General features: G+C 24.2%; 2 protein-coding genes across 2 annotated transcripts; both read right to left on the reverse strand.

The window, feature by feature from the left end:
- Nucleotides 1-9600: 9600 nt before the first annotated feature.
- LOC129613469 (probable basic-leucine zipper transcription factor P) lies at nucleotides 9601-20479 on the reverse strand. The gene is made up of 4 exons (XM_055527550.1): nucleotides 20382-20479; nucleotides 19035-19129; nucleotides 16678-17014; nucleotides 9601-9946 (listed from the first exon to the last, which is right to left on the reverse strand). Exons 1-4 carry the CDS (start codon nucleotides 20430-20432, stop codon nucleotides 9851-9853), a joined length of 579 nt encoding a protein of 192 aa, XP_055383525.1. The 5' UTR covers nucleotides 20433-20479; the 3' UTR covers nucleotides 9601-9850.
- Nucleotides 20480-24223: 3744 nt separating this feature from the next.
- Nucleotides 24224-110898, reverse strand: LOC129613467 (protein lap4). Its single transcript, XM_055527549.1, has 9 exons — nucleotides 110532-110898; nucleotides 45357-46260; nucleotides 39309-39447; nucleotides 38815-38945; nucleotides 26939-27282; nucleotides 26528-26848; nucleotides 26271-26442; nucleotides 26052-26162; nucleotides 24224-24527 (listed from the first exon to the last, which is right to left on the reverse strand). The coding sequence occupies exons 2-9, from the start codon at nucleotides 46248-46250 to the stop codon at nucleotides 24357-24359; spliced, it is 2283 nt and encodes a 760-aa protein (XP_055383524.1). The 5' UTR covers nucleotides 46251-46260; nucleotides 110532-110898; the 3' UTR covers nucleotides 24224-24356.
- Nucleotides 110899-131728: the final 20830 nt, after the last annotated feature.

The raw sequence follows: 131728 nt of genomic DNA on the forward strand, positions 1-131728 counted from the left end.
TACAAGATATCCAGACATAGTTTGGTTAATAAATTTTGAGATTATTTTTATAATACGACATGGCATTTCTTTAAGGAATTTTTACTTGGACGACAGTAGAAAGAGAGAAGAGAATATACGACAAATTAAAAGAGCTTAATTAAAAGAGAAAGAATTGTTCCTATTTTAGCACCGTTTCGATTAAAGAATTGTTCCTATTTTAGCACCGTTTCGATTCCCATAATATAAAATTCTCTTATAGGATTGAAGTTTTCAAGTGAGCTAATGAGTGTGATAAATGTGAAAAACAATATTCTCAAAGTATTCAACTTTGGTAAGAAAAAGCGGCCTTGTACTCAAGTTTATTCAAATTATTCCTAATAAACTCTACTTAAAACTTCACTCAAATGATATTTCAAAACGTTTAGGTCAAACTCTGTATTATTATGAACTAGTACCATAACATATCAGTGTATATACAAATGAACAGTTTCTTTTTTAAATATCTTTTATTTTCTTTTGTTGCCCAAAACGAAGAAAGAGGAAAATAAGGCCAATACATCGATGTAACTGGTGTAATGTATGAATTTCCCTTCTCAAAGGAGTTTTCATATACATACATAGAGTAGAAAGAGACCTTAAAAAGTCAAGAAAAATGCTTAGTCACGAAAAAAAATTTTTCCCTTGTGATTTTATTTTACGATTATACGAGTAACTATTGTACTAGTTACACCGCTTAGTTACTATTTTATAGTTTTTTGATCTATAAAAAATGAGACCATTATGGTATGTGCATAACGTTGGGTACGTGATTTAAAGGAAAACTAAAACTTTTTTGTTCTGTTATTTTAAATTTCTTTGTACATTTTTTTATTTTTTATTCTAAAATACATTTTACCAGGTGTAAGAAGATTTTATAAATAGGTTGACATTTTTAAGTCAGTTTTGTTTATTCAATTGTCATCTTGAAATTTCTATTTAAAGACAATATAAAATATTCTAACATAATGGTTCAATAACTCCCGCAAGATACCATATTTGCTACAGAAAATAACTAATGTTGGTTGTTTTTACCATAATTTTGAAGAGTTCAATTCCATAAATTAATGTTGTTCTCTCTCGCGGTACCTTTATCATTTTCCTTACATCTCTTTATTTAATATTAGACGTATAAATAAAAAAATTTGACATTTCAGTCAATTTAAGAGAAAATATTGCAATTTATAGCGAGAACATTGCGGATATTAAAAATGTTTGTTATAAGGAAAAAAAAATTAATAAATTGAAACAAAGTGTTTTGAAGAGTTTTAAAAACTCTCTAACATTATCAATTCTACAGTAAGAAAAAGATAAAATCGAAAAATAAAGGGGAGCTGTTGACACTCGATAAATAAGATGCAGATAAACTGATGACGATTTAGGCAAAATGCTGGTTTGTCAGTGAAAAAGGAATTTGATCAAGATTACCTGTGAATTGAAGGTTTCTGACGAAAAACATACTATTTTTTCACTATCATTGCAAATCTTCGGCCTAGCATATTTACACATACGTTCGATCGACTTAAACTAAGTTTAGTGGAGGTCGGCGACAAGGAATTTGTGGCCAAAGCTAAATTTGCGTTGCACAAGTGATCTGATTTTTCTCCGACGGGAGGACATTGACGCGGTGATAGATGTTTTAACTGGGCACTGTCTGATTGGCGATCATGTCAGGAGGATGGGCCACCCCACAATGATCTCTATAGAAGCTTTTGTGACGAGGAAGTAAGGGGACGTTGACCCGTTGACTTGGCAGAGACTTCTTGGGTCCTACTTTTTTCGACGGCCTAGCGAGCGGTCGGTTTCTGAGGAATTCGGGCTGCTTCTAATAAAGGAGAGGGAGGGCGGCATTACAACGGGCCTAGGTGGCTTAAGTTTACCCTTCGGGGTGCCGTGCAACCTAACCTACACATACGCTCACATACATGCATAATATATGTTTATTACAAACATTTGCGCTACACTATTGCAAACTGCAAAATTTTTATCGCTTTGATTGTTGCGATTCGCTTTGTACATTGTATTTTAATGTCATGTTCATGTGAAATTAGAATTAAAATTGAAAAATTCATATTGATTTTTTACGGTTTTTCTTTCGATTTTTTAATATTTATGATTGAATTTTCATCTATTTTTTGAAAATTTGATTTCCGCTGGAAAAAAGAAACAAAAATAGCAAGAAAAAAAATGGAATTAAATTAACAAATTCCGCTTTAGTGAAAATGATATTTATTGGGGTGTGGGCAAAGAAAGAGAAGAAGTTTGAATACCCTAAACACATCAATTTTTTAAATTACGAAAATTCAATTTAAATTTTAACTTTTTTTCTCTTTTTTTTTTCAAAAAATATCCTTGTAAATGTTTTATTATCTTTGATACGATGCCAATGTATAGGTCATGATAACAACAAAAAAAAAATTATAATTTGACCATTTGAAAAATATTTTTTTTCTTTTTTGTCTATGCAAAAAGTATTTTTGGCATGCAAAGAGGGTTATTTTTCAATTAAATTTAATTTAAAAAACTAAAATTAATTTATGAAATTTCTATTAAAATTTTGACTACCCTAATCTAAAACTAAAAATCAAATTTGTATTGTAAAACAGTTTTCGGACTGATTTTAAAAGGTAAATTTGTTGAAATTTATTGAAAAATAAAAATATGGAGAAAAATATTTGAGGTGATCAGCACATAACCGGCCACTTCTGATTCAGTGAAAGTGTTGCATAAGATTCTAAAAATGTTCTTTTAACTTTTCTTTAAATTTCTTCCACTTGCTAGCATCCGAATTTCAACGACAATTTTTCCGATTTTTCAGTCAAAAATTTAAAGTTTAAGTAAATATAGATTGGTCCGTAATATAATCAAAGTAAACTCAGATTAAATTGTTCAATTGAAATTATGACATAAACGAACACGTACGTAAGACGGCAGACTGATAGAATTTCAGTATGTTTTAATTTCTGAAGTAGTTGAACAGATGGCGCTCTATATATTTAATCGCAATTTTAGTGTACAAAATCAGTATTTCAAAATTTATTAGAAAACTTTTTCGAATAGTTTTTAAAATTAAGAATTTCGTTCAATAAAAAAAAACGTCACCATTCTCAATATCTGATTTGTAAATTCGCACTCACGAGTAAGTGAAAAAAAAAACTTCTTTAAAACAAAAATTGACAGATTAAATGTAAAATATCAAACAGAAGGACTGAAAAAAGGACACTATTTGAGAAAATACAGAACCTAGTTATGCATATTATGTGCATATTCTGAATCATTAAATCTGTTGTTTTTTTACAATTGCATCAAAAATTACAAATCCAAAATTTATTTCAAGCAATTAGAAATGCTATTATCATTCGGTAATGATAAACTGCAATGCTACAACATACATAACGCGATAATACAAATATTATGGGAGCAACAATAAATTACATAAAAATTTTCCCCATTTACACAAATTTCAGCAACGTGTTGTAACGAAAACAGTGCTGCTTATGTAATATTCGTAGTATAATGCAAAGTCATGGTGTACATGTCGTGAGCAAAATTTATTTATTTTGAACTCATTTGAAATTTAATAAAATTATTTATTTAATTTTCCGGAAGAAAAATTTTGTATGTATGTGGTCTACAGTATTCAGAATTTATATTTTATGTACGAAATTTTTTTAATTACTTTATAGTGCAAAATATTGTTAACCAAGAGTCCTATTTCTGTAGTAATAAAATTATTTATTATATAAAGTAATTATTAGTATTTTTCTATAATTATTTAATTACACGTAATTATTAATTAAAAATTATTCTTTTCCATTCTATTGCACTTAATTAGAATATACAAAATTAATTATATATGAAAGTTTTTGTACTACATAAACGAACCAATTGTACTACAAAGAAGGAATCAATAGTTGAAGAACACACTAAAATTACGTTCATTTGAAATGCTTCATAAGTCAAATATGTCATAAGTCAATAAGTCAAATATCTGCGAATAAAATAAAATTGGGAAAAATCTTGACAATTTCAGACAGTAGAACAACATTAATTCAAAAACTATAAGGATACCATTAAAATAATGGTACAATAGCTTGTGACTTAAAAAAAAAACCTCAAAAATTATTCAACCATAATGTGAAAGATCAAGTTTTTTATCTCTATTCTTAGAAACTTTGTGAACTTTTTCCCAATTTCCGCTCTGATATTACAAAGTTAAGTAGTTCAATCTCATAAAATTCATTTTGAAAACCTTATACAACCATTTTTTCCCTCCCAAGTATACACGGTATCATATACAGTTACGAATTAATATTATAATATAACAACTAATTAATTATTACACCTGATTTGTAATTGAAATTAGAAAATATGAAAAAGAAAATTTTACTTCAATTCCCAAAGGATATGAAGATTTTATTAATATAATTTTAATATTCAAGAAAAAAATAAAAATTCAAGAAAAAATAAATAGAATTATTATTCAAAGTAGAGAAGGTTTAAATTGCATACGATGCTCTTTCTATCTCAAATAAAATTTTATTTTGCAATTGAAATTTGGAAATAAAATAAATTTCAAATGTTTAGAAAAATTTAAAAATTTCCTGCTTTTTTTTATTTTTATGGCTTATTCTTATTTAGTCTTTAGTTCTTCTTCTATATTATTTTGCTTTCAAAGTGCAACATTAAAATATCTGTTTTTGTAGGTATATGTATGTATATGCATTTATTATAAATGCATGTATAACAGATACATAGGTAAACGAAGAGAAACTTAAATGTGACCTATTTATGCATTTACGCTAATAAAAGGTAATGAAATCAAAAAATTTATTTTCTCTTCCTTCAAATAATTTGAAAAGTTTTAAATATTATTTTAAATTTATTTTGAGTGAGTTAAATTTATTTTGAGTGTATCAGTTGGTTTTCTCATTGAATTTTTTCCCCTATTTTTGACTACAAATAGGCTGCAAATATTAAAATACTAGGTGAAATTTTGATAATCAACAAATTTTAGTAACATTTTGTAGAATTTAATTTCCAAATGACTAGAAAATTGATAAACGAGGACATTTTGAACGCAAATACTAAAAGATATTCGAAAATTTAAACTTTTCGGATACTCTTATGACGTAAAATTCGATTGAAATTAAAATAGAGTGAGTAGCTCTCTCAACACAATTACTCTTTCTCATTTTTTCGCCAATATAGCAAGGAATATTAGTAGCAAGGAAACATTTTTTGTTTTGTTTTGAAAAATAGGCTCCAGGTCTCTTGTTTTGTGGACTTTACTATTGTATTGCATCTCTAATTCAAATTATTTAAATATAAAATTTGTTATATTCGCGACCTCCTGTGAGTTTAATTGTCTAATTCTCGTTCTCTTCTCTCTCCTCCTCTCTGCTCTTCTTCTCTAAAAAATTCATCCCTTCCTCCCTTTTTTTTTAATTATTTTTTTGTTTTATTTCCTTTCATTAATTTTTTTTATTTAAAAAAATTATTTTTCGTGTTTTGTGAAAATTCAATTTATTTTCTTATTCATTATTTTTTTCTAAAGACTTTTTTATTTTCTCTATTTTTTTTTTGCTAATCTTAAGCTGACCAGATTATATTTTATATTTTATTTCATTTAATATTTTATCTTTTTTCCATATGTGACCTATATAATTTTTGTTTTTGTTTACCTTTTACATTATACTTAGTTTTCAGACAAATTCGAGGCGGAGAAGGTCAACGAAATTATTTGTATGTAATAAAAAGAGAAGAAAATAATATCTATATGAGTATATATGTATGAGTAATACAAAAAAACGTTATGAGAACATGCAATAAATTTTCTAATTACATAAGAACTACGGGGTATTTGAAAAATTCTTTGGTAATTTATTAAATAAGTGTTCAAATTACTTTAACAGTGTTATATAAAGTTAGCGGCATCGATTGCCACTTTTAGAAAGCAAAGAAATTATAAATAGAGTATAATCTTTCTCTGTTTATTATTATATCTCGTGTATATAAATAAAGGTGGAATTTTTGTTTTATCCTAAAAGTAGGCAAAAATATTTCATTCAAATTGATAGATAAACTATACGAAGCGGTGTAAAAGCTATTGCTAGTTTTACATGTTGAAAAAAGGAATTTTTGACAGTTCTAATATTGTTTTAAATATATGCTTGGAAATTTCCTTGGTGCTTGAAAAGAAACATCTATGCTAATTTAATTTCGAAAACCTCATTAATGGAAAAGAAAGAGCCAAACTTACTTAAAAGTTTTCCGTAAATTTTTAAATTTTACACAAAAATGAAATATTAAAAAATTGTGATTTTACAGTACATAAGTTTGAAGACATTGGCATCCCACAAAATGACCATTAATTTCAACTCTTTTCTGCCTACTCTGTTTAAAACTGGTCTACATATATACATTTTACCTCAATTATTATTTTGAACATGCAATGCTTTTTCGAATTCTAAAAAAAAATTGGTAAATTAAAGATAATTAGTATTTATACATAAAGCACAAAAGTCCCTACAAAATTGTATCATGAAAAAAAAAGGCATGCATGCGTGCTTGTATATAAGATTTTGCTCTTAAATATTTTATTCTATTTTTAATTAATAAAATTCTATTTTCTTTATAATTTTAGATTGAGAAACCCAGTGAGAACTCATAGTACACTCGAAAAATCGAATACATAAATTGAAATTCACGATATTTAGGTTGTCGTTGCCGCTGTGTTCCTTTCCACATAACGAACAAAAAAAAAAAAAAATTCTTCAGAAAAATGGACGTTTGGTTAAATGATGTTAAACAATTACGTATACCAAGACCAAAATTTGGTTTAAGTGGTAGTCCACCAACATCAAGATTTGTATGTCAACCGAGTGAACCACCAAAAGATTATAATATGACATCAGTAGTAGATGAAAACTCAACACATTCAATTAAAACGAATAATGAATTAAGACAAAGATTACAAGATAAACTTTAAGAATAATTTGCATATCTACATATATATTACTCATACACACATACATATAAATCTTAATATGTATGTATTATCTTTACAAAAAAAAAACAATACAAACAAATCAAATATAAGCAAAATTCAGAAATGAAACGTTATAAAAATTGACAAATAATTAATTTTTTTTTTTTTATAATTAGAATATAAATTTATTTTTTATATACATATATAAAATTTGAATGTATATGAGTTTTATATAACAATTTATATGTTAGTATATTAAGTTTTGTAATAAAAAAAAAACAAATAAAATAAAATTTAATTATAGTTTTTAAGTAGAATTTTTCAGCAATAATTTTTTGTTTTTTTATTTCACTCGTTTTGTCACTCCTATAAATATGCAATTTTATTTTGATTTTGATATCTAATCGTAAATTATTATAGTACAACTTAAATACAGCACAATGCAATTTAATTCGAGAGTCGAAAAGTCGAGTAGTGTTATCTGAATTAAAAAGAGAGCAGAAATAGGAAGAAGAAACAGTAATTGTAAGAATTGTGTCGCGGATTAAAAAATAAAATTTTAATAAGGGAAAAGTATGAGGTGCATTTAGAAGAGTGAAGTATGTACATTCTTATATATAAAATAATTACAAATTTGCTCAATTAATTGCTAAAACTCAAAATTTATTAATTTTTATAGTGACGTTTACAAACAAAGAAAGTATGAATCCACGTTGATAATGAAAAAAATAAGGAAAGACAGAGAGGGTTTTTGTCTAAAATAAGATAAATAAATTTTACAAATATTGTTATACTCAACTGTAAAATAATGTGTTGAGTTATTATCAATCAAGCTAACATATTCTCAATATTAAACTTAAACCATACAAAATCGTAGCGTTTTTGTTACAGGATTCATTCACAAGAACACAATTTAGGAACCAAATTGACAGTAATTGTTTTTCACTTCAAAAACTATGTATAATTATAATTGTTCCTTTACAGGATTCATAGAAGTATAAAACCACGAAGTGTTTTTAAAGAAATTAAAACACAATTTTTAAACACAAAAAAAATTTTAAATTCATTTATATATCAAAAATTTTCGTTCCTATGACAAAAAATGTCAAAAATGTTCAAAAATTTTGTATAATATTATAAATGGCATTCGATTATTATAATTGATATAATACTAATTTAAACAACGCTTCTAGTCAATATAGTTCATTAATGATTGCCTTATGTTAGCCAGGGCGGTGTAAAATCAATATTATAACAATTAATTCAAATTATACCACTACGAAATTTTATACATAATTGGTATACTTAAATTTTTAATATACTATATCGTGCATCTATGTATATTTCAAAAATCAAAAATTAAAAATTTGAAATCTTAAATTCTTAAATTAAAAGTAGAAAATTTTGTAATTAAAATTTATGGAAAAATAAAAATATATCAGATTTCAATTTCCCAGTTTAAAAATCAAAATAATAATGTAGCATCACCCTTAATATTATATAACAGAAATTAAATTGAAATTTCATTCTAAAGTAATGCAGATATAATATTATACTTATAAACTGTAAACTCAATTTTCTCAAAAGAAATGTAAAGAGAAATTTCTCTTATAATCAATTTCATATTTGGAAAAGAGTTTTTTTTTTGTTATAACAATTACAATATAACATAACTTAAAACACTACTAGAGTCGGAAAATAACCATAAATTTTGGATTTTAAACTATTCCTCATGAGAAATTTCCTATACTTTTCATACCATTTCTTCTTATACAATAAATGCAAAGAGAGAATTAAAAACTTTTTTTTTTTCTTATAGAAATGAGAATACAAAATGAACAGTAAATTATTCTTAATAAAGAACAGTTTAAACCCACAGAGTAATATGTATAACAATAATAATAAAAAGTAACAAATATGAAAGAAAACGAAAAAAAAAAAATTCAGTGGCATGGCATTGATTTTCTTTTTTTCTCATTTATTTCTACTTTAAAACTTTTTCAATAACCTTAAAATAATTTTGTAAATGGCAGTAAGCCAAAATACACAAGTTTACTTAGCAAGCAAATTTACAATATAAAAAAAAAAATATTTTTATTTTTTTTGGAAAATAATTTGTGTTCGTGTTTAAAAATTAAACATATTGTTATGAAAAAGGTAAAAGGAGAAAATCAAGAGAGAAACCAAATGAAAATTAAAAAAAAAATTGGAAGAATCTTCAATTCACATTTAAAAACAAAAAGAAAATGCATCACAACAAAAAAAAAAAACAGACACCTGCATTGTGTAGTAAAAGATTTTCACATCTATATTTTGAAATATACACACGTACATGTTATATTGTACGTGTTATTTCATATTATTTCTATTCTTGTTTTTAAAATGTAAAATTGTACATGTATTTTTGTATATAAGTATATGAAATTGCCACCTAAATATTATACTTTGGTCTATACGCTATTTTCAAATTTTTTGACTTAAAAGTTCATCTGACGTTTATAAAATGTGGCCTTTTAGAATCTGTTTGCCCGTTTTTCATAAACTTAATTGGTTCTGAGAGAATCACAGTGTCGATTTTGTTCTTTATCCACCATTTTTGTTCTATATCTACTGCATATCTCCTTTTCTCAAGGTTGAAAATCGGTTTTCTTAAAATCAAATAAATGGCGTATAGACCAAATTAATAATAAGGTGAGCAAATATAACAGTGAATGATTTCCATTTAAATTTGTTTTTTGTGCTCTTTTTTTGCTCTCATATTTATATTAAATATATTTTTTTTTTTGGTTCTTCAAAATGGTGCATTATATAACTTCATTTTTCTTTAGTTTTTGCAAACCATTAGAGTATAACACTTACCGTTTCATGTTCATATTCACTTCTAGGTAATTGAGTTTCACTTCCTCTTCTTGATCTTGTATCATCACAGTTGTATTCCTGCATATTTGGTTTTTTTTGTTGTTTGTTTGTTTGTTTGTTTGTTTGGTTTTGTTTATTTTAAGAGTATTGATAATATAAGATGAGAGGGGAAAAAAAAGAAATAAAAGAAAAAAAAATAATAACAACGATAAAAACTAGCTCTAAAACTATTATTAATAATAATAATAAAAAAGAGGGGGAGAAAAAATATTAAAAAAATTTTCTCTTTTTTTTGATCCTGTTATTTTTTTCTCTATTTATAATATAATATTATATTGAAATATATATTAAAAAAATCAATTAAATACACATATAAAAATAAAATATAATGTATAAATATGAGTATATATATATATATATACAAATACTATTATGCATAAATTTATGTTCGAGTTCGAATAAAATTGATCATACTCAACAACAGCACAACAGAATTCAATATAGGAACGCAATCCAAAACTTGGATTCAAAAATAAATTAATAAAAACAAAAAAAGAAATAAAATATTTTTATTTTTATATATAAAAAGACATACGATTTATGTAATAATTTCACATAGACACATAAATATAAAAAAAAAATATTATTTACATTTTATTTCAGTCCCTATATACAAAATATAAATGAACAAAATATTAAAAATAATTACAAACATAAAGAAAATAATAAAGACAATTTTAATTTCAAGCAATAAAAAATTTTTTTGTATTTAGTAAATTTCATAGAGCCACAGAATATCAAAATCAATATTGAGAACAAAAAATAAAATTTTTATAAAAATTTTATATATAAAACAGTGAGAGAAAAAAAAATTATATAAATGTAAAAAAAACTATTAATAAAGAGAGACACGAAAATGCTGAAAAATGTTAAAATTAATTTTTGACAAGTTCATAATAATGTCATCATTGACATTTATTTAAAAAATTTCTTTCAATTTTATTTACACAACAATATATATGAAGAAATAGATGATTTTTAAAGGAAATTGTAAATGTCTAAAGTCTTTGACTGATGAAGTTCTAATTTCTCTCATGAAGGCTCATGGCCCCGTTTGACTTCGTTCAATTTTTTTAGAAAGAGAAAAAAGCAAGAATACAATTCAAATTTTCATATAAAATATATGCTCTCGTATTACTTCGATGCACCAAAGACAAACCAATGAAATCACCTTAAGTGACACATACACAATTTCAAAAATTCTGTCCTGCTCGAAAAAGTTTACATAAAAATTAATTTGGGAATTTATCTTTAATCTAGATTAAAAATTGAAAACAGGCGCTTCATTCTGTATCTCACACTCTTGTACTTAGCGGATGATAAGAAAGTGAGAGAATTATCACGCTCTCTTCTGAAATATACGTGAGTAATAGTAATGCAAAATATAAAACCTGAATTAAACTCAGAGAACGATAGGGAGAAAAGTGGTTACTTAGTTCTTTTGACTGATATAGCACGGGGTCATAATACATTATAGCTCTTAGTTTGAATTGACACAAAAAATCACTAGTGTTTCTAATTGTTCGACTCTTACATTTTATTTAGGTTAAAATAATTGTTCAAAAAAAAACCTTTTCTTTTTTTTTCAAAAAATTCACTTCACTTTTTTTTTAAATTGACATAATCTTGTTCTGCTGAACTGGTCTTAATAATTTTTATCTTTACATCTCTTTTTTCTTTCAAAATGTTTACAAGGTCCAACACTTACAAAAAAAAAATTTTTATTTTGTCTTTATTTATGTTTTTCTAAGAAAAAATAGAAATTCAACAACAAAACCAATTTTTAAAGCAAGTATATTTTTATATTTTCCTGCACAGGACAAAAAACAACAGCAAAATTCACTATTCTAAAACATTTTAGAAAACAAAAACAAAATGCAATAATCCCATCTAATGAAAACAACAAAAAACAAAAGAACAACATGAATTTTCTGTTAAACGTCATTTATAACACAACAAATCCATTCACAATATTTGTGGACACATATATGAATATTTATTTACAAAACCAATGCACATACACACATACACAACAAGCACATGACAATAAAACTTTCTTAATATAAAATATTTGAAGAACTTGATATTTGAAAAAAAAAAAACATCTAACAAAAAAAGTAAACATGAAATAAAATAAAAGGTAGTAATAAAGATAGCAAATATAGTAAGTTTGTAGCAAGTAGCAGCAGCAGTAGCATAAAGTAAAAAAAATTAAAGAAAAAAAATTAAAATTGAAATTTATCACTGCAACAAGAACAATAAAAATAAACAAAAAAAAATATAATAAAATGCAAATAGAATAGCAAAAATTTTGCTCAGCTTAAAGCTAAAGGAACAAGAATGACTAACTAAAAAAAACTAAAAATTGTTTTCATATATATATATACACATTAGTATATATACCTGTGTATATGACATAATTTGTATGAATAAAATAGAAGAACAGAAAAATTACACAATCGCTCTAAACATGGATATCTGGTTCAAATCTATGGCAATAAGGCAAAACTGTCTAAGTAAACAGAAGTTAAAATCAACTGTCAATAAGCAAAACTGTTTGCAAAAAACGAAAGACTACGATATTTAAAATTTCCGTATTCCCAACTTTAGATATATAAAATATCGGCTAAACTCGGAAAACTCCAAGAAGATGAATTGAAGAAGTGAACCCTATTACACACATTCCCAGAAGAAAACAAACCTAAGGTCCGCCGGCAAGCATATGACACACATCCGCATTTCTTAAAATAACGAAAATGCTTTCACGAAATATAACAATTTCTTTACGACCGTATCTAATTCGAATTTTCCTAAAATTGTTTTTTTTTTTTGATAGAGGTAGATACTCGCATAGTATGTGTTCTCTACTATTATGCATCCTGTAACTCTTGACAAGCATCTTCTCTAGGAAAAAGCGCCAACCAAAGTAAGTGCCGCAATCTTGAAATTTTGAATAGAATATCAAAAAATCCACCACCACAGCATAAAATTTCCGCTTTTAATCTTTTCATTTCGCTAGCTTTCAATTACCTCTAACTCCATACTATGCTCAAAAAGTTCAGTATCAAAAACATGGTTTAGTGTCAAGTCAAAATATTCTTTAAAGTCATTTTCTCGAATCTGGATAGTTTTGTCTCATTGCCACAGAAATACAAAATGCCCCTGGAGAACTCAAACTAACCGTCAGAGAGTTGAATATACAAGTACTTATATAGTCAAAAATGAATGAACTTCTTTTTCTCTGCTAATTTAAAATTTTTTTACATATTTTTATACCCTGCACTTCGTGAAGTGTATATTAACTTTGGTATGGAGTTTGTAACTACTTGAAGGAGTCACCTGCGGTATAGGCATATATATATATTCTTGCTCAGCGTAAAATTCTGCATTGATTCAGACATGTCCGTCCGTCCGTCCGTCCGATCGCACGATAACTCAAAAACGAATAATGCAATCAACACCAAACTTTCACAAGTTGCTTCTTTTGTGCCAAGGACGAATCCTATTGTTATTGGACCAATTCGGACAACGGGTTCGGGTAGCTGCCATACAACTCAAAGAGTTTATTTTAATTATTTCAAAAACTAATAAAGGTACGAATATAAAATTTTGTATACATGTGTCCAATTATATTCTACATATGCTCTAAAAATTCTAATGAGATAGCTGCACCGGTTCGGGTGGCTGCCATACAACTCTAAAAGCAAATTTTTTATAATCGGCAAAATAATAAAGTCAAATTCATGAAACTTGGCAGTTGTGTGTCCAATTATAGATCAGATATACCTGCGAAGTTTTAGTGGAATTTCTTGGCAGGTCGGGTACCTGCCATACAACTCCAAAAGCTAATTTTAAATATTTGGAAAAAAAAAGTCAGATTCATGAAACTTGGTAGTTGTGTGTTCAGTTATAGGTCATATGTCTGACCGTGAAGTTTCTATAGAATGGTTTCACAGGTTTGATTAATTGCTATACAACAATGAAAGGTGCAGGGTATAATTCAATTCGGTATGAAAGGTCGGTTCATACCGACTGAAACGTTTTTACTTGTTTTTCTTTTTTTTATCGTTTTACTCCTTTGTAAATATGCAGAGCATTTTTATTAGATAACATCTTTTTTCACTTCGGTTCTTCGTTTTTATTTTTATTTTTTTTTGAAGTTCTATAGTTGAAGGACAATAGGATTTTTTATCTTGTACACAATATAAGTACACAAATACATTTTATTTATATAAATGGTAAGTTTACATAATATTACTTATTCAGTTTTTTAACTCAAAATTCTAAAATTACATACGTATATACATATTTAAGTATAAAGTACATAAATATTTATAAAGAAAACCTTAGAGCATTTAAAATGCAGTATGTATGCATTTAAAAGGGAAAAAAGAAAAATTGCATAATTTTAGGAGTAATCTTTTTTTTTTTTTAGAAAAAAGACTGAAAAAGTTCTAAACACGTACTTTTCTTTATTCATTTTGTTTTTCAGTTAGTGAAAAATTAACAAATTTCCACTACTTTTAAAATAACATACAAAATGTTCGGGCGCCAGTTCCTTATTATGAGGGAACTAACCGTTTCCAACTCATTAGTATTTACGCTAATTATGATTGTTTTCGGTGAGCTATTAATGTCAGGATTTGAATCGCTCAATTAGACTCGATTTGCGGCTCAAAAATTAATTTATTTTAGGCTATGTCAAAAATATTGCAAGATGTCAAAATTTTAATTAAGTTTTATCCATATACTCGTACTTATCCATTCTTTGAAAGAAATTTTAATTTTTCAAATTTTTAGTGCCACAGTATCTCAATAACATTAAAACCGACAAATTATTCCAAAGTAAAAGTTAACAATTTCAATAAAATTAGTGTTATGTACGTGTTTTTTCTATGTGCTCAATTTTAATAATATGAGTGATAAAATTTCAATTCATCCCATTTAAGTGAAAAACCATTAAACGTAAATCCAACCCCAATCAAATTTTATTATAAAGTAATTTTGAAAAATTGTCATTTAAGCTGGTATTCTTTTTTATCATAAAATATTCAATTTTGTGATTCTATCTTCATTTAAAAAAGGTAGAATTGTTACAAGTACGCAGATATTATTTTAAATCTTTGAGAACACATCAAATGCAAGAATAAACAGTAAAACAAGAGAAAATCAGTAACGATTCTTGTCAATAAAAAATAAAGAAGAGACAAAAAAAATTGTAATAAAATCATTTTTTTTGCGGAAAAATATAAGATTAGGTGTTTATATAGAACAATATTGTACTAAAGCACTAAAAATTTTCGAATTTTATTGTAAATACAAACGCAACATTAGTGAAATTTTTAAAAATCACTTTCATGCAACAAATATTTGTTTAATTTTCTAAATGATAACATAAAGTTTCTTAATTCCCCCTACATATTGCAGGGAAAATCGCACAATTTTCCATAATGGTTCGATAAAAATTAGTGCTTTTTAGTACCAAATGATTTTTTAATTAAATTAGACAAATAATGTTCTGCTTAATTAAGAAAATACAATACACATTATTTAACAAGACATTATTATAGCTATGCTCGGGCGGCAGTTTTTAAATATGATATTCACACTCTAAATGTAAAAAATTAATTCCTATATTTGAAATAAAATAAATTATATCAAATAAAAACTTATTTTGTCACAAACATTAATCAAAATTTTGGGTAATTTTTCAAATTTTTACGATATAATATCTCGTAATTACTTTTCGTAGTATTACATAGTGATTCATCTTTAAATAATAGGGGTGTGATTTTTTTTTATTATTGTTGTAATTTTATTTTTATAATATACACTCTAATTTTTTTTATTAAGACCATAATTTCTATTAAAATCATTAATTTTCAGCCAATATAAATTTTTTGATTTTAGCACATTTGCTTTTTTTTGCAGTGTTGAATAAAATCAAATTGTACTTTAGAAATTTCTTGAAAAAAAATTGAATTGTCACTGATACAAAACTATTATATTAAAGAACTTAAAATATAATATTGATTCCTTGTCCTTTTTTTTGTCGATTTCTGTATGTTTTGAAAGAAAGAAATAAATTTTCAAGGACATTATGTACATGTATTTTTGTGTGTATATTTATTTATGTATTAAGAGAAATTTCATTTAAAGTGTAGTAGCTATAAAAGGTGTTTCCACTTTTATAAAAAAAAAATAAAACATAAAAATCTATTCAAAGTAAATGATAGAATATAAAAATACAAATAAAAAATCTTTACAATAATAAAAAAAGAAATCAAAAATAAAACAATAATAAAAAATAAAAAAAAAAAAAACGGCCATACTTAAATTTTTTGACAATACAATATAAAAGTGAAAGAAATGTCGAAATGTCAAATTGTTTCTTTTGGTTTTTTTTTTTTTTCAAAATGACATTATTTTGAGAGAGGACATTTTACAACAAAGAAATTACAATAACAATTTATAACAGTAATTTTGCTTTTATGATGTTTTTTTTTTCTATTTTTATTGTTTATCTTTACTTTTAGCCTTCTTCAGTGTTGTTGTCATTTTTTTTCTTGAACCTCAAATGACTTTAAAATAATGTGAAAAATAAAATATTTTTTGTTTTTTTTTTTGCAGAAAAAAAAAAAACAAAATTGAAAAAACTAATGACATAAAATGGAAAATAAAAATAAAAAAGAAAAATAAAAAAAATCAAACAATAAAAACAAAAGCAAATAACAAAAAAATCTATTCACCTTTCTATCATTTGATGAATCATCTTGTTTTTCACCAATAATATCACTTCGCTGTAAATTATGTTGTAGCTGTAATTGTTGTTGTTGCTGTTGTTGTTGTTGATTATAACCTCCACCACCATTTCCTTCAATATTACTGTTATTATTATTATTATTGTTGTTGTTATTAGCACCTAAACTACCTTGTTTTGTTGGTGTATTTGTACCAACAGTTTTAGTTGGCGCTAAACGATTTTGTGATCCTCCTAAATGACGTAATGATGAATGATGATGATAATGATGGCGATGTAAAATTGGTCCAGCGGATAATGGTCGATATGGCAGTGGACATGCAGGTCTATAAAATAATTTTATTTTTTATATGTTTTTTTATGTTTTCTTTTTTTTGGCAATTTTTTTTTTTTTTGTTGCTCATCTCTTGTGCAATGTGAATTAGTTGTTTCTTTTTTGTTGTTAAGGAAAAAATCTTTTCGAAATTGAACTTTCGAAGTGTTTATGAAATGAAAATTTTTTTTTTTTTATTTAGGTGTTGTGAAATTTTAAATGAAGATGAAAATTTAAATTAAGGTTTTCGATTTTAAAATGTAGAATATTTAATTACACAATGATTTGAAATGATCAACACAATTCGAAAATCGAAAATTATAATGGTAATTTATAGAGGAGGAAGAGCAGGGTAATAGGACTACAAGTGAATTAAATTTTAAACGAAAATTTTATTGCAAAAAGTTATTCGGAAAGTACATTTTACTTAATATTTTTTTATGAGTTAGAGAACGAAATTTTTATTTATTCAAATAAGATTCATAATGTGTTAAACCCTAGCGTGTATATTATGGTTAAATTAGAAAAGCGAACGTAAATTGTTTTTATTCAAATTTATTTAAAATAAATAACTTAAAATTACGAAAATGCTATAAAACACATTTAGTCTACATTCAAAAAGCACAAAAAATCAATTATTCTTAGAACTTAACACTTTCCCATGACTTGGAACCATTCAACCTGTAACTTTTTGGCTATTATATTGTAATAGTTCTGCAATTGTGTATAACTATATAACTGCAAGATTGCTCATACAACTATGGTGAAAATAAGGACCTTTTAGAGAAAATGACATCATTATGAAAACAATTCCTTGAAGTTTCATAATTTTTAACAACATTATGTGACATTTGACAATAGCTAAATAACACTTATTTCAATAACATTTAACCATGTTAGTATATACATAACACACGATTTATACATATTTCTTGTATAATTTCAAATTTTTAATTGATACACAAATTTAATACCAAATTATTTTTATGAATACACCGAATCGCAATGAATTCTGTGACAATATTGTCAAATACACTTAAAAATCACTTGTAAATTTCAAAAACAGATAGCACTTTTAAGTTTAATTGTTTGACAGTGAATTAAACATCAAAAATGTTGTTACGTGAACTTGATATTTAAAAATTTATTAACAAAACTCATTATTTAAAATTAAATTTATTGAAATTATTGGAATTTTATATTTATCGTATATTTCCAGATAAAATAAAAATTAATTTGCAATAACATTCATGTCATTTTGTTGTAATATGTTCACACTTGCAAATTGTTTCATACTAAGGGGGCTTAAAGTACTCAAATGAAAATTTTTAAAACATTAACTAGCTATTATCAAGGATTTTAATTTAATTATCAACTGCTGACAGTTTCCCATACATTTGTTTAATGCCAGTTACCCTTATTTGAATAAAAATTTTATTTTAAGGGTTACTAACGAACTACATTACGTTTTTCTTAATAAAAATGAGAAAATACTGTTATAGCCTTTTATTAGAAATTCAATTCTAAGATGATAAGCAGAAATGTTGAGTTTGAAAACTACCTGTAAATAATTACTGTACCTACTACAAAATATTTACAAAATGATTATAAGTATTATGATCATGTTGGAAGCAAACAGAATGTAATATGCAATTTGATATACTAAACCCGAAAATTAAAATTTGACAGTAAGAAATTAAATTAAATTAAAATTTGAACGGTAGCAGTTAGGTAAGTGTTTGAACCCTATTAATAGCATTTTGCATATTTAAGTTCAAATTTCAAATATTTTCTAAATAAAAACAGTCGAGAATAGAAAAATTTCATGTTTGATCACTTTTTCTAAACAATTATTCCAATTAAATTTTTATAAACGATAAAATTAATTAATGTATTGCAAATTTTTGAAATCTTGACATAAAATAGTGTAAACGCCCTTTTTTTTCAACATTTAGTGTTTTTGTTTTTAATTATAAATTAAAAAAATTGTGCGTTTTAATTAATAAAAATCTGTGCTTTAGTATTTTTTGTACCGATTTCTAATATCAGACACTGCTAATCCAACGCCAGAATCAGATGATGGACTTCGTCCAGTTGCTGCCATTATTTCCAAATCAACATCAGTTACCTAAACAAGAGAAACGAAACCAAAAAAAAAACAAAAGAGAGAAAATAAGAGTAGAAAAGATTTCCAGAAAAATATTCTCGACAAAAGGTACAAAATAATTTTTGTGTTATTTTTTTTGGTATTTTAAATACAAATTTCGAAAATTCGAAAATCGCAGTGTTTTCGTTTATTTTGTGTATTTTTTTACATTTTTTGCAATACATATACAATAAGAAAATATACATCAACAAAATATTATGTTTTTTATTGTTTTGTCAAATTTCAAAAAGTTGAAAAATTCATTTAGCTTTTGTTTTTATGCTGAAAGAGAGTGAAGAGTAAAAAGAATTGTTTTTTCTTTTGTAATTTTTTCTAATACTACAAAATCTACAAATGTGATTAATATTTTTGAAGAGAAAAAAGGGAAATTTCTATGCAGGGCTGTATCGTGCAATTTCAAAGCGAATTAGTGTAAAAACAAAGTAGGATCAAATTGTAAAATATGCAATTTAGCGTAGATATGAAGTTGGAAATGAAATTTTATTTTAAATGCGTAAAATTTTTGTAAAAAAAATTTTAAAATTAATTAAGGTAGGGTTATGTTTCATATTCTACATGATATGTACATTTTAAATATAGGTAAAATAATTATTTTAGGGAAATTATACAGGACTAAAAGTTATTTTAATAAAAATGTCATTAGATATTCAAAGTATGGAAAATGCGTGCAATAAGGATAGCATATTATGAAAATTAAAATTTATGTTTCTGAAAATGACTAAAAATGCTATTTTTACTTAAAAAATGTACGAGTATGTGTGCAACAAAATAATATTTTTGGATTTTGATTATTTTTGTCACTATTTTGCATTTGCATTAATTTTTCTTTTTATTTTTGACAAATAATTTTTTGTGCAAATACAATATTGTTGCTTTACTGCATGTATATGGGTATATTGTTTGGAAAAAACCGCCATCAAAATTTGTAATGAAAATGCGCGGATTATGAATAAAAAAAGCAATTCGAAATGTCAAATGTATGCAAAATGATCAAAATATATAAAAAATATGCAAAGATTTAAAAAAAAATTCTAATGTATACGAGAGTTATGCAATGATTGAAAAAAAAACTAAGCGTAATTGAAATTTTTTTTCAATGACTAATAATAAGTTAATTTTAATTAAAAATAATTAAAATCTTAAAACAAAAAATAAATAAATTTTACAATGAAATGTCTGAATTTTTAATGAATTTCTATATGAAAATACTTACATGTAAATTTGCTATTTTAAAATTTTTGTACATATTTGCTTTTTGCTGCATTGTAATTTTTGCTTGTATTTATTTTCTTGATAATTTTTTTATTTTTCTTGTTTCTTCATTATGTGCTCTTTTGAGGTTAATTGTTAAATATTTAAATTTTCTTAATAATTTAAAAATAAAAATTTACACAATATTAAATGAAAATAAATTTCATAAACTTAAAATTTCCAAAAATCAAAAGAAAATGAATCAAAAATAAATATGTATGTAATAAAAACAAAAAATGACAACTTAAAAAAAAAGTTTTAACCTACTAGTTCCAAAATATGTTAACAAAATTATGTAATTTTTGTATAAGTTTTACATTATTAAAATTCACGTTTCTTACATGTACTCTTATTGTACCCTTTGTAAACAATATGCAGATAATTTCGTTGATTAATTATTTTAAATCATTGTCAGTTTGACAAGAGCTTTTTGACAAGAACTATTGTTATATTAAGGTTCTGTTATTTTATCCAAATGATGTTTATTAAATCTAATAATTTCATTTAATTTCTGTAATAACCAAATTTCCCACAATGATCTTAAAATAAAAGTTCTCAGTTTCTGACAATTAAAAGTGATTAAAACTATTGTTATGTTTCAATCATTTTGATATTATTGTTAACGTTTCTCTCTTAATTTCCTTTAGTAATGTCAAACATTTTTTTATTTAGGATCATGAAATATTTTAATATTGACAATTGCAATAACAATAGTTTTCGGCAAATGTTGTTAAATATAAAAGAAATTTTAAGCTTTAAAAACAAAAGTTGTTGAAATATTTTTTAGTCTCACGTTACTCTTATTAATTAAACATGTGGAATTTTATTGTATTTGAGCGTTATTATAACAAGTTGTTCTAAATCGTACAATTATACAAATTTAAAACTATTAAAAAGGCTGTTTTTTCAAAAGAAAATCGCGACACAACCATCATTCACCAGTGACATTAAAAAAAAATTTATTCTTCAATAGTACGGAAATATTTTTTCTCACCCATCATACAACGTTTACGCAAACCACAACGTTTAAAGAACACTTATATTTTTAGATTTCACCTGTCAATTTTTTTTCTTCATTTCTTATAAGATTAATTTAGAATTAAAATTTGAAAAAATACTCACCATTTTGTTTTATTCTTTTTTTTTTCATTTATTTTAAGTTTACAACTTCCTAGAAACTTTAAAAACTATTCTCTTCAAATAAAAATTTTTAAATAAAAAAAAAAGATTTTGAAAGTATAACATTTAGAAAAATCTTAGAAGCATTTTTGTTAGTGTTGCCGTTGCATTATATTATAGTAAATATAATAATATAATATATAAAAAGTAAAAGGACATAGGAAGTGTGTATAAGTATATGTTTTTAAATGTAAAAGTGTATTAAAGCTGAAAATTTTGTCTCGATAAAAATTTAAAAATAAATTTTAAGATTTCTTGTTTAATGCCTTATATTGTATAGAATATAGATAAATAATTGTTATCTTTAAGCGACATCTATGAAATTATATGACTACTATCATATAATTTTAATGACAAAATATATTATTTACTATAGACGTTTTATTAATATAAACTCTGACTAAGAATTGTTCTCAAGTAACAATTAAGTCGTCACACCATAAATAAATTAATTATGATATATTATGTAATAAGATAATTTAATCCCATATTTGAAATATATATAGTTAATGTAAATATAAGATGAATTTTTTTTGTTGAAATTTATAAAAAATGGATAATTGTTGTTGGAATATCTTTATATATTATATATTAAATTGAAATTCAAATTATATCAAAAATATATAACATCACAACAACAAAATTCAAAAAATAAAAAACAAAAATTATATATATATTTCTTTCGAATTCTTCAAAATCTGTTTAGTAGCTTTAATCAAATAAAATTTTCGTCATAATAACATAAAAATATATGTAAAACTAAATTTTATATTAAACACTAACACTATTATTAACGTGTTTCAGGCATAAACAAATAATATGTATTTAAAAGAAAAGAAAGAAAAGAAAACAAATTCGAAAATATAATAGAAGACTATTATATAAGAAAAACATCAAAAATTATTTAAGTTCTAAGCATATCATAAAGTATATTTTTTTTCAATAAAACATTAAAAATTTGAAATTAAATCTACAGAAAAATTATTTTAAAAAAAAAATTGTTTACAATCTTTTTTTTTCGCTCCCCTTAAATTATCTCTTTTTTAACAATTATATAGATACTTATAGGAACAATTTTAATGTATATATATAAATATGTATGTATATGTGTATATTTAATATAATTATTAATAAATATTTTAGTTAAAAACTAAAAAACAAAAAAATTAAAACTTTTTTTTTTATAATAATGTGCAAAATTTTAGCATTATTTTATCGTATACATTTATATCGTATTGTAATATTAAACTTTAATTAAATTTTTTATATTTATTTTAATTTTATTTATAATTTATAAAAAAATTTTTAATAACTTTTAGCAAAAGTAGAAATTTAAACAATTAATTATTTTATTTATTTTTCTGAATTAATTATCAATGTAGTAAATTTTCAACAAGAATACTGCTTGTTATTTTAATTCCCACGGCAACACAATTTTTTTTTTGTTTTGATTTTGTTTATTAATATATTTGTCAAAAATTAATTTGTCAAAAAGCTAATTAATATTTGTGTCAAAAATTTTATTATTTATTAGTTTTCATAATATTGCGTTTTATTTTATTTTATGTTTTAATAAAAAAAGTTGAGATAAAATGCATCAAAGATGCAATATATTATTTATGAATAATGTTATAACTATATGTATATATGTAAATATATACTATATATTTTAAATTACGTTTTCATTAATTATATTTTATAAATTTGAAAAATTATAATACTAAAGCTTAATGGAAAATTATGAAATGCTCTTAAAACTGTAATTAATAAATATTATATTAGAATTGTTAAGATCATATTAGAGTATTTGTATGTATAAAAACTGTTATAACATAAATTTTGAGATTATATTTATAATGCACGTCATCATAAGAAAAGCGTTATTCTAAATTACATGTCCTAACTCGTATGTATACATAATATATAAGTAAATATTAATTTATTTATTTTGAAGAGAAAATCAATTTTATAGCGAAGAGAGAATTGACAATTATTAGATTTGGTATAAATACGAGTACAGTTGTATTGTTTATTGTATTATACAGTGTATTAGGAAGTTGAAACGCAGTTCGGTTTGAGTTTGATTAACTATATGTACTATACTATAATTATTTTAAGTATTAACCATTAATATCTCGGATATTATTTGATAACAACGTATATGTACGCAATATGTAATATATTATTTAAGAAATTTTTTTTATTTTATTGGAGAATAATAATAATTTTTTGCCTAAGTATTTCTAACAATATTTGCACAATTTATGCTTATAATTATTATATGTATATTAATATATACATATTTTTATACATATATGTAAATTAATTAATTACATATACATATATATATATATGTATATACAGTGAATAAATTACAAAATTCAAAAAAGAAAAAATAATTAAAAAAAAAATAAAGTGTAAATTATAACAAAATAAAACAAGTTAACAAGTTAAATCTATGTATATATATATATATATATATATTATATAATATTAAAAAACAAGTGACATTTATTTAATTAAACAATTGAATAAGAAAAGGAAGAATATATTTTAAAAAAAAAAAAAAGTGACATATAAAATATCTTTTGTTCCATTTATAAATAACAACACATACATATTCAATGTACATACATATGAATATATACATTATTTATATATACATATATAATTATAATATAAAAACTAAATACACAGAGGCATAAATTTTTTTAATATTATTAATTAATATCAAAAAAAAAAAAAAAAAAATTTAATTCTAATAGTAATCATAATCATAATCATAACCAAAAATGTGTTCATCATTGTAACTACTACTATTGTTATTATTATTAATATTGTAATAATTATTGGAACCATCGTTATAATAATCAAAATCATCAAAAAAACTTACCGGTATCTCCTGTGTATGAATTGGATCTCCTTTCCGCTATCATTTTTAAAACAAAAAAATAAAATATTTGTTTTGTTTGTGTTCGAAAACGAGCAAATTTTTTTTTTATACATAAAGAGTGTTGCCAAGTTTACGAAATTTTTGATTTTTTTTTTCGAATTTTCAATTGAAATTTATTTTAGTTTGTTTTTATTGATTTTCATCGAATAAATTTATTTCGATTTTGTTGTAAAAGCATTATAATATTGTAGTAAAGATGTTTAAGTAGTAAATAGTAATAATAGTAGCAGTAGTAGTATATTAGTAGAAGGGTGGTGAAATAATATAGTAGTAGAAGTAGTAGTAGTAGTAGTATTTACGTTAATATGAAAAGAGAAAAGGAAAAATGCAAGAAAAATATTGCATGTACATATTTTTCAAATATATCAAAAACAAACAAAGTTAGATATTGAAAAAACATAAATTTTAAGTGTTTTAAAAAGAATTTATTTAAAAATAAAAGAAAAAAAAATAATTGCGAAAATTTAAATGGAAATGTGTGTAAATTCAAAACTTAAAAAAAATATTTTGGTTTTTTAATTTTTAATATTTTAAATACTAATTTCATAATTTTTATATGCAAAATATGATTTGAATGAAACTTTTTTTAAAGTATTTTTATACTAAAATTTGATCGATCAAAATTAGAACAAATTGAATTTTCAGTGTGGTTCTTAGATCGTATATATATATCGTAAAATATATCAGAGTATAACAGAATAATAACATTGATAGTAGTATAGGCGGGCAAATTTTTTTATTAAAATATTTTCATCATATTGACAGTCGGAATATCGTACTTCAACTATTGTGAATTATTAGATTATAATAGATGAAAGTGTCAAAAACAATTATTATTCGCATACAATAAAGAGAAGTCAAAAAATTATTAAACTGACAGATAGATGAAAAGTTTTTTATGTTCCAGTGGCACCGCTTTTGTATATATTGACATAAGACTATGTCAATATTTATTCGAAACGATAGAAATTTTTTTAAATAAACTTCTTTTCAAATAGTTACAATAACCTTCACATTTTTCTATTAAATTATTTTATATAACAATTTTTAATACATAGACATTTAGCTTATTGTATTTACAAAAGTTTTAGAACAACATAATTATTATATGTACAATATATTTATATAAAAATAATTCAATAAAATTCTTTAGCACAAAATTATCTTTGGATAAAGAAACTTTTTTAAAAACTTAATTTACATATAAATTGAAACCACACTGAATTAGAAATTTACTTCTAAAAATAATAAAATATATAAAATGCATGCATAAAATTTGAACAAATCAAAAAACAAAACCAATTTGAAATACAAAAACCAATTATCGAAAAAGCCAATTCGTATAACATTAAGCAAGCAAATTCTAAAATCAAATTTTCATAAGCAAACATTATTACTTTGTTAACAGAAAATGACAAAAAAAAAATATTCAAGAATTTGGATCATTTATTATAATTATCGTGTTATTTTTTCTTTTGAATATTAAAATGTTAAACTTACCCTATGTCTATCATATATAAGGGCATCCCGATCTCTTCTATACACTAATTCGTCGTATCTAGTTCGATCTTCGGGAAAAACCAATTCACGAATTTCAGTAACTAAAGTATGCTATAAAAATTTTGAAAATTGTCAAAATTATTGTTTTATTTATTTAATAATTAAAATTATTATAAAAAATGTCAAAAATAAATACATAAGAAAAAAATATCAACTTACTTTTTCAGGTGTATCTAACATTTCTAATAAGACGGCAACAAAGGCATCTATGGTCATTGCTCTCGCACCATATTCTCCAATATAATACGAAAGACTTGCAAATTGATGTCTAGGCAGTAAGGAACGTGCTTTCTCCTCAACCATACCCGATATTTGACATTTTCTTCTCGCTCTAAATTGATTTTGAAAAGAGAAAAACAATAAGAAACAAAAATTTATACAAAATATTATGAGAAATAAATTTTTAAATATTATACCGGGTTCCTGTTGGACTATACGCATCCCATGGTTCTAATTCAATTGAGGTACAAGAATGTGGTACTTTACCAACATCACGTACAACTAATGACATACGTTTATGATATTTAAGTTGACTAACAGCTTCATCATGTGTTACATCTAAAAATGATTGACCATTCACTTCTAATATTTCATCACCAACCATTAAACCAGCACGATCTGCAACACTATCTTTATCTACACCAGTTATAAATATACCAAGGCCATATTCAACACCACCACGTATCATAAGACCAAGTGATTGACCTGGTTCAATTAATAATTCTACACGTCTAATTCTGTAATTTTATTAAAATATTGTTATTTAAAAATGTTAAAATTATAAAATTATATTAATATTAAATTAAATTTAATATAGCAAGCAGTACCTATCTCTTCTATCACTCCTTCTTCCACCATATTCCATTGGAGGTGATGCAGGTCTACCTTGTCTATCCATCCAGGAACATGTTTGTCGAAATGGCGGTGAATTCGGTCCTAATGCAGTCGCTGATGGATGATGTACTATTGATGATGTTGTTCCAGCCCCATGGTGTAATACATGACCTCCTTGGGAACCAGATGGTGGTATTGGTATACCGGTTGTTGATGCATATGTTGGATCTCTTGAGGGCGGTCCAAAACCATGTAATGGGGCAGTCGAATTCAATGTTGGTGGAGCTCTAACCGTCATACTGATTTCACGTGATGATTTCAATATCTGCACACATCTCTGCGTTAAGAAAAAAATATGGCAATAGAAGAAAAAAAATGGAGAAAGAAGAGGAAATAAAATAAAAATAAAAAAATAATAAGAACGAAATAAAAAAAATAATAGAAAAAAAAATTAAATAAATTATTTGGAGAACTGAACAAAAACAATACAAAAACAAAAAGGAAACTGTTATCATAATAATTAGTAGTTTAACGGTAACTGACTTTGATTTTTCTGCTTGTGTAGTTTTAATATAGACAGTGTAGAAGTTTAATTAAATTTTTTTTTACTGTTTTGTATTTGAAATCGTCATTTTTTTTTTGTTTTTAAAAATGTTTAATAAAAACGTAACAAAAAGTTCATTTCTCATAAGGTGCAAATAAACATCGAAAAGCTTTAATAAAACAAATTTAATTTTTTTTTACTTGTTTGTGATTTTAATTCAAAAAATTACTGTTAAGAAAAGAAAACAATATAGTATAATTCATAAACGGTTGCCGAATCCGAAACACTTAAACAAACGCAACAAGTGCAGTGCAAAAATAAAGTTTCTGTTACAAAACCAATTTACAATGAATTTTGAGTTTTCCCTTTAAATACAAGAAAATCACTTCGAGTTTCTTAATTCAAATTGTTAGGTAAGTATTCGTACAAAAAAATATTTTGTTTGGTTTCAAAATTAAAAAACAAAAATAAAAATTAAAAAAAATTTCAAATAGTGTAGAAGAAGTTTAAAGTTGGCCTAAAGGTATAGTTCGTTTTTGATAATTTGTTCTCACAATTAACGGGCTGTGAAACCGATACACTTCATAACGCCAGTTGGCTACCAAGCGCCGAATAAACTATTGAATGGAATAGAAAACCACATGACATTTCAGATTACATTAAAAAGAGAAAAAATAAGATGGCAGCCAAGGCAAATTCAAGAAATTCTATATAATTCTCCATTATGTTCAGAGTAAACAATTCATACATCAGCACTTCTGAACAGTAAATATAATTTTCGAAAATTGCAAAATATTTTACATTTCCTTGTAGACCGTCTGTGGATATAATAATTTCCAAAAATATTTTTATTTTGTATAAATGAAATACAAACTGGTGCACATATAATATCCAAGTATTTAAAAAATATTTAAAATTTTTTTGGAGGAAAGTGGCGTTTGTAAATAATCACAATTTACTCCACCCTTTATCAACATACTTAAAGGAAATAAATATTTCTTATTTTGTTTTTGTATAGAAACAAATTGTAATTTACAAGAGATTAGCAGATGTTCAAATAATTTTCGCATTAAGGTCGACAAGGAAAGAAAAAGAATTTAAAGTTTCAGTTATGCTTAATAACCGAACGAATCGAATAAAAAAAGGAAGGTATGGTGATCGTACCAAAGTTTCAGTAAAAATACACTTCTCTTGCTTCTGCAGTCCATGCATCTCTATGAAAAAATTTAATATACTCTTCAAGAGAGTAGAATTCAAGAAAATGAGTCCCTGTCGCAAAATTTAACAAGGATGTGCCCATCAGGACTTTGGAATAATATTTAGAAAATACATAATGCAACCAATTAACGTGCTTACCACATCACATTCTAGGAAAAAATATTAAAATATTTACAAATAATTTTTTCAGTGCACAAATTTTCTATTATAAATTAAATTTAATCTAACATAGCTGGCTAAAAATAAACATAAATTTTAATTTTTCAAATTTATTCGATTGAACAGAGGACAACCCATTCGATTATGCTATGCAGTGTAATGGAAAAAAAGTTAATTTTTTTAAGGAGATAATTAGTGCAAATAATTAATTTAAGAGAAATTTTAAGTTTTGTTTTTTATAGTCAAATTTCGGGTTAACTACTTTTATAACAAAGTACATAATTCAATTAAAACCAAACCTTTTAAAATGACAAACCAATGAACTTGAAACTCTTTTGTTTTCTTAAAAAACCCATTTATTTTTTGAAAAAGAAATTTCAAAATAAAAATAACAAAAAGTCAAGAAAAAATTATAAACTGACTTTTAGCTGACTTTGATTAAATTTAGTTTCATTTAAGGTTTACTATAAATATATAAAGAGTTTTAAATTGAAAACTTCAAAATACAATATAGTAAGACAAAAGTTTGAAATATTAGTAGAGATATATTAGCATCATTCAAATATGCAAGTAACATTGATGCAATAGTGGCAGAGGCAGAAGGACGACAAGATTGATACCGGAATTCAACATTTCGCACGAGAACCTGACATAAAGTAGAACACACTGTTTTTCTCCAATTTTTTCCAGCGAAACGCGGAAAAATCGAACCAGAAGGATTCGGAGATAGTAGTAGATAGCAAAGCAAAAGACAACAATGCCTGGGAATAATGTTAGAGAACGATGAGTGTAAAATAGATTGAAGCAATGTCATATGCAGCGCCACACCACTGGAAAGACTAAAATTTTTAAACGATCCATATAAGAGGCATGAAAAGTATGGGCGAAAAAAATACAAAGTGAATTGGAAGAGAAGAGAAAATGCGATAATGAAATAAAGGTGAACTGAATTTAAATAACGTGTTGAGATAACCGCTCAGAATGGTGCAAAATATTAAAAACAATGCACCGCACCATTAATATTTCTACTCTCGTAGTTCTCTTAAAAAACTGTATTATTATTTTAAATACAAAATGTCATTTTTATGTGAGCAAAATGTTAAACCATAACTTTTCCCGAAATTAATTCGTAAAATTTCTGTTTAGTTTCTGGAGTCTAGTGTAAATTCTGTGAATTTTGACGAAAAAAAATTGTTTTTTTGCATATTAATGCAACAGGATGTGAACATTCCTTAGATTCTAAGTTAATATTTATTTTATTTATTTTGACATCACGTTGTTTCTAAGAAAACCAAGATGTTTCATATTTCATTTCTTAAAATGAATGCAACATGTGCTATGTAAACATCTCAAACTTTTTGACTAAGTTGAATTCATCCCATTGTCAACACATTTTATATAATATGTAAATAATTTTTTAATAATCACGTTTATTCCAAGAAATCTTTTTTTTAAGAATCATAAATCATTCCAGCTAAAAACACTAATGTATTAGAGAATTTAAAAAAAAATTTATGGCATGTATTGACCCTTATTGGACCTTCAAAATTTTACAATTTAAGACATAAAGGGTTTGAAAAATATAAGCAAAGTGGTTACTGCCAAAAATTACGGTTGTTATTGCTAAAAAAGCTATTCTAAAAATCTAAAGTTTGGTGCAGCGTCATAGATTATTCCATCGACACGAAGTATATAAAAATCAATTTTACTCGACGGACAAGCTTTTATAAACGAAAGCCGACCCATATATTGACTATGTCGGCATTACGTAATTTAACTTAAGTACTCCTTAACTAAAAGCTTCTTTTATAGATTTTCACTATAAAAATAAATTACATTAATTATCGAGAATTTTATGTCACTTTGCCAATTAATATTTTCTTTATGTAATAGATGCGCTTCTTTTCATCTCAAAATTCTTTAATTTGATTTTTGAAACTTCCGTTTATAAGAAGAGAAAATTCTATTCTTTTATCTCTTTGATTTGTGCCTTTTAACAAACTATTATATTTGCATTATAAATTTCGCTTATAAAGTACACACGAACCTACATGAATTTAAAATGGGCTACAACTAATTTTTAAAAGAAAATTATTTTAATTTGAAAAGCAAGTCAAACCCTTTCATTTTTTTTTTTTTTTTGATATTTTCTTTTAAGGGTTTTTTTGTTTTTTAAATGAGGATATTTATTAGCTATATAATTAGTATTATAATAAGCTTAATTGTTTTATTGAAAATGAATTCGAAATTAATTATAAGGCTATTTATAGATGGAGGAGGGGGTTGGAAGGAGTTTGGAAGGAAAACACTTCTTTTGTTATTTTTTTTTTATATTTAAATTATTTTATAAAATAAAGTGTTTCTTCTTAAAATTATTCTTGAAATAAATCAAAGGCGCTTATCCGGTTTAATATTTTATGTGATTATTTATATATACATATATGTATGTATTTTGTGGTTTGTTGTGTAGTTGTTTATATGCACAAAATTAAAACCTATATATTGTATTGCGTAAAGGAAAGTGGATCGAACTGATAAGAAAAATATTGATTTCAAGCAAAGACTCTTGAAAAGTGTGTTAGAAACTATTATAAAAATGAAACTTATTCACATGAATAAGTTTAATTTTCTAACAGTTACCGGATAAAATATAGTTACCGAAAGGAGGTGAAATTGCAAAATTGCAAACATTTCGTACACCAAATAGAAACTAAGAACTAGGGGACAAAATCAATATGCCTAAGCAAAATCATTTCATTTCTTTTTCAATTCTTTATTATTTTGTAAAAATAAAACAAAATGGCAAATTATAGATTTATAAGAGTCAAATAGTTCACAGCTGCAAAATAAAATTACAGTTAATAAATTATATTATACCAAAAGTTCATAATAATTTTCAAGGTCAATATCCTAATACAAAAATTCATAATGATATTTACAACGATTTAAAATAAAGAAGGCAAAAAGAAGAGAAAATCAAAAATTCGAGAAAAAAAAATTTACAAGATTGTTTTTTACGATGTCATTATACTTTGTATTTATAATTATTGCCGTTATTTGTACTCAAATAATGTGTGTAATATAATATAAAGTAAGTACACTTATGTATATAAAATTGTTTATGTGTTGTTATTGTATTTATTAAAGTAATTTCTTCTCTTCTCAATATTCTTATAATCCAATCAAAAATATTATAATTTTGAGAACAGATGATGTTATCATTTTAGATTGACAAAAAAATAAAAAAAAAAAATTTTGTTACTTTTCTTTTGTCTTCAAGGTTCTTCTTTTATAAAATGTCATGCAATTCGATACAACATTTTGATATACCGAAAATTTGTATTAAATAAGAGTATAACCAGACAAAAATATTAATTTTTCTTAAAAAAAATCGAAAAAGTTAGCACATTTCCCACAAACTTATACTTAAATTATTATCATTCATGTTATTAAATTAGATATTCAAAATTATTGCATAAGTTTAGGATTTTAACAATATTGAATGAAACCAATTAACAATTAAGTGGAATTATACGAAATGATTTCATTATTTAAATAAAGTATGTAGAAAATTGTTTCCCTAGACTGCTTCACTAACATACTTTTACACATATTTGATTGAAAGGGAATACACTAAAATCAATTAAATACCGAAAAATTAATTAGGAATCTTCTAATATTTAATTTTTTCAAATATATGTAACTTTAAAATTCGACTACATTTTTAATAAACCGGTGAATTTTTTTACTAAATCAGGCTATATCAATATAAACAATAGTCATAGTTAACACATAGTATTTAATTTCGTATTAAACAGACAAATACAATAGTGAGTTCATATAAAATTAAAAGGATCCCCTTAAAACTGGCTCTGCTTAAATATTAAAAATTTTCATATGAAATAAAGAACATGGGGGAGATCAGACACAAAGGAATTAGCACAAACTGGAAAAACATTGGCAAAAATAAAAATATTGGCACAAAATAGAGTTCGTTGGGGAAGGGAAGTTTTATGGAAGTCCCATGCTCTCAAAAAGAGTGAAGCAAACAAAAGAATCATTTCAATTAATTTATATATACAAATTTTACGAATGTAGAAAATAGAATTTGTTAGAGCTTAAATTGTTATACTTCAATATTAATTGTTATACTTCAATATTAATTGTTATATCCAATATATTATTAAAAATTTCAAAATTTAAATTTATATTGTAAATATTAATAAATTTTTTTTTCACATATTATTTTAAAATGGCATTATTGTTAAGAATAGGAAAATATTTGCAGTGTATACTAAAAAAAAAAAAAGAAATAAAAAGAAGCTTAAAATTTTCAAAATACAATCTGCTAAAAAAAAAATTTTTTTGTTAGCCTAGCATTGTTATTATTTGTGATAGCGCTAAAGCCGCTTATGCTAAAATCTGTTATAAATTTTAATTACTGTCACTGCCATTTTGGAAAAAAATAATCAATACATTTTGACAGATTTAACCCTTTCTTATACTTTTTTCTTTAAATATTTTAGAGAAAATTAAAAAAAAAATTAAATTTAAGAAAAAAATCATAAAATAAAATTTGTAATTCAAATTAAATAGGGGGATAAACTTAAAGAGAACATTTTGGTGGCTTAAAAAAAATTAAAAAACTTAAAATTTAATAATAAAAAAGTGAAAATGTGATAAAAAAAAATGTACTTTCTATTGCCAATTTTTCCTTTTTTGCATTTTCTAAATTTATCATGTATATTTTGTTTTTTTTTTTTTTTTATTGTTCTCAAATTTTATTTATTTTTCAAAAACAAATAAATAATTTTTATGCAAATAATTTTTAACAAAATTAATAATGTGCGCAGTTTAAATTAAAAAATTAGTTTCATATTTTTTTTTTGATTATTTAAAATTATTTAAATTAATTTAAATAGCTTTCATATATATATATATATATATATATTAAAAACAAAATTATACATCAATATTAATTTTATATATTTAATAATAATAATAATAATTATATAATATGTATAAATGTATATATGTATAGGGAAATTAGAACAAGCTTTATTATATAATAAAGTAATATACACAATATTGCATAAATATTTATATTAATTATTAAATTGTATACTGAATTGTATGTGTATTAAATGTGTATAGAATAATATTATGTATGAAAAAATGTCATTTATATTGATATATACGACTAAAATGTTGTTTTATAATTAAATAATATAATTATGTAAATATGTTTATGTATATTAAATAAAAATAATTATTTAGAGTTTCTAATATTGCGCGTAATTATAAATTTGCCACTCAAATTGTATTTGTGCGGTAAATGTCATATTCATGTCAAAATAAAATTTACTTGAATGACATTAAAAATTTCGAAATTCTAATTTTGATTGTCATTAGAAAAAATTAACTGGTAAAGCTGGTCACTAGAAAATTAACAGCGAACTACACATCGTTTATGAAATCAAGCAAACCATTTACACTCTATGATTTTAGAATAATAAATATGCAACATGACATACGAGTATCAACATAATCTGATGTTGAAATTCTATGAAATTCTTTTTGGAATTGTATGTAAAAGTTTAACCAATTGTAATATAAAAATTTATATCAAGAATCGTAAAAAAATAACCATAATATGGAAAATGTGGTATTGAAACTAGAAAATTAATAACTAATTTTGACCTAAAATTTATGGTTTATGAAAATCAATTAAAATTTAATTTTAAATCGGGTACGTAATAAAATGTGTGTATATATATATATATATATGTACACAAATTTTTTTATATGTACGTATGCATTTTTATAGTCACAATTGGGAACGTAATGAAATGGAAACAAAAATAATAATATTCCCATTTATTAATTTGGTTTTTATGAACAAGGTTAAAATGGCAATTCATACACATATAATATGCAAATATTACCATTTCTCTAAAGAGAATTAAATGTTTTGTGAATTAAATGTAAGAGAATTTTATATACAACGAGCTTAAAACAAAACGCAGCAAATAGCAATGAGCTGTCATGCTTTGTTTACGTAAATGAAAATATGAAAAAGAGAAAAATATTCGGCCTAGTATATGAGTAGCGTCGCAGTAAGAATTTAAAAAAAAAAATACTTGACAATTTTAGTATTATATTGGAAACAGGACGTGTTGTTTCTAAATATTTATTATATTTGACATAGTGTCACATTTCTGTGCTTTTTGTAATAATTTGTCACTCTTCTCTAAAAAGATTTATTCAATACACTCAAACATCGTAATTTAATTCGCAATACCGGCATCCGGCATCACCTAATTTTTGAAACAAAATTTCAAAAGATGACAAGCAGCATTTTTATCGCTCTTGGCAAATAAACTCATAGGTAAATTTATGGCAAATTATGGAGAGAATGGCAAATTATGGAGAGAATGGCAAATTTATTTTTTTAAAAATTTTAATTCGTGAACATTTTATTTAGCGCAGTGAATTTTTGTTGTGAATAATGTTGGAAAATGTTATTATTTTCTATTATATAATTATATGCATGTATGTAAAAATATTAAAAGAGTAATGACACTTTAATAATTAAAAAAATTTTTCTTTCTCTTAATTTTTTTTTTATTGTTATTAATTATTATTTTTATATTAAAATTAGCAAAGGAAGTAGCGGTTGTAATAAACAACTAAAATATTTTAAATAATAATTTTTATAGACGTTCAATGCATAAAATAAAATATGAAATTAAAAAAATTTTTATATTTAATTCTAATTATGAATAATTTCAGATTTTTTTTTTGTTTTTTTTTTCGTGATTCATTTGAAATCAAATATGGCGAAACACAAAGCGAAAAAGAATACGAAAACAAAAATTAATAATGGCTACAAAAAAAAAATAATTAAACTCAGAGAAAAAAATTAAAAAAAAATTTTTTTTTTATTAAAATTTTAAACTAAAGGACAATGGTCGGGTATACGCACATCGATATATATATATATACATTTAAATTTTACAATATAACAGAAAAAAAAACATTTAATTAAATTTCTATTTATTTGTACATATATACAAATATATATGTACATATATATTTATTACGACAACATATATTTGTAAACAAAGTGTGTACTGTATATTTATAAACAAATTTATATACGAAAGATTTATTTACAGGATTATATGAAGTAAAAAGGGCTATTCAATATTATAGATGTGTTACCTATGTAACTATAAGGACAGAATATAAGTATACTAATATATATATTAAAAACATATCCAATAGGATTGGGTACATAATACAAACTTTCGTCTTTGAAATCCCGGCCTAATTAAAGGAATTATTATAGAGCCCAAATCTTAGATTCAATAGATTGAGCACGCTTGAGTTAATGATCTAAATTAATAAAGTGGTAGGCAATCTTTAATTTAAAAATTTTTTTACAAGTCTCATTAGCTGCATTTAAATAAATCCTGAATTCTTTTGCTTTTCCTCCTATAATTGGAATAATTTTCCTACTTGTTCACAATGGAGATTTTTGCGTACAATTTTCCAAGTTTTTCACATTTCTTTTGGAAATTCAATAAATTTTATTCCTTTCGATATTAAGTTCGTCTCATAATAACTCTACGTCTTCTCGCAAAACAAGTTATTGAACTTGAAGAAAAGAATTTACATTCTTCTTTCACAAATTTACAAAAACAAACAATACGAGTACATATACGAGTATCATGGCTTTCACGATTCTTTTCAGCAAAAAAAAAAAACAAAAGTTGCTTTCGCATTAAAATTCTACAACTAGCCAAAATAGACAATTAATGATATGAATATATTTAAAACCTAATCCATATTATAAAAAATACGATATTTTTAATATCGTAAAATATATTTTAGTTTATGTTACTCAACTGGTATCCAAATAAAATGCTTAATATTAATTTTCAACAGATGATAGTAATTGAAAACTTTTAACAGACCTTAAGCCTTAATGGTACAAACCTTAAAAATCTGGAATATAAAGAAAGAATTTCATATTAATTAATTTTTCGGATCTACATATGTATATCACTCTAATAAGAATCATGTTACAAGTTGCCTAAGTTAGCTCAAAGAATTAAGCTGAAATTAGCTTACAGACTTCAACCGAAACTATTTAAATGGAATGTAGGAATGAAGTTTTATTAATTAGATAGCGATACTGACTCATAATTCAGTAGTTCAATTCATGATACTAAGTAACATGATATTCGATTTGGGTTTTCATAGTATCGAATTTTCAACTTTATAATAACTCAATACAAATCACATCAAATTAATTGTAGTCTATGCTTAGCTGTAAATGTAAAATTTTTGTGTATATATTTTTTGTAACGTGTAACTTGTTTATTAAGAACTCAAAACTCAAATTAATTTCTTCAAATAAATTTTTGAAAAATTAATATATAATCTATTCTAAGGGTATTTAACATTTTATCTACGAAATTCCTTCAAAAATTTCTTAACCCCTTTTAACTATGGCATAAAGAAAGCCTAATACGAGGTTGTGTTAACCATTATGCCATTAATTCATTTAATAAATTAACAATTTCTTAGAATATATACTTAAAAACAAACCAAAAACAAAAACAACATGAAAAACTCAAAAACATATAACACAAAACACAATAAAATATGTATATAAGTGTATGCACACAAAAATGAAACACATTTAAAAATAGTCGCATTAGTATAGTGTTGTAATAATTGTAATTAAGAATGTGAATAATATTTATGCGAGAATTTATTCTAAAAAATGAATCACTAAATAATAGTGTGATTTACCATAAAAAATTAGATATTATAATATCATAAACACAAACCAATTGATTACGATATTTATTTCTATGATAAAATGTTTACGATATCACTTATAGCGATACACTTTTCAGAACAAACCCCACTAAGTAGTGAATGTGATTTTACAAAAATTTTCCAATTTCAAATGCAAAATGAATTATTTTTATTTTTGTATATAGACGGTTCATAACTAATTATGTTCAGTTTTAATAATGTTATACGGATATAGAGAGTGAATTACTAATATATTTGTTCAATATTTATATGAAATTGGTATTCTGAACTAAAATGTTGAATTTATGGTTCAAAGTGAAACTTTATAATTCATTTAAATTTTTCTTGATTTTGTTTGTTTTAACATTAATGTATTTAAAATGATAAAATTGAAACAAAAATTCAAATAACACATGTATTTATACAATTAAATATATCATGTATGAAATTAAATTCATTAAAATCATAATTATTTAATACTCATATATTTAATATACTTAAAAGATTAAAATAATATTGAAAGGGAACATAAAATAAATTAATTATATAATATGTATACAATATAATTACATAATATATAACGTAATTCGTACACAATCAAATGCACATGTACTTATATATCAAAATGTATATATACATATGTATATAAAATTATATATTGAACATGTAGAAATTACTATATACATGTAAAATATTCAAAGTGAAAACTCTGTAATTAACAAGATTTTAATATACTAATGTAATATAATAATTTAATATACTGTATTTTAAAAAAAAATATAACAAATAAAAATTTACTTGTAAATAAAATTCATATTTCTTTACATTTTTAATTTCAGAGAATGAGTTTTCACTTTAAATAATGATATATACATATATATATATATATATATATATATATATATATATAACAAGATATACTATATACATATTTATAATATACATATATGACAATTAATAAATGCAGTTAAGAGTTATGATATTTCTTTTGCATTTTTAGACAACTTAAAATATGAACCAAAAATATATAGGTATATATATAATGTATAAGTATAGACAAATAAAACAAAAATAAAAAAATGAACGAAAGAGCATTATTAAAATCTTTTTATTCACCTTAAGCGCTTCATCATGACTAATTGAAGTGAATGGTGTACCATTCACTTCTAGGATTGTATCACCAGGACGTAATCCAGCTCGTTCAGCTACCGAGCCTTCTTCTACTCTTGATATATATACACCTAAACCTAAATATAACAATATTATAAAAATAATAATATATTATAATAAAATATATACAATTTATATATTTTGTTAAGCAAAACGAGAATATAATAGTTATAACGAAAAATATAATAATTATAACGAAAAGTATAACAGTTATAAAAAATGTATATATAATAGTTAAAACAAAAAAATATAACAGCTTTAACATAAAATATAACAGTTTCAATAAAAAAAATATAACAGTTTTAATATATATAACAGTTATACTATATATATATATATAACAGTTTTAATATATATAACAATATATAACAGTTATATGAAATGGAAAAGCTACAATTTATATTGTATATATTTTTAAAAATTTATAAAATAATTTTTACCTGAATCTTTTCCACCTTTAACACATATACCGAAACCGTGACCAACATCTGGCTGTTGATCCCTTGACATTGACACAGTTCTTGTTGATAACTCATGTATATTTGGTATACTACGATCTCTTTCTCGATCTCGGTATATCTAAAGTATAAATTAAAGTTATTATTTTATAAGACTACAATTTTCATAAATTTTAGAAACAAAAAATTGTTGCATAAATTTAGGAGTAACTTGTCAGATGTGTTTTTAAATCTAAACAATGCTTGTTTTTTATCATTTTATCGTTTTAAATGAAACTGAAATAAATATGTTAATAGGAGAAGTTACGGTCAAAAATATACTGAAAAGAATGACCACAGAAATGTGATAGAAATATAATAGGGTAACAAGAGAAAAAAGTCTTTAAATAACTTGTCAAGTTCAGAGTTGTGCCGAAAATGTATATATACCTTATAACCTTTTATAAAAGCGTCATATTAATTGTAAAATATATTCTTTACTAAATAGTTTTAATTACACTTGTATCTGATTCAAATGCAGAAGTTTTACAAAACCGTATAACTATTAGTCTCGATTTAAAATGATAAAACTATTGTTCGGCAATCATATTTGGCATAAAGTTTTTAAAGCATATAGGGAAACATTTAAAAATCCTTAAATAAAAAAAATAAATTAATATTTAGCTATACGCGAGTGTTGTCCAAATTCCTCATAAATATTATGTGTGTACAATTTACACAATTTGTTCATAGATATTAACCACTTAGAGTGTAATGAACATTTATCATAAATAAAATTTATAATTACCCTAAATGTGTTAGTAAAACAGCAAAAAAATTAACCATTTTCCTACATAAATGTACTCATACTACATACATAACATACATGCATGGTATCCTTTGTTCGTAAATTTTTACATTTAAAATTTCATTTTTAAAAGCCTTTTCTCTTTTATCATTACTAACCGAAAATCTATAAAATAATGACAATGATCATGATGATGATTATGATAGCATTTTCATCATCATCATCATCATCAGCGTGTATCAATACGAGTAATGTTTACATAAATGTAATATGCTCTATTTAGAGTGCAATTAAAGTGCAATTTTTATATTCGAATCGTTACAAAAAAAAATTCTTTCTTTAAAAAGTTCATTCCAGTATAAATTTAACAACAAGAAATATAAAAAATATTTTAACTTCTTCTTAGAAATAATGATATATATATATATATATATACATACACAAATTCAATGTAAATGTTTGTGTGAATTAACCGAGAATAATTTGTAAAATAATAAAATAAACAAAATATACCAAGAAGAAAATTATTTCCAAGGATCATAATTACATCCTTGGTCTGATATTCTGCTTTGCTTCAAATACAAATACAAGAGAATATTAAATAATATATATACTATACATGTATACATAATATACAAAGTTATGTATACATAAATTTGCAAAGTTATAGGGTTCTTTATTAGCGCTTTAAAATCTTTGTAAATAAAATGCTTTCTAATTTACTCTTATTTTTTTCTAAGAATTTTCATATTTCTAATGAAAAAAAAAAATAACAAATAATTAATATTATAATAATTATATTAAAAAGGCTAAAATGATTCATTTTAACCCTTTGAATTTCTTTTGTATTCAACTTTGAGTTTAAGTTTTAAAATTTATAATTAATTAACGGTGTTACCTTCAATCAAATCATGTAGTTAAGGCCAATTTTATTAATATAAGATTTTCTTCTTGTAACAAAAATTTTGGTTTTTGTTGGGGCAGTTCAAATAAAACGTTTATTTAGAAATATTTTGATTGACAAATTTCATAGAAAAGTGAAAAAGTCCAATAAAGAAATCAACTACCAAGAAAATATTGTGTTTAATTTGTTAAATTTTGAATTTGTATTCATCTCATTTGAAAATTTGACAATTTTTATTTTGATCCTTATATAAGACAAACGAGAGAATCATGTATTCTTAGGCTATTGTATAGTTTGAACTGTCAAGTTATTGGCGAAGTTTTAATGAAAAGACTGTTCATCAGGCTGCCGTTTGGCGTACGAATACAGATGGCTTATCTAAACCAACCGGTTCTCTTGAGGAACCCAACTAAATCTCTGATATTAGTCTTCGATATCATATCCTCCAGGTTAATGAAGACATGGTAGATATGTTCATCAAGACCTTGAAAAATCGAAAATCTCCCGGTCTAGATGACATCACCAATGAATATTTAAAATACGGAGGAAATATATTAGTTCAACAGCTCACGAGGCTCTTCAATAATATTTTGAATCAACAGTTAATACCAAGGGATTGGAAAACATGTATCACTGTACCTATATATAAAAAGGGTGATAAAAACGATCCTGTAAATTATAGAGGTATTACATTACTAAGTTCAGTTCAGAAATTACTCACCAAAATAATTAATGACGAATTACTGTCAAAAATAGAAATAAGTGAAGAGCAAAATGGATTTCGTAAGAACAGGTCAACCATAGACGCAATCTTTGTTGTACGTCAGCTTGTTGAAAAATCAATCGAGTTTGGTAAACCCTTGTTTATGTGTTTCGTGGATTTGAAACAAGCCTTTGATAGAGTCAGACTCAAGGATGCAGTACGAATATTACAAGAACATTCTATACAAAATAACATCATCGGACTAATCCAAGACATTAACACCAATAACAAAACCAAAATCAAGGTGAATAAAAAACTGTCTGAAGAAGTCTCAATATCAACTGGCATAAGACAAGGAGATAGCCTGAGCCCGAGCCTGTTCAATATAATCATGGACAAATTAGTAAATAGTGTGGTCAACAGTGGAAGAGGATATAAGATGGGCAGCAAAGATATCAGTATTGTATGCTACGCAGACGACGCCGTCTTACTAGCTGAAAATGAAGATGATTTACAGAGGCTGTTATACACATTCAAGACTACTGCAGAGCACTACAATATGAAAATATCAGTGTCAAAGACAAAATCTATGACCATTTCGAAAGATCCACTCCGTTGTAAATTGGCGATAGACGGCACTATAATTGAACAGGTGATGAGTTTCAATTATTTGGGAGTTGAAGTGACCAGTGACCGGGATTCAAATAGAGAAGTAAGGGCACAAGCCAGTAAAGGCGCTGCAATATCGGGATACTTGCGTGATGTAATATGGAGTAACAGATACATGCTGTTAGATAATAAAATACGTATCTACAAAACATGCGTGCGTCCTATATTGACATATGCCGCCGAAACAAGATCTGACACGTCCAAAACAAAACAACTATTGCGAACAACAGAAATGAAGACACTAAGGCAGATATGTGGGTACACACTAAGAGACAAAAAACGCAGTACCGACATAAGAGAGGAGTGTAACATTCAAGATATCGTTCGCTGGACCCGTGACAGACGGCGATACTGGAGAGATCACGTCAATAGAATGGGTGACAACCGACTTGCGAAAATTACCATGACCAGCAAACCGAGTGGGAAGAGACCAGTAGGCAGACCGCCCAAAAGGTGGCGCGAATGTTGGACCTCAACCTCACAAGAACAATAAACGATAAAGCTGTAAATAATGTTGAAAACAGGCACTCTGCCTAACACAAGAAGAAGAAGAAGAAGAAGAAGATATCATATCCATCCCCGTGACATTTAGTCCGCTATCCGGGCCCAGCTCAGAACCGGACACTCACAGAGATATAACCTTGAAATGGGAATAAAATTAGAAGGTATTGAAGGTAAAAATCTGGCATTTTTCATCCGCGAAACTACGTTCTTCATCTTTCAAATCGGCTGTTTTTTTTAATATCCGTCACGCCACTAAGTTTATCATTAGAAAAGGTACTACTCGTAAAAAAAGTCAATTATGTTTCGACGATGAGTATAATGGCATACTATTACCCGCCATCAAGAAGAAGGTTATGAAGCAGTGATTTAAGGAATTTACAATAAGCTGGTTATCAAATCAACAACCAGAAAAATTTACAATTTTAAAACACAATTAAACAAAAAACGCGTAACGCAACTGTCAAATCGTCATACAAATTGCCGTTATTGTGAAATCATTTTCACAAAACTTTTATGATTCGATCTGGACACCCTATATTTTTTTGTACATCTTTTAAATATATGTACATAAAATAGATAAAATTTTTATTTTTATTTCTTTAAAATTATACAAGCGAAATTTAATATCAGCAAAAAAAAAAAATTTTATATTCAGCCAGCGCCACTATTATGAATAGAAGAAACTAGAAGTTTTACTCTTTTATTTTTATATTTTTTTTTTTGCTTATTTTCATTTATCTTTGGTTTTTTTTCTATCGCTATTTATTTATGAATTTATGTGTCATCCCATGCGTTTACTAAGTTAGTTTATGTGACAAGGATGCTGTTTCATGTATTTCGTTTTTTTTTTGTACTCTTTTTACTCTACTTGTTGTTGTTATTTTTGCTATTATTATTATGACATATACTTTAATAAATTTTATAAATACACACAACAACTTTATAAACACAAGTATATTTGGGGTTTGTAAAAAAAATAAATTCAAGGGTATATGTGTATGCAAGTCTAAATACGAGTAGTATGACCTATGAATACAAAGTTATATAAATATTATATGTATTTTCAGCTCACATTGGATTTAAAATTATTAATTGTTGTCACATAAATAATATAAAAAGCTTTGATTTGAAGGGCACAAGTGGCCATCATTTAATTACACAGCAGGTATAATTAAAATCGATTTAATATTTACTAATTAATGAACAAGTACTTTTCTACTTGTACTACACAAACATATTGTGTACACCACGTGAATATGATAAGATAATTTTTTCCCGGTCACGGTTATTGATATTTAGAGTTGATCTATACCTTATTGGACGCACTTATAGTAGTTAGTTTTAATTACATCATTTCGGTCCAAATATATTAATAAAAATTCAGTTGCAAATGTACTGTAATAAATACAAAATGCAGGGCAAGAATAATAAGACATACATTTTTGGACGACGGATTAGTTAATGTTATATTAATGTAACATAAAGAATAAACTTGCCTCTATGGAAGTTCGATAAAGCTTATAGTGTCAAAATTAAAACTGACAACTTATATTAATAAAGACATCGTTTCTAATATATTTGGGAATATTGTTATGGCGTAAATCGTAAATATCCGAGAGTTAAGAAAGTGAATAAAATTCTTCTAGATCTTCCGAAATTTTACCACTAAGTTTGAATTTAAATTCGAAATATAACAGAAGTTGTTCGAGAAGATTTTTATTAACACGGGTCAGTATATGACAATAATGCTGCTTTTTATCTTAATAACATTCGAATTTAATAGATTATAAAATTTCAAATGCGCCCCTGGCATCCTAATAAATATATATTATATTAAAATATAAGCACCAACACATACTCAATTCAGTATTACTTGAACGTAAATACATATTTGTAAAGAATCTTGTTACACAATTTACTTTAATGCAAAAGGGAGCATTAAAACTGAAGACGAGAAACTACTTCCGCGAACAAAAGGAAGTGTTAATGTTATTTTAAGAAGTTCCCTTGACTCTTTATAAAATATTCACGTAACTAAGTTTGTCATTTCTTGTATATACTATACATTATTATAGCAAATATACTAGAGTATGGTAAATTTAATTCCGTTATATAGATTTAAATTACAGAATAGTTTTTTAAATTTCATTTAATTTTAGTTTAAAAGGAAAGAAGAAAGTTTTTTTCGTTCTACAAAATAACAACTTTTTAGTTCTGGAGTTTATGTAAGTTTTAGTACATCTAAAGTAAAAGTTTACTAAAGACTTTATAAAAGTTATTTTCAAGTTGAACTGAAAATCCTTAACGCGAAAGTAATGAAAATTTTCTAACAATAATGACTTTAAAAAAATTTATAAATTTCCAGAATAACTTCAGTTAAACCAAGTAATTTTTAAGTTGTTAAATTAAAAATGGTTCGTTTGAGTTAAAAAATAAAAAAAAAAAAACAAAAAAATTATTTACCTGATGTGTTGTTGATGGTGGACTACTTGCTGGACTCCGTCTACCACGATCCCTTGTGCCGTTGCTATAATGATAACTTGTAGGAACTGATGATGAGGTTGTTGCACCAAACATTCTTATTACTTGTTCGGGTGATATTGGCCTCTTTTTGTTGCTGCCATTTATATGTCGCGTCGAATTCGATACGGTACCAGAACTTCCAGCTACCGTGGCACTTGAAGATGACGCTAACGCACCTGGTATATGACTTGATGATGATGATGTTAAATATGAACCGCGACCAGGCAACGAACCACCTTTTATTTGAGCACTTGTTGCACCAGTCGCCGATGTATTGTAATAATAATGAGGTGAATGTGGTCTTTCTACAATTGTATATGATGTACCGGGTGGTGAATAATATAAACCAGATGCACCACCAGTAACAACACCACTTCCAGAACCACTTCCAGTACCTAAACCAGTTGTACGACCACGTAATGAACTTGTACTGTTTCCTATACGTGCACTTATACCATAAGGGCCACTCCCACTTACAGTACCTGATGGAACGACACCAATGCCATGTCCACCAGTTATATCTTCGTTTACTTCGAAACTGTCTGATCTGTGATGTGATAGATGCATATGTGAACTGCCGCTTATACCACCAACACCTAATGTACCACCCGGTGGTGGTAATATTACACCAGTTGAACCAGCTGAACCAGATGTATGATGATGGGTACCTACAGCTACTGGTACAGAAGACCCTGATAATGTTGAACTGTGCGGTGGATGATAACCACGTGAACTCCATCTTGATGGACCTAAATCGCATAGTTCTGCATAATCGTTGCCCGCTGCGCTCATTGTTAGGGGGTCTCCGCCACCGTGGGCGCCCCCTAAGCGCATTACCGCACACCTATAAAGAATTACAAAAAAAAAAAAAGAAAATTAATTAAATATGTCATGAACAAAATTGAAAAAAAAAAAATAAAGAGAATAAATAAATCAATTACAATAATTTATAATATGTTTAACATACAAAAAATTTTAATTATTAATATAATGTTCATGTGAATGTATATGTAATAATAAATGTTATAAATAATTTCCTACTGTGATAATATTTAATTAAGGTACCAATCATTTTAATAACAACAGTAATAAACTATGATTTGGCATTGTCTCTAAAACTCAATACAATAATAAATTTCCTCCCCTTCAATTTATTTTCTCTTAATGTCAGAAATAAATTTTACTACTTATATATCTTATATAACATATCTCTCATACCTTATATACACACTATGTACATGATACTTATATACCTATTGTAATTTAATACATAAATGTGTAGGTGTCACTTTGATTTACAATACCTTACAAAATCTAATGAGCTTACCGAGGGTAATAAATAAACGTGGAAAATTATATACTATTATTGCGTTGCGTATGTAATATGTGAGTGTGTGTACAAGAAAATTTAATATTCCTTTCTGAATATACTAGCATCTTTTATTATTTATATAAAATGTATACGAGTATATAATAATATTATTAAACTTAATTTATTATATAAGCATAATAGATGGCGTATTTATCGTATTGTATAATATTTTATTAGAAAATATTTTACACATAATATGTATATATGGGAATAGTTCCAAAATTATTATCGTGTTTTACACAAAAATAAAATTTAAGTTGAAAATACAATTGAATAATTTAGCAACTCACCACCTGCAATATTGGTAATAAAAACTAATAAATAAAAAATTGTTTTTTTAACTAAAAATTATCTTATATACACACAATATGGTTGTGTATACATATAACAGATGTTGCCATATATAAGCAATATTAAGTGGTGTATTTTAAGAAGATAAATTGGTCTAATATAAACCAATTTTCACATTTGGTTTTACATTTTCATTGCTTCTTGTTTTCTATTTTCAATTATAATTAAAAAGTTCTATAGGGCATCTTGCCAAAAATATTTGCTAAATTTAAACAAAAATGCAGAAATTTGTGGGATGCATTTTCGTAATATTTTTTTATATTTATTTTGAATTGCAATACTATTTGATGCAGTACAATTTTTTATTAGAATAGAATCAGATCCAATTTTATATAATTCTATTAATTCCCAATAAATCTGAGGCGAATAAGCGGGCGAATTCAAATAAAATTAAGTCATAGTACATAAAAAAAATTCTCTACCACATAAAATATAAAATTCATTTTTGATAATATTTTACTACAAAAAATTAAAAAAAATTTCCACCACACTTACGGAATACCCTCTAGGTCTTACGTATATATATGTATATATTTTGTATATAGTGTCGAATGTCAAATGTCTTGAAAAATCAAAAATGAAAATGAGGATCAAAATTTAATTAATGATAATATTAAACAAAGTCTTTATGTCCCCAATTGTGACAAAAAGATGATGGAACAATGATAGCATAGTTAAAATCCAAAAAAAAAACAAAAAAAAACAAATTGCTTGAAAAAAATTGTGAAGAAATTTTTATTTTTCTTTTTTGTTTTTTTTTTACCTTAACGCCTAAAAAGTAAATTTTAATAAATTAGAAGACTTTATCTTCAGAAATCCTTTGCTCAGGCAAGTATTCCCATTTCCCAAGCAATGAATTTATTCTTTCAATTTTCTTTATTTCTTTTGATTTTTTTTTTCTTTTTGTTTTTTTGTGTATACTCTAATTATAATAAAATCGCCTTTCTCTTCTCACCAAAATACACAAAATTCATATTGAAATAGTACAATGATTTAGTAATTTAGTTTATAATATTAACATTAATTTACAAAAAAATTAATCATTCAAAAATTTATCCCTGTTTGGTACAATGTCCTTCACTAGGTTTATTAACTATATTACTGAATAGAAGTAGTAAATTTTTTTTTGTAAATCCTCTTCAGATGCTACGATTCATGGAATTAATTTTCTACAAAATCTTCGATGATATCCAATTTTTCCATAATACTCGTTGCTGACTTTTTCCTTATTATAGTTTCTGGAACATTATGCCCAATAGGGTTAATTTCTAAACAAAAATTTGAGGAAATATTAATTAATTCAATACAATTTATCCGTCAAACCAAAGAATGTACTGTTTGATTCTCAAAGATCGAAATGTCTAAACTGATTTACAATAGTCAGACTAAATATTAGAGGAGGTAGCTGACTGTTTGAACGGTAAATAGCAGTCGACGAACTATTTGACGCTGAAACTCATTATTCTTTATTCAGCTTGATTTTCTTACTGATTTTCAATTAATAGCAATTTGATGATTTCTCTTATAAATTTTAACATTTCGTATCCTACAGTTTGTCACACCAACTACATTATGTATACATTGCATGTTCACATACACAATTATTTCGTAAATATTTTTTGTCTTATATTTCGTTCTAGAAATCTTAAGGCAAATTTTGTTTGTTTTAAGTCCTTAAGAAAAGAAAAAACACAAAATTGAAATATAAAAAAAAAAAGAAACATTTTTTATAAGAAAACAAACGATTCGAAGAAAAAAAAAAGAAGAATAGCAAACGTAACCCTTCACAAAAAACAGAAAAAAAAAATCCTTTCTAAGGATACTTACATTATATTTGCATTTGTATATATAGAAAATATTTCATACTCATACACAAATTCACACATTTATGCTCATTATACACACACACACACACGCATATTATCAAAGATAAATTGTCAAATTTTAATCGAAACATCTAGAGTATTACACTTAGTATTGTTGAACGACGTTAGGCCTTTTTTCCGTTCTATGTTATTTTTGTTTTTTTCTTTGTCAGTTTTTTTTCTTTTTTGGTTCAACATTAATTAACGTCAAAAAGGAGTGGAAGCACAAAAAAAAAACAAAAGAAAGTTCATTCGCGCGAATTAATTGGTTATTTTTCGGTTTTGTTGTTTCTTCTTAACTTTTTCGAGATACAAAAAGCAAATATAAAAGGTACACGCATTTGTAAGAAATTCTATATTTTTACGAGAAAAATTTTTTTTTTTGGTTTTTCTTAATTTATAACATAAGAGAGAATAATATTGTATACAATATGTATGTATGTTTGTTGATGCGTTTAAAATGGTAAAAGAACGTAATAATAAGAGCAATCTAAAATTTAATGGTAACCCATTTGTTATGTTTTTGGGGTTCTATTTTAAAAAATTTTTTAAAGAAAAAATATAAGAACCAGTGAAAAGAAAAATCATTTCAATTTTTTGAAAAAAATTAATGTAATAATGTCGATAAAATCACTTTTTAACAAGATTCTATTAAAAAGATTTTAAAATATAATAGAAAATTTACGATCAACAGGATTCTTTTACATACACAATATATTGAAAGGAGTCAAATATATTTTTGCAAAATGTTTTAAGAATATTATGTTTAATATTGAATTTGTGAATTTTACTTTAAGGAATTAGGGGCATGAACAGATAGAATTTGAATTTTTAATTTAACGCGATTAACTGCAGTTACTGGTACAACAGTAAAGTACTTCCATAATAATAATTATTGGTGAGCGGAAAAAAATGTAATTATACGATTTGTTCTACCTTATCCGTCCGCTCTTTCCAAACGAATACAGAATTTTAAATTCGGCAGCCTATTTCGAAGTATAACAACATAATATTTCAAATAACATAATTAACGATATAAAAAGGATATAACCAATATCATGTTGAGAAAGAGGTTTTCTAATTTCCTCCTAAAAGTATGCAAAACGTGAAAATGTTGATGTCCTCCTAAAGATATGCAATGAGAATAATTCACATAGAACACTATTTTCCAAAATTTAATATTGTTGACTACATACTTTAAAAGCAAAATAAATAAAAATTTTTCAAAAATTTCACTAAAGAATTTTAATCGTAGTTTCCGGAATCATTTACTACAAAATAAAAAAAAAAAAAAAAAAACTACTGAAATTCAAGAATTTAAACTTTTAAATTCTTTATAAATTCAATTTTGTCCATTTATTTAGTGAATATTGAACACCCATTGAAAAAGTATTCAAATTATTTACGTGAAAAATTTTATCACCATTTATTTTTTATGATACTATTACTTTCCTTCATTATATTTATAATTTTGTATATTAAAGAAATAAAACATTAAAAAAAAAGGTCATCTAAATTTATTACACTCTATGTTAAAGGAATTTTAATATGGTAATGTGTAGAACGTTTGTATGTAAAAATGTATTCCTAATATAACAGTTTCAACATGGTTATGTTTTTCTGTATTGTTTCGTTTATCATTTTGAGAATGAAAAGCAGTAGGTTTTGTTTGTTTGTGGTAAGTTAAGGAAGTAGGGGAAGTTATTCACACCTTTTTGACAATTCCGATCAAAAGTTTAAGAAATATCGTAATCTCGTCTTGTAGTAAATATACGATAAAAATATTTGAATTTCATTTGAAAAATGCATTAATGTTGCATTATTACTCGCATATCAGGTGCACTTTTTCCGGTAATTCTAATTATGGTAATTCATTATCAAAGCAGTGTGCAATAACAGTGTGTACAAATAAAATCAAAGAATGAAATTAATCACTGAAAACAGATTTTTTTTGTAATTTCACTTACAAATCTTCAAATAACGTCATAAAATATTGTGCAAAATTACACGTTTCACATTTTTAACTGTGCAAAATTACACGTTTTATTTTTCTACTAAATTACGTAGTTTTTATCTTTCTTTTAATACAACTTTTTTGTCCCAAGCAACGCAACACTTAGATTTCAGATTTTATTTTAGGAATGCCGTAACAGACAGGCCAAAGTGCGTAAAATATTAAAATATGTGATATTTTTTGAAAACGCGAAAAGGTCTCGAAATCGCGGGAGTTAAAAAATAACTCGAGAAAGTTACACATTTTTCTTACACTACTTTATACCTTTCTGTACTCTTTCACCTTGGTTTTTTAAAAAAAATAGTTAAAATACTCCTACATTTTTTCCCCAAATATTATTCTTTTGTAGGTATACAGTTGAATTTTATTGATACCTAGTTATTATTATTCTTGTTGTGTTGTTGATTTTATTATAAATTTACTTTTATTTTTTGTTATCCGTTTTACTCTCTATTTTACCCTCTCTTCTACTCTCTTTACTATACCCTCCAATATTTATTTTGCCTTATGTGTATCCAGTCCCTTAGTACGACATCAATCTACCTACATAATTTTTCGTCGTTGAATATTCAAATAAGAAGTGTAAGTTTTTCAAAATATTTGTATATGTAAGGTACCTATAAAATATTTATCGATTTTTCCGCTTCGGAAATGTCTATTTACGGAATAACAAACAACCTATTGAAAAAAAAAATTTCTGTTGTTTTTTTTATATATTTTACATATTATTTTGTAATGTAAATTTATATTTATGTTTGTACATATATGAATTGTGCGTGGTATACTCCAGTAAAAATAACATAGTATAGACTTTGTTGTGTAGGTGGCCAGACTAAAAAGAAAAATGTGTAATTTTAAGAATTAGTTTCTTTTTTTTCATATTCTGTTTTCTTTCTTATATTTTTAGTGTCCCGGATTTAGTAATATGAAGTTTATTACATTTTGTTTTTGTTGGGATCTTTTATATTCAATTTTAAATCACCTTGTATACAAATATATACACATAGTAGAAGAAGAAGAAGAATCAAGGGAATCAAACGTCTGTAATATTATTTTGGTTTTGTTTTTAATTTTTCCCTTTGTTTTTTGGGGAATAAAATTTTAATTGCAATTTTTATATAAATTATATTAGTATATACTTATATTGAGATCAAAAAAGAAAAAAATAAATCATAAAAATAGAAATGGAATCCAAGTGAATTTTACCTCATTAATTTTTTAAGGTGTATCGACATCGACAACACTAAACACAGAGCTAAAGAATGCGAGCATAAAAATGTATATAAAATAAAATAGACCTATGTAAATGTAGAAAAGAGGAGTGTGTTATCTTTTAAACATAAAAATTTTCAAAAAATAAAACATAAAGGAAAATATCAAATATTTAGCATACTTTTAGGGGTACATTTTATATACTTACAGATTATGTAAAAAATATCTATATACTTGTATATACACATGGAATCATTTTTATTTTATTGTGATTTTAGATTTCTTTCTCTGATAATACCTTCATATTTTCCTTCCATTCCTTTTATTTCTTTTTTTTGTTTTGGTTTTTACAATGTCCTTTTTTTTTCAAATTTGTTTTTTTTTTTCGGTTTTGTTTTTATAATTTGTTTCTCAGATTATAACTATAAATTCGTATTTGGTTTTCCTTTTTTTATTCTAATTTATTTATTTTTGTTATTTGTAAGGGTCAAAATTACATTAAATCAAAAGTTATAAATTAATTTATATTGTACACTGAGAAAAAAATTCTTTTATAGAAAAAATTTAATTCAAATTATATAGAAAAAATTATAATGATTGGGATTCGATCTTTTATTAACATTTGGGGGAAAAATTAATACAAGCACAATTTATTATGACTCGATTTGAAGTCAGACTGCTTAGACTAGTATTAAATTAGAGATGATAGCCGATTACCTACAGCAAACCTTTAACCTATATTATTTAAATGCGTAGAATTTCAAATTTTTAGAAAACTTTCTTTGTGTTTTTGACATACCATATTTTTTGACATTTTAATAATGTATAATTAGCTATTAGTTTATTTTTCAGCACATAAATGTTAAAGTATTAATTTATTCCCACAAATATTCTTTAACATTTTTGTGCTTTTTTTTTCAATTTACACAAACACAAATTCATAGAACCACACAATCTGTTAGATTTTCAAGAGTTTGTCAAATGTTTTCTGTATTTGAATTTTAATAACTTTATTTTTTGCAGTGTATACTTAGTAAAATATTGGTATTATAAGGTAAAATTGTAAATGTAAACTTTTCTAATCTAATATAGTTGAGGAATATTAATTTTTTAAGTAATAAGATAATTTATTTGAAAATTTTTCCATAACTTTAATAGACCACTACAATATTCTTTAAAAAAAATACCATGAATTTTAATAGTGTAATCTAAGATTAATTTAATATTTTAATGCTTTATTCAACTTAACCTAATTATTATGCTATTTAATCACTTTTAAAATTCGATATTTTATATATTCAAAATCATAATTATATGACAATCAATCAGAAAGATTTGTTCAATTCCATGTATAATAAAAAATTCATTGCCATATTTAGTTTTTCTTTTTTTTATAAAATAAAATTCATAAATCAATCACCCACATCGATTAAAAAAAAAACTAACAAAAATCAATATAAAAAATTTTATTTATAGTCACTTTTTAATGAGAAATTCGAGTATAATAGTAAGAGAAAAAAAAAATTTGCCATCATTGATCAAAAATAACATTTATGATTAATAATTTTTTGATCCCACTATAAGTATAAGAAAAACACAAGCAAAATAACAAAAATTTTCTTTTCTATTTATAAAACTGCTTTGAGTATAAGAAAAGCGAATAGGGGTTGTGGGTTGTAGTCAGCGCTATTTCCAAAAGAAAAAATAAATAATTTTATAAAGACTGACGCAAAATTGAATTTATTTAAAAAATTTTTAAATTTAATATAGTTTACTTTTAGATTTGTAATCGCGACTATAACCTCCTATTATTCTTGCAAATATTTTAAAAACTGAAATATTGTGCCAAATTATAAATAAAAGCTAATTTTGTGAAAACCTGCAAACTGTAATTTACAGGACCAAAATTGAAACATAGCTCGATCGTTTTCCATTAAGCTGTTTTGATTTTGACAAACCTTATGCTATCACAGTAACCCCAACCATAAACGAGCCAGGTCTCGTAAATAGGTGCAATGTTAGAAAAGACCGAAAAATTAATTTCAACTCATTCTCAAAAAATTAATTCCGAAAATTTAATTTCAAAAATAAAAGCCTGTTCTTTTCAATTAATATGGTTCAAACAGAACTTCCAATTCGATAGTGTTTCATATCAAGTCTGAACTCCACTAACGTAATACAAAATCTTAAGAATAAAAACTATTATTAAAACAATACAAAAATGTAGACTCACAACGAGACAAGAGGTTAAACGTCATCGAAAATATTTTAAATTCGGAATGAATTTTAAGCCTTCCCCCGAAAAATTTTAGTTTCATTCGTGTATGTACAGAAAGTTCTTATAAGCATTGATCATCACCTTTTGATTTGATCTATAATTAAACAAGGTAAATACTGGATAAGAAATCCTAATTTAAACAGGTTCAAATAATATAAAATTTAATTTGAACTGTTTTAGAAAAACGGAAAATCAGCCACACAGACAATAGTCAAATATAAAGAGTAACGCTTATAATACAAAAGTAATGAGTGGAAAATGAGAATGCCATTGTTTAAGGGGAAAAATGAAAATACGATAAAAATATTTTATTTTAATGTTATTTTTCTTTACCTACGACAATAATGAAGTAAAAATATTTCGATTTAAAATAAAATAATCAAAAAAAAAGGGAGGAGAACATTTTTTTTTCCTCTTACGAAGAAATTTTCTTTATTGATTTTTTTCTACCTTAATTATTATAATAAAAATGAATTTTTTAAGTGGTAGATATGTTCAAGTTGAAAATAATATTTGTCATTAAACCCAACATACTCATACTAATATTTTTACATTTTTTTGTTGTGTACAGTTCGATGAACTTAACTCTATGTAATTTATACTGTAATGGCAATTTATAACAGTTTATTATTGTTATATTGGTATTCCGATACATATATAAATTCAAATACATTTGAAAATTTAATAAAATTTTAATTATAATTTATGAATAGACAATAGTATGAGAGTGAAACAGTTGTTAGTATTCAGTTAAAGTGAATTGAACTAATGCAAATAATATGCTAAACAATGTTTCTCTTTTAAAAATATCCTTTAATTATGAAATGTACTTCACAAAAATCACGAAAACTTCAAATATTCATACTAATTGTATATTTAGTATTAGAAATAATTCATACTTGTTGCATACTAGTCGAAAATTGAATATGTAATCGAACATGTTCGATTGATATAATCAAACTCGTTTAAACATATTGCTGTTGTACGGCAAATGGCCAGGTAGAGTATGTATCTCATGTAGATTAGTAATGATATACACCATCGTATTGGCCTTCGTAGGTAAGAACAAAATAGTTCGACAATAAGTCTGTATCGTTATTGGTACTTTGCAACCCTTCAAGGTGCCGGCGGTGAATGTATTTTTCCCAGCATTCTTGTAGTGGCGGCTGACGCCAATTATATCTTTCTTAATAAGAATGTGTAGGAGTAGCTTTGCTTTCGAATGTACCCCAGGGTCGTGCCGGGTGATTAGGATTTTCCTTATCCCCAACTTAGGTAGAAGATACATAGTGTCTAAGTCATACAAAGCGATTAGGCCTAGTGCGATGCTGTAGGATCGCACAGTCTTAAGCCTAGCAAGACGATTCTGGTATCTTTCACTATGAGAAAGAAACTGAGGTATCCGCACACAATTCATGTAGGCAGAGCGGTTGCAGAGAAAATATCGGACCTCGAACCTCGTTATTGAGATGTCATTTTGAGGTTCGGAAGAAATGTAATCGAAATAATAAATCAGGGTAAGGAATCGGCATCGTGTTGTCATGGAGATTCCGCGCTTGGCAATGTTTAGCGACGACATGATAAGGAGCTACAGCTTTGAGAAAAACTTTACCTCGTTGCTGAGCAGCAGAAGGGACTGAGAACCTGACTTTTCCGGTTATCTAATTAGTCAGAGTCGAAGACCAGTGCCAGGACGAGTTCAGGAGCTCTCTGACTAAGAACCGAATTCTCTCGAATGTAATGTATATAATCAAATGTAAATTCAATATATCGAATGTAACAGCAAATATTTTTATTGCAGTTTTCGATTAGAATCGTGAAAGAAAATGTGTCCCTAACAAACACATACGACTGACTATGATGAAATATTTGACATCAGGAAATCTTCTGACTTCTACCCACAAAATTTTAAAATTTTCCAAGAAAAAAATTTAAACTTCTCTTGGTAAGTACTTAAAGCCTGCTTTTGAAACTTTAAAAACTCTAAATTTGTATAAAATAATTTTTTTTTATATTTCTTTTAACATCAATTAAGAAAATAATTTTATAAATTTTTATTTAAGTAAAAAAAAAACCCTGGATACAAAAAACAAAAAAAAATTTTCCAAAAATATAAATAATCAATTATCCATGAACAAAAATTTAATTGGGATTAATTTTGAAATTTTACTTTGTGTACATCTAAAGTACATCAACCACACTAATTAAAACATGAAATCAACACACACACACACATACATACTATAAATTCTATTATTAATTCCAATTTCATATTATTAACAGGATCCTTAGTACTTAACCATAAAACATACCCTATAATTGTGTTCATTATTCTGAGTATAATGACCTATTTTTAACTAGTATATAATCAACAAAAAAAACAACAACAACAACAACAACAAGAAAATTAAATTTAAATTATGAATTGATGCATCAATCTGGAAAATAAAATCCTTAACAAAAATACAATCTATTCAAAACTACTTGAGTTGCCTTTTTTCTCTTTTTTGTTGTTTATTTTTATTTTTGGTTTATTTTTTGGGTTAAAATAGTTTGAATGGAAAATATTTGAAAAAAAAAAAGTTTTCATAACAATTACAAACAATCCACACAAGAATGAAAACTTGTTCACAAACAAAATTATAAATGAAAACAAAAAAAAAAAAACAGGACTTACAAGGGTACTATAACTTTAAAGTCTGGTCAAAATTTTAAAGGATAAAAAAAGTTTAAAAACAAATTATCCTAGTTATTGCTGATGAAAATTTTTAAAATAAATTTTAAGGTTCTTCAATAACCTTTTCAATAAATTCAACTTTTTTCAATTCAAACTACAAAAAACTTTTAATTTATGCGACTGCCAATATTTTTTTTTAAGAACATGAATAAATTATGAAATATTTAACTCATCAGAGCCATAGTTTTTGTAAAATTACACATTTTCCTTCAACAATTTAAAATTTGAATTCAGAAAGCCATAACTTTAAAATTAATTTTCATGTAATTTTGCATAAATTTAGGGGCTCTCTAATATAAATAATAATTCTAATATCGTAAAATTCACCTTAAATTTATAATAAATAAAAATCTTGTATTGCATTGCTAATTATGCATTGTCTAATTAATATAGTTAAGATATAAGCATATTTTCTTTTGGGTTGGAATGGGCTATAACTGTTATATTTCTGCTTTGGTAGAAATTCGATAGAGTGTAATAATGTCGAAGTTTGAGGGAACAATCAGAAAATATGAATATTAAATATGAAAATTATCCGAGTTGCCGTGTAACGTTGGAATATTTATGCTTAAAAACAGAATTTGAATTCATGTAATATGGCTTCAGAATCGAATATATCCCAAATTCTACACATTTATCCTCTTGAAATGCATATGGAGTCGATCACCGTTTAAAACAATTATTACAAAAATTTGGAAATTTAGCAAAAATTCTTTTGAAAATTTTTCCTTATTCCTATAGAATTTAAATAATTTTATTATGTTCAAAAATAACAAATTCAATTCAATTTTAAAAAAAAATTATTATTTATTAAAATAATATTTAAAAAAATCTTATCAAAATATTTCATAATCGATTTCTAAAATTAAATAAATTGAAAATTATAGAAAAAAATTTTTTAAACAAAATTTAATATTTTGTTTTTTTTTTTTGGAATCTCATAATTGATATTAGAAAGCTATTTGTATAAGGAAGATAAATAATTGAATTCGAAAATATTTTAATTATTTTTTTTTTTAAATTCTAATATACATATATATATATTTAGTTCTCGTTTAAGAGAATTTTATATTTTTTGTAAATATTTTGAAATAAATTTTATTAAAAAATTCTGAAATTTCTAGAGATAAAATTCAGTAATATGAGAACAAGTGATGTAATATGAGTCCATCATCCTAAATGTAATTATGTAAAATTTGTTATACATATATGTAATATGTATATAAAATGTAATATTGTAACTTTGATATTAAGATCTTGCTTATTTATTAAAAGAATGCATTTTTAAAAGAAAAATTTTTTTTAAGAAAATTCTTTATATTTATTTTTAATAAAGAAATTTTAATAAAATATCTTTTATACATCCTTTATTTCCTTTATCGACGTAATATTTACGTAATCATATTGTATACATGTACAAGTGCAGGATGAAAAATCTTATATGATGTTCAGTTATTTTTAATATTAAAAAATTTTATTCAATATATCTATATGCATCGTTATTATTTAATTTTATTTTATTATTATTATTAAAATATAATTTTCTAAGGATGCAAGCATAAACTGTTTAAGTCCAAATTTTAGTAAAATTTAATGTATATTCGGTTTAAATTTAATTAATATATTTCTTCATACTTCAATTAGTTCCGAAATTATGGACAAATATTATGTGAAAAACTCCGATTTTTTCAGAAAAATTAAATTTTAATATTTTAAACTGAATTTTGTTATAAATGAGACAATTTTTAAATTTAATTTAAAAATATAATTTAATTAATTCGAAACGAATTTGTTCAGCTTCCCGAGTTTGTTCCCGCGATAATCGCCAAAAAATTACAGAATATAAATATCAGAAAATAAATATATTAGAGTTATTAAAGTGACAATTTTTCCATAGCTAAATCATAAGACTGTACAAAAACCATATTTTACATAAGAGTTTGAAATTAGAGAACTACATTACCGCTTTTAATAAATTCCTCAAAACTCTAATTAAAATTATAAAGCTTACAAGAATATAACCAGGAAAAACCTTACATACTTTTTTTAATTTCCTCTTACTGTTTTGACCTTTTAACATTTAACATCTACATTGTTCGAATAAATACCTTGTGGGTTTAAAAAACCAAATTACATATTATTCAATGTTATTAAAACTTTCGAATTCAAATCGAACAAATTGGATATTTGAAAAAAAAAAAAGAATTTAATTAAAAACTTTTCCTTAATTTTTACTCTCTTACAGTGTCTATGCCACAATATGTCACTTCAATTCAATACCCAAAAATTTTTATTGCTATCATAGTTATCCTTTTATATATGACCATATAAAAAGTAGTAATCCTTTTAATTTTTTTGTTTTTTTTTTTTAGTTATTCATATTATGTGTGATTCTATTTAATTTTAATTTTTTTTTTTTCATGTTTTTCAATCTCTCCTGAGCACATGCATTTCAAGTAGAAGATATCAATCGATAATTTATTTTTGTGTTTTTATATATGGCACCCCTAAAAGTATGCAACAATATTTGGAAATTTTAAATTTGATGAGTGAATTATTTTGCTTTTACGTTTTGTATAAATTGTGTATATGAAGAATTTTGATTTTATTTCCAGATTGAACTTCACATGGGGTTGGAAATTGTATTAAAAAATTGAAGAACAGAATAGCATGTTCACGCATAGACATACGAGTACTATGTATGTAAAACAGCTTATTTTATTTTTTTGATAAAATTCCAATTTTTTCATGTTTAGCGACTTAAATATATTGTTCAAAAATTACGATTACACAATCTTACTTTACTAAAATATTTTCATCTTTTTTTGGAATTCCTCTCCAATAGTAGTTTTTCTAGTTAGTAAATTTTATTTTCTAACTTTCTCCTATAGGAATATGGGCTTAGCCATTCTAAATTGCAATAAATTTAAAATGCGACACATTAATCTTTACCAATTACCATAAAAATAATTTTATTGGAATATTCCAATTGTGGCAACATTATACTTATATAAGAATGACTTCAATTCAGTCTATTTTCAACAATTTTTTTATGTTTATTTTTTTGAAACCTTTTAATCAAAAATAAAAGAACAAATATTTTTTATTTATTCTTGAATATTTTTAAGTCAACATAAGCTTTCATTACAATTTTAATTTATTTATTTTTATTTATAGTTTTTTTTTTTATTTCTGTACGAAAACAATAACAATAACACTGTAAAACACCAAAAATAACAAAAATAAACAAGAAAAATTGTAAAAGAGTTTTCATATTTCCAAGGATAATTGTATTATTGTTTATTGGTCAGTAAAATATCGTACTATGTATATAAAAAGCTAATGAATATAAGAATATAAAAAAAAAATTTTCAATGCAACTTTGATATTAAAAATTGAAGTAGCCTGTTAATTATAGGATACAAATTGAAACGCAATTTTAATAGATGAACTAAAATTATTAGACATTAAAAATAAAACTGAAACGGTACGATAAACCTCTTAAGAAATCAATGAATTATAAGCTCTGCTTAGCTGACATAGATTATTTGAATAGAAAATTAAGAAATCTGAGTTATAAAGCAGAGCTGACATAGATTATCTGAACAACAAACAATAGAACCGATTCAGATAACTCAATTAAGAATATTTTAATTCAAAATATAGTAGTATATAAGAATATGTGTACATGTACAGGACACGAATAATTAAAATTGTCTCTTTAAGACAAAAGAAAAAGGTTGGTAATAATTTAAATTAAAAAAAAAAATCATAAAACGTGAGGGATTAAATACAATGCAGACTTTTAAAATAAATTTAATTGTATGGGACATTAATTTTTTATACACGAAAAAATCTTTAACAAAATGAATTTCTTATTTCAAAAAAAAAAAAAAGGAGTTTCTGTTAGGAGAAATAATTTCCTATACACCGTTACATATAAAATTTTTAGAAATTTAAGGTAATCCTTAAATAAATTCCTTCTTATTTTTCTATTCAAAAATTTTAATTTTTCGTCACGTAATCGCCCATTTTTAAATTAATTTTAAAAAATATCCTGAAATAAAATTTTATGAGATTTTTTTTGTTTTTTTGGTATTTTCAAAAAATTTTTTGAATACTTTAATTAGAGGACCTTTAAATACAAATATATATAATGCAGATTTTTTTCTAATCTAACATGAATTGCTTTAGATTAGCATAAATTTGCGAGTGTATCTGATACAAATTGGTTAAACTTATACCCTGCGACTATTTATGGATAATAAATTTAAAATATAATTTCTTAATTCTAATTTTGATGGTTTAATTTCGCCATACATGATTGATATTAGGTTCCCAATATAATTTCACTCAAAATTCGAACTCCTTACTAAAGGAATTAAAATTTGTTTTCTACTACAACATCCTTATATTGAATACCAATTTTATAATACAATATCAATATTTAAATTTAATTTGTTATATAAAATTATTAAAATTGTTTAGTAAATAACTGTGTATTTTATTGTTCGAATATAATACAGAAGAACGGATAAAAAAAAAAGATCTTTTAATTTTTTTTTTTTCTTTTAAATAAATTTTTATAATATTCTCTATAGAATGTGCGGTTGAATATATTTGATGTTATTTATTTTAAGTAAGATTATGGTCAAACAAAAATTTCAAATAAAAATTTTTGTTGGAATTTAGCCAAAAATAATATTAGTTATTCAAATAAAAAAACATAGAATGGGAAATTTTCTCTCTTTACCATATAGTTAAAAAAAAAATTTATTCCTCCCCATGAAAAATAAAAAATTAAGAACATAAGGCGTTCATATAGACAAATTGCATTTTCATATTATATTTTATATATAGAAATTTTCTATATCAACATGATAAATTTAATATTTACACACAGAAACACACACACAAACACTTAAATAATAATAATATTGCATGGTTCTCTAAATATGCCCAAACATATTCAATTATACTTATATTTAATTTATATATGCACAAGCATTTTTATTCTTGATGGTTTTAATGGAAATTTTCTTTACAATTTTATAAAAATTGAAACTATATTCTAGACACACTCAAATGTATATGAGTTTTTACCAAAAAAATATTAGAGATAATAAAATGAATAGATTTTTAATAGCTAAGTACATAATATAGAATTGCAATGAAATTTAAAAGAAAATTTCAAATACACAATAACAAACTAACAAATTAAATAGAGTAAATTTTTTTATAGGTTTTAAATTGTTTATTGATTTTCTCTATATGTTATATAAACTGTTCTATCTATATATTTATATGTGTAATTTATATGAAATAATTGAAATTGACTCTATTGAAATTGTCCTGATAAAGTGATAATTTGAAACAAATTTGATTTTTAAGGACATTTTATTTCATTTTATCAATTAATACTCAAAAAAAAATATTATGCAATTAAAAATTAAAATGTTTTTTTGATATAGAAATTGTACTTGTAATTATTATGTGAATTAATAATCCTTATGATTATGTAAAGAAGAAATTGCTATAATAAAATTCTAATCTAGTGACCTAGGAATTTAATTATTTTGTTAAAGACAATTCTCTAATTTTATAATTATGGCGAGATGAAAAAATTTATTTTAAACTGTTACGATACTATTCTCTATGACTGTCACACGAAGGTTGTCTAAAGGAGTCTTTTATGTTTTAAGATTTACTGTTTTATTGCAAATAGGACTGGAGAATTTAATACGCAAGTGATGTTGTTATACTCCTTGTAATATTATTGGCCTATTTGTTTCAGCATTTGTAATATTATTGGCCTGCCTATCTGTTCATACTTAAACAATAGTTCACGAGCTTCTTCAGTTTAAACATAGTCGATATTATTGGTCATGTGACACTCTCAACACATGCATCGAATATTATAATTATTGCTTTTTGTATCACTTGTGTGAAACATCATATTAGATATATCATATACATCTAATACCAAGCACACTACCATGGTATTCAAGCTATATTACTTATTGTTTTAGAATATTCAGAAACTAGGTTTTAAATTGTTTATTGATTTTCTGTATATGTCAGAGCATCGGCTTCAACCTTCTGACTCAATGTAATTCGGCATATACGATGTTTTAGTTTTTAATGTAATTTGCGGATACTTCAAAATTTCATGCCTCTTTGAGAACTCTAAAAGGGGCTTTAGGGCATACAGGTTGTCACTTAGAGCTGAAAATTTATATATTTTCAAAAATAATTTAAAAATTTATTCATAAAATCCAAAATAAACGCATACTGATATTAGCACATAGTCAACACACATTTATAATTTCGAGTTTATTTTTGAAAATTCTAACAAGGTATATAATATATATGAATGTATGTATATATATAATGCATACCTTCATGTTTATATTTAATATTTTTCAAAAACTATTTTTAAATTTAAATATTTTATATTCTCTTATACTAAAATAACTTTAATTAAATATTTATTTGCATTTAAATGGAATTTTCAAATAAAATATTGAAATTCTAAATTGAATACTTGAATATTACTAAATTTTACATAAATACATGCATATGAAATATATATGTATATATTTTTAAATATAAATTCATTATTTTCTGGTATTTTATTATGTGTAGTACAAAACCGCAATATAACAATAAAAAAAAAAAAGTGCATTATTAATTTTTTAACCAATAACCATTATTCCAATATAACAATTATTTCATATATATAAACATAACTGTTATACATAACTCGGTCTATATTAAGTACGTATGTATAAGTACATGATTGCGTTTTTATACCTGAATATTTATTTATTGCTTTAATTATAGGAGTTTTGCTTGACCATTCTATTATTATATTATATACATAAAATGTAAATTTATTAAAAAAAAAAAAAAAATGTTGCAATAAAATGAATAATCAATAGGGTTGTCGTATATGAGTAAAGTAGACATAAAAACACAACATGCAATAAAACAACGTCAAATATTATGCAAATTCTGTTTTTTTTTTTTCTCTCTTTTTTTTTAATCTATAAATAAATTAAATATTACGATAAAGGAATTTAACATTTATTTAAAAAAAAAATATATATATATTATTTTACAAATATAGAAATGGTGGTTTTATAATTAGGGCTAATGACGAATTTGTGAAAATTTTTTGATTATTGATTCCTATTCCAAGCTGAATTCGATGTTGAATTAAAAATTTTCTAGCATTTTTAATGAGACAATCTAACATTAACAACATTTTAATTTGAAACTAGAATTTACACATAAAAAATATTATATTTTTATTAAAGGTAATGCAGAGGTGCAAAACAATAGTGAAACTGTTGTGAATTCTATAAAAAATTTATAATACACTATTTACTATACTTGTATTTTTCGTTTTTGCTCGATTACTCGTCGGCTTAATGGAAAACTCGCCTGCAGTATTACCATATTGCGTAATTTATCTAATTTTTCATATTTTTTTTGGTGAAATTTTCACGATTTTCTGAGAATTCAATATGGTAACGTTGCCTACGTACATATTCGTACTTTTTGTATATAAATAAAACTTGAAATTCTTCTCACTTAAAATTCGTATATGAAAAAGTTCACCATTTCATCTGATTTTTGGTTATACAGTGAACAGGGACGATTAATTTAAATAAAACGAAGATCAAGCTAAATATTTGTTTTATTCGGTAATAGTGTGGCCACAATTGAACTTCAAAAACTGGTAAGAAACTCCGTTATTATATGTACAGTCTCATAATATTTCCTGGTGTCGTACAATCAACGAGAATATATAAGCGAAAGTTATGCCTGCAAAGTTCTAAAATGTTGTTTACACTTACATTCCGTAATTTAGAATAGAATTATAGAATTCCGCTACAATTTTAAAATTTTGCCGTCAATCTCTCAATATATCGTCAAAAACAGAAATAATGCTTGTAATAAATTATATTTAAAAACAACATAACTAAATCCATTAAAATTTATGGGTTCTAAAGCTTTATCTATTCGAAACTACTGTTTTTCTTCTTTTTTTGAAAACAAATCAGAAATTTATTACCGTTTTTTTTTTACAGTGAATTTTTGTGTGTGGAAAGGGCGAAAAATTGGAAAATTTGCTAAGGTTATTTTACACATTTCATGCATAGGTAATTTAAAAAAAAAAAAACAAACAAAAAACAAATGATAAACAAACACATAAACAATAAATTTGTTAACGATTTAAGAAAAAAAAAACTACAAAATTAAAAGAAAACACAAAAATGAGCACGGAAAACAAGAGTTTTTTTTTTGTCTGTTTTTTTTTGCTTTGTAGTCCGTCCGATCCCTTTTTACAAAACCGACACAAACAAACCGAAAAGAGAAAAAAAACATCTGCCTAACAAAAATAACATCACATGTTACATAACGGATCATATTTACGATGTTGTGGTGATTTTGTTGTGTACGAAACCGAAAACAAGAGTTTTTTTTTTTTAATTTATTATTTTTTTCTTCGTTTTATTTTACATATGAACAAACACCTCACATATTCTAGTATGACATAACGCCTTCATTTTGTTTTCTTTTTTTATCCGTTACTTTGTTATTGTATATTTTATCCTTCTTTAAAGTTTTATATTGTTATTATCCTTTTTTTTTTCTTTGTATATCCAAGTCACCTCATTGTTAATGGTATTTGTTTCCTATTTTTATTGTACTTTTCACTAATAATATTTATACTTATCACTCTTCTCTCCCCTCCCTTACACTCTTCGTATCTTTCCCTCTCTCTCTCTCTCTCTCTCTCTCTCTCTCTCTCTGTTATTCTTTCTAAATATAATCTCTTTGTTTATTCAGGTTACTACATTCTAAATGACTAACTATTTTTTCACACTATTTATATTTTACATATACCCTTATATTTGTATACATGGCTTGTATACATAATATTTTTGCATATACATACATATATTATTATGCTTTTCTCTTTCCTGAGTAAGTTTTTAGAGTTTCAAGTTTCATTAATTATACAAGGCTGTGTATATAAATAATAACTGAACGAATTACTGCATAGAATGTGAACACTTGAAAAATAAAAAAAAAATAAAAGGAAAGTAACTAAAAATAATAATAATAACAAGAAGAAAAAATAAATTTTTCAAAAAGGGATAGTCAAAGGAAAAACAAGGACAAAATTAGATTTAACAATTTAAAATCAGTGTACCGAAAAACTTTAATTGTCCAATGTTTCATTTTGTATAATAAATTTTTAATAAAATTCTTCTATTAATAAATTTCAATTAAAATGCTGCTATAAATAATTATTCATCCATCTGAGCTGGGTTTTTACAAATAAATGTAGTTGCTTGCCATTTAAAAATTTCCAAGAATTTCTTATTCAAAACTGAAAGGCTTGCATTTTACATAAATTATTCAAAGAAAATAATTATGTAAAATAATGAGCAACAAACTATTTAACAATTAGAGTAATTTTAAGATTCTATTATTTTTAATTTTCTCTTTTAAAAATTAATTGGTGCTTTCTTTTAACCTTCCAACGTAATTTACCGAACTACTCCAAAGTAACGTGTGGGACACTGATTTATGTTCATGACACTAATTGCGTGTAGGAGCGAAAACTGAGCTATAAATCTAAATATTAAAATTTTTTATAAGAATTTGTGAAGACATCTACTAAATTACGCACATTTATTACTCACTATTACTCTCAAAGGGTAATTATTATGATTAAGAGTGGCATTTAAGATACTGTATTCCATTAAATATAACGCTGTAAATATTTATGAAGCTCTGATAAATAATAAGTCACCACAAGTTGAATTTTCTGAGAAAAATTTCCTATGATCAAGTAATATTTTTAGGAGCACTGTTAATTCTAGCGAAAAATATATTACAAAACTATTTATCTTGGGTTTATATATTTATATTTATATGCTTAAAACTTTATTTTATATCCGTATTATAAAAAGGACAACAAAATAGGATGAAAAACAGAAAAAAAATTTGAAATAAAAATTAAAACTAGCACAAAATAAGCGCTTTTGTTTTAATACTATTTTTATAATAATTCATGTTTACTTAGCTGACTGTGTATATAATATACACGAATACATGCATATACATTACATATATACCAATAAGTATATTATAATGTATAGATATCTATAAATTTTCACCAAGTAAATTATTATGCCAGCGAGGAACTGTTTTTCATTACACAACTTAGAATTGATGTTAATATTTCACTCCACTAGGGTAATCAATCTAGCATGCGATTATGAATAAAAATTGTAATGTTGTAATTGTTGCTAAGATTCGTTCGATAAAAATTGATTTTCTATATTCAGCTCAATAGTATAATAATAAGTATCCTTTGATATAGTATTTTGACACTGAAAGTTTACAAATTACAAATAATTGAAAATAATGAAATCTTTTGTAGGGTAACTTTTCTCGAAACCGACCTTATCTAAGATTCTAGGCCAGGTAGTAAAAATGCCGCAAATATCTCTAATACGAGTAATACATAATTTTTGAATAATTTTTGGAAACAAATTCGTAAATGTTCGCTATCCTGATATAGACGGAACTTCATTTGAAAAGCAACCTCTCATTCAACACTAACGCGAACGTGGTGCAAAATGATATCACTATAAATAATGAATACCCAAACCGTGTATTTCTGTAATGTCATGATAAAGCATATACCTACATAAATTTTTCTAAAAACAATTCTCATCTATGTACATGAATACATAAAAATCTATCCAGGTGAACATATTAAATATGGAAAATAGTTGTTTTTCACTCTTTCATTTTCACGAAGATAAAAAAATTTTTCATAGAATGTTTGTATGTGTGTATAGCGTTTAAGAGTCTTTTTTTTTTGTTATTGTTTGTTTGTTTGTTTTATAATGGAAAGATATGCCATTAATAATTTTTAAAAGTTTTTTATATTTTTGTTTTTTTTTTTTTTAGATGGTGTCGTCAGCTCTTATTTTCATCCATTTTTAACATAGCTTTGATTGTCATCGTCCTACTGGATTCACTATATGCTTAAAGATCCTTGGAAATATTTTTGTAAGACGAATTCATTTCACATAGAAAAAAAAAAATTTTTTTTTCATGTTCCAATTCCTAAATTTATAAACAATAGAAGATGGAAACTTCACTCTCTATTCTTGTAATTTTTCCATTTTACAGCATTTCTATTTTTTTTTTAAGTCACTTTGAATGTTAATGAGTTCTTTTTTAAGTAAAAAATTGTTAAAGAATGAAGTAGGTATCTAGAAAAAAAAAACTTTTAATAATAATGCCCTTGTTTGCATAAAATAATCAAAACATAAAGAAAAAACACAGAAATTGTCAAATTTGATTTTTCCTATTATTTTCATTATTATTAAAAAATTATTTTGTATTGAAGAACTCTTACACTTATATGAATTTGAGATGGAATAATATTTTTTTGTCTAGCGAATGGAATGATTTACAGAAAATAATGATAAATAATAATTTATGGCATGTTTTTTTTATGATGATCCTTAAAAAAAATTGTTTTACTTGATAATAGCATAAATATTTAAAGTAGAGGATTGGGAATAAATTGAATGAAATTTTTTAACATAATTTATAAATTTATTTATTTCTAATTGGGCTTAATCTAAACTGTATAATTATTTGTTATTTTTTTTTTAACTGTTATTCGAATAAATATTGAGGGCAGTTTTTAATACGGCAAATATTTAGATTTTAGTAGAGAGTAAACATAATATTAATATGTTTATGCTTAGAAAACTAATATGCTTATCTAATAGCATCCAAGCGTCGTATCGCGGCTTATATCAGCGATGGCATGTCCCCAGAGAGAGCTCGCAGATATGAGAAGGAAAGGCTGGAAAAGCTGAAGGCCTGCGGATCGGGTGTTGTGGCCGACCATCCCCAAAAGAGGGAAAGGTCGGAAAGCAACACCCATGATGCAGGGCCCTCAAAAAAGAGGTCGATGAACGGCAATGTTGGTGGCCATCACTTATAGACTGCATCCAGAGGAAAGGCCATCCGAAGTTCAGATGGGGAAAATCAAAGTAGCCATCATGGATGAAATGGATAAAGTTGTGGACTCTCATCCACAATTCACTGCAGCGTTGCAAAGGGACCGATGGATATCCGCAACATGCAACAATCAAAACACCAGGTAGTGGATAACCAGTGTCTGCAGGAAGATAAAGCCTTGGGACGGTTGCGACGTCGTGGTACTGGATGGCGACGACATGCCCAAACAGCATGTCTGCGTCACCTTCGTACCAAAGGACGAGACAACCGTCAGTCTCTCCAGGGACAAATTTCTAAGTAGGATAGGGAAGCAAAATCCCGGCCTCAAGATAAGTTCCTGGAGGGTGCTGAGGATGGATAAGGAAAAGGACGGGGGCTGCTCCATCACCTTTTCCGTGGATGATTCCGGATTGGAAGATCTACGGAAAGCGGAGTTCCGACTTTTCCTGAATTTCTTCCGTGTTACCGTTCGAGTTAAAGGAAGAAAATCCTCTCAAGGTGCTGGCGGCAGGGCAGGACCAAATAAAAAACCAATGCCCACCGCGACAACGACGAGCACTTCAGGCCAACCAAAAGAGCCAAAACTCATTGAAAAGTCTGAAGTCGCTCCGAAAATGGCGGTAAGGGAAACGGAAGGACCATCGACCAGCACGCCAACTACAAGCGTCCCGGGTGAACCAAAAAGGCTCAAGCCCATTGTGAAGCCCGGAACTGCTTTGGTATTTGCTGTTGGAGGGGCTAGCGTGGCACCTGGGACGGCAAAAGAGGCTGTGGCAGCAATATAAACAAAAGAGGTGAGTGCCTACTTGAATTTATATATAGCAATATTTTAATGGTTATGAATGAGGGCAATAGGCCGACATTCATAAATGCAATTAGGGAAGAGATCCTTGACATCACCCTTTGCACTGAATTTATCGGCAGTAGGGTTGGTGGATGGCATGTCTCAAATGAGACATCCATGTCCAATCATAGGCAGATTAGGTTTGATATCATGGTCTCCGGGGGCCTGGCAGAAGAAATATATCGGGTACCCCAATCCACAGATTGGAGTCAATTCGAAACGCTCCTCATGGATGGGATTGGATCCATTCCTGCTTCTGTCAGGACGGTGATGGATATCGCCGCGCTAAGCTGGGGCGGGCGGCCGTCACTGGCGGGACACGAAAGGGTGCCGTCATGCGAAACTGTTTCTTTCGGCGTGCTCCAGCGGATGCACCGCGGAGTTGCTGGGGATGAGCAGGAGCCGGGTTCGAACTATTGCGAATTTCTTCACGGGGCACTGCCCAGTGAAGTACCACCTGCATAGGCTGGGGAAGTCGGCTGTGCAGATTTTGTGGGGGTGGCGATGAGACCGCCGTGCACATTCTCTGCGACTGTCCATCACTGGCTGTTCGGCGCCGCAATTGTCTTGGACATGGGTCCCTAAGTGTTCGGGAACTACTGTCCAACTCCTTTAGGGATATCTCCGGCTTTGTGATTGGGACGGGGATATTATAGACGGGAGAGTGGGGGGGCTACAATAAGTCAAAAATGGCTGCGGTAGCTTGGGGGGTTACTCCTGTCCCACTCGGTTCCCTTAGAATCTACGATCTACGAATCTATGCAGGGCTATTATAATGAAGCAAAGCAAAAAATGTGGTCTATCGGTGAACCGCTCTAAAACAGTTTCATTTTTATTTACAAGGAAAAGGAAGTTGCCGACCGCCATATTTGGATGATTTGGGTTTGCACTGGGCAGAGAGCGCACGTTATCTTTATGAGGGGGTAAATAGCAAGCTGTAATGAAGTGAAAATAAGAAAGAAATATTGAAGAAGGCTACGTCTGCGGCTTTTATTTATAGGAAGGTTGCGGGCAAGAATTGGAGTATTGATTCGTGGTTGTCGTGCTGGTTGTATGCATGTGTGATGAGACTTATTCTCCCATATGGTTAGTCATTTTTGCTGAAATACTGGTCGGAAAAAAATTTTAAAAAATTTAATCCACTACATAAAATGATATTATAAAATTTATTGAAAGAATTTAAACATTAACTATTCTAAACACGAATTCAACTATAAGTTTAGATATTTGACTCAGCAAAGTTCAGGTATTAAACACCAAATGTGAATATTCAAGAAATAAATAAAAAATATTTTAAACGATTAACAAAACTTATTCCAATTTATATTCTGCAATTATCATTTTCTATACACAAATTAATAAAATAAAGATAATGAATTGCAAATATCATCCAACTCCCTCAATTTACTGACCGCAAATACGAAACAAAAAATACAAAACAAAAAGAAAATAATTCTTTGTTAGCTTACTTAATCAACTAATGAGTTTCCTTGAATTTTCTTCGATTCTATATAACAATTTCCTTATTATTCTTCATTTTGATTATAATTTTTTTTTTTTTGCCTTCTATTTTATTTATTTAATCTTCCTCTTTCTTTCATTTTTACCGCTCTTTACGTTTTCATTCAAATACAATCTACATCTTTAACATTGTGTCACTACATTACATCAATAGATATTTAAGAAGCAAATAGAAAATATTATACATTGTATAAACTGCCATCTCTTATTATACATATGAACTAGTATAACACTTTCATGGCTATCAAAGAAAAAACAAAAGAAGAATAAAATACGCGGGGCGGGCTTATACCCTTCGGGTGATCTATACTTTTCTTTTAATTTGTAACAATGAATCTCATTATTTTTAAAAGCGACAAAAATATAAAAAAGAAACAAAAAGATAAAAAACAAATTACAATTCACAATGCCACTTAAAGAAATATAAAAAAAAAATTTATAAAACTAGTTAAAAAGTAGTTTAAATGTCACATAAAAGGAATAATTTACATTCATAATTAACTAAATACATATATATATATATATATATATATAGTGCTACAAATACAAAATTTTTTATAAGTGACACTTTTAAGTACAATATAAGTATAAATATATAACCTCATCAAAAGACATTGGAAACAAATGAGTTAAATTTAAAAAAAAAAATGTACTTGAATACTTGAATTTAATTATTATAGATGTGTCACAAAAGTATTTATTATTGTGAATGTAGTGCACAATAATTGTAAAAATACTAACACTTCTCTCTTCGTTTTCATTGTATTCAAAAAGAATTTTAAAAGAAATTAGTGTTTTTTTTCTTTAAATCGCGTTCTCTTCAGGGCAGAAACAGAAAAACAATAACAACAATAAGAAATATTATAAAAAAAAACTAATATTTTAATGCCTATAATAATTTTTTTTAAATAAATGGTCAAATATGAATCACAGTCATATTTTGCCAATTAAAAACGTTTTTTGTTTCTGAACTAAACAAAATTTAAATACTCAAGCACTTGAGTGAAAGGAATTCTCTACGTCACAAGAGTCTTTTAATTAAATTTTGCATTTTGATTGCAATTTGAAAAATGTTATAGGGATGGGAAATTACGAACATACGTTGTTTGAACTTGTTATTAACAGTTTCTGTAATTTATTTTGAAAAAAGCAGTAGAATGTTATAGTATAACAGCTAGTACTGTATTTGTAGCGGTCATTATTATAACTAAAATCGTATTCTCGTAACATCACTATAAATACCGCTACCTACTCTTAATTTTTATTATAAAAGCAGTATACTTCTATTTTCACTCTCTCATTATTAGTGCAACAATTAAGTAGTGTAAAGTGATGCCGCTAGGTATATTAATAAATACAACTTGATATAAAATTTAATTAAATATAATATTTAACACAAATTTTAACATAGTTAATTAATATAAAATTGTTAATACATATAATTTAATCCAATAAGTGAATTCTAATAGTTTAATATAAAAAAAAGTATTTCTGTCTTCTGAACAAAACAACAAAAGCCAACATCTAGAACCTTGTTTAAGATCTTGAATGAGTACAACAAATACATAAGTACAAAATTTGTAATTTTGTTGCATAGAGGACATAATTTTGTTGCATATGAATCTTAAAGTATACAATAAGTGCACATAGAAGCAACAACAAAATATTGAAGAAATAGAGAGAAAGAGAGAGCAAAAATAAATTAAATTATCAAATGCGCAATTTTCCTACACTACCGTCTTATTTTGCTGCCGTCTGTTCTGTTCCATTCTTCCAATTCACGAAAACACTTCCAACATAAATGAAAATTTGGAGAGTCTCCAAAGTGCTCTATGGGGAAATAATTTTCCAAAAATCTTACCACAGCATTACCAGACCATGCTATCTTCCAGTCACAAAAACACTTTCCAACATAAATGAAAATTTGGAAAGTCTCCAAAATGCTCTATGAGAAAATAATTCTCCGGAAATCTTACAACAGCATTATTAATGTAGTAAATATTAATTTAACCATTTCTAAACACTTAAGATTACTTTGTCTACGTCGAATTTATACAATTCATTTGAATATTAAAAATATTTCATTTAAAATTTTATTGTCTAAAAACCGTTTATATTGCTAATGGGACAAAGAAAAAAAAAATTTTTACATAAAATATCATTTAAATAAAGTCTCAATTAAATAAAGAACAGAAAAGTAAAAAATATTTTATTGCCACACCAATGCTTTTTTTTCATAAAAATTGTTTTAAAATGTAAATTTTATTATGTCATGATTAATGCATTAAAATTGATTCCACCACTTAAAATTCCTGATCTACAAACATAAAATACAAAAACAAGTGAAAAGAAAAACCCATTAATGGGTTTTAAAATAAACGTAGACGAAAATATTATCACTGTTGGAGTTTTGTTTTTTTTCTGTTGTTGTATTAAACTGAATTCATTTGCTGTTTTGTTGTCAAAGAACAATCCTTAAAAATTCAACTATATATAAAATGAAAATCCTTTATAATCATAATGCAAATAGTGTCAAGTACATATTATAATAGTTAAACATTCCTTTCGGGTATGAAACTCTTTAAATTGTACTTTTTTTTTTCTTCTATTTTTTTTTGAAATACAAGTGTGTATGAAAATTTTTTTTTAATAAAATATTATTGCAATTTTTTTGTTGTAATGAACGACAAAAAATAAGAAAAAATTGTTTTAGTTTTCTTTTGATTAATATTTAAAATGTGCCGCCATAAAGTATGCAATTTTATTACAGAATAATGCATAAGTGGATTTTAAATGAAAAATGTTTTTTGTTAAAGAATTTTACAAAATCTCGAAAAAATAATCGATTTTTTCCATCAGTAATGAAAATTCATTTGTATAATAATAAAATTTCGAAATCAAAATGAGTAAGGAATCAATATGAAAAGCCTTAAATTAAAAAGCATAAACTAAAATGCAGGAGAAGCTCAAATGTTTCCTGAATTCAACAACAAAGATTTTCCAACCACAAAATGGAAAATTTCCTTAAAGGAAATAACAAAAACTTTTTTTTATTTATTTTATATTTTTCTTTCTTCTCTAAAATTTAGAAAATACCACAAAATGTGTATTTTATGACAAAAAAATGTTTACATTTTTCAATTTAATTTTAAAGTTTCTTTTATACTAGTTTATAGTCAACTTCATATTAATGTATAATAAAAATTTTAATATAACACTTCACTTTCACAAAAGGAACCTCAACAAAATTCAAATAACTTGTATTAAAAGTGTATTTTTTTTTTTAAAGTAAACAACATACAAAAGCAACCACTAACGTTAAAAATTTTAAAGAGTGAATTTTGAAGCGAAAAACAAAAAAAAAGTGTTGGATAAATATTTGTTGTACATAGCCAAGAATGTTAGAATTATATATGTATATTATAGTATATATAGTTTCTTGTAATATTCATTCAACTAAATTTCAGAACTAATGTAACATACAGGGTACTTTCTCCTACCGGGTACCAGTGAACGGCAAAAATAGTTTTTATCGTTTAAAAACTCTGGTCAAAATCGAAATTTTGAATTTATGTTAATATACTCAGTTAAATACTTCATTTTCCTTCCAATTGGATGAAAATACGAATGATGAAATTAAAAAATGGTTAAGTAACTTAAAAAAATGTGAAACTTTAACTTTTGCTCACAAGTACCTGCATATTGTGAGCAAAAGTTAAATTACATATTTTCTGCAAAGTTAAATTGCATATTTAATCTGCATATTTTCTTATTTGATTGAAGTTTGGAGAAAGATGACATTTTGCTTAGTAAATGTAGTATTTTCAAATATCACAGAGTAAAGGTTGTTTCACCGCTCTTGCATCTCAATAAGTGATCAAATCAAAACCAAAACTACACGAAAATCTAGTTATTTATACAATAACTTTATAAAAGAACTAATGTGAGTTGAAAAATTCAAACTCAAAGAAAGAGGAAAATCAAAATACAAAAAATTTAGAAAAATATGAAGTTCTCAATCTCCTACTCTACGCAATTCGGTTTTAATGCTGGTTGAATGCGGTTTAAATGCAATTTTAAAGCGATTTGAATTGCTGTTTGGATTGCGGTTTTGATTTCTATTTGGATTGCTCTTTATTCAAAAAACATACGAATTTAAAATGCTGTACCTCAACTTGTATTACATTTTTTTTATAGAAATCTCAATTATATTCAAAATTTTAGAATTGCTAAGCTCCTTGATAATTTATGAATATTTTATTATGTTAATCAAGGAAGTAATTCATTCAAAAAAAACATTAATATTCAAAAAGTATATGAAGTAGAAATTAATTATTTTATATTACGAAATTCTTATATGTATACCTACATATTTACGACTTTTTCATCATTATTAATAAATTTTCCTTCGTTAAGTGTAGCTAAACATAACAATTTTTTAATATTTTAATAAACCATATTAAATAATAACTAAGTAAAGTCATTAAAAATTGAAATTAATTTTCTATTTTGCTTTTATTTTAAACTATAAAATTTTGCATTTAAAATGTGTTCAAGTGATATTAAAACTTTAATTACAAAAGATTTTCATTCTTCCTTTTTTACCGTCATTATTTATGTTCACGTATATCTTCTTCAAGTCTTATACCTAGAAAAAAAACAAACATGCATACTTAAAAATCGTTAGATATAAAAAATATAAAAAAAAAAATATTAAATTACTGAAGTTAATTGGACTACCGCATACATTAAATTTTGCAATACATACTTATATCTATGTATGTATGTGTATGCATAAATGTACGTGATTCCGGTAAAAAAAGAAGAAAAGAAAAATATAAATAAAACGTGGTGCCTGTTTAAGATCTAAAAATGATACTTTTAATGGCACATACTTACTCATCCATTTATGTATGTATTTTTAATTCTAATTTGTTTCAGAAAAATTATGAGTATTTTTATATTCTACACTCTATGTATGTAGTGTAGAATAGCACCTCACATAATAAAATTTTCTTTTATTTTGTTTTGTTTTATTTTACTTTTACTATTTTTTTTTTTTTTTTATAAAATAACATCTTCATAAATTCCTTATTACTTTTTTAAAGTACTTATATAAAATAATGGAACATCTAAAAGAAAATTAACGTTGCCAAATAATTGAAAATAAATTTTGATGCATTCGAAATACAAAAGTCAACCTTAGATAACAATGATCTCATTGTGTTCCCGAGTCTAAATTTTTAAATTTAAAAAATTAATTTGATTTAAAATTGTTTAATAAATCATGTTTTTCACCATAAACGAAATCCCAACACAAGATGTCGAACTATCCAATTGTCTCGGCAGTATAATATCGAAGGCTCAAACATCACATCGAAAATAGATTGAAGATGAATAAGACCACTTTTGGCAAATTGTGAACCATCTGCAAACCCTCACACTTATGTGCATTAAAACAAAATTAAGAATATTCAACACATGTGCGAAATAGATCCTATCATATGGCTCCGGAACATTGCTAGCAAAAAACGAATACACAAATAAAATACAGGTGTTTATAAATAAGTTTGCCGTTTTTCGTCATTTGCCGAATATTCTTGCTAAGCTAAGTTATCACAAACCTCGTAGCTCTAACCCACCATGACCCATTTGTAATGGTAAAAACGAAGGAAGAAAGGGGGAATTGTTATACATTGCGACGGTCACCTAATACAATTGTAAGGTAGGTATTGGTACAAGATATGACATTATTACTTATGATTTGATTTATAATTCGAAGATAAAGTCGTTAAATAAAACTAAGGAGAAGCTAAAATTCAGATGAAAATTCAAATATTTCAAAAAATTCTTTTGCAAATGTAATCACAAATAATAAGACAACTATTATTGAAGATAAAGTAAACAGAGAACAATATCAAAACATAAAATTACAAAATAAGTTAAAACTACAAATAATTTTTGCATTATATGCATTTATATCACCTAATTAACATAAAATAGGTCTAAACCCACCCAATTTCCGGAGTCTATCATCAAAATTTTCTTAAATTATCTTAAACTGTATTGAAATAATCCCCACCACTTGATTATGTATGTACGGAAAATTTAAATTTAATATAATACTACTTCCCTTCACATAAATATTCATATGGCAACTCTTCTTAGAAATTCATGTCACATATACATTCCCGTATTATATAAAATTCAAAATATAAATGCACATCATATAAAAACCAAAATAAAGTCCTTAAATACAAAAAAAAAAGACAAAAAATTTAATGATAATAATAATGAAAATAGCAAAGGAAAACAATATTTTAAGCAAACAATTTCAATATAGTATATTTACATATATGTGTACACATAATCATTTTCTTCTTTTATCTTATCTTCTTTATTCTTATCTTCTCATTTTTAGCTTTAAAATTTTTATACAAAATTCATTTACGATCATGTAGCCAAATCCCGTCTTTGAAGTTATTTATTGTACTTGGTCTTCATATAAATACACCTACCTTAACAAAAATTTTACCATTGTATATGTGTTTATGAGTGTATGCATGCATATTTTAAGAGTCTTATGAGAAAAAATTTTCTTATTTTAATTTTTCCCAGTTATTCCAATGAAAGCACAATTAAAATTCAAATTAAGTTGAAAATGTGTTATTGCAAAAAAAAACAAAAAAAAAAATGGAAAAGAAGAATGTAATAACAACGCCATCTAAAGAATATTTGAAAGAAACTGAGAGAAAAGAAAATGAAAAGTAACGCACCGTAGAGTAACAGAAAGAAAAAATCATTTTTTTTTACTACACACTCGTCCAAATTTCGTTTTCTTTTTTGTTGGCAGGGTTATTTTAAATTTAGACATTATTTTATGATGCTGGAGAACAGAATATGACACGATACTACTGCTAGATATCGTATAATTGAAATGAACAATAAACATTAAGCAGAATTCTGCATTGTATTGCAGCAAAATTTACTGAACACGTACGAGGTCATTGCTACGAAGTCACGATATAAGGTATCTCATGACTTTAATTTTTTGACCAACTATAATTGAAATATTTTATTTTAGTGTGAAAATTTGGGCAAAAATGGGGTTGAAACCACTGAAAATGATACTGATCTATGAAATGGAGTACAAATCTTTTCAGTTTTTTGAGCTCCATCCTATATCAGAAAACTGCTCCTACTAGCGAAAATGTTTATAGGAGAATATCGTGTTATCCTAAAATTCTGTGTATTGTCGAAATTTTTCAATACTTCTAAAAAATAAAATGATCCAGCAAAATTCCACCAAGAAATTCTGACTATACAAATGATTTCTAACGCGCCATTTTACTTACAAATAAATAATAAATTTGTACCGTTAAACTGTGTCAAACTTTTTTTCATATTTTTGAATGACAATCCAAAAAAATATTGCATAAATTGAGGCATCTAACAATTGAATTAAGAATTTCCCTAACCAATTTCTTCAACATCAGAGTATTGTGGCGCTCTACACAATTGTTGAAAAATATTTCAGAAGATTTGGAATTAAAAAAAGAGAAAGAAGAATTCGGAAATTCTTTTCTTTTTATTTTTCTCATTTCTTTTTTGTATTTCTCTTTACTTTGTTGTACATAAAATTTTGCTGATTAAGCGTCAAATTTAATACGAAAAATACTTGCTGTTTTGTTTTTTTGTCATTGAACTTTTGTTTTTACGTTTTTTTATTTTCTGCTTTCACCTAAAAATTTTAGTAATAAAGAGTAAATAATTTTGTCATACTCAGGTTTTTTTTTCCTCAATATCATAGGCATTAATTTGTACAGGAGGAATTGCTTAAAAAAGAGTGCTTAAAAGATTAAAAATATTTTGCTTTAGAATAAAATCAAAAAAAAAAAATATTTATGTAATAAATTTCAAATTAAATATTTGTGACTATTTCGAGCATTTTAAATTAAAAAAAAAGAACTGCCTTGAAAACAGATTTACAAATTTCTGAATTAAATAAAAATTTTTCAGTATTCTCTTTAGCTCTTAAAATATGAATTAAATTTTCATTTAAAAATATTACAGTATAAAACAAATTAAATCTCATCTTTAGTTTTCACTACAATGATATCCAAAAATATCAATAGAACCATCTTTAATTAAAATTTATTACCAAAGTAAGTAAACAATTGTACTGAAAATGGTAAGATTGTAGAAGTACTCTTAGATAAAATGAACTTTAAATTAAATTCGTCGGGAAAACTCAAATTTTAATTAAACAATATAGCAAACAACCACAATCGATACAAGACTATGTGTACACAAGATTCTGCTGCACTATAAATTAAATCTATCTTTGTTACCACAAATTTTCAATATAAAACAAAATGAATGATTCTTTATAGAAATAGGATTAAGAAGGAAAATTGGTTTTTGATGACAATATTGTTATTTTTTTTTTTTTTATAAACTTATGGATATGTTCAAGTGTTTGTTGTCCCAATATAGGACAAAATAAATATTATTTCTGGCATTCCATATATAAATTTGTATATTTTTATATTATTTACAATTTATAGTGTTGTATTTACATGCACACGTACACAAAATAATATTAAATATTTGTATACCATATTTTGTCCATATATATTTAGAATGAAAACAAATAAATAAATAAATAAAGTCATCCTTTTAACATAGAAAAAAAAAATAGATTTTTTTATTGAAAATGGAGAAAAAAAATTGCAAATTCAAGTACTTGAAATTTTTGATATAAATTTTTTAATAAAATCAATATTGCATTGCAATAATTTTATTTATATTTTGTTATACACCAGGATATAAAATTTTATATGGACTTGCTCATATAAACTAACATTAAGAATTTAAAAAAAATCGCGATTCCATAGCGAATTCCAAAAATATTTTTATATTATTTTTGTTATTTTCAATTTATTTTTGAACAAAAATTTTTAATAGTTATGAAGAAATACAGGAATTTGTTCACATTATTTTAATGCAATGTATGCAACTAAAAATATTTAAAGTATTTTTTGAGTTTAAGAAAATCTTTTAATAAATCATGGTCTTGAATAGTTTTATAAAATTTCTAGAATATTTCAGTTAAAATTGGGAAATTTTCATAAAAAATTTTTTGATTTTTAAACCGAATTGGCACTTTACTTCGTAACAGATGTGTTAAGTTAATTTCTAAAATCACAAAACGGTAGAACGCAGACCTGCACTAAGATAAGAAATTTTGAATAGGTCTTCATTAAAGCTTAAATTAATCAGAAATTTTTTAATACTAACTTGAATTTTACGCAAATAATTTAATCACTCTCTAAAAATATGCAAATTTATTACATATTGAAATTTTCTCTTTATTGCAAAACAATATTGTAGAACGAAAATTTCAAATATATATTTTTAAATTATTGAAGAGCGAGAGCATAATTCATGTCGGATCAAAAATATTTTTATTAAATTATTTTTAATTTTACTTTCTTTTTTGTTCCAAAATAGTTAAAAATTATTTTGTTTGCTTAATTTAATTAAAACATATTTTGCAAGCCTCAATTTAGATATACGATAATAAAAAAAAAAAACAAAATTCATTATTCTTTTCATTAGCGCTTTCATATTCTTAAGTTCTTTCCCAAAATTAAAATGATTTATTTTTTATGAGTAATTAGAAATAGAATCTCATTTCATTTAAAATTAAACCATTTATCATTTCAATTCCTAGTATGTCCTTAATTTTACTTCACCTAATCCTTAACACTACTTCCGTACTGACGGCCGTACTCTCTCTCTCTTTCTCTCTCTCTCTCTCTCTCCCTCCCTGTATTTATATGCCAACGTATAGTTTTTGTTTTTTAATCTGAACTCTTATAAATTTTTTCACTTGTTACACAAAATTTGGTCATTCGTTTGTGTATGGAGGGGATAAGATAAAATAAAAAAACCAAAATGAAATATGAATAATGTTTAGGCAAAATTCCAAAACAAATAAGGAGAAAATAAAAAAAAAACCAAAAAAGAAAATATCAATCCAATTTTGTTTCTTTTTTTTGTTTTGTTTTGGTTTTTGTATTCTGCTACACCCCCCCCCCCCCTCCTTCTTGTACCTATCTCGTCCCAAAAATCAAAAAAAAAACGGAATTTATCACGCGTTTGAAGCCAAACAATTCTGTCATCGTTCAATGTACGAAAAAAGAAAACTGACAAAAAAATAAAAACAAAAATTAAAAATAAAAATAAAAAATGGGATAAAAAATTACAAACTCATTGGAAAGGAAAAAAAAATTTTTTCATTTTTTCCCATTTTGTTTTTTAGGTTTTTACCTAATAAAAATGGGAAGGAGATATTTAGGAAGCCGTAACAATATCCTGTCATTTTATTACATATGTGTTGATGAGATTTAACTAAATCTACAGTGAAATCCTTATTAAACGGAATAGAAATTAAATTAGTTTAGAAATTACAAGTTGGCGACATTTTCGTAGGTATTTAATTAGATATAAACGGAAAATTCTATGAGATTTCCATAGGACTTTAGCAAATATAAAAATATAAGTTGATATCGAGGGTTCACGTAGTAATAAGCAATTTTATTGCTTATTACTACGTGAACCTACTACGTATTATTTATTTTCAATGCGTAGTTGAAAATAAATCCAAGATTGGGAAGATTTACATTTAGGTAATACAAGATTCTTAATTTAAATAGAAAATATATTCAAATAATCCTTATCTACATCCTTAAATCCGACGACTGAAACGAAATAGTGAATAAATTTACTGTTGAACTATTTAACTTCCCTACTAGTTATAAATTACTTAAAATTTGTGCGTCAACAGACGCGTATGCCAAAAGAAACTTATAGTTTGCGAAAAGGATATTGGGAATAAGAGCCTAAATTAAAATTACCAGATCACTTTTGAGTATTTCACTTGTACGTATGCTAATATTTCACTTTCAAGTCGAAAATTCTAATCAAAACCCCTTAAACAACACGAATTAAGCAACCGTACATACACGAATCGATTTTCTTTATTCGCTTATCTCATTCAGTTCAAAAATATTCAAATTTATTAAAATACACAACAAAAAATATTTTCAAAAAGAATTTATTCGCTTGAAATTACTGAATATTTTTTACTAAAATAATTTCTAACAAACTATGTTAAAATTTTTCTTTCATACATAAGTTTGTATGTAAGTACAAAGTTCCTCTTTAGTAAAGCATTTATGCAATTATGCTTTTTTTTTGATTAAAAAATGAAAAATATTTTTTTGCTAACAAATTTTCATTGAAATTTCTTGTAAAAATTCAAAAAGTGAATTTTTAGTTTATTGCTATTTCAAAAAAAAATTATATATATAATGTTGTCATAATTTTTATAAATGGCTCAATTCTCATTTTGATGAAATGCCAACAAAGAGATAATCATCAAATGAATATTGATGTCAAAAAAAAAAACAGCAATACAATGCACTTTCAAATAAAATTTATATGACAGAATAAATCTCCAATTATTTTGTAAATTAAATTTGTATGTTAAATTAAATTAAAATTAAAATAAGCGCTCCGTTAGGTGTTTAGGTGTAGTAGTAGTGTTTAGAGGTAGTGTAAGGGTCCGTTAGTAATATTGCCTCTTCTGTAGATGGTAAAAACGCCTACAATTGTAAACTTAATTTTGTGAATATCTTGACCGTATCCAAAACGGAAATCTAAGTTTATCAAGGGCAATGTGACAGTACGGTTCGTTATTTTATTTTCATTCTCTCTCAACAATATTCAGCACATTCACGTATTTTTGAAAGTTTTTGATGAATTTTATTGTGTTGTATCTCGTTGTATGATACCATTATTAATTTTATTATTAAAAGCTTGTATATAACAAAATTTTTAGCCAACTTTAACAAATTCCACCTTGGTCAAATTTATTTCAAATATTGATTATGATCAAGATCATATTCCTCGTAAAATCTTTGGTGAAAGACCATAATTACGATCAAAAAACAAACACTATTAGTTTCTTATTTTGCCATTAAATCGACATTTTTACAAAAAATTTACTGACCTTTATATTATGTACCTACTTGACATTATATTAAACCCACTATTAACCATTTCCATCTTCTGTTTATAGCCAACTGAACTTACGAAATAAATGATACAATAACAATTTCATTATATTTAAATACACACTCGCGATATAAATCAACAGAAATAGTAAGTGAGAATTGAAAATATAATATCGACTATTATATTGACATATATTCAGGCATACATACATACATATTTGTACCACATGTGTATGTGGCTGTGTGTGCATAATACAAAAAATTAATGTTAAGCGTTTATTGGTTCGCTTGTTTCATTTTATGATTGATTTTCTTACAAAATAACAAAAAACAAACAAAAACAAAAAATATAATAAAATGAAAACCAAAAAAACCTACACACGTACATCGCATATCATCTAGAAAATTTTCTCAGGATATGAAAAAAATAAGAAAAAAAAAAAAAACACTTTTATTTTTTTCGGTTTTATAATTTTTCTTTTTCTTTCAAATTTTTTTTTTTTTTATTCTTATTCTCTTTCATTTTTGTTTTCTCATTTTTTTATTTTTCTACTGTAACTAAATGCTAAGGCAGTATTATAATTTATATACACATGTACATACATATATATAAATAAGATTTCATCTCTCAGAATTTTAATTTTCCTTGATAAATGGATTAGACATAATTTTTTGTCAGCAGGCCTGATCTTTTACTACACAACAACTGAACTGACAGCAAACACAATGTATGGTATAAGAAGAGAGTAAAGAAGAAAAGAGATTTTACTATATAAATTATAGATTTTGTTGAGAATTATCACATTTGCACTGCAACAATGAAGAGAAGTAAGATGGACTAAAAAGAGAAATGAAAAGAGAAAATATGGTGGAAACTTGAAGAATGAGTCCATTTATATTATTATTTGTATAAGTTTAAAGAATTTAGACATGAGCATACATATATTCGAATACAAGCCTACCTATAATATAGTAAAACAAAAAATAAAAAAATAAAAAATTAAGAAAATGTAGCCGTGCGTAAACGTGATTCTACAGATTTTCTCTTAATTTTTTTCTTTCGGTCCTATTTGTTTTTTTCTTTTTTGTTCTTTTTCATCGAATTTGGATGAAGGTTCCAAAAAAATAGACGTGTTGGAGAATTTTTTATTTTTCTTGTTTTGTTTTTATTTTTTATATATTATAACAGTTATTATAAACCAGTAGCTTTTAGCAACAGTTTTTTTTTTTCTTTTACCGAAATAAAATTCAATTTTAAGAACTTCAAAAATTAATAATAAAAAAAGAAGAAAATCAAAAGAAAAATAATGAAGAGAATGAAATTGAATTTAGAGAAGAAAATAATTGAATGTCGGTTCATTTTTAATGATTACTTTTATTTTATTCTCTTTCTATTTTTTTGCTCTTCTTGTTTCTGTCAAGTATATTATATTGATTACATGCACAAAATATTATAGAGTTGTGTGTTCAAATTGAAATTTTTTTGGTCTCTCGAAAATGAAATTTATTTAACAAGAAATTTTTTATTTTATATCATTAAAGATTAAAAAGAGAAACGGATATTGTTCTTATGATTATTAAAAAAATTTATTTAATAATTACTTTGATATTATTAATCACATTTTCGAACAGATCGAATTTTAAGGAACAGATTATTTTATAACAGGTACTTTTAGTGCAATATTTTTCAATTTTTTAACAGAAATTTTTGTTATTTATACTTGCCGTCATCTTTTAGTGTAATTATCAAATTTAGGGCTCTCTGAACTTTGAATTTTCAAAATGAGAATAAAAATGCTGAAATAACAGGCGAATTTTACCTGTGCAATTTCTATCTTTTCAATTGAATTGTTGGAATTACCTGTTACAAAATGCGCAAAATGTGTAAAATTAAATAATTTTTAATAGAATGCAGTCTTATTTAATTCTAACTTTTTAAGTTATGGATCTACACCTATAAATACATTCACGAGTGGTCATTCTCAAGAATTTTATTATTAAATTATTTCCTTTTTTTCTCCTTTTCTTCGCTTTGTGAATTTTAATTGCGGTTCAATTTTTTAGTCTTTTTCGCTCGCGTTCGTAAATATATAAAATTATTTCGACTGCTTATACTATGAAATATATTATTAAATTAAAATAATGAAAATTTGAAAATGTTTTTAAAAGACAAAAAAATTACTTTGACAATCGTTTATTTCTAGTATATCTCTAAATACAAGTTTTACTTAAATTACTTCCTAATGTTTCAGTATATAATTAGAGAAATTACAATTAAAGTAAAAATGTATTATCTGCAAATGTCAGTATTCCTATTCAAAATTTCTAAAAATAAAAGTTAAGAATAATTTTATAATATCATTTGAATTAAATGGAGCAAAGTAATACTTATCAGCTATGCTTCATAGAATTTTAGAAAACCAATTGATACCAAAAATAAACCTAGATATAAAAGTGTTATTGAAACATCAAAGATATTACAATTTACAAGATTAGAAAATTAATTTAAAAATGATTGCAATTGAATTAAAGCACAAAAATTTATAAATAAGATTATTAAGAAAAAATTTTCTTACGAGTCATTTCCAGATTTTGAACTCACAATCTTACATTTTTAAAATTAATGAATGGTATGAAGTCGTAATTCGATATTTGGATTCAGTACTCAAAATTGCCGGAAATATTTTATATTTATTGTGAACTTTGACATTATTTTAAAATAAAAAAAAAAATACGCTAAAATTGTCATATTCTAATAAATAAATTTTTAAGGTTTCATTAAAATTTTAAAGAGCATTCTGCGTTGTTCATTAAATAATTTTTATTTCTTCATATTCATATGATAAGTAGAAGTTCAAAAAACCTCCTGCACATATACTCAATACATTTATGTATACATACTTAAAACAATTCTATTCCGCCTTTAATTTTAACAAAAAAAAAAAAAATTAAACAACAACCTTATGAATATTTTGTTCATTCAATGAGAAAACGACCCATTTGAAAATGAAAATTTCTATTCGAATATCCACCCAACTTGTACAAAAACCAAAAATAAGAAAACAAAAAATAATAAAATTCGACAATTTAAAAGTAAAAGCCTTTGTATATTTTTTCCGTTTTTTTTTTTTTATTAAATTAAAAACACTTAAATTCCTTCAAATTTTATATATGTTTGTTATACAAGTGCAAAGAAAATTCATGTTTAGGCACATACGACTAGTATACAATGAACGGAAAAATTTCTAAGCATGTGTATATAGTACGAGTACATTGTATATGAATGTAAGATTTTACATAAAAATAAATGTGTTGGTAAATGTTTAAAAAAAAAAATGAAAATGTTCACAATAAAAAACGAAAAAAAAATATTTACTTTTCATTGGAGTTTTCTTTTCAATCAATTTGTATATTTTGAATATTGTAAATTTAGTTCAATAATAAAAGTGGAGGCGAAACATAAAATCTATTTACATATTTTACTTTTTTTTTTTTCTGTTTTTCGCCTTCTAAGAGCTTATTATGTGTATGTATATTCATATATATATACATACATATATATGAGTAATAAGGCATCGCCCTTGAAGATTTTTATTTAAAAAAAAAATTCCTACGCATTATAAATACACCGCAGTATGTGCATATATAAAGAAATAAAAAAGAAAACCTACTGAATATATTTATAGATTTTAATTCATTACACAAAATGGATAAAGTAAATAAATTTCCTTAACCTAATTTTTTTCATACATAAAAATGTATAGGTATAGATTATTGTAATAAGATGAAGGCTTAACTAAAAAAACATTATTTTATTTTATTAAAATAACTCGCTTTAATAAACAAAATTACTAGTTTTTGGTAAAAATTCTTCCAGGAGAATTGTATTTTAATAGATATTTGATATACATATAATTTAAATTACTCCAAATTAGAAGGCTTTCATAAGATTCAAAAATAATTTGAATTTAAAAAAAAATTCGTTGCTTTGTATTGCTATTGTATGCAAAATGTTTATTTCTCTTTAACAATTTGAGGGTTGCATACCTTTAGGAGGAATGATATAAGAAAACAGCTTCTCTTTTATTCTTACTTTTATAGATGTTCAATCAATGTTCAATAAGGTCATAGCACTTAAGAAATGTGGCCGAAAGCAGACATTTCGTATAAATTTACGGATAAGCAATCTGAATACGAAGACATCCCAGACTTCTTTTTCTAGTGAAAGGTAGCACGGTGGTCTTAGCCGGGCTCAACCTGAGCCCCATCGCAAAGGATCCTCTATGCTTCATTTGGAACTTCTCCGTGGCAATAATGATAATGTCATCCGCATATGCCTAGCACTCAGAACCCTACCCAAGCAGCCTGGTCAGAAGTTCGTCTACAACCAAAATCCATTTCAAGAGTGATATAAACACCCTCTGGTCGAAATAACGATCATTGTCTTTTGTCTCGCGGTAGTATCGGCTCCTCTTGACGACAGCATATTTCAGATCCATAAAGACGTAGTGCTATTTGTGCCTCTGTCTCATAAGGCTCATGCAATCGCATTGTGTAAGGTGTTGTCGAAGACACCTTTGATGTTCCGGAATGTACTCATCGTTATTTCTTTGCACTCCAACGATCCAGTTATTGCACTGGCCAATTTATACAAAGCAGTGTCCGTTGATTTTCCCGCTTGGTACGTATGCTGGCTGCCACTGAGTGGAACCACTGATTGGAGCGTCTTCTAGTATCATCGTTAGAGACACTGGTTAATTTACTTTCTCCATCGTCTTCAAAAGAAACTATTGAAATAAAAAACTTTTTTTTTCAAACATAGACAAAACAAATTTAATTAGGAACAAAATTTATTTCATTATTACGCACAATTTTCAAAGACATTATTTATTTTTAGATTAGAAATTTAAAGATCTCTGATATTATATCCCCATAGGAAACAATATTTCCGACGCAATCCTTTAATATAAATAGACATACATACATAGATAATGCTACCATTTCAAAATGCTCATTATTTAAAAAAAAAAAACGAAAGACAAATGTCCATATGTTTCAAAACAAAAAAGAAATGTGTCCTTTTATTATGAAATAATTTTTATTTATAATTAAATTCAGTTTTTTTTTTAATAATAATAATATTTAACCTACGCAAAGAGTATATCTATACATGTGTGAGTGCATTTAAAAGCCACTTGTATAACACTTGTATTTACGAAAAAAAAAAAAATTAAACACGATTATTGAAGGACATGTCATTAATTAATTTTTAATATTAAAGTGAACTATAATTGAAAATTTTAATTGTACCTTATGTTACACACATAAGTAATTTATATTTGTAAATAATTTTTGAAAAGTCACTTGAGATTTTATCCTTCTTAAACTTTTAATAGTAACATTGTTGAGTACATTATGTATTATGTGTATATATAGTATATATACGTATATATATACAGAGATACAAATTTTCACCTTCTTGTTTATAAGTTTGAAAAGCTCAATGTGAAAAATAAAAACGTGGATTCTAAATTGTGTTAGTATTATGACAAAGGTTATTAAATTTTAATGATTTCTCATTCTTAAAATAAATTCTTTTTAATTGCTAAATGTTTAATTGTGCAACACTACAAACTATTTCTTTGACCCGATTGCAATATATTTCGTACTAAAACAGAAGATACACACAATTCGAAATTTTGACAAAGAAAATTTACAGAATTTACAAATTCTATAAGTTGGTAATATAACAAAAAAACTTCATGATTAAAGAGGTCAGTTGCAATAACAATTTACTTAAGGCCCTTGAAAAACACAAGTAAGAAAAACTATAAAGTATAAACTTTCTTAAACGATTTTTACAAATTTATAGGTACAAAAAAATGTGCTTTACTTTAACATTTTAAAATTGAATTGACCTTGAGTACTAAGCACCTTGAGTATTCTTGACAGGAGTATACTGAATGAGTTTCTGATTTTTTTTAAATTTTATTAAAATTATTTTACTGAAATTTTTTAGGACTTTTATCGAAAACTACTAATTTATAAAAAATAAAACTATCCGTAAATATATATGCATATATACGATATATATATATATATAATATATAAGAATATCAAATTGTTATACAAAAATATAAGAATTCAATAAGTGACCTTTCTTTTTCCGCTAAACCTCACAAAGCACCTTGAATTAAATTACAAAAAAAAAAAATCTTTTTAAATGCGAATAAATTTGATTGAAGGTAATTTAACTGAAAATAAATTAAATGGTGTCTGTATGTCTCTTGGTTGTCAAGAGTTCAATTTTTTTGGATTTCCAATAATTTTAATATTCATAACACAAAATGTATTACAATTCACATAGCTGACACAAGTCAGGAAACCGAGAGACTTAATATATTGTGATTGCCATTCTTGTTTTTATGAGACGAAAATAGCTTAAATTTCTAAAACAAGAAAAAAATTTTAGTTGCCTTTTGAAATTTATTATTCATAATAATACAAAAACTGCTTATATGTGTTTCTTGTAAATTTAAAAATCATAATTGAAATTTTAAAGTAAGTTTATCGAATATCCCTCTGGTGTCCACAGCAACAAGAAATCGCCCTAAGTAGGCGAATTCGAATTGGAAACTAATATTGCCTTCGTGATATGTATATAGTATTACCAAGCCTTACCGCTTCAATTCGAGACGTCAGATGGAACAAATGCATGTTATGTAATCAATGTTTCGGGGTGATTTTCGGTATCGTAAAATTATGTAGATTTTTTCTTTAGGCTGTAAAAATGGGACATGGACTCTTCAGCACCAGTGAAACACTAAAATATTAGAGAGAGAAAAATGTAAATTTTATGCGAAGAACCAGTTATTTGATGTGTTGGCCTAACTTGTTTGAGACAAAAATATGGAAATCTTAAAGAAATCATCAAGGACTTAAGTTTATAGGCGTAAAAACATACAGAATTACATTCATTAGAAAATAAGAATTTACAATATTTTAAATTTTGAAATTTTTACAATATTTTCTAAATTGTATAAGTACCAATATACTCGAAAATTCGAACGAAATTTTCCTTTACAATGTCATAGTTCACCTAGTACTTTCTTCTCTTAATATTCTTTCTTTAATATTTTCATTTCAAAATCACAAATCATTTTATGGAAGCCTTTTAATATTAAACTCAATAGCCATTTAATTCAAATTTAATGAATTTATATAGAATTTTATATCAAAATATTTGGCATAAACAAAAATTAGTTACTTGCCCTTTAATTATTTTAATTTATACAAATTATTTTAAATTATTATTATAATACATTAATTTTATTCAAATTATTATATTCCTGATTTCTTATACAATATATATATATGTATAACAAAATTAAATGCCAAACTACTCATTTCCGGTTACTTAAATGAGTTTTATGATTCATTTTCCGTTTATGATCGTTTTCCTAATAATTTTTTTTTTTTTTTGTAATTCATTTTGTCTTTTTTACTTTTTTTTTCTTTTATTTTATTTGCTTACTTCCTTCCCATTACACATTTATATACTTGACACTTATGACTGTATTACATATACATACATTCAAATTATATTTTGTATAATACATTAATTCTGTTATACATTATTATTATACAAGTACAATACCTATAGTAAGTATTAAAAATTTATTTCATGTTCGTTTCTCATATAATATTATGTAAGTGTAATTGTATAATTTTTGTATACTCGTATAAGTTCGTAAAAATTTTAATGGAATTTTTTTGTTTCTTTCACACAATTACCTACTTACATACATACGATGGAACGATATTTATATTCTGGTTTTACTTTCTTACGAAATAATGATTATTGTACTTATTATTTTCTATGTTTAAGTTAAATGTCATGTCACCAGGTGTTACTTTAAAAGTTACACAAGTATATGTGAGTAAAATATAATAAAACAGAAAAAAAACAAAAATTTTATTATTAATTTATATACAATTTTTATTTTATATGTGCGTATTTCCGAAAAATGTTAGAATTATTTCGTATTGCTATGTAAAAGAACAAAAATAAAATTGTTATATTGTTGTAATCATGATCTTGATTAAACTAATCCAGTACAAGAAGTGTGATATGCGATTTCCTATACAAAAATGAGTATATAATTCACATAGGAAATATTCAAATTCAAATTTCGGGTATTAGACGAAAATATACGAACTAAGTTGTAAACGTAGAAAGTATTAGTGCTGTGTTATTAAAAAGTGAAGTAAGTACTAGAAAATTTATCAATAAATTCACAATTGAGGTAAATTAAATTTTTAATAAATTCGGAAATAGGTGCAGTGAACCATTACAATTGTGTAATATCAGTACAATTTATTGATTCTATATGAATTACTTAAGAACTATCATTTGATTTCATACTTGTCTCGCCTACACTTGTACTTTATAAAATAGTTCGAATTAAGTTCAAATGGCGGCAGCTAGAAGTCAAAGTTATTGAGCTAACGCGGTAAATCAAGGAATTGATGAAGATAGATAGAAACTACCCGAAACGCCACTCACAGTCAAGTTAAACAAAGTTTTGTTATAAACCATTCATGTATAAATTCATTGAAACCTTCCTATTATTTCTAATTGAAACAATCAGAGAAGAAAATTTATAATTATGTTCTATAAAACTTCTAATTGTCATCGTTTCTTCAGAAGGCATAAAATAACAATATTAAAATCAAGAATACTAACAGAAACTTCACATACCAAATTTTTAACCAAATTTTTAATTAAATCTGAAATTTAATCTCATTTCGTATATTGGAAATTTAATTACTTTAATGTTAGAATGTAAAAAAATGAAACTCAAAAAACAAAAAATTGCATACTTTACGGATTAGCTTTATTAAAAATAAAATTTAATAAAACAAAAATTTTTTTAATTTATTTAATTTGTGAACAAGAAAAAAAACCTCAAAATATTTTCAAGTTATTCAGGAAGTTAAAAAAAGTTTTTTTTCCTACGTTACTGAAAAATAGTTTTTACTGATATTTAAAAAAAAAAAAACAAAAAATTTTCTTATCCCACAAAAATTTTAATTTAATTTAGAAAAAAGTCTTCAAAATGGAAGTAATCATAATAAATTAATATTGGCTATCTTTTAAAGAAAACAAAATTCTTTTATTAAAAGTTGTGAACTATTTTCATAGTAGGCGATAACAATCTTTACAAAATTGTGGAACACTCCGCATAGGATGGAACGGCAAAGACATATTTTTATAAGGTTTAACTGTAGTAATCCAATTTTAATTTATTTAATACTCAAAAATTTTCTTATGGTAAGTTTATAAAAGAAAATAATTGTGTAAATCTCGAATAAAAAAAAATTTGAGCTGATCAGCGCATAACTGACCACTAGCCCGTTCAATGATATAGACCGCCTGACTGATTATGAAAATTACGTTTTAAACACTTTTTTCCAATTATAAACACTAGTATTAGCTTTTAGTAAACATTCCTCTAAAAATGTATATTTGGCTCCTAGTAGAGTTTTCCTTTGTGACATTCGAATTTCCTGAAAAGTTCATTAGTCATTTCCCGTTCATCAGTTATTTGGTAAAATCGGCTCGCAAGAAGGTCCAGTTCTCGAGGTTTGGCATATCTCAAAAATTGATCAATCCGTGACATAGCCGAAATAAACTCACATATAAAATTTCATTAAAATCAATTAAGCCGAATTTGGTGTACACGCGTGCACACACAGGCAGACAGACAGACAGAACGACATCTCTTTAAAAATAGTTTGTTTATGCTTCTCTACTATGGAGAAGCCGCGTACCCACTGAAAACTCAACATCCACAATTAGGTGCCATCACTTAACCTCCATTATTATATACAATATAGTCGATAAAAATTAATTGAATTTGAACAAATCTAAAATAAGTAGATCTAAAATAAATATAGATAAGTAGACGAGTAGATGTAATTTTTATTGAAATTTTTGTGAAGATAGTAGTAGTGATCTGGTACAAGAATAAAGTTAATTCAAATTTGCTTCAATGTGAATTTAGATCTAGTATTCTTCTATCAGTGTAGGCATTGCTATTAAGTTTATTTTACCTTCTTTTTCTACTATGGGACGCACGTATTCGGCATAAAGAAATTTTATATGTATATGTCATGTTTTAATATGCCGCATTATTCGAGAATAAGACATACTGCACAATACAGTGTGATCTCAACGTAAAATAGCATACTTAATTGCATTAAAACATAAAACTTAACCGCAGACAATAAAACTCGTAAATTTTAATACGATAATTGGCCATTAATGTGCACATACATAATGTTATACATATTGAAAAAATGAACTACTTATATGTACAATCAATATAAAATAAATATGTAAATAGCATTGAAATTCCATTAAAAAAATTCCTGTTGAAAATTTTTATATTAAACCCAAAATTATTTTCTCTACATATTTTATTAATGAACTAGTTTCATTTGTAATTTCATTTTGTTTATTTTTTTTATTTTTCAAGTATATTAAAGAATTAAAATCAGAAAAAATTAAATATAAAAAAAAAAAATTAAAAATTTTTTTAAAACAATGGGAAAAATGAAAAACTTTGTTATAAAACTGTAATTTAAACTTTTTTAATTTTTACCATCAACATATGCACATTTTATAAAAAAAAAAAGAAAAAAAAAAAAAAGAAAACTTTTCTTCACGTGAAAATATTTATAGCCTTAATCAGAAAACAAAAGGGGGAAAATAATGGACTCATAAGTGTATGCTATTGTACACATGCAAGTATTTTTCTCCATACATAGTATTTTTGTATTTTTTAATAGTATATATATGGTATTCAATAAACAATATGGGGTATTAAGTACAATATAGAAGAGCCTATTCATAATATGCAGCTATTTTCGCTGCAAGTACAACACTTGATACTTTCCTCTTTTTGTGTTTTGTGTTTTTGAATTTAATTTATTTCACTACCCTATACATTTATATTTTATTTTAATAAAATGACAAACTATATAGCTATAAGGAATTAAAATTAAAACGCATATAAATTTTTTCTGCATGTATAAGGAAAATTTTGAATTTCCATCATGAATTGTTATTCGTTAAATGGAGAAAATTCTTCAAAGCATATATGCATTTAACTTAATTGTACACTTACATTTTTTTTATTAAAAAAATTAAAAGTTTTAAAATTTAATAATTTCTAAAATAATTTTTGAATAAAATCATATTTTGTGGATTAGATACGGTTGAAGAGGGAGAAATACAAACAAGATAGGGTGTTAAATACGAAGATGGCCAATGGGTATTGTTACTGTTATTATTTACATTTCAAAATTTAGCATTTTGCCGAGCCGAAGAAAATAAATAATGCCGAACATAGAAAAATTAATTCTTCTGAAAATAAGAAAATAGTCGGACGCATCGAAAGGCATCAGATTAATATGATCAAGTACAGTAGTGATACCGTGGACCCAAGTTACTAAGAAAAACTAGCATGTATCATAATAAACTTAATTATGTATGATGAAAGGACATTAGCATCACAAATCCTCTTGAATATTTTTGTTATAATAGGTGACTTTATGTCAACTACAAACAACCTACTAGATTGATGAAACCAGATTTCAGAAATTTTCTAAAATATGAAAAGTTTTAATTAAAGAAACAGACCAAATTTAATGCAAACAAAAGACAATAAGACAAACTGGCAAAATTATTAAAGTAAAATTGAAAATCATAGTACAGTTTAATGCAACAATGACGCAAGTGTATTACACATGTACGATCAGCTTAAATTTATTGTCGTAAGAATAAATAAATGTAGAAAAAGGAAAATTTTCTAATAACAACATTATTTTATTCTTTTGGCCCCCAGATAAAACTACTACAGTTTCGATATTCAATTTTAATAAAAAGTTAATTTTCAAAAATCGAAAAAACTATCCATTATTCTTTCTTCTCTTTCTATATATACATTTTAATATCTTTTAAATTAGTTTTAGTTTATTTTCACGTTATCTCAAAACAGAAACAATTCTAATTAAAAATGAATTTCAAAACTAATTAAAATTATAAAATTAAATAATTTACATAAACAGAGTCACGTAAATTATAAGATATTATAAAAATATAAAAAAAAATGCTATAAATTTTAATCCACGTAAAAAATTTATTATAATATTATTATATAGGTTAAATATATAATTAAAAAATATATGAAAGTATATAGATATATACTCGTAAAATGTGTGGGGTGGCGATGAAGATGAAAGTTCAAGGTAAAATAAATTTAAATATATAATATGTCCTTTTGATTTTAATTATAATAATCACATTTTTAAATAATATTTTTTATATAACATTTTATACAATAATAATAATATAATTCTAGGTTTTGAATTATTATAATATTAAATTAAATAAATTAATTTAAAATTAAAAACCTGAACTAACTCTAGAAATTTAATTAAGTTATAAAATAATTTAAAATTCGAATATAATAGTTGCAAAATTTTTTTTCTATTTGTTAAAATAATTTATTTCATATACAATCATAATGTATGATGAATCCTCTCTCACATTAAGGTTTCCGAATTGCTTTTTTAAATCAGATTTTTAAAATTTCGCTTTTGAAAAAACTTTGCCAGTTCAACCAGAAAATGCATTTAGAAATTTTTTGAAAAATCATGCGTATATTGTAAATGTTTTTCTACATTGAGACTTAATATTGCACATTTGATAAAATTTTTTTAAAATTCGCTTTAAAATCCTCTTTCATTTGTAATTTAGTCAGAAAATGATACTATAGATTTGTTGTTATAATTTTTATACCCGTACGAACGTATGTTCGAAGGGTATACTAAATTTGCGTTACCGTTTGTAACGCTAAGAAAAAACGGTCTTAGATATAGACTCAAGTGTAGGTTTTTGATCAGCGTCAAGTTCTGAGTTGATTTAGCTTTGTCTGTCCGTCCGTCCGTCCATTCGTCCGTCCGTCCGTCCGTCCCAACGATAACTCAAAAACTAATTGAGCTAAGTTCACCAAATTTTCACAAATAATTTATTGTAGTAAGTGCCAGAACCCTATTTAAATTGGACATGATCGGGGTACCGGTTCGGGTAGCTGCCATACAACTTCAAAATTTATTTGGCTATATCTCAGAAACTATAAAAGCTATGGTATTGAAATTTCACACAAGCAAATATATTAGTAGGGCCAATGTGCTTGATAAAATTCGTTAAAATTCCTTGGCTCTTTCTGGTAGCTGCCATACAATTTCAATAGTAGTTTGGCACACACAGTATTTTGAAAAACACATAGCATTGAAATTTTGCATAGATTAATATGGTAATACGGCAACTTAAAGTCATAGTCTGTCCCATAGTCAGTTATGACATGTCTATTCGCACATGGAATAACAAATTCGTACGGGTATCACAGAGTTGACAAGGTCAAATCTATTTTTTTTCTCCTTTTTAATTATTTTTTTTAAAAATTCATTTAAAAACTATAATTTTCTGGCAATTTAGCCAGAAAGTAAATTTAAAAATTCTTTAAATATTTTAGATATAATAAATGCTTTCTTTATATTAAGCCCACAATGATTTTTCGGATTAAAGTTTTTACGGTTTAGCCAGAAAGTGTTTTTTTAAATATTTTCAAAATTTTATATATAATTTAATGCTTCTTAATATTTATGGCTCCTGCATTTAATTTAATTAACATTTCAAAAATTCGCCTAAAAATGTTCTATTCCTTGTAGCTTAGCCAGAAATTTCGTTTCAATGTTTTCTAAATTAATTGCTGCAGGAATTAATGCATCCGAACAAATTGAACCAAGCCTTTCCAGTGAAGTAATGATACGCGCCATTTTTTTTTTATTAGATAAAATGGAAAATATAGTAACAAAACTATTATTAAATTATTTCCAATCAAAAACAAATTTTTACGTAGAATTTTTTTGTTTTTTTTTTTGTTAAAAATAAAATCAATAAATTTTTTCTGATATGATTTTTTCTTTTCTTTTTTATTCGCTTTCAATTTTATTGTTTTTATTATGGTTTTAATATTTTTTTTATTTATTTAATAATAATATGCTTGTATATTCATAAATTAAACTGCTGTTTTGCGTTTGTTCCAAATTTTTAAGTTTATTTCTTATATTTTATTTTTATTTTTATTTTTTTTTGTTAGTTTTTTGTTCATATCGCGTATATTAAATATGCTTACTTCAAGGACATAATTTTATTAACTCCTCTTTATAAGCTTTCACTATTTGAACTTTTTCTTTTAATTTTGTTTTTTTGTTTTATTGCCGTCGTAGCTTTCTTTATTTTTTGCTTGTTTTATTCTTTTATTGTATTAATAGTGTAGTTTGGTGAATATATTATAATGTTGTATCGTAAAATATGTAGCAGTAGCAGGAGAAGCAGTAGCAGGAGAAGCAGTAGCAGAAGCAATAGCAACTACAAATAATAAATAAGCCCTTATTCCTTTTGATGTTTTTGTTTTTGTTTATTTCATATTCTATAGCATTTACCAAAGGCAAATAAATCCTTTTCAGTCGCAAAAATTTTAGAATTATAAATAGTTTTTTTTTTGTTTTTGTTTTATAATACATACGAAATAATCCGAATATATAAATATTGTATTGCAAATTACGAATATATGAAATATTTTGATGTGAAGTTAGCGGATTTCCATTAATAACATAAACTTGGTTTTTTTTTAATTTCTGGAAGAGTTATGATTAAATGGCGCATTTAATTAATTTCTGTTAATTTCTATAGATATCAAGGAGATTAATGAAAATTTATACATTGTTCGGAAAAAATCAAGATAAACTAAGACTGTTATAAAATTTTCATGTCCATAATTTTTATATCTCCATAATAAATAAACTATTTTTAGCAGGATGTCGATCAGTCCGTCTATTTGCGTGTCTGTTCGTCTATCGGTCTGTGTATGGAAGCATGTATCTCAAGTTCAGGTAAACCGACTTTGAAAAAATTTTATATATCAGTTTATTTTGGCTATGTGACAGATTTATCAACTTTTGGTATATATCGAGCTTCGGAAACTGCTTTTCCTTTTACATTTTTGTGCATATAACGATAATGAACAAATTTCCTTGAAATTTAATATTTAAATTCAGTAATCGTTGAATCTTTCCTACGAGACTTATCCCAAATGTTAAATCTACAAAAAACGATCCTATCCTCTTATGAGTTTTCGTTCAATTCAAGAAATATCTTATAGTTGGTTAGCATTTTATTAGTTTTTTAACTTATTTCTATTTTAATTTTTCTCATTTTTCTTTTCTTATGTATGATTATTAGTACTTACACAGAAAAAAATAAAAGGAATTAAAAACAAACAAAAACTACAATAAATAGAACGTCCTTATAATAAAAAAAAAATGTTTTTTGCATGAAAATTTTTTTCTAGTTTGCATGTGTTTTAAAAAAAAAATTATATACGTACAGTATTTTCAACATATATACATGTAAGTATGTATGTGTTATCATAAATATGTAAAAAAACAATATTTTGGAATAATATAGATAATTGTTTTAACATTCAAGGACTAAAAAATTAAATTTATTTTGAAATAAATAAGTTTTTTTCCTAAAATTTCCTTTCTATACAAAAATATATATGTATATATACATAAATATGAAATGATCTGCAGAAAACGATAGAAAAAGAAAATTAAACTATAAAATTGACAATTTTTCCTTGAAACTTTTCCTTTTTGTTTTTTGGTTTTTTATTTTATACCCAACTTTAATTAGAAATTTTATCTTGAAGTCAATAATGAGAAAATATTTTTTTTTTTTTTTTGGAAGAAATTTTAATAATTATACTTGGCAATTTTTTTTTATAATAAAATTTTAATGAAAATTTCAAATAGGTGAGTATTGTATTTAATTTAATTATACTTTTCTATATTATTATTTTATATAACGTACATACATTCAAATTAACTATTATATTTTGTAACAATTGAAAATAATTATCAAAAATAGTAAATTAATATTTTTTTTTTGAAAATTTTTATTATTTTTAAGTTATTGTTATTATTTCATTGGAATTATTGTATGTATAAATATTTGTATATTGTAATTATTACAAGTAATTTACATATGTTTTAGATGTATAACAGAAATGTAAAATGAATATTTTCAGGTTTTTTAATATTATATTTTAAATTAAATTAATACAAATCAGGATTATTGTGAGTGTTCAAATTGAAATCAGCATATATATTTTAAAATTCTAATATTTCAAAAAAAAATTTCAAGCAGCGTTCAGTCTATTTCAATTCTTCCCACTGCAAATTTTATGGAGGACACTTCAGTATGGAGCATTGGCTACGATCTACAATCATTCCTAGCATGGTAGTACGAATACCTCAGCATGGCATGAGACTTCAATCATCTCCTCTCCACTGTCCTGCCTCCCCAACTTCCTTCCGTTTGTCAAGTCTTCTTTCAAGAAAATCGTTCATTTTTGCTTTAAAAGCGTCCATAGGAAGTCTCTAGCAACACATAAACATCTGTAAGTTGTTTCGGCAAATTCCTTTCTCATTAACTAATCGACAATCTTACTACTCATATGCAAATAAATGGGTATTTCTTTCTCGCTCCAACTCATTCACGTAAACTTGACATCTAATTTCTTTTGAATCTATTCTCAAGTAAATCTCTTTTGCTTGAATATCAGCTTGTAATCTAGTGCAACACGATTCCATGTAATTATATATGAATGTTCTCAAGCAAACAGAAGGCTCAGTGTACTACCCAAACCGTTCCCCAACATTCAAAACGGTTTAACTTCTAATAATTAAAATTGAAATAGTATAAATAAAAGATTTACTAAAACCTTACAACTGAACTTACCTTGACAAATCAATATGACATAAAACCAAATTAATCTCTCTATATGCATTCTCACAATAATTATGTACAGTAATTTTTAAAGCCCTTGTTTACTATTGATATTCAATTTTTACAGATGTACTGATTATTTAACTATTTTCTATAAAATGATTTTTTTTTTCAAAATAAGAATTTATATTTCCAGATCAACATGAAATTAATCGCTCCACTCTATATGGGTTTTAATATGGTTTACTTATTCAAAATACCGCATAAAATATATCACAACAATTTTAAAATCACTGTCACGATAATTGGCGCAAACATTAAATTGAATCCAAAGAAATGCAAAAATAATTAACTTTTAAACTATATTGGTAATGTACGTTATTGGAATAAATACAACAGGCTATAAAGAGTATATGGGCTTTGGAAAAAGAAAAAATAAAATAGAAATAGAAAGCGAACAGGGTAGGAAAAAAAACCTTAATTAAATTGTGGTAAATTACTTGTCTAATCGCTTTAAATTTTCATTTTCTAATTATCGTATTTTACTTGTAATTTTCTTTTTATTTTCAATTATTTTGTAATAAAAGAGCTTAAACATCGTAATCGTTTTTTTTACATTAAAAATTATTTTAAAAATAATATCAATAAGAACTAGACATTCTACCCTATATTACATGTTTTTTTTTGCTAATTGGATAACAGAAATGTTTACAGAATTGAATAAAAACAAGATTTTTCAAATTTATATAGAACTGTTCAGGAATCAAATGGGTCTTTTTTTTCGCAATCATTTACAATTCCCCAAATTTTTGTTCGCCATTTAAATTTGAAAACATTTGCCTTTTATTTTTGATTTTATTACAAAAATTAAATTTTCACAAGAAGGCTATTGAGAATATCGAACGAAGTATACGTATTATTTGACCTTATTTCAAATACTCTGAATGCATAAAAAAAAATATTTAAAAGTTTATTTTAATTAGACATAAATTGCATATTTACAGATGAACCAAACTGAAACAACAATATAGAATCTAGGAAGGCAAAATCCATGGTTCGACCAAAATAAATGAATGAAGATTCTACATTCGCTTAAAACCAAATCATAAAGATCTTCCACGCCGTAGCAATATTGTGTGTATGAAACAGATTCAGAATTTAACAAATAAAATCATTAAAAATACTATACAACCGATTAAAAATCTACAGAGGCCCTAAAACGATTAGGAATAAGGTATAGAAAAATAAATAAACGGTAAGACTTGCACAGATATAAAAAAATTAGCGAATAGTATTGAACCAAATGGATATCATATGCATAACAATTGTTCAGTAATTTAAAAGCCAAAAGTTCTTTACAAGACAAGAAAAATTGCTTGTAAATAACCCGTATAATCACATTTTTAAATATGAAAACGTTTTCCTTACCACACCAAGAGAATAAATCACGTAAAAATTCATAAAATTATAGAGTAAAACAAAATAGTTAACGTGATTTATGATACCTACTTGATTTAAATTAAATCTGCTTGTATATGTAAATTTGAACAGTTAAAAATCAATATGAAAAATTTACAAAAAACAAGTTAAATTTTAAAAACAAAAATTCAAATATTTTCCTAGTTATTTTTTAATTAATTCCATTCAAATTAGTTATCGTGTACATTTTCATTAAAATTCTCTTTAATCCTCTTTAAAAATGGAAACAAAATAAAAAAGATACCATAACATGCATAATGCAATGCAACTCATCATTCTTTGTGTCCCACATTTCTTTAATAATATCAGAATAAATTTAAAATAATTTAAAATTCAATTTTACACAAAAAAAAAAAAAAAAAACAGAAAATAAACAATACTAAACACAAGAAAAAACAACAAAAATGAAAATAATTTCCGCCTATCAACACTTTCATTCCATATACTCAACATTTTAGTTTTTTCCTCTTCTTCAAAACCATTTCATTCGTTACGAAATTATTACAGAAATGAGGATTTTTATGATAAACGTTAATATCCGTAACCTTAATCTAAAATTATTAAACTTTTTTCTTTAAAAAACAAAAAAAAATAAAACAAACAATTTGGTAACCGTAATAAAATGTTGAAAACAAAAACAAATAGAATAAAAATTCCAATTATTATGACCAGATGGCATAAGTATATAGTATAAACAGTTAAAATATTGGACAGCCAACAATAATAATAAAGAACACAAAACAAAACAAAATTAAAATTTAATAGGATATTATGGAAAAGCACAAAATATCCTGCACCTTCAATCTTTTAACAAGATTTTTAATTCAATTCTTCTTCGGCTTTATCACCCCCCATATCATATATACAATTACATTAAAATTCTTCTGTAACAACTCTTTTCCTTTCCAATCCAACCCAAAAAAAAAAGAATAACAAATATTTAATCCGTCGTCATTTTATCGTCATCGTCTTTCATTAAATTTAACCCTCCTTTTTTATGTACCATGTAAAAAGAGCAAAAAAAAAAACACAAAATACAAAAAAAAAATTAAAAAATTTCCAATGAAAACCCTTAATTACTGGTACATAATTTTTCCAATTTTTTCTTTTAATATTTTTGTTTTTTTGTGTTTTTTTTGTTTATCCTTAATTTAAAATCATTACATTTTACTGTTTGGATCAAAAATACAATTATGTGTAATGTATGTGTTACCTATATACCTACTCCATGTAACATTATTTTTTCTTTGTTTCTCTTTTATTTTTGAATACAGTTACTATTTATGCCACTACTTGTTATACTCCACTATGCTACTTGTTATATTGCCGCTGGTGTAGTACATGTAATAAAACTGTTATAATAGTACTAAAAAACACTTGATCAAACCAGTTTGTAAACCAGCGCATATACATACAATATAAAAAAAAAATGAATATTGCAAAAAATTCAAAATAACATAAAAACTACAACAACAACAACAACAAATACCTATACGCTATATACCATTAAAAATAATAAAAGAGAGAGAGAGAGCAAGAAATTTTTTTTATTATACCACATCGTAATAATAAAAGCAAAATATGAAGAAAAAAAATCATTAACTAAAAAAAAAAATGAAAATTCAGAAGAAAAAGTGATTCCTCTTTTGAGAAATAAGGAAATTAAAAAGAAAGTACGAAAAAAGAAAATATAAAAAAAAAAACATTAAACCAACAGAGAGAGAGAGAAAGAGAACAAAAAGTAGTGAACAACAAAAATAATATTGGCATGGCTGCATTAATGCGGCAACAGCAACCAATTCAAAATATAAGAAAAAAAAAACAACAAACAAAAATTCTGTTTCTCCGTCATCTCGCAACATTATAAATTCACTTACATTTTAATGCCCCTATTATACGTATACAAAATATATTATGTACTTACACAGTACATACATATATGTAATATACAAAAAAGGAAATAAATAAAAACAATAAGAGCTAAGAGACCAAAACTTTGAAATAAAAAAAAAAATTATAATAAAAATAAAATTAAAGAAAAAATTATAAAAATTGCGGAAAAGGAAAAGAAAATAAAAAAAAAAGATATTTTGTTTTTAAATTCCGTCTTATAAAAGGAAACATTCATGTACAATAATTAGAAATATATATATATATATATATATATACATATTATAAATCTTTTGTTAAGAAAAAGTAATTAATAATTTTCTAAATATAATCGAGTAAAATTTTATAAAGGAATTTCGACAATTTAATAAATTTCTCTCTCATATATGAACACAGTTTCCTATTTCCGAAACAAGGATATATTTTTGAACTACATTTCTTCCTTTTGAAAATTACATACTTACATAGGTGACTAACTGCTTTCAAATATAATAATTAATTCTATATAATATAATCATATAACCTATGATTAAGGTATTCAAGAAAGGATAATTATAATTCCATAGGGCTACACGATAACATTCGATACTATGTAATATATATGTCTATGCAAGTACTAGACATCACTAAGTAACAGAATAATTATACGTTTAAATGGAATACATTAATACCATAAAGTTGTGGAATTTGAAAATTTCTGAAATAAACTGAAAGGACATAGATAGAAATTAAAAGATAGAAAAGAAAAACATAACCAAGTATAAATGCGCTTAAATTTTTGAATCGTAAATTAAGAAAAAATTAATTGAGAAAAATTTTCACCTATAGCAATTATGAAATTTTTTTTTTTATTATTTTTTGCTCCTTTAAAATTTATTATTATAACAAGCTTATAAGTTATAGTTTAAGGAAAAATAATACTGCAGTATACCAGTAAATTTATGGCACAAGGTACAAGAATTTATTTTGATTTTAAATTTCTATTTTTTTTTTTTAAAATGCAATCATTTTTACAATTATAGCGTGATTGTAATTAGCGTGATTGTTTTATTTTTTTATTAAAAATTCTTATTTGTTTTTCAAATTGTTTTTTTTTTTTAAATTCGTTACCTTTCTAAAGGTTTTAAATGATTTTACACCAATCATAAGTATATTATGACCCTTTATGAAAATAAAAATTTTAAATTTCCATTTCCGTTCAACTTATATACGATTTGTTCACATTTATTAGTAGTATTTCTTTTTTTTATAATTTACAAAATATTCTCTGTAATAAATATTTGAACCCTGTAATATATAATAATAATTTAAATTAAGAGAATTTTTATGAAAAGTTTTGTTTTAATTCAATTTTTTAAAAGAATAACTTATGAAAATTTTTTCATACAACTGCAAAACGGATGAATGATAAAATTAAAGGAATGAGTGAAGCCAGAAAAATTTTATTAAAAAATTGGACTCGAAGCAGACCTACCGCTTTCTAAGCAGATGCTCTATCAACTGAGTTACAGAAGTATAAAGAGATTGCCGTTAAATTGTTCTTAACATTGTTTCATACTGTAATCTACATGATTACTAAGTGTTGTTGACATTAGATGTCACATGTTGTTTTCTATTTGATATACATATTGCCTACTACACGTCTAGTGATATTACTAATTATCGATACAACATGTAGTTGTTTAATTTCATTATTAATTCTTTTAAGAATTAAACTTATCAAAATTGCTTCATACAACTGCAAAACAGATAGATGATGTAATCAAAGAAACGAGTCAAGTAAAAAATATTTTGTTAGAATTAGATTTCTTCGTTAAGTAAAGTAATAATAATATGAATTTATTAAAATTTTATTGAAGCAATCATTTTTTATTGATAAAATCCGGATTTAAATATATAAAAAAAAAAAACAAATTTTCAATAAAAATATTCAAACAAAATTCCCAGACTAAAAGAAAGAACAAAATATAACTAAAAATTTTTACCCACGGTTCAAAGAAATTTCACAAATAAAGCAAAATCAAGTATCAATATAAAATTTTACGTTTCATATTAAAAACAAAAATTCTAAGTACTTTGAGAAAAATGAAAGGTGAAAAAATTTTGTTTGTGAAAATAAAAAATTTTTCAATTTAAAATATTTAAAGAGAACAAGAATATAGATTTGCAATATTAAATATTAGAACATGAAGTGTGAACACACTTGTACGATATTTTTGTCTGGAAAAAGCCTTTGTCTGATTAAAATTTTTATTACAAAAAATTGGCAGTATCTTACATTTGTTCATCATTATTTCGGGTATATTAAAAAAATTTCATTATGACTGCCTCCTGAATTTTTAATTTCTAATTTTTATTTGTATTATAATTAGAATTTTAGTGAAGGTACAAATGAACAAATATTAGATAACATATTCAATTTATATGAAGGTTTAATTTAAAATTTACAATTTACAATTAAAATCTAAATTAAAAATCATATCTTAAAAAATCAATTTTGAATGGAATAAAAATCAAATCACTAAAAAATAATTAAAAGTAACAAATGTTTACTCTAGACTATGAAAAATCGCGATAAATATTGAATTATGACAATTAAAGACATGAAAAAACGTAATTTTTTATGTATTGACCCTACACAAATATCAGTCATTCACCCCAATTCCAACAGCAAATAAGAGGAAGGTCAGAGGACAATTTTTCTACCGATCGATTAAATAGAAATTTTTTATCGCAAATTAGAATGTCCTCATTTAGGAAAAAGAGTAAAAAAATTTAGGAACATCTATAATCGTATAACAAACCTTTACTAAAACTTCGCCTTATAAATTTGCTGAAATTTTACATTAGCAGGGTAGCACACATTTTCTTTTAAAATTTTATTCACATGTAGGATACACAACTAACACACAAAATTATATAAAGTTGCCTAGCATGATTTAAAAATAACTGAATATATGGCAGTAAAATTGTAGAATGTACACACGTGTATGCATCAGCTTGGTATATATGTATATATAAACTTGTAGATCTTCATTACTCGTTCCGAAATAATCTCTTTTCTTCACATGTTTTGTTTTTTCTTTTTTAATTGTAAAAAATTTCTATTCATTTTTAGTTGGTTTTTAGTCCTTTGTTTTTTTTTTTTTTGTATTTTTATTTTTATGACTCTTAACCTGATTTCTTTCATAATTTTCTTCTTTTTTAATTTTTTTTTTATTTTTCATTTTCTTTAAATTCCCTTGTTCCTACACCTATTTACTATTATTGTCGTTCTTCGCATATTGTCGTCATCGTCTATACAAAAAATACTATACGCATACTATATGTGCCCACACGTTTACGTACTTACATTTGAATTTTATTATGTGTGTGTGTGCGTATTAATACTGTTATAATATCGTTTCATTTTCTTCTGAATAAAATTAGAGAATTAAAAAATTTATGTATAGCCCATGATTATTATGTAAATTTGTTAATATAAAACTTAATAAACATAAGAATTAGGTTACTTACATGAATGATTGCAAGAACATAATAAATTTTTTATTTTATGTTTAATTGAAGCATAGAATTATAATATTTTTATAAATAATCTTATTAAAATTTTTGTATAACAAACTAATAACAGAAATTAAAAATTTACTTAAGTCTAATTTTTAAATAAATTGAATTGTGGGATAGTCAATGTAGAAATGAGATTTCACGTGTCCTCAAAGATAATAGGCTTAAGTAATCATGATCTAGTTGACTCAGGAACTTTATAATAAGTGTCATGTTAAGTGATACCTTTCACTCTACTTCCGTCCCACATTCTATATTTGTTATATGTATGTATATACAATTAAATATGTATGAAATCCCTACATACATATACATACATGATTGCTTAATGTTAAATGACTTTAGTGTTATAAATATTCGTGTTTAATGTGTGCCCATTTCAAAAAATAAATTAAAAGACAAAAATTACAAACGTTTTCAAAGACAAAAAATTTGATTTGATCAGCGCATAACCGATTCGCTAAACTGAGCATTATAGGTGTTGTTAACTGAGCAATATAGATGTTGCACAAGATTAGGGAAATGCCCTTTACAGCTCTTAGTTAACATACCTTAGAAATTAAAATTTTCATATAAAGAAGAAAATTTTACTTTAAAAACTTTTTTTTCCTTTTGTTTTCTTACATCTAATATACATGAAAAAAACCTTTGCCTTTACTAGTTCGCTTGTCATCGTAAGTTTATATGACACTTCCCTCCTTATCTTTTTCAAACCTGTATAGTCTATTTGTTTGTAATACCTTTAAGTAATCCACTGCGTAATTGTTTTTTAAAATATTGTCAAGCATATATAGAATTGATTTTTCATATAGATTTGAAATTTTAATTTTTCTATTTATACTTCTATTTGTATAAATATTAAATCTAATTTACCGTAATTTTATATATTTCTATATATAAAACTGAAAAGGTAAAAAGCCAGACCTACATACATATATAATTGTTATTTTTTCTATTTTAACATGAATTTTTTCTAGAAAATTGAACATGTGCCCCATTATTTTAAATAATTATGTCGTGCTATGTGTATAATTTTTGTGCATTATTTATTTACATAATATGTATATTTAGTCATTCATAACATACATATTTCAAATTTTATTATTTATACTTATTTTTTTTCATGAAGGTAGGTTTTTGGAAAACGAAAAATATTTCACACTAATAAAATATTAAAATTATGTAGAGGCAAAAGTAGAGTGAGCCAAACTTACATGTTATGCAGAAGTATAGCTGGTATTTAGATTGGGAGACATTTCTAGTATAGTTTTTTAACTTATATTAAAGTTCAAGGAATTATCTTTCATAAAGTAAAATAGTAAAAATCTAAAATTCTATTAAAGTATACACTGAATTCAATTATTAACATGAAATAATATTAGCTTAACAATATTTTATTTATAGAAAAAAATTGCATACTTTTAGGTCAAACACAAAATGTTTAACTGGTTACATTATTTTTAACTGTAAATTATTAACCTAATATTTTAAAATTAAACATAAATGTATTTATTAACTGGTACTAATTGTTATGAAAATATTTTAAACAAAGTTAAATGAAAACTTTCCTTATTAAAAAAATTTTATTTAAAAACTTTTTAAATTTTATTGTCGAAGTTAATAAAAAGTTCTAATTACAATAAGAGATAAGATAAAAGTTTATAGGTAAATATGATCATGCAATGTGTATATAAAGCATATTCAAGAAGAATTTCGGAAATATTCTAGAAGTTTACTTTGATTTTATTGAAATTATTGCAAAGCAATATTATTCTTCAATAAGCTTATTTCTCGGTGAATACTTTGAAACACACAAAACCTTTATGAGGTTAAAAAAACGAGTAAAATAATAAAATACGCGTTTTTTAGGGGATCACTGTACAAATCTTCAATTTCTTCTAAAATCAAATTTCTATGTAAAACGTCCTCCATTCTTATTGAATATTTGGAGAGACACAAAAATCATTATAAAGCAAATTTGATATGTATAGACAAGATAACAATAAGGTCAAAAATGAGGAAATTAACAAAATACGAGTTTTTTGGAGGATCCCTGTACTAACCTTACAATTCCTTGAAAAACCCAATTTCTGTGCAGATATGTTCTCCATTCTTATAAAATATTTCGAGACGCATAAAATCCTTTGTAAAGCATACGTCATAAGAATAGACAAGGTAAGAGTACGATCAAAAACGAGGAAATAAAGAAAATACGTGTTTTCCGGAGGATGACTGTACTAATCTTAAATCGCTTGAAAATTGCAATTTCTGTGCAAATACCTTCCCTATTCTTATTGAATATTTCGAGAAGCACAAAATCCTTCGCAAAGCATATGTGATAGGTACAGACAAGGTCAGAATATGATCAAAAACGAGGAAATAAAGAAAATACGCGTTTTTCGTAGGATCACTGTACTAATCTTAAAATTCTTTGAAAACCGCAGTTTCTGTCCAAATACCTTCCCTATTCTTATTGAATATTTCGAAAAACACAAAATCCTTTGCAAAGCATGTATAATAAGAATAGATGAGAAAAGAATAGGTCGAAAACGAAGAAATTAAGAATATACGCAGTTATTGGAGGATCACTGAAATTAATCTTAAAACTTCTTGTATATTGAAACTTCTTGTACACAATTACACATTTAATGAATAATTTAATTTAAATGTGATACGTGCTTTTGCATAATTATCAACGTAATTCTTTAAATAACTTTAATTGTAAGCCATTTAAATGTACAAATACGTTAAAAAAATAATAACGTAATTGTGTAAATTTACGAATATCATTTGTAAATTTTGTAATTTACCGTAATATTTATTACATTTTTAATGTAAATTTTATTACATAATTAAAATATTTAAAAAAATTTTTTTGATTATTAATAAAAAATTAAAAAAATTACCTTTTCTCTAAACGTTATCCAAATTTATTTGACTCGTATAAAGAATTATACATATTATAATCAATTAGAATTCCATTGCTGTTGTATACAATTATTAATAATTTATTTCAGAATGAGAAATTAAATTTCATTAATAAATTCACTTTTCTTTTTAAATATATTTATAATCATGTAAGGTATAGATATACAAATTTTTAAATTTTATTTTTTTTAACAAATCTTTTTTATATTTTTTATTAAATTTATTTAATTTTCACTTTATTTTAATATTATTTTTCTTAAATTTTATTTGCAATATTATTTTTACGATAATTATTATTTTTTTAAGTTAATTAAAACAACATACCAACATTAAATTTAACAATATTTTTTATTTTTTTGGTTTTTAAGTTATTTCTTATATTTAATGATTATTTAATTGCAAATATTTAATTTATATATGATTTAAGTCAAAATCGTAGCTATAAACATAATTTGAGAATTATTCATATTATATATGTTTGTTTTTATGTTATATTCTAAAATAATTTCTTAACTGTTATACACATATTTTATTGAATAACTGTTATACACTTTTTTTTGTAGTCTAAAAATTTGAATAACTATTTATTGTTAATTGTATATTATTATTTGTTGTTTATATATATATATATATATATAGGAGAATGTAATATAGAAAATTTATAAATTTTTATTTATTTTTTTTTATAACAAATTGTTGTAATTATAATAAGTATGTAATTTTTAATATATTTTATGACAAATGTGTATAATATAATATTGTATAACAGATATACGAATATAGTATAATAACAAAAACAGTATTAATATCAATTTGAGAATTAATATTTTTTTTAGAAATTTCAAGTTTTATATAATTGTAAGTTTTATATAGAAAAAATATTACCAAAAATATTATTAATTTAAAGATAAAATTTAAAAATAAATAATTATTTGTTGTTTTTTTTGTAATTTGTATCTGATTTTTTATGCTTTTACAAAATGAAGAAAGTAACAAATTTTTTATTTATGCAAGCACTTTTATTTTTACATTCTCTAAAAAAATTTTTTTTGTATAACACTTTATTTATACACAAAGCACCTTTTTTTCTTTGCTGTTCTATCAAATTTTTATATGGTTTTTTTTATTATTCCTTGCAAAACTCTTTTATATTATCATGCTTTTATAATATTAACCTAAAAGAAAAATTAAAATATTTTTTTAGCATACTTGAAATATAAGAGAATTTGTTTAAATGCAAGTCTAACGTCAGCTTAACTAATTCAAGCATGCAATTTAAATTTATGAATAAATTAAATTGATGTTAGATCTGCATTTATAGGCATTTGTCTTATAATAATAATGCTAAAGATTCTTATAATATAAAATTGAAAATTTTCTTAACTCAATAATTATTTCCAATCCTCTATTTATTTTAAGAAATTTTTTTATACAAATATTTTTAATGAGATTCGTCTTATTTATTATAATATTAACCAATAAGTATATGCCTGCAAAATTCTCTAAATACCTAAACTAATTATATAAAAGCTGTTGTTAATTATACCATGTTTGATTATGCCATCAAAATTCTGTTATTATTAATGTAAAATATCATCCTCCCTCTCTTACTCCTGCATTCATAAATATAACTGCATTCAATTAAACATTAATGAAATAGAAGCTCTTTTGAAATAAGATTGCACTCTTTATTAAAAAAAATTGAGCACGAATAACATTTAAAATTTATCAAATTTTCATAATTTTGAATGCAGAGCCTTTAAATATTTAATTAAACGAACCTAATAATTAAATAATCAAAATAAAAATTGAAATTTTTAATTCTTTTTTTTTTTTTACATAAATTACATTATTCTGTAATGCAAAATGACATCAACAAAACATCACAAAAAAAAAAAATTATTAATTTTCTTCTCAATCACAATATATGTAAATATATATATGTATATATATGTATATATAAGGTTATTTATTTTCTTTATTTATTCAAATTAAAAAATTTCTGTCATTTTATCATTATGTAGCTTTATCATTCTGTCATTCTGTCAACAATTAATATTAATAAAGTACATATATTATTAAGAGATAATATACATATATATTTAAAAAATGTCGACCAAAATGATATGTGTATGTAATGACGTCATTATGATTTTCTTAAAAAATAATTATATAGGTTCATATGTATATGTATAAACTGTTATTCATCAGTCATTAAAAATGATTCATTAAGACAAAAAAAAAAAAGGAGAGAAAATATTTTTTTTGTTTTTCTCTAAAGCCTTTATTAATGAAAGTTACATTCAAATGCACATATAAGATATTTACATACATATTCCATATTTAGACAAGATTTTCATATACAATTTTATAATAGAATATGTGATGTAATTAAAATGTTGTAACTTACAAATTTATGACTTTTAGGATGGATGAACAACTCATTTTAAATGCTCTTTGTGTGTTTAGACTAAAAATTTGAAATGAAAGTAATATTATCTTTATCTACAATAATTTCTTATAACTGAACCTTGAAATTCTAAATTTTCTATCTATTTAGCATTCTGAAATTTAAATAAAACTAAAATTATTTGATTAATTCAGAAATTTTAAAAGGAATTACAAAAAATCGTACTTGCACAATATATTCACTTCCACGTAGTGCCTCATATCGCATATAAGCTTGGACATAAATTAATTGATGCAAACATATTCATTTTATAAAATTGTAAGAGAAAGAAAATTTCTTGTTAAATTCAATTCATAGTTACTTTAAAATAGCAAAAAAAATGATTTTTTCATTCTGCTATACAGAGCAGAATGGTGACACGAATCAAGTAATCCTCCAAATGCAGAATAATAGAAAAATAGAAATTCGTTCTTTTAAACTAAATTTAAGTCGCAGTAAGACCCCCCCCCTCCCACGTCCTATTATAGGAAACCCTTTACCAAATCAAATTAATTGCCAATGATTTCACTATCCTCAAAATTTTTTCATTCAGAATTGTTTCCATTTTAGCAAAAAAAAAAAATTTGCCTTGTTTACATTAAACTTTAAATATTTTTAATTGCAATTTCAAAGTTATTATTAACACTTTCAATAATCATGAATAAATTTTTAGTTTTATGAAAATTTTTTTGTTTTTCCTTAACTACATAAACAATTAAAAATAATATTTTAAATATGTAGATAATTGGAATTCATTAAATGTCTTCTTATATTATGTAACACACACACATACACTAATCATATTGCTGATGAAATGTCAATTATTTTTTTTTTTTAATTTTTGTTATTTTTTCTTATTTATTTTTCTAAATGTCACATCATCATTAAATTACTATAAAATTGTTTTATTATCATTTTAAATACCCATACATTGTATATACATATGAGTATATAAGAAATTGATATACATATATAGGTAAATAAGATTTTATTTGATTAACCCAATTTTTTTTTATAATTTACCAATATATTTATATTGTTATTTTATTCAATATGGTAGAAGTAAAAGTGAAAGTAAAAAAAAAAAAACGCTAAAATTTTATTTATAACCCGTATGATATTTTCCTTTTGTAAATAGATTGAAGGGAAAACTGAATGAATAATAATAATAAAAAAAAAAAATTGAAATTGATTAAAATTCTGAATACAAACTCTTTAATTTTCTACTCTTTTTTTTTATTATTATTTTTTTTTGTGAAATTGAAGATATAAAATATGATAAAAAAATAGGAAAATATGTAACCATTACACCATTATAGAACGATTGAAAAGGATGCTTTACAATGTAAGAATATAGATGTGTATGTAAGTATGTATGTAAGAATATTATTATTAAAAAAAAAGGATCAAGATTTCCTCTTTTTTTTCTTTTTTTTGTTATTCAAACAAACAGAACATAGGATTATGCCATAACATATTAACTGTTAGGTAAAATGGTATATTTATTCTCTTAACAAAATAGGATACATTACAGTAGTAGTGTTTTATACATATACATATATAAATTAAAATATAGGATGTTACGTTCTCAAAATTTCCCTTTGAAAATTTAAACGGAGCTTTAACAAAGCCAAATAATAAAAATGATATTATTAAAAATATTGCCTATATTTAGGGGAACTTTGTATTATTAATTTATGCACTAAATTTAACTTATATTAATTTTGGTTACACTTTAATTGCGTCAAAATTAAATATATATTGTTAATTAATTAATTAAAAATTAAGAAGTAAGAAGTTTCACTGTATAAGAGAATGATTTGTGTTACATTTACTCTAACATGAACACAAATTGACATTTTTCATCATCATTTACGAAGTAATAACGGAAAAGTAGATGCAAAATATGAATTTTTTTCAACGATTTACATTAAACGGTTTGAGATTTCTGTAATTTAACAAAATTTGTTTTTGCTATACGATTATGAGAGAATTCCTAAAATTGGAAAAAAAAATGCGGTCTTAAATAACTTTTAATTTGTTAAAAAATCCATTCAAAATCCTACTATTTCCCTGGCTATATATAATTTATAAAAATGCAAGAAATATTCTTGTAATCCAAAAAATTCTTCAAATATTTTAATTTTCACTCATTTGTAGGGAATTTTTTTGGCAATCATATTGAAAATATACAACATTTTACAACAATTTTATTTATGTATTGTCCAATACGCCTTTCTTAAAAATATTTATTCAAAATGTAGTATTAGAGTATTAATACTCTCTGTAAAAACTCTGTACACCCTGTATAAAAATAAATAAAAAAAAAATTAAAATAAAAAATAATGTATTGGTTTAATTTTACACATGTATTGGTACTTCAAATAATTTAGCTTAAAATGTAAATGAACATTTTCATTTTTTTTTTTTACCCATTATTGTTACATAAGTGTAGATTAATATAAAATATTTATATCTACACATATATATATATAGCAGTTTATAAGTAAATGAATAAACATAATATTTTAGAATAAACATAAACATTATAATATACTTGTAACATACATGCATACATTAATATGACAATATTAAATATGTTTTTAAAAGCCTCCCTTTTTTTATATTATAAAATAAAGAATATAGACAAAGGATATTCTTGCATGATAGCATAAAATAGGAAAAAAATATATAAACTAGCACGGAAAGGTTATCTTCCGTACAAAAAAAAAATTAAAAAATATAAAATAAAAAAACAAAGAACAAAACACAATATTGGTAAAAAAAAACAAAATATCCTTATTTTCTAATGTATTCCTGGTCTTTTATCAAGGATATTCTTTACTTTAATTCTTTTCCTATATATTTTGTTTGTTTTTTTATATTCTTTTTCTTTAATGTTCTTTTCATTCTAAATAAATGAAAGAAACTTAGTCTAAAGGAAATTAATTTATGCTGGTTTCAATTTTAAATATAAATATAATTATATAATATGTACGTACATTCATACTATATTAGAAATATATAGGTAACCTACATTATAATATTAATATTGCGTAGCATATATACATGTATGATGGTATGTATATATAGAAAATGGAAAACTAAACTTGAAAATATTATATAAAGTGCATTATATATTAGTCAATATGTTTTTAATGTTTAAATTTCTTATTGAAATGGCAATGGAAATTATTAAATTTAAAAATTGTTAGACCTATATTTCTATTTTGAATAAATCTTTATTAAAACTAGCAAAATAATACAAAAAGTTAAATTGTTAAAATTAATTCATGTAAATTTCAGTATATTTCATTAATAATGAATAAAAAAAGGTGATTCTTTTAATAGAAAATCGGAATCAATTTAAGGAATGAAATAAAATAAAAGTGCCCCTAAAAGTATGCAAAATTATTATTAATATTTTTTTAATAAATTTATTAATTTTATGAATTTTTACTCTTAATAGATACTCACTTAATTTTTAACTCACCAAATAGTATTGGTTAATAACAAGCTTTAATTTAAAGTAGCATGAAATCCTTAATTTAAGTAAACAACAATGTTATACAAATCAAATAATTGAAATTGATCGGGAATCATGAATTTATTATCATTTATAGAAATTCCTAAAAGCCTTTAAAAATATTTTTATTTTACTGAATTAAGAGTGTACGTATACGTGTATTTTTTATTAATAATATATTTGTAGACATTTTTAGGAACACTTTTGTAATATACTTGTAGAAAAAGAAAAAAATAACAATAATAAATATTTTGAATTGAAAAAATCCTATAGTTAAAATAATTTATAACTCTTTTTATTTAGTTTTTTTTTTTCCATTCTATTTATTTTTCTTTTTTATGTCACTCTTATACTAAAACGTATAATATTTCTTCTATATATTTTCCTGTTTTCCATTCTAAAAATTTTTAAGACAAATGTAAGTTTTATATAGTTCCTGGTCCCATTCAATTTATTATCTTTTACTTTGGTCTCTTACTTATATTTTTTCTCTTCTGTTTTTTTTTATTTATGTGTCCAATATATTTACATATATTACAATATGTATATTTAAATGTAAATGTATATGCATAATATATTAATGTTTCTATACAGCTATATTTTCTCAATAATATATTTTTTTTAAGACGTATAGATTTAGATCGAAACTTTTTAATACACACGATGGAGTCAAATTATTTTATACGATAAAATCAGTAGCTGTACTGAGGTAAAATATAATACCTAAAAGATTTTGTATGTTAATTTTCAGTGAATGGCACTGAAATGAAATAATATTGAATTAGTTTTATTCGCCGCGTTTACAATCGAACAAAAATTAATTCTAGTTTCACAAAATGAATTTGAAAGACAATCTATTTCAAAACAATTAATATGATTCATGAATTAAATTGTAAGAACATTATTGTTGTTTTTTTTAAATAACGGGCTTCCCATATTGTATCAATATTCTCTGAATACTATATATATTTACATTGCATACTTTTAGGGGTATTTAACTTTAAAATTTTAAGGTTAAACTTGTAAGAACATGAAAAAAATTGAAATCTTGTCAATCTAAGTTGAAAAATTTCTAAAAAAGAATTGTTCATTTAAAAACTGCTAAAATATCAAAGTACAGTAAATTACTCTCTAAGTTTATGGGAATAAATTATAACGGGCATTTTATCATTGTGACTTCTACCTTTCATCTTTTACTGTTGCAAATAGAAGACGATAATATTTGTCTTCCTATATTGGGGGGAATTTACAAATTTTTTCTTATTTTTACTTATATATTGCTATTGCTATAATAACTCAGTTAACACTATTAACAATGCTTTCCGCTTACAAAAAATTATTTTACTCTGATCCCATTTTCTTGTATAAGACTGTATATGCGATACACATATTATTCAGTAATATATGCACTATATATATATCTATATACATTTATATATTATATTATGCGTATATAATGAAAATATATACACATACGTAAACACTTAGTCATTTTAATATATTGCCCTACTACTAAAAGTTCGTACAGAAAAAAAAAAAATTTTTTTTTTAAGACTGTACACATTTTACTTCCACATATTTTACGTCTTTATGGAAAAATATATATTTATGAAAAAAAAAAAGAAATGTTTTCACAATTATGTATATGTATATGTAGATGTAGGTATGTGGGTAAAAATAGTTAAAGCTTTTTCCTTTTTCTTTTAATAAAAGATGGCGCAACAAAATATTTATTATTTTGAAATTTCCATTTTATGTATATACATAAATAATTATATTACAATATATTAACTATATATATACACACATAATACTGTATATATATACAATGAATGTATTATATATAGGTACGTACGTACATATTATAATTGTATTTGTTAGTATATTTAGAGTTTCTTTAGAATTTTTCAAGACTATAGAAAAATATTAACCTTCAGTTCTTAGGTCTTTTTTCTTTACAATTTTTTTTATTTTTTTATTTTATTATTATTCTTTTTTTTTCTTTTTGGTGTTTTTATTATTATTTTATGTTTCAAATCACCCCTTATATATTCATATCCATATGGTTATTTTCCCCTATATATAACCGAAATTTTGTGAATATCAAAAACTTCAAGGATGCATACAAAAAAAAAATAAAAATAAAACAACAAAAATCAAAAAGGGCATAGTGCCAGGTGGAAAAACAAAAAAAAAAATATTGAATATAAAGAAGTAAGAAAAAAAAATGAATAATAAAAACATAAACGAAAAAAAAATTACCAATTTTATTGTCATACAAAAGGACACGAATAATATTTGCAAAAAAAAAAAAAAAAGCATAATATGCATACGTGTAATTTTTAATTTGTGATAAAATGAGAACTACATATTCAAAATTCTTTAATTATTTGTGACTTACACCTTTTTGTTTTAAGTGCCTACCCTTGTATACGATTTTTGCTCTAAAAATTGTTTCTCATTTCATAAAAATTAAATTTTTACTTATTATTATTTTAATTAGTATGTGCCACACCGTCTTTGCCTGCACATTTTTTTACACTAGCAAGCAGACTACACAAAACAATAACAATTAAATAACAAGAATAATAATCGAAACTTAAACGTAATTTAAATCGGATCAGTAGCAGCCTGCTTGAATAAATATAACATAATTGCAAGAATAAATTAATGGTAATTTGGAAATTATTAGAGAAAAAATAACACTAAAATTTAATATTAACTAGCTTATTGAATTGGGATCATTATTTAGAAAATATTTAACCAACTGCCATTTATGTAATTTTAAATTTTCACTGAATAAATTCAGAAAAAAGTCTACAATCTTAATAAACTAAATTTATACGAATTATTGCCACAAAAATTTGATTTTGTTATTTATTAAAAATAATGTACGATCTAAGCAATGCATAAAACGCAAAAATTAGTTGAATACTCTTGGCTGCAGTTCAATTGTAAATATAAATATTCACTATTGTGAGGACACTAAATATACATAGTGTTCTTATAATAACTACTGCACAGTTCATGTTCTTAAAATAGCTGAACATAAGTGTTCATAAAAAAAAACACACAATTTTAATACTAACAAGTGTGTACTTTATCATTCAAGTATTTTATAAATTTTGTTCATAATCAGAGCAATGACTTCAATATTACAATTTCACACAGAAAAAGAAAATGGAAAATTTTCTAAAATAATGTCAGAAATTTACAAAAGTATTTTAGTTAACAATATTAACATAATTTTAATGTGACATAGTAATAAAAAAACAAGCTAGGTTAAACATATGTTCCAACTTTTTCTTAAAAAAAAAAAAAAATAATGAAATCCCAAATATGTACTTATACTCTGTATTAGAAAATTCTCATACACATCAAAAAATAAGCAAAATACAAAAAATAATAATCACTTTTGTATATGCATAAGTAAATGACCTTACAAAATATAATTGAGATGATCCTTTATTTACTTTTAGATTACCTTATAGAAATAAAAGAAGGAAAAAAAACAAAAAATTATTGATTTTCAATTTATCAACTTGAAGTTACATAGTCAAAAAGAAAAGAAAAGCAAGGAAAAAGCAAAATAAACAAAAAAAAAAGGATAACACGAAATTACAAGTATTTACGTAAACATTAAAAAGGATCCACTTAAGGGTGATATTTCAAAAAAAAAAAAAGTTTGCAACGTCGTTTTTTCTAATGGTATACCACAAGCAAAAAAAAAAATAACAAAACAAAAATAAAATGAAAAAAAGGACGATACAAAAATGGTTTTTTTTTTCCACATGTTTTCATTTTTTTCATTTTTTCTTTAGATTTTATGTTTGCAAAATTGAATGGGTCCGTAAAAATCTCCTAGATAAAAATTATACATGTACTTCAAAACGATGTTTGCATGTGTATGAATGTATATATGAGTTTGTATTTAAGGATATATGGCCTTTTCGAAAATAACTTTTATAAGCCGTTTAAAGCACTTCTTTTAATTTTTATTATTTTAAATAAAATTGATATTTTTTTAATTAAATACCTAAAACACATATGAAATTAAATATTTATAATAGAACAATCAACTACAAATTAATTAATAATTATCACATATCTGAAATTATTAATGAAATAAATATAGTGGAACTCCAGACCCGATGAATAAAGTTTTCAAAGTAACGAGTAATCGAGTCGTATCAGTTATGTACTATACCTTCTAGGCAGACGCTCTACCAACTCAACTACAGAGGTATGAAAAAATTTATTGTTTTTAATTATTAATTGAGAATTTCTTAATAGAATGTTTCGAATGTAAAGATAATAGGGACGTTAATTTTCTTTTGATTATTGTAAAAAAATTAAAAAATTTTTATAAATTATAATGAGTTACAAGAGTTGATTAAGACACCAAAAATACTTTTGTTCTTAAATATTTGAACTATTTTCAAAGACATTAATTTAAAGACATATGAAATAAATTTTTCCAAAGGAAATCCAAAACTAAACCCAAATTAAAAAATTTGAATATAATTTTTGGCAAATACTAAATTTACTTTTATTTTTCTACATTTTTCCCTTTAATTTTTCTTGATTACTCATCATTGAATTCACAAAATTAAATATTTAATTTAACTAAATTACTACAATAATTACAAAATAAATTCAGTAAAAATACATTGAACTGTCTAAACAGGATAAAGGGGTAATGATCCTTTTTAATTGCATAATTCTCTTTTATTTTGTAATTTTGCCTATTCCTATATTTCGTTTTTTGTAAAAAAATTATTAAAGAAGAAAAAAGTATAGTTGGGGGGAGGGGGGGTTTCATTTGCATAGAATGAATTTAGTTCCAAAAAAAAAATCTAAAAATGAGTAGTTAATTTTTATATGAATTAAAATTAGCCATCGTATTATTGTAGTAAAAAAGAATTAAATTAAAATATAACAAAAAACTAAAATTGTATAACAGAATTAATGTAAGAATGAAATCAAAGAAATGCTATAGAACAATTATTTTAACTCATCTGTTTAATAAAAATTGCATATCATTAGGTGCATTTAGTTTATAGGTTAAAATATATTTAAGGTAAAGCAATTTTTGGTTGTTGCGGTGACTATTTCAAAAAAGAAATCATGATTTTCAAAAAAAAACCTACAAGAATTTTATAATTTTTTAACATTATACGAAATTTTCTTTTAAAAAATCTACACTGAAAGCTAATTCAAATTGGCTAAGACTATGTACAACCAGGCTCTATCAAGAGAGGGCCTTGCCCTGGGCCTCATATATGTGGGGCCTTAAATTAATAACTCAATATTTTAAATAAAATATTTCAATTGGAGAATATGGCTTCAATTTTTAAACAAGAAGAATTTTAAATAATTTCATTAGTGCCTCACAATAAGAATATGTAATTTTCATGCATTGTATTTAAAATATTTCAGGCCTATTATTTTTTAATATTAACACTGTTTACTGATATACTGTTATATACTGATACTGTTATACGTTTAATATGTTATTCGTTTAAAGTATACATTCCTTTCATGGAATACAACAATTAATTTACAGTACAATAAAAAAGTAAAATTTAAATATGATAAAAATTAAAATCATAATAACAAGTCAAGAATGAGATTTTGGAGAATTAATGTCGTCACATTCACACAATAGCAATTTAAATTTGAAATCAGCATTTAATCTCAAAATTCATTTAATAAAATACTCAAATAATATTGAAAAGAAAATTATAATATCTTAAATAATATGAAAAATCTGAAAATAATTTTAATAATTTAAATATTGTAATTCATAGAACATATCAGAGAGCTATATCTTAAATTTTCTATAATTATATTTTCTTACTCGTATAATAGTTTTAATAATTTTTTTTTTATATATACAAGCACAATCTTTCACATTCATAAAAATATCAATAACCTATCATCATTAACGTAATAAATTTAAATAATTTATTCAAATATAAATATTCTCTTAATATTATTTATTCAACAAAAAAAAAAATTCTAAAAACAAAATTATTTTTTTCTTTGCTTTAAATTTATGTCACTAGAGTGCAGTACCATATATACGTATAGTATATCAACATTATCAAATTATGAATGAATTTCTGTTTTCTCTAAAATAAATCCCATTATTTTAAATCCCAATAAATTGATTAATTTGTACCCAGTATACCCAGTATAAGAAGAGCACGTAAAAAAAATATTTATTTTAAATAATGATTTTTAAATATTTTAAAATAATAGAAAAAAAATGGCTTTTAAAGTCAAATAAATTTAGAATTTTTATCTTTTCCCTTAATTTATATTTTATTTTCAATTTGATCTCTTATACAACATCAAAAATCAACACTTTAATAAAAAAGAAAGAAAAACGAAATAATAACAAAAAAAAAAAAATTTCCTTTTTTTTTCCTTTAACATAACCTTGCACATTGTATAACTGCGCAATTGACGTTATAAAAAAATAAAATAATAAAAATAAGAGAAAAATTTCAAATTTAATAATTTTGCACCATAATTTAAATAAGAAAAAAAAATTATTTTAATTTTTTTACATTTTTAATTTTTAAGATTGTCTTAGAGTTATGAACACTTTAGTTGTGCTTTCAATTAACTTCAAAATTCTTCTAATAACAATAAAATTTTTAATAATTTAATAAATTATTTCTTATTCTATAAAATAAATATTTTTCATTTTAATATTCAAAAAAAAAAAATCCAAAATTTCCAAAATTTTTCATCTTTTACCTAAAATTTCGTCTTTGACTTTCCATATCATAAAAGAAAAATACCAACAAGTTATGACAAACTTATAATATTTATACACACATTATACGAGTATATACGAATATAAAATATATATAATACTAATGAATGTAGGTGAGTATATAATGTATGTATAAAAATATTGTTACATAAAATTTCAAATTCAATATAAAATGTACATATTTTATATATGTATGAATACAGAAATTATAGAAAATGAATAAAGAGAATAATGTCCTTATAATATGAAAATGAGAGAAAAAAAAAATGAAAAAAATTAGGTCAAAAAAACAAGTGTCAGGAAGAATATTTATTTAAGTGCAAATAGATATTATGAATAAAAAAAATTTATTACAGCCAATTACGAATTTTTTTTTTTTTTATTTTGATTTTGTGAATTTTGTTTTAGTTTTTAATTACATCAGATATTTTTGATTTTATATAAAAATTTTTAAATGTGTGCGTGTATAATTTTATATATTTATTTTAATTTTATTATTATAACATTTATTTTTTCTTTTTATATTTAAATTTTTAATTTTAAAATCTTTTCTTTTAATTATTAACAAAATTTTTTTTTGAGAATTTTTTTTAAAATTTTACTTTTAAAAGTAGGACAAAAGCATAGAAAATTTTTAAATTCAAATATTCTTTATAAATATCGTACGCCCCCCCCCCCCCTTCCCTCCACCAATTAATATTTTTCTATGTTGAAAATTTAATTTAAAAGGGGGCGTTTAAAAATTTTTTTTTGTATTCTTCATTTTAATTTATTAACCTAGTATTTTAGGTACAAATTTGTAATTAAACATAAAAAAAAAAGGAAATTGTACACACATTTCTTAAAATTAGTGGGCCTTAATTTATTGCAATATTTGAAGGAAAACGGTTGATTTGAAACAAGCACTAATTTTCAAAATTTCAAGGATTATATAAAAATATATTGTTGAAATTCCTTGATTGGACATTCAGTTTAATTGTATGTTTTGTTTTATCAACAATTTTAATTAAATTTTAGGCTTAGTAAATTTCATTAAGGCTTTCATGTAAAATTCAAGAAAATTTTTAAAATTTTTGATTGAATTTTCTTATAAATTGTCGATTTCGAGCCGATTTAAGTACTTTATTAATTTTTGTATTTTTATTTTGGAAAACTGAAAAATTATTTTTGAAATGCTGAGTGGAAAGTATAATATGTTATAAACAAAATATGAGATAATTGCAAGTCTTCTTCTCATAAAAAATAATATAATAGCAAAGCATCATAACCAATTCAAAGTATATAATGCTTCTCGCACTTAACTTTTCAAAATTCAATTTGAACAGCATAATTTTGTATTCTAAATATTTATCAGAAACGAATATACAGGCGATAGAATTGAAATATATATTACGATATTCTAATAGATGTTCTTTGCCTAAATGTATATGTAAATCAAATATTAATTATGTATTTATACAGTACTATATATACAAATACCATAAAATTTAAAAAGAAAACCAAAAATCAAGAATATTTTTATAATTTTTAATTAATAATTTCAATAATTTTTTTTCTCTTAAGAAATTTCATAGATAAATAAAAAATTATTGCAAATTTCCGCTTATTGAAATTAAAAGAGAAAGAAAATCAAATATAGAAGGAATCATCATCGTAAACTATTATACGTATACATATACATATATGAGTTTTCTATTAAATTTTTTCATTTTTCTTTTATTTTTTTGGTTTCTTTTTTTTACATACCGATTACAAAATTTTCAATTTACGTAAATTAATTTATTTTAAAGGTTATTATATTTTATTCAAGGTATTTATATATATATATTTCTCAAATTTCTTCAAAATCTTATTTATATGAAGAAAGAGTTATATGATGTATAATTTTTTGTATAAGAGATATAAATATGTATATATATATACTCTTATGTGTAATATAAATAAAAGTATTTATTTATATATAAATATTACAATATATATTTTTATAATTACCTTGAACTGAAATGCAACCACTTAAATAAATATATATATATATACGTAAATATAAATATATGTATATATATATATATAAGAAGATATATGCAATACAAAATGAAAGTATAAATTAAAAAATCAAAATATAAAACAAAAACAGGAAAATTTCAAAATACAAATGTAAAATGCAAATCTCATTAAAAGCTCATTTAAAATAACAAGTAGGTACTTACCATATTATATATATATATATATATATATATATACATGCAGTATATATATATAGATATATAAGAAATAGTACATTTTACAAAGAAAACTCGTATAGTAAGTAACAAACTTGAGTATAGGGACTACAGCTACATAATATATTATGATGCAGAAGAAGAACAGGAGGAAAAACGAAAAGAAGAAGTTTATTTTTGATATTAATTAAGAAAAGTAAGAGTTACTAAAAAAATTTCTTTTGGTTTTTTTTTGTTTTTTTTGTTCAAGCAAATAAATATTTTGAAATAATTTTTAAGTAAAGAATATGCAAAAATGTATCCTCTTATATGAGATATAAGAGCCCAAAAAAAAAAAAAAAATTGTAGAAACAAATATTAAACAAAGAATTTTTGGCATATACGTTATTTATATAATTATAGCTGCATATATACTAAAAGGACTTTGCTCCTTTTAACAATATTCAAATTTATCTAAGAAAATAATTTGAATTAAGAAAATTAATATGTGACGAGAGGAAATAGAAAATGAATATTTTCTTTTTTATGAAACAAAAGTGATTACAATTATAATTGTGGCATACAATTATACACATAAATTTTTTATGTTTTTTATATTATTCTATTATGAATTATTTTTCCAATTATTTTCTCCCCGTAGGACTGTATTAATGCCAGAACTATTCGTGTACTTTTTTTTAGTATTTTAGAATTTAATTAATTTTGCATTATTCACTAATAAACAAGGTGGAATTTATATTATTTTTTATATTAATTTTCATTCTATTTACAAAATTTTTATTTATTTTTTAATTATTTGTAATTTAATTTTGTTTTAAAGTCTTTTTATTGCACATAATGTAAAAACAAAAATTTAAAATTTCCTTTTCAACACTTTATTTTACATATTTTTGATGATATTGCTGTCTTTTTTTTATTTGAACAAAAAAAAATACAATAAAACATGTTAAACGTATTTAAGTAATTTTAGAAATACGAAAAATTTAGTCCTTTATCCCTAATATTAATCACATAATATTAAAACAAAAATAAATAAATATTTTATTTCTCTTAAATTAATTCTGATCGTTTTGTTTTCGAATTTCTTATAATAATGACAAAAAACAAACACAAGATATAAGAAAAAACAATATAAAAATAAATAAAAGAAATTCTTATTTTATTTTTTATTTTTATTTTTAATATTTTTTTTTTTGTTTTTTTTTTTACTGATTAACCTACACAACACAAAACAATTCGTTTTTCGTCCTTCTTTTTAATACGTATTTAAAAAAACTATTCTTCAAAAGGAAAATAAATGAAAAATTTTTCAATTCACATTCAAAAAGAAAAAAAAAAAAAGAAAAACCTATATACACATACAAACGTAGGTTCTTCTTTTTACTAACAATTTATATGAAAATTTTCCACACAACAATGAAAAATTTTGCAAATATTCACCATTATTGGAATATGAATGGAATTGGAATATGGAATGTGGAATTGGAACATTTTGATTATTATGAATAAGAGAAAATCACCACAAAAATTCCATTTCACACACAAACACACACACACACACTATACATTTGGAATAATTTTCTCTTCAATTTTAATAAAAAAAAAAAAAAAATACAAAATTTTAAAAACCATTTTCTCTATTATAGGAGAACGCAAAAAAAGTGACGTAGGATTCATTATTTTTTATATATATATACATATATATACATAACATATATGAAAAAATTTGACACATATATGAAATATAACTATTTAAAATTATATTTTGAAATTGACAATGGAAATATTTACTGTTATACTTTAATAAACAAAGAGTATAATTCCATGTATAATAGAAAAAACTATATATTAAAATCTAATAATATAATAAAGCATAAAATATTCACTAATACATTCATAAAAATTTACAAACTCTAATATATAATATTATAAATATATATATATATAATTTATATATCAAACTCTTATACATTTCTATATATATTTTTTCTATTAGAAAGAAGAGAAAATTTTATATCTGAAAATATTTCAAATTTATTTCAAAAAATTAATTATTATATTTAATATATAATTAAATATTAATATTATAATATAAAATAATTTTTTTGAAATTTATTTATTTAATTTTCGAAAATTTCTAAAATCATAAATAGAAATAAATACTAATTGATTTATTTTAACTTTATTTACTTTTAAAATAGGGAAATGGTTGAAAAAAATATATATATAACAGTATAACAACAGTATATATATATATACTTTCATTAAAATAGACGTATAGTATGTATGTGTGTATATGGTAACAATTATATGAAGGCATACATATATAAGTATAGTATTTTTTACAATTACTAATGTAATTTTGTTATGAAAAAAAAAGTGGAATTAAAAATGTATACATATTAACTTCAACATTAAAATAAAAAGGATATTGAGAATAGTAAATGATAATTATTTCAAAATTTTATATTCCATAATATACCAAACTCTTATTTATTGGAAAAAATATATTTTCATGTTTTCGTCAAAATTATTATATGTATATTTTTGAAATTGTATACCTTTTATACGTTGTATAATTAATTATAATTTGTTATCAATATCAAATATATTGATGCATCAAGTTCAAATTGTATAATATAAAATAAACTATACATACATATATGTATACATGATTTGTTAACTAGAATATTTCTATAGACAGGGTGTATATATATTTATATATATCAAATTTATTATATCAAATATTTACATTGAATTTACTTGTAATTTTCAAATGATGCAATTGAAAATTTTGTAACTGGGATTTGATTAAAAATTCGTTACACTTCTTTTAATTTAAATACATTCATAATTTTAAACGTTTGATGAGCACAATATTTCTGTTTGTAATTTTGATTTTAATATAATTTAATTTAAATAATTGTGTAGTAAAGGGTAATTATAAATATTTAAACAACTGGTTGTGCCAAAACCAAATTAAGTGTATTTTCTTGAAATTTTTTACCAACTTTGAAAATTACTATTTAATTATTTAAATTGTTTATTTATAAAAAAAATTAAAAAAAAAACAAATTCTTTTTACAAAAACCTTAACTGTACTTCCAATTTTTTTTTCAAATTACTTATATTCGTTTTTTCATACGTAAAACATGTTTACATTTTTTTTGTTCAATTTTTATTTTAAAAATTGAGAAAGTCAGAAGCTTAATCAAAAATAGTGAGGGAGAAAAAAAAATTATACCTTCATATATACACAAATTTTTATTACAAAATTATCTTTTTTCTTTGTATAACAGTTTGTATAACAGATTTGTATAACAGTTTTATATAATGAAAAACGTAATAATAATAACAAAATTTGAAAAAAAAAATTTTTTTTTAAATAGGGTCGATATACAGGTTGTGAAAAATACTAACACAAGCATACACATTAGTAAAAATTAAAATATACTTATATAAACATACATATATTTATACACGCATATTTTTGTTAGGACAATATTATGTTTATTATACTACACCTGACTGCATAATATATATCGTGCAAGAATTGGAATATAATATTATTTCCTTTATTTTGATAATAATATATTTTTTATTATAAATCAATTAAAGTATTCTTTAAAATTTTTTTTGGGTACTATAGTATACATATGTACGAATAGGAAAAGCTATAAACGTTATTTTAAATAAAATTATATATTAATGTAATATATTTTTACATTGTTATTACTTTTTAACACTATTTTTTTTTTAAATGAAAATTTATTTTGAGAAAACATATAAGAAAAAATCATAACTTTTATACAATATACTAGTTTTCCTTGTTGAATTCTTTCACAGTACTTTTACAAAGAAAGTGTAGAAATATATATGTATTTTATGTGATATATACGTGTATACTTTGATATATATTTCGTGTATATACATGAATGTACATATACTATAAATTCAAAATGTTATACTCTATTTAAAAAATGTAAATATATTCATATATACGTATATAGTTACATATTATATTTCTATATTTATATATTTTTTTTTTTTAATATTTTAAAACAATTTGAAATTTGTATAAGAATTTAAAAGTTGAATTTTTTTTTTTAAATTTATAAATAAATTTCTTATATTTTGATAAATTTAAGTTATATATTAATTATTATATACACTTGCATATGTTATACACACATAATGTCCAAATATTAAAATACTTGAATTTAATTTTAGGAAAACTTTTTTATAAATTGTAGCCATTTAAAAAAAAAAATACACGCACAAAGCTTTTCAAATCAAAAAAGAAAATTTTATTCAATTTCAATAAAATAAAAATACATATATATTATACTTATATATATATATATATATTATATATATATATATATATATATATATATATATATAGTTATTGTTATTAATAATAAAATAAAATATAAATGTTGCACAAAAATATCCTTTATTCTTTCAATTTTTTTTTATATATATTTTTATGTATGCGTGTAAGTATATTTTAAATTTTTCTTCTCATTCTTTGTTTTTATAATTTTTTTCCCGAATTTATTATTTTTCTTCAACAATAAAATTTAATTTTGATTTTTATAAGAAAAAAGGAGACTATTTTATAAATGTATATTTGAAAATAATAAAATTATGTTACAAATTTCAATAATTCATAAAATTATATACTAAAATATTTTATTATTTAATTTAAAAAAATTTTTTTTTTTTTTATAATTTATTTATTTTTTTACTTATTTTTGAGAAAATAAGCGAAAAAATTTAAAATTGTTTTGGATAAATAATATGAATTTTTATACAGAATACAAGTATAACAATAAGAGCAATGAATATGCTGATGTAAAAAAAAATTTCACTTTTTTTAACTTAATTTTACAATATATATATATATATATATATATATTTTTTAATTTTCCTAAATTTTCATTTTTTAATACACTTACAAATCCTGTATATTTTCTTTTTCTTCCACTTTCTTATAAAATATTATACTTCAACATGTGTTTTGTAATAGAATATTTTCTTATAACATTTTTCTTTTCTAATTTATTATAATACATTTATATATGTACATATATACATTAATATTTCAATATCAAATACATATATTTTTTTCACTTATTTTATCTTTTTTTTTTATTTTAAATTATTTTTCAATTTTATAAATATCATTAATATAATAATTAATTGGTATTGAATTATTAAGTTTTTTTTTTTTTTAATTAATTTAAATTTAATATAAGAATTCCGTGTTCTTTTTTATTTTTCTTGGTTATTTAATTATATTTTTTAAAATAATTGAATTTAAAAAAAAAAAAACTTTTTTTTTCTCTAATTTTTATTTTATTTTTTTTTTTCACATTGAAGCGCAGCAAAATTTTTAACACGTCTTAAATGTAGGATCTTCCAGCTCAAACTATATATTTTATATTCCAAAAAGAATAATGATTAAAATTGAGAGAATTTTTAACTTTAATAATAAAAAATCAATCTAGTTTTCCAAGTTTTCCAATTTTCCAGTTTCTACATAATACATACGTATATCATTAATATGTATATTTGCATATAATATGTATTATACAAATATACAAATGGATAGAATGTAGATAATACACATACGTATTTAAAAGTAGTATAACAGAAATTGAAAGCTTTTATATTTTAAACAATATTATAAGCTTTATAGGAAAAATTTGCCTACATATACATTTTTCTTATACATATGTTTATATATTGCATATTATATTTATAATTTCATAGATGTTATTATATAACATAATATATACATTATATTATAAAAATAGAGTCGACCAAATCAATGACTTATCAAGTAGCACATTTCATTTTAATAATTTGAATAAAAAACTGACACTATTAAAACTTACACATTTATAACCAAATTCCATTGCATACAATTAGGGGAAAATAAGAAAATACGGGAAAAAACCAAAAAAAAACGTTTGCTAAAAATTTACAAAAAATTTAATTTTAATTTGTAAATAGAAAAATATTATCTGTCACATGCTATAATACTATTGCTTAATTATGCCTTATCATAATCTTTTCAAGTAAAAATATTAATTCAACAACATTTAGCGGTATCTGTTAATTGAGGCACAATGCAGGAGCTAAATGAAAATATCTTTTCTAAAGATAAGTAATTTTTTGAGTAAAAT

Source organism: Condylostylus longicornis, unplaced genomic scaffold (assembly GCF_029603195.1).
Source record: "Condylostylus longicornis isolate FDR11 unplaced genomic scaffold, ASM2960319v2 ptg000084l, whole genome shotgun sequence".
Classification (NCBI taxonomy): Eukaryota; Metazoa; Arthropoda; class Insecta; order Diptera; family Dolichopodidae; genus Condylostylus; species Condylostylus longicornis.

Excerpts from the sequence above, each read along its gene's own strand:
- LOC129613467 (XM_055527549.1), bottom strand. The coding sequence starts at position 46,250 with ATGCGCTTAGGGGGCGCCCACGGTGGCGGAGACCCCCTAACAATGAGC. Across the intron at positions 38,946-39,308 it reads TAAAGGTGGAAAAGATTCAG|GTTTAGGTGTATATATATCA; the intron begins GTAAAAATTATT and ends TGTTATATTTAG. Across the intron at positions 26,163-26,270 it reads TGTTAGATACACCTGAAAAA|CATACTTTAGTTACTGAAAT; the intron begins GTAAGTTGATAT and ends AAATTTTTATAG.
- LOC129613469 (XM_055527550.1), bottom strand. The coding sequence starts at position 20,432 with ATGCAGCAAAAAGCAAATATGTACAAAAATTTTAAAATAGCAAATTTA. Across the intron at positions 19,130-20,381 it reads TTAAAATAGCAAATTTACAT|GTAACTGATGTTGATTTGGA; the intron begins GTAAGTATTTTC and ends TCTCTTGTTTAG. Across the intron at positions 9,947-16,677 it reads ATTCATCAAATGATAGAAAG|GAATACAACTGTGATGATAC; the intron begins GTGAATAGATTT and ends CCAAATATGCAG.